At 42.4% G+C, this 139,879-nt stretch overlaps 3 protein-coding genes across 6 annotated transcripts; all 3 read right to left on the bottom strand.

The window, feature by feature from the left end:
- Window positions 1-3,741: 3,741 nt before the first annotated feature.
- Window positions 3,742-30,609, bottom strand: DDX21 (DExD-box helicase 21). The gene is made up of 15 exons (XM_047702635.1): window positions 30,445-30,609; window positions 26,940-27,389; window positions 24,290-24,365; window positions 22,984-23,162; window positions 21,430-21,547; window positions 20,030-20,215; window positions 18,803-18,948; window positions 17,548-17,697; window positions 16,992-17,153; window positions 15,733-15,852; window positions 14,087-14,160; window positions 11,116-11,275; window positions 10,196-10,330; window positions 7,176-7,220; window positions 3,742-6,316 (listed from the first exon to the last, which is right to left on the bottom strand). The coding sequence occupies exons 1-15, from the start codon at window positions 30,520-30,522 to the stop codon at window positions 6,020-6,022; spliced, it is 2,376 nt and encodes a 791-aa protein (XP_047558591.1). The 5' UTR covers window positions 30,523-30,609; the 3' UTR covers window positions 3,742-6,019.
- Window positions 30,610-37,589: 6,980 nt separating this feature from the next.
- Window positions 37,590-74,531, bottom strand: DDX50 (DExD-box helicase 50). 2 transcript variants are annotated; one of them, XM_047701606.1, is made up of 15 exons: window positions 74,330-74,530; window positions 70,578-70,877; window positions 67,524-67,599; window positions 66,977-67,155; window positions 65,418-65,535; window positions 65,118-65,303; window positions 64,485-64,630; window positions 57,952-58,101; window positions 47,317-47,478; window positions 46,597-46,716; window positions 45,750-45,823; window positions 45,366-45,525; window positions 41,262-41,396; window positions 40,065-40,109; window positions 37,590-38,088 (listed from the first exon to the last, which is right to left on the bottom strand). In XM_047701606.1, the coding sequence occupies exons 1-15, from the start codon at window positions 74,417-74,419 to the stop codon at window positions 37,810-37,812; spliced, it is 2,220 nt and encodes a 739-aa protein (XP_047557562.1). In that variant the 5' UTR covers window positions 74,420-74,530; the 3' UTR covers window positions 37,590-37,809. The 2 variants fall into 2 exon arrangements, with proteins under 2 accessions (XP_047557562.1, XP_047557563.1); XM_047701607.1 differs by lacking the exon at window positions 57,952-58,101 and having other exon boundaries at window positions 74,330-74,531.
- Window positions 74,532-78,541: 4,010 nt separating this feature from the next.
- Window positions 78,542-138,945, bottom strand: STOX1 (storkhead box 1). Of its 3 annotated transcripts, none has more exons than XM_047701603.1 (4): window positions 138,550-138,945; window positions 91,375-91,527; window positions 87,082-89,431; window positions 78,542-81,334 (listed from the first exon to the last, which is right to left on the bottom strand). In XM_047701603.1, exons 1-4 carry the CDS (start codon window positions 138,851-138,853, stop codon window positions 81,187-81,189), a joined length of 2,955 nt encoding a protein of 984 aa, XP_047557559.1. In that variant the 5' UTR covers window positions 138,854-138,945; the 3' UTR covers window positions 78,542-81,186. The 3 variants fall into 3 exon arrangements, with proteins under 3 accessions (XP_047557559.1, XP_047557560.1, XP_047557561.1); XM_047701604.1 differs by lacking the exon at window positions 138,550-138,945 and adding an exon at window positions 112,055-112,200; XM_047701605.1 differs by lacking the exon at window positions 87,082-89,431.
- Between the last annotated feature and the right edge of the window lie 934 nt (window positions 138,946-139,879).

Here is a 139,879-nt window from a genome sequence, read left to right as displayed (position 1 = left end):
CCCACTTAAGGGAAGACTCCTTAATGAGACCAGTGTAACTATATCATCCTTAGTATATAACATTGATCTGAAAGTGTCAGAAAATGCAGCCGGACAAAAGAACGAAATAAGAGGGATAATGGTTGGGAAGGAAATGGGGAAATTATTATTTACAAATTAGGTATGATTGTCTTCCCGAAAAAGTGAAGTAAAACAAGTGAACGCAGAAACTAAAGAAGTTCAGTAAGTAGGCCAGGCCACTCACAAATAAAAATCAACAACTTTTCATTGGGGGAACGAGACCGTGAAGAAAAAGATCACTTTTAAAGATTTGAGAGATAGAGTCCATGCACACACACATGTGCACACAGGGGGAAGGGGCAGGGGGAGAGGGAGACAGCTATGTCAAGCTGACTGGCGCTAAGCTTGGAGCCTGAAGACTGACCCAGGGCTGGATCTCATGATCCCAAGATCAGGATGTGAGCCGAAACCACGGGTCAGACGCTCAACCCACTGCAACACCCAGGAGCCCCCAGGATCACTTTTATAATAGCAACAATAGGGAACAAACTTAAGCTATTTAATGAGTCAGATAGAAAAACAATAATAATATAGGACATAATGTAAGTCTTGGTTTCCAGATTGCAGGCCCTAAACAGAATTTCCTTTTTTTTTTAAAGATTATCTATGTATAGGGCGCCTGGGTGGCTCAGTGGGTTAAGCCGCTGCCTTCGGCTCAGGTCATGATCTCAGGGTCCTGGGATCAAGTCCCGCATCGGGCTCTCTGCTCAGCGGGGAGCCTGCTTCCCTCCCTCTCTCTGCCTACCTTTACTATCTACTTGTGATCTCTGTCAAATAAATAAACAAAATCTTTAAAAAAAAAAAAGATTATGTATGTATGTATGTATTTGAGAGACAGAGAGAGAAAGAGAGAGAGAGAGAGAGCACAGGGGTGAAGGGGGAGGTGAGGTGGGAAGGAACAAGCCGACTTCCCTGAGCTCAGAGCTGGAGGCAGGGCTTAATCTCAAGACTCTGAGATTCTGACCTGAGCTAAAATCAAGAGTCCAATGCTTAACTGACTGAGCCACCGAGGGGCCCCAGCATTTCCTATCACAAGGAAACACAATTCCTTGGAGGAAATGGTCATTCTGATTTTGGGGCAGGATGCGTCCAGGTGTCTTGTCACACCAGAAATCAAGGAAACTACCAAAGACTAGGAGGGTCAAGTCAAAAGGACTGAGAAGGTACCATATTAGAAAGAGGCTCTTGCTGACCAAAAATTGAACAATTTGAACATCAGTAAAATAACTGCCATCAATTAAAGCATATCAAGGGGCGCCTGAGTGGCTCAGTGGGTTAAAGCCTCTGCCTTCGGCTCAGGTCATGATCCCAGAGTTCTGGGATCAAGCCCCGCATCAGGCTCTCTGCTCAGCGGGGAGCCTGCTTCCCCCTCTCTCTGCCTGCTTTCTCTGCCTACTTGTGATCTCTGTTTATCAAATAAATAAATAAAATCTTTTAAAAAAATAAAAAAGCATATCAAGTATGTTAAAATCCACCAAATTATCATGAATCAACACTAAAAATGATATATTTACTGGCCACCTTTGGAGAGAGCTAGGGAACCAATTATAATTTTTGAAAATTTGTATATAAATAAAGGGAAAGGGGGTGCCTGGGTGGCTCAGTCGGTTATGTATCCGACTCTTTGATGTCAGCTCAGGTCATGATCTCAGGGTTATAAGATCAAGCCCCGAGTCCAGCTCCTCACTCAGTGGGGAGTCTGCTTGAGGATTCTCTCTCTGCCCCTTACCCTGCTGTCTCATAAATAAATAAATAAGTGGAAAGAATCAAGCACTTATCTGCCTTTTCTGTAGCAATAGTATTCAGGGTACCAAGTGTTAAGACAAGTTTCCTTCTTTAGAGGTATTCCAGCTATTGAAAAAGAAATGATAGAGTATAAACATTTTGCAAGAATCCCAATGAAATTATACATGTAGGCAGAAATGATATTTTGCTGCTAACATCAAAAGACAGAGCAACAAATAGACATTGTGTACCCTTCTAGAGCTGATTATCAGTTTACATTAAATACAGGGGCAGGAAAGGACCTTGTTAAATGATGGGAGATGCATCAGCAAAATTCAGAATGTGGCAGAACCTACAGAACAAATGGCCTGGCTTCTACACAAAATAAGTTGCAAGGTAGGAATTCCTCTAGAGGCAAATTTGCCAGCATATAATAAAACTACATATAAAATAAAATTTTAAAACTACATATGCACTTACCTTTTGGCCAGCCATCCCATTTCCAGGAATATACCTTGAAGATACACCTCCAACAGTATGAAAATACATATACGCAAGGTTCCCCACTGTAGCATTGTTTAACTGCAAAATACTGGAAACAATCTACGTGCCCGTATGTTAGTAAGAAGAAAAGGGTTAAATAAACCACAGTGTTCCACACAATGGAGTACGATGTGGTTATGAAATGAAAAGAGTGAAGATTTCTATGAACTGACGTCATTTCCAGAATATGCCATTAAGGAAAAAACAGCAAGGTGTGAAGAAGTGTCTATAGGATAACATCCTTCATGTTGATACCCTGGTTTGATCCTTATACTATGTTTACATAAAATGTTACCATTGGGGGGGGTGCCTGGGTGGCTCAGTGGGTTAAGCCACTGCCTTCGGCTCGGGTCATGATCTCAGGGTCCTGGGATTGAGTCCCACATCGGGCTCTCTGCTCGGTGGGGAGCCTGCTTCCTCCTCTCTCTCTGCCTGCCTCTCTGCCTGTGATCTGTCAAATAAATAAATAAATCTTTAAAAAAAAAATGTTACCATTGGGAAAACAGAATTATTCTAAGGAATCAATGAAATGAAAATGTCTGTCTTTTAAGTATTAATGTTCCTCAGGATTGCTTCCTAAGCTTTGTCCCAGGGAGGTCTTATGCATTTCCAGGTGATAGACAAGCAGGCAAAGATTTACACAAGGACATTCATTTTAGAGTTATTTATATATAATAGTGAGAAATTGTAAATAACTAACATGGTCATCTACAGTCCTATTTAGATAGTGGCGGGGCACCTGGGTGGCTCAGAGGGTTAAGCCTCTGTCTTCAGCTCAGGTCATGATCTCAGGGTCCTGGGATCCAGCCCTGTCGTGCTCTCTGCTCAGCAGGGAGCCTGCTTTCCCCACTCTCTCTGCCTCCCTCTATGCCTACTTGTGATTTCTGTCAAATAAATAAATAAAATCTTAAATAAATAGAAAGTGGCATACCCATACTATGGGATCCCATGTAGTCATCAAAAATGTTTTAAGATCCATACTTACTGAAAAGCATGCACATGTAGACAAGGAAAAAGCAATTCACAAAACTGAATGATTCAAATTTTTAAATGAATTCTTGGAAGAGATGCTCACAAAAAAGGTTATATATGTAGTGACTATTAACTTACTTTTTCTCCTGTTTGGATTTTTACACTCATAATTTAATTACTCTTAAAAATTTCAGGGGCACCTGGGTGGCTCAGTCATTAAGCGTCTGCCTTCAGCTCATGTCATGTTCCCAGGGTCCTGGGACTGAGTCCCGCATCGGGCTCCCTGCTCGGCGGGAGCCTGCTTCTCCCTCCCCCACTCCCAGTGCTTGTGTTCCCTCTCTCACTGTCTCTTTCTCTGTCAAATAAATAAATAAAGTCGTTAAAAATTTTTTCTTTCACAGTAAGTCTCAATTTTAGGAAAAAAGCCACCAAAAGCATAGATACGAAATACTAGTATCTTTATTCTGGCATAAAGCAGTATTTTATACATTAACTCAATTTTACAGAAAAAGCATTTTATGTACAATTGTAAAGAAACTGTTGCACAGATAGCTCCAATGTAAAAATGGATCGTATTTTAAAAGTTCATTGAGTTTGATACATTGGAAAATATTTTCTTTGTAGAAAATAGTAAAAACCACACTTCCCAGGCTAGCCTAACAAGCCCATTAAAATCAAGTAATAGTGGGATTATAGATTTATAAATATGGTGTGGATTCCAGGATCCAGGAGAAAGTTCAGCTTCACTTAATGAAACATCCATATTCTTTGTATGAAGTGAAATTCTCATGAATCTTCCCCTTATTCTCGATTTCTGCCTGAATATTTTTCTGTAGGCTAATCCATAATCCACATCAAGGTTTTAACTGCTCCTTCCTAAAAGACAGGTACCATACCTTATCTGCTTGATAAGGTATCCATTCCCATCCAAACTGAAATACTTTGGTTGTTATTAAAATTTGCTCAGTACTTGAGCAAAACCAGAATCTAATAAATTATCATCTACACAGCATGTGAGTGGTCATCAACTTCTCCTGAATCCCTGTGGCTTGATAGGAAGCCATGAGGCGTGTGGAGGAAAAACTGGTAAAATGGACAAGTTGATCAAGAAAATAACAGAGAAACATCCCAGGACTGAGGGACAGAACTGAAGTCCCGAGTAAGGACACACCGCCTCAAGCATCAGAGAGCTGAGCTGGCTATCGAATGCCTTACTGCAAAGGTCACACAGAGTTAGGTTAAAAAAAACCCGATCCAGTGAGAGAAAGCAGGGCTTAAAAAGATTTCAATTGTTCAAATGTAATCAAATGAAAACAGAACCAGCCATGTATTTTAACTTCTCCTATCAGCTTATTCCCTGAGATTCTCAGTACAGAATTTCTAGGAATTAAGGCAAGAAAACAATGCCATTCTTGAGCTCCTGCACTGTGCAGAAGTTTGGAGGAAGTAATATTTGAGAACTCGGGAGTTACATGGCAAGGGGCTGTATTAAGTTCTTCAGTTCCCTCAAAACAACAACTTAAAATAACCACATAGAGATTGTCCTAAAAGGAAGTCTCCAAGCAGCTAAAACCTTTCAATGGAATAGCAGTCTTACAGAAACAGGTCCTATACAGTGGTTATAGGAACTAGGCCACTGAGAAACTACACTGGATCATTCTACCTAGAACCCCAGTTTACCCAATAGAAGTTAATCTCTAGAAACGTTAATGACCTGCTGTTTTTAACAGGAAAAGAATGCTTTATCATGTGTCTTCACTTACTCCTCTCTTTGCTCTCAGAGATGGAGGTTTCCTTCTCACAGGTCAAAAATATTTTCGGTGGTTTCCTGACTCTTATCAGCGATGCTAATCTCTGCCCCCCACTCCCTTAATTCCTTCTCGGTAAATAATGTTAAGCTTCCAATAGGAAGTGGAGTACCTTGTCATTGAGCGCCTATATTATTCAGCATCTTTACTTACAAAGAAAGTTCTGGAGCCTTCTTACTACAGTTGGAATTCCTTAAAGACACTTGCTTTTTATTAAAATATTTTCTATATATACATATATAAATAGATAAAATCTGTGAAGAATTCACCAAAGCATGAATCACACCTTACATTAAGAAGTTAAAAATGTATCAAAACATACATAAGGATGGCTAACCTATATGTCTCCCGTCAAATGTATCACCATCCTCCAAACTTAGAGCATGTGCTGCCATAAAATGCATTACTTACCAGCTAAGTTTGAAACCTTGCCTCCAAACATGGCTCAGGACTAATTCTCCGAAGACAGGCTGGCTACAGGAACACTGAGTCACTGGCAGGCAGGGGGCTGAGGAATGCCAATTACAGAGCCGAGGCTGGACTGCGCACAGCGCCCCTCCAGAAACCGCAGCCTTCCCCACAGGTATCCAGGGAAGGACACCATTTAAGTATAGAGACGGTCAACTTAAAAATATGGGCCAACACATGCTTGATTTTTATCTTATAATCTAGAGACAATGTATCAGAGTAAAAATGTAATGAATTCATACACCTTTTCAAAAAAGAAACTGGATACAGAAGTTGCAATCATTATAAGTGATTATCATCAGATGAAATAATTTCCACAAAGCTTGTCTCTCTGGGAGAGATGGGGACAAGGCAAGTGGTCAGGAAGGAAACCCATGTGCTTTTCACCTTGTAGGAAAACGAGTGTTCGGTTCCATGTTGCGGCATAAATCCTCTACTTCAAATTACTGTCCGAATGCTTTACTGAAACTCCGCTTCTGGCCTTTGTTTTGGGATCTGTTACTTTTGTTGCCACCTCCTGATCGCTGTCCTCTGAAGCCTCGATTTCCTTCCCGCTGTCCCCTGAAGTTTCTGTTTCCTTCCCGCTGTCCTCTAAAGCGACTGCCTTCCCGCTGTCCCCGGAACCCTCGACTGCCTTCTCGCTGCCCTCGGAAGCCTCGATATCCTTCCCGTGGTCCTTCCAGCTCTGGCTGCTCCGTGGCCACCGAGAGCTGCCAGCGCCGTGAATCATGCCATTTTTCCTGCAGAGAGACGGTCGTCTTTTTACCTGCTCTTTTACTGAATTCAGTTATTTAAAAAAACAACAGAAAATCCTTTTTTTTTTTTTTTTTTTTTTTTGCTTTTTCTCTAAAGAAAAACCTGACTGATAACCTAAGTATTTAAAAGGTCACTGGTTAGAAAAAATACCACCTTCATAGCCTTAAGCCAGTCCTGGCAGTGTAAGAGAGTTTCACTATGAGAGGTACCTTCATCACTGTATCATTTATTCAATTCAATTACTCCCGGGTATCCACAGCTATCAATAAGAGAGTAAAACATGCAAATAAACCACATATAAACCCATTTCTCACAGCAGTACTAAATGAAGATCTAGGAATTTAAAAAATGTCTATGTAAGCCCCATACAACATACACAGGGAAAAAAAGCTAGATGTTGTGCACCAGAAAGGAAAGAAGGAAAATAGGCAGGCTGAGTAAGAAAACTATCAGAGTAAAAAGGCTAGGAGAAAAAATACTAAAATTATTAATTCTAATTGTCTTTTAGAAAAGGGACTAGAGCTCTTGTTTCTCTTTCCATTATTCTGTATTTTCAGCAATGAACACATTTTCTTAAAAAGATCTTCCTTCCCTCCCTCTCTCCCTTTTTCTTTCTCTCCCTCTTTTTCTTCTGAGAAAGAACATGAGCAAGGGGAGCGGGGAAGGGAAAGAATCCCAAGCAGACTCTGAGCTCAGAGCCTTACATGGGCTCAAGCCCACGACCCCAAGATCATGACCCAAGCCCAAGTCAAGAGTCAGATGCTCAACCAACTGAACCACCCAGGTTCCCCAGTAATGAACATTTTATAATTTAAATATTCAAAATCCAAGAGATAAGAATACCTGTATTTCTGTTACTGCTGCAGTAGGGACATCAAAGCAAACACCCTAAAAATCAAAACAAATGCAAGTTAACTCAGCCTTTCACCAGACCTGTATATGTACATTAATATTCCAAAAGACCAGGTATTAACATTAAAAATCAGAAACAAAGACTCCCAGTATTAATTTTTGATAAACTTTAGAATAAGACCAATAAATTATACCTCCCAAAGGGACAACAGCAAAAACCCAAGAATATCTGGGACTCAAATATCCTCAAAAAATGACTCAAAATGACTCAGAACTGACCAGAGATCATTCTTGGCTATCACACTTTGCTAATTCCTCAAGCAGGCATTAGCTACGTTTTAGAGCTGAGGAAACAGAGGTTTAGAGAGGCTGACTTATCAAAGGTCCCCAGCTCATAAGCAGAGCAGGTTTTAAAAATCTGGTCAGTATGGCTCCAAAACCAATGGTCTACATTAAAATATGCTGCCTTCCATAAGAAAGTATCTTTAGGATGACCTACTAAAAGTAGAAAAATAAATGATTTTTTTTAAGAGAAAGGGAGGGAGGGGGGAATGGGTGAAGGAGAGAGAGAGAGAATCTTAAGCAGGCTCCACACCCAGCAGGGAGCCCAAAGCGGGGCTTGATCTCATGACCCTGAGATCATGATCAGAGCTGAAACCAAGAGCTGGACACTTAACCAACTGAGCTACCCAGGAGCCCCCAAATAATTATCTTCTATTGTTACTTTTCTAGTTTTTCACAATTCATCCTGCTATAAAAGTTTTTAATTTTTTTAATTTTGTTATTTTTTAAAGATTTTTTATTTATTTATTTGAGAGATGGAGATCACAAGTAGGGAGAGAAGCAGGCAGAGAGAGAGGAGGAAGCAGGCTCCCCGCTGAGCAGAGAGCCCAATGCGGGGCTCGATCCCAGGACGCTGAGATCATGACCTGAGCTGAAGGCAGAGGCTTTAACCCACTGAGCCACCCAGGCGCCCCTAAAAAAGTTTAAAAAAAAAAACTAGGGACATCTGGGTGGCTCAGTCAGTCAGGTGTCTGCCTTTGGCTCAGCCCATGATCCTATGGTCCCGAGATCAAGTCCCACATCTGGCTCCCTGCTCAGTATGGAGTCTCCTTCTCCCTCTTCCTCTCCCCCAACTCATGCTCTCTCTCAAAAAAAAAAAAAAAAAAAAAAATTATTTATTTGAGAGAGAGAGAGAGAGAGCGCATGAGCAGGGTGAAGGGCAAAGGGAGAAGTGACCCCCTACTGAGTAGGGAGCCTGATGTGGGACTCAATCCTGGGACTCCAGGATCATGACCTGTGGCCAAATGCAGACTCTTAACTGACTTGAGCCACCCAGGTGCCACTCCCTCCCCCGCTAAAAAAAAAATCTTAAAAAAAAAAAAAAAAAAAGTTAAAACACTTTATAGGACAGTAGCAGTGCCATTACCTCCAATTAAGGAGATCCTATTTCTTGGTTTTCACAAATATAACTGAACTACCCTGCATGTCACAGGCACTCCTCCCTCCTGGCTGCCTTTAGTTAAAATATTTTGTGAGGAACACCTCATTTCTATCCAATTATAACCCCAGGTAACATGAGATACTGATGGATTCTGCAATGAGTGGGATTCTTCATTCATCTATTTTTTTTAAGTTTATTTATTTATTATATCTACACCCAACGTGGGGCTTGAACGAACGACCCCAAGATCAAGAGTCGCGTGCTTTACCAACTGAGCCAGCCAGGCACCCTTTCATATATTTACTAAGTATTTAACACCAGGCACTCACTGGAGTACAACGATAACAAGAATATTGTTTTTGCCCATGAGTACATCAGAGTGTTCTTGAGGCTCTCAGTCAGAAAGCAAGCACAGCAAGGTAAGATTTAGCTCAATAAAGGCATGCCCTACGGACTCTGAAGTACAGATAAAGATGGCCTAACTCCACCGTGTGGCCAGGGAAGCTTCACAGGGAGACTTAGGGCCAAGCCACGTCGTAAAGGATAACGTGGGGGAAAGAAAGACTGTAAACACTGGGTTGAGCCTACACTTAGGATGACAGAAAGCAAGGTGTGCTTGGCACGGCTGGAATAGAGGGTACTGGCAGTGAGGACACAGAGAGGAAGCTGGTCAGGGGAGCAGAAGCCAGCTCATGGAGACTCCTAACCTCCATGTGAAAGCTGAGACTAACTCATACAGTATGTGGAGTGGCTTAAGAAGATGAACACAGACATGCAGCCAGCTGACAATACACCTGATCTAGTTCACTAGGCCAGTGGCTCACAAAATATAGTCCACAAAGTGCTGGAAACCTGAGATCTTTCAGGGAGGTTCCACAAAGTCAAAACTATTTTCGTAACAACATGAAAATGTTAGGTGTCCTCTCCACTCTCCTTCTCTCACAAGCACCCAGCGGAGTTTCCCAGACACTGTATTACATGTGATGGTGTCACTGCTCTGATGGCTAATGGAACGACAGGCTTAGGTTTTAGAGCTCCAGTTTTAATTTCTGATACTGTAAACATTAACAGATATAACCCACAAAAATAAAAGCTTTTTGGGATCCCCAACATTTATTAAGCACATAAAAGGGTCAGGATACCAAAATGTTTGGGAACGGCTGTTATTATGCATACCACTAACTGAGAGCAGGACTCAAAATAAAGAACATCAGGTTTGGAAAGCCAAGATTTTAAATTTCGGCTTTGAATTAAAGATTTTGCATTCAATTTTTAATAACTTTCAGTTGCCCAATAACCCCAGCTGGGTAGAAATCGTCACAGAAGCAGCTGGATATTCCCGTCCGGCATGCCATGCATAGGTCAGGGTAGAGATACAGATGGGGTAGCTGTCAGTGACTTAGTGGCAACTGAAGGTCATGGATGACATGCCTGGAGAAGACTATCTAGAGAGCAGAAAGATGCAGCACCTCACAGAACAGGGAGAAGCCTCCATTCGGTGCTTTATCAACCACATTAAGCTACTGAACCAAAGCAAGGTCACAACAGAGGCCCCAACGTTCCTTACCTGCTTTCCTTTGAGAAAAACCATTCCTTTCACTTTGGAATCAATATCCTCACTCAGCTGCTCTTTAAGCTCTTTCCAAGCATAACTAATGTTTGGCATTTCAATTGAGCATCGTAAGATCATGGTCACAAAGCCCTTACGGAAGAAAAGAGAATAAAACTCAGTCTCAAAAGCAAACCTAACTGATAAAAAAAATTACCCTCATGTTTCTAAAATATTTCCAGAAAAGTTATTCCTAAAAGCCTATACCTCCCCTCCACTGACACATACACACAAATTAGTACCAGTAAAACTGGGGAACTCAGAATAAAATGGATGCATTGTGTCAATGTTAGTACCAACTCAGCTGTGATATTATAGCTTTGCAAGATGTTACTATGAGGGGGAAACTAGGCAAAGTGTAAAAGGGATCTTCCTCTCTCTGTTATCTCTTAAAACTACACGTAAACCTAAAATTGTCTCAAAAATTTCATTTAAAAAAAAATTTCATTTAAGGAAAAAAGCATTTATCTTTCTAAGTTTCCAGGGAGATTGGCTAAATGTATCATATGCATTTATGTGTTTATATGGTTGAGGTTTTTCTTTCAGGATTAAAAACATTGACATGTAATCAACACACCATAACATTCACCGCTTTGAAGTATACAGTTCAGTATATTCACAAGGTTTCCACCATGACCACTATCTAGAATTCCAAAATATTTCACTACCCCAAAAAGAAACCACATGCCCGTCCACACTCAATGTCATCCCCCTTAACTGAGACACTGAAAACTACGAATCTACCTTCTATCTTTATGGGATTTGTTTACGTCCATCTATCTTCATACAAAAGCTAAAACAACTGAGACGTCTAACTGAACCCATTCAAACCCTGCTCACACTCAAATACCAAGGGTCAGAGTGACAGGAAGTCTTACTGCATCTGAGTTGATCAGAGAGCGCTGGTCCACCGACGTGGCTCCTGAAATATGGGCCAGAGCTGCTGCCAAGGCCTCCACGGCTCCCTTCTCCTCTATCAGCTTCTCTGCGGACTGCTTGAAGTGACTGATGGCAGTGGGAGGCACAGAATCCAAAAGCCTATGGTGTGATTGAGTGTATTTGTTAAGAGAAAGGACAGAAGTGGACAGATTGCACTTTCAAGGCAACAGCATTTCAAGATAAACCAGGAACTTTCAAATCTCTCCAATCTCTAACACGTCATTTTGATGCGAGGTACGGACAGAATCATCACATTTCTGTACAAATAAATCCACTCCTTTGATTATGTCTAATCTGACTTTACTATCAAATTTAAAAAAAAGTTTCAACCCAAGAAAATAACAGAACAAATATCAGGATGTTCACCAGTGTTAATTGTAATACAGAGCATAAAATGTGCATCGATACGGACTGATTAAACAAACCATGGAACAGATACAACAGAAGTAAGTCCATGCTGCCACTGAGAGTGTTGTTAATAAATGTTGAACATTTCTTACAATAAGCACGTATTCCTTCTAGAATCAGAAAACACTACAGCTATTTCCATTCTGAAATAAAAGGAAAAAAGACTTCCAAATCATGTTAAAAATGATATGAACTTTTTATGAGAATACACATTTGTTAGAGAGTCACTATTATCTTGGTGATAATAAATGTCACATCTTCAGAGGAGGTCAACCAGGACAAGGATAAACAAGGCCAGATGAGGCAACCTCCTTTGGAAGGGCTGCCCCTCTAGAAGACATCTCTTGGCATTTTGTCTCTTTTCTCCTTCCTGGCCACCTAACCCCAAATTTCCTTACCTAGTGTCACAAGGAACCCTGTCTACAGAATTATTTAAATAGGCCATGTGAGGGACACCCGGGTGGCTCAGTTGTTAAGCATCTGCCTTCGGCTTGGGTCAAGATCCCAGAGTCCTGGGATCAAGTCCCACACCAGGCTCCCTGCTCAGTGGGGAGTCTGCTTCTACCTCTCCCACTCCCCCTGCTTGTGTTCCCTCCCTGGCTCTGTCTCCTCTCTCTGTCAAAATAAATAAATAAAATCTTTTGAAATAAATAAGTAGGCCATGTGAAAATAAACTTGAAAATTACTGAGTTATATTATTCTCCTTTGGAGACCTTTCTTGAGCTATTAATTAATATGCCAATGTCTATCATTTTCTCTAATCATAAACTCCCCCATTTCTATGCCCAGTGCAGAGCTCAATGCAGGGCTTGAATCCATGACCCTGAGATCAAGACCCAAGCAGAGATTAAGAGAGGATGTGGAGAAAAGGGAGCCCTCTTATTCTGTTGGTGGGATCCAAGTTGGTGCAGCCACTTTGGAAAACAGTGTGGAGATTCCTTAAGAAATTAAAAACAGAGCTACCCGATGACCCTGCAATTGCACCACTGGGTATTTACCCCAAAGATACAGATGTAGTGAAAAGAAGGGCCATCTGTACCCCAGTGTTCATAGCAGCAATGGCCACAGTCGCCAAACTGTGGAAAGAGCCAAGATAAGATGCCCTTCAACAGACAAATGGATAAAGAAGATATGGTCTGCATATACAATGGAATAGTACGCCTCCATCAGAAAGGATGAACACCCATCTTTTGCATCAACATGGACAGGACTGGAGGAAATTATGCTGAGTGAAATTAGTCAAGCAGAAAAAGTCAATTATCATACGGTTTCACTTACTTGTGGAGCATAAGGAGTAACATGGAGGACATTAGGAGAGGGAAAGGAAAAGTGAAAGTAGGGGGGAATTAAAGGGGGAGATGAACCATGAGAGACTGCACGACTCTGAGAAAAAAACAGGGTTTTGGAAGGGAGGTGGGGGATGGGTGAGCCTGGTGGTGGCTATTAAGGAGGGCATGAATTGCATGGAACACTGGGTGTGGTGCATAAACAATGAATGTAGAAAACTGAAAAAATAAAATAAAAATTTAAAAAAAAAAAAAAAAAGAAGAGTGGGCTGCTTAATGGACTGAGACACCCAGGCGCCCCCTCCCCCTATTTTTTAAGATAAGCATTACACATATTTATAATAGTTGCGGAAAATAGTTGAAAAGTGATGCTCAGACTCAGTGGTTCATTTTTTTTGGTTGTTGTTAAAGATTTTATTCATTTATTTGACAGAGAGTGATCACAAGTAGGCAGAGAGGCAGGCAGAGAGAGAGGGGGAAGCAGGATCCCTGCCGAACAGAGAGCCTGATGCGGGGCTCGATCCCAGGACCCTGGGATCATGACTTGAGCCAAAGGCAGAGGCTTAACCCACTGAGCCACCCAGGCGCCCCTGGACTCAGTGGTTCTTAAGCAGGGAATATAGGTCACCAGTTGGAAACACTGGAATATAGTCAGCACCTTCTGGTTTTCATAATACACCCCCACACACCCCCTCCAGAATATACCACACAGCCAGAGATGCTAAACAACTATCCTTCAACTTGTAGCACAATCTCACCAAATAGTTCTCTTGCCCCCAATGCCAGTGACAAACACTGCTAGTTAATCTAATCTTCACCAACCAGCGATACCTTAAAAAAAAAATGAACTCGTTCCTACCAACTGGGGGACTAGAATGATGACGACGTGGAATATAATCTCCGGCCCTAAACTCTACCTCCACATGGGAAGCATCCACACCATATCTAATGTATGCTTCCTTAAAATGCCCAGACAAACCCAACTATCAGTAGTGGTGTCCTCTGGTGAACAGGATTGGGTAGGGATGAGTACAAGTTAGGATTTTTATTTTGTAGAATTTTACTTCAGCCCAGTGTGAGTATAACAAGTAGGTTGTAAATAATTTTGAGAAATAAATAAAATAAAATCCAAAAGACTGAATCTCATTACTGCACAAAGTCAGGCAATAAATGGAGTAAACACTACCATAGACCACGGCAGTGGTTGGAAACGTACCTGATGGCATCTTTGCTGGAAGCTTTTATTATCTCTGTTGCAGAGGGAACCCCTATTCGCTTAAATTTAATACCCTACAAGAAAACGAGCCATAGTTTAATGTACCAACTGGCCATCAACTGTTTCCATTGAGATTAAATCCCCCAATTTTTTTTTCCCCCAATTTTTTTATATTACCAAACATACTTATTACACATTTAAAAGATAAACTTTAAAAAAAAAGATAAACTTTTTTATCTTAGAACGGTTTTAGATTTCTAGAAGAGTTGCAAAGGTATTACTCCACTGAGTTCCTGTACACTACGCACAGTCTCCCTATTATTACTACTACAGTACATTTGTCATAGCTAAGAAACCAACATGGCCACATCACTATTAACTGAATTCCAGAGTTCATTCATATATCACTAGCTTTTCTATTAATGTCCTTTTTCTGTTCCAGTGACACCACAACATCAGGTATCATGTGTGCTCAGTCTCCACTGATCTGTGGCAGTTTCTGCCTTTTCTTATTTTTCATGCCCCGTGACAGTTTTAAGTAGTGCTGATCTTAAGGACTGCTGGTCAGGTATTTTGAAAAATGTTGTCCCTCACTGTGAGGCTGTCTCTGGTTTTTTGCATGCTTAGACTGAGATTATGGGTTTGGGGGAAGAAAACCAGAGGCAAATGCGGTCTCATCACAACATTCTCAAGGCATATGCTTATTCCTGATGTTAACCACAATCACCCTGGCTGGGGAGTGCTTGCCTGCCTTCGGGACAGTAAAGTGCCCGTCTCCTGCTCCTTTAGCAAGTCACCAAGTACAGTCAGCTCAAGGAGAAGAGGAGAGATTAATCTGTCAGAAAAATCAGTCTCCTCTCTCCCATTTTAAATTTATCCTTTTGGTGTTTTTTTTTGTTTTGTTGTGTTTTTAAAGATTTATTTATTTGATAGGGGGGCAAAGGGGAAAAGGGAGAGGGAGGGAGAATCCTGAAGCAGACTCACCACTGAGCCCAACACCAGACTTAATCCCAGGACCCAGAGATCATGACCTGAGCCGAAATCCTGAGTCCGGGACTTAACGGAATGAGCCACCCAAGTGCCCCTATCCTTTTGGTTTTTAAGCAATTCCTATAACCCCTTAATCTGGATTTAAACTATCTGGGGTGTGTTCATGTTATCATTGTCTGAAAACTGCCTTCAAACATAAAAACAGCCCATGTAGTTGTAAATATGAGAAAACAAAACCACTGCTTTCTAATGCAAACATGTTTCAAAATGGGCTTTATATTGTAGGACAGTGTATAAAAAACGACATGCAGGCGCCTGGGTGGCTCAGCTGGTTAAGCAACTGCCTTCGGCTCAGGTCATGATCCTGGAGTCCTGGGATCGAGTCCCGCATAGGGCTCCCCGCCCAGCAGGGAGTCTGCTTCTCCCTCTGCCTCTGCCCCTCCTGCCCTCGTGCGATTTCTCGCTCTCTCTCAAATAAATCAATAAAATCTTTAAAAAGAAAAACAACAATAATTGCACCTACAAGTTTTCAGTTATGGCCACATGCTAGAAATACATACAATTTAAAGTTAATGTAAACTGAATTAAAAAAACAAAGATTGACTTTAGAATTCGGTCTGACATTTGCTGGAAGAAGGCTAAGAAAACAGGCTTACCGCTTTTTGCTCCACTTGTGCTAACTGACATTCTTCCTTGTGCTGATAAAAGCAGATGCAAATCCCCGTCCTTCCAGCTCTACCTGTCCTCCCAGAACGATGAATGTAGGACTCCACGTCCTATTGAAGTAAAATACGTGAGTGACACTGAACAAAAAAAGACAAGGACCTGAGTGGTCTATGCAGAGGCAAGTATGGTGGTTCCCCAGCATTGCTAAAGTAAAAAATTGCCGCAATTTTTAAAATCTCTGTAGCAGTGGTCCCTAACCTATGGGCAAATCTGCAAAAGGCATCTACATAGTGCTACGCTACAGAACCACACATGTAATTTCAATCTTCAATTTTCTAGTAATCCGCTAGAAGTTTCCATCAATAACTTAATATATCTCCAAGTTTTATCACCTCAACATGCTATCTACAGGAAACAGCTTATCACTGAGATATTTACATTTCTTTTAAGTCCTCAAAATCCAGTGTACATAATAGAAAGTTTAAAACATAAAAAAAGCCCAACGTGTACTTTCTACCTCAAGCACACGTCAATTCCGACAATTCCCAGAGCCTGACCACTAACGTGGCTGTGGCCATCGTACCGGACAGCACAGCTCAAGAGGCTCCTTTAAACAGCATCTGTGTCACAAACCCATCGGACTGCCTTTGTAAGAATTGGAGCCTCCAGAGTAATCAGGTTACTTTTCTCTATCATTGTAAACAACCTTTTAATCTTGAGGAATCTGCCAATTTGTGGGGAATCCTCATGTTGGAAGTGACAGGAACAGAACAGGCTCCTTCAGACCAACATTTATCAACACGAAGCACCGTCCTCACCACGTAACTCATGCTTCAGGGCCCTCCCTCAGAGTTCCCATCACCCACAAAGCCAAGCAGTTCTAACCACGGAGACTATTACCTACAGGCCTTTCTTTCCTTTCGCTATCCTCTAGCTCATGAGTTCATCCTATCCCCACCCTGCCTAAGCCCCCTACCCATCTTCAAAGTCCACTCAAACACTCCCTGCATGAGCCTACCAAAACTCCCTCCAACCAGCAACCATCTTTCCAACCTGTGGCCACTGGCCATGCTTCCACTGAACAGTCAGTTCTGAGGGAAGGACCTCAGAAGAGATTTGTTCTGAAAATCACCGTAGCATCCCAGCACTCAAGAGACAGCTATCACTCACCACATGAAAGTAAGTGATACAGCCTCCTCTTTGTTTTAGTACCCCAAATCACAGTAAAATCGTAGTACAGAACACTTACCTTTGGTGGAGAACTCTGTACAACCAGATCAACCTCAGGGATGTCTAACCCGCGAGCGGCAACATTGGTTGCAACCAGAACTCCAAAATCACCATTTCTAAAGCCTTTCAAAGTGATTTCTCTCTGCTTCTGAGGAATATCTCCATGTAATGACTGGGCATCCTGCCAAAGAAAGAAACTGGCCTAAGAACACCAGATGCAACAATACAGGACCTATTAGCATCACACATCAGGCCTGTAAAGATATGTGATCTTTGTATTTTGGTGATACTTCCACTGAAAATACAGCAAAGGGAAAAACATGTCCCTGACATGGACAAACCTCAAATTTTTTCCCACTCCGTGGTCATTAAATCAATGTCCAGCTATACTCACTAGATGAAGGACCCCAGACAAGAGTTATCAAACCTACTTTGCCCATGTAGCCTTGGGTGTGAGCCACCCTTTCCTCACCTGTGAGAGGAGACTGACTGATCAGGTGAGCTCTAACATGTAACCAGGGCCTATCAGTTGAAAGATGATTCCTCCCTAAAGGAAAGGGAGGGGAAGAACCAACCTGTTTTATGGCCACATTCTGCGACAACTCCTGGGCTTCTTTCTTGGTTTCGCAGAAGATGATAGTGCGCCCCTGAAAACCGCTATATACTCGGATCACGTCCCCAATAACTGCTGCCCTTTGAGTCCAGTGGCACTTAATAGCCAGGTGCTTATGAGAGAGGGAAAAAAAGATGTATTTAGTGACGCCTACCTGGACCCTGAAATCACCCGCTCAATGCTACTGGGGCTAGAAGCAATTTTTAAGCCTAACTAGAGCAGACCACTGCCACCACCGTGTAGGGACAACACACACACACGCACACACAAACCACTGAAGCAGAGAGCCGTCTCTCTCTCTCTAAAGTCAGTCTTTTTAAAGGGGTGGGGGGAGACACTCCTTTAAGAGTCTCTCTCTTGGTTTTGGCTCAGTTCATGATCTCAGGGTTGTGAGATCAAGCTCCACACTGGGCTCAGCCCACAGCATGAAGTCTCTCTCCTTCTCTTTCCCCCACCCTGCCCCCAAAACTCACTCACTCCAACAAATAAATCTTAAAGAAAAGAAAAAGCAGAGAGTTTTTCCCCTTTCTCTGGTTTCTCTATTTCCTTTCTTTTCCCTCCCTCTTTCCCTTCCTTCCTTCGTTTCTCTTTCTCTTTTCAAGTAGGCTCCATGCCTAACACAGAGACCAACACAGGGCCTGAACCCACAACCCTGAGATCAAGAGTTGGGTGCTCAACAGACTGAGACACCAAGGAGCTTCTGGTTCCTCCATTTTCTGAACTAACTAGGAAAATGAAGAAAAAGAAACATCATTCCCTTGATTCCTACAGGAAACCAAGTAACTGGCAAGAGAAAAATTTCTGAATGTTTTGTCCTTAAAAATGTGGTTAGTCTGTTAGCCTGTAGGTCTGTCTATTACTTGGATGAAAGGAATTCTATGCTATGGATCCTAAAATGAAAACGGCTTTAACACAAAGTATTAGATTTCTCTGCTGCCCTCAGAGTGTTTAAGTTCTAGGTGTAATTTCTTTTTACTTACATAATTCAGACAGATACAGATTCCAAAAGATTCTGAAGGCAGACTATCAGATTATGAAATTTAGAAAACACACATACCACATATAACTCAAACAGAAACAGATCTTTACTTGGCTCTTCACGTGGATTTAGTGTTTATCTGGAAACCAGTGTATATTTGCCAGTCCTAATACCATCACACAGGGAAAACATGACATACAGTTTATTACTAACTCTAGCAGCTGAATGAATCACTCACCTCCACAGTTATTGCCGTTTTCTGGGCCTTTTTACCAATCAGGTCCACCTGTTCATATGTAGATTTCATGTATTTCTTAGCAACATTATATACCCAATGAGGGCAAGTGGCAGAAAAAAGCAATGTTTGGGGATTGTCTTCTGAATCTTTGGGGGGAAAAAGTCAGTATGAATAACCCGAAATCAGCGTACCCATATTCCACCTCACCCAGTTCTTCCAGAGTCCATCAACATGCTAGAGCGACCATGGGAGGCCACACCAAGCACTGAGGACATAAAAATGAAAGACACAGAGTCCTAATGGGCAAAGAAATACTGCCCAAGTCATTGATGTGAAGGAGACTTGAAACCCCAAAGGTAGTTTAAAGTAATTTAAATTTAAATGCTTCCTGACCATTGGCCTTCATGAACCATGAGGGAAATCTATCTATTATGAGATATAACTGGAAAACACCTGTTCATCAAGCCCAGTAACCACCCAGTTTAGATCACTAAGCAAACATCCTACAATAAACACCAGAATAGATTCTATACTCATCTATACTCTCCAGCAGCTCCTCAGTCTTTAGAGTTTCAGCCTATTCATTCTTTAAGGTCAGGTACTAAAAAGCTCCTCTATTTTTTAAGTTTGCTCTTTGAATAATACTGCATTTTCATATATTTCAAATGGTGGTTTAAGTAGATAGAATCCTTTGGAGAGCAAATTAACCATGTACATTGAGAAGCACAAACTATTTATACCTTTAAACTCAGTAATTCCATTACTGGACACCCATCCTAAAGAACAAATTCCATACACTGAGATGTGAAGGATGCTATATGCATAAAAACATCTGTAAGCAGAATTATTTGTATCATCTCAAAATTAAAATATATACATGGAATTAAATCATGGCACAACCTCTTCATGGAAGTGTTAATACCAAATTTTTATATGCACAGTAAAATTAAAATTAACATACACACATATGTACGATAGTACAAAGTCAGGAACAAAGAAACCAAAAGCAAAGCACACCAAATGGCAGATATGAAATTTTTCTTCTCTTACTTTCCCAAATTGTCCCCATTATAGATATGTCATAAATCATGATTTTTAAAAACTTTAAGTTTTCCTAAATAAAATAAGTCACTCCCCAATTTAAGGTTTCATTTAACATTTAGAAGCCTGCTTAATCACCGTTCTTCCTCTAAGCCCTTCCAGCAGCTCCCTGAATTTGGAGCTTACCTTTCTTGTATGCCACACTTAAAATCTCTTCCACTTGATCAGCAAACCCCATATCCAGCATCTGGTCAACTTCATCCAGGACAACATGCTTAAGTTTGGTGAGATCCAGCTTGCCATTCTGTAGGTGGTCTTTGATTCGACCTGGGGTCCCAACCAGGATATCAATCCCATTCCGCATGCGTTCAACTATAAAGAACATCAATGATAAAACATGCTGGGTTTTTAAGTCCTTTTATTAGTCCGGGGTACCAGTTAAATACATTTTTATTCTAAAATACTTATTAACCAAAAACACAAGGTAATATGCTAAATATCAAAGATAAAGATACTCAAGGGGAAACTCAAGATAATCTAGGGGGAAGAGGTAAGAAGTGACAGTCCAGTGAATTGTGTGACATAACAGAAAAACACAGGGTGCAGGATGGAAGCACCAGGAAAGAAATTACTTCCCCGGTGGTGGAAAGTGCCAAGGTTTCACAAACAAAGTGAGAACGAGGATCTTAAAGAACTTTATATAAGGTAAGCAGGTATGGAGAGAATGAGACCAGGCAGAAGGGCAAGTATTTCCAGAAGGTCTAGAGATGTCAGGAAAATGGGGAGTCCAGTATAATGAGGTGAGAGGATAATGACGCAGCTTTTTGTTGAATTGTCCTTACAGTCCAGGGGGTACACTGGGTACTCTATATACATTAGCCAATTCAACCTCTCAATACCATTACTGGATGAGTTTAGTAACCTTGTTTTTTCACATGAGCAAGTGCAGAAAAATCAAACACCCTGAACTTAAAATTACACTGTGAGCAGAGTCTAGATTCAAACATAGACTTTTCTGATGCCAAAGCCCAGTTCATTTAACCAAAGCTGAGAAGAAATAATCATGAGCTTTACGTGCCAACTGCAACATTTTTAATGCCTTAAATCCTTTCCTGAAATTATTTGCTCTACATAATGAAGTTTCAAGATCTTGAATTGGTTAAGTAATGGAGTCCTTCGATAGAAGCCTACATTGCAACATTTGGCCCCTGGGCCCAGAAGAAAGAAGGCCCACCTGCAGCAAGAAAGAAACAAAGACCCCAGAAGAGGCAGATTCACCGTCCTTGACAGATAAAAAGAGTAACTCTGAATCGTGACTTTCTAGTGCCAAGGGCCCAAATGGACTCTATCCTCTTAGGTTTATGGCCTTTAGATAAACATAGGTAAGTAATACAAAAATCCAAGTATCTATATGTGGGATTTGACACATCATCGTGTTATGACCGTGTTCTGGACCATCTTTAAACAATAATGACAAAGAAAAATGACTAAACCAGGGAAAGCCAGATGTCGAGGTCTGAGAAATCCAACCAGGGCATCCAACAATGGTTGGCATTTTTCCTTCCCTCACTTTTGGATTTACTTACTCTGACCTCCATAGGGAGTTCCACCATAAAAACAAGCCACTGCCAGCTTTCTTGTGATGTCACTGAAGTCTCTGCTTACTTGATTTGCCAGCTCCCTCGTGGGTGCAAGAACCAGCACCTGGAAAGGAAAAACTAATTACTGAATTCAAAGTACGATGCAGTATTTCTTCACAAATCTGGAATTGACGAGAAGGCTCAACTCATCCTACCAAGTATTTTTAAAAAATCTGTTATATGCTTTGCAATGTACTTTGTGTGGGGAAAGATCATAAATGTAATACAGTCCCTGACAAATCCACTCAGAAGAAAAGTCTGTGATCCTACCAACCCCAAGGGACATAGGGCCCCAGCATGCCATGCTCCAGGAGGGTTGCACAGAGCAGGCCCAAGGAACTGGGGAGTTTTCTGGAGCTGCTACTACTTAAATAGCATTCCAGGAAAGAAACAACTTGAGCAAGGAGTAACACTGCTGATGACAACAACCTTAACTATTCTTTGAGCTTTTACCATCTCAGGCTCTACTAAATGCTTACTATGCATTATTCTCACTTAATTCTCACAAGTTACTGACCCACCTACAATTGTATTGTACAATTGTACCTACAATAAATACACAAAAGATTTTGAACCAAAAAGCTAAGAAGCAAAGCCTAGACTTAAAATCAGACAGTTGGGCTCCAAAACCAATAGACTAACCTCTACACTATAGTAAACTGAAAGTAGAACAAAGATGAGTTAAGGCAGGAGCAAAATGGTGAGGAGCTTTGAATCCCAGAGCAGTCTGAGTTTGACCCAACAGGACACACAATATGAAACCACTACAGATCCTTAAGTATGGTAACAGCATGAAACAAGTATGATTTCAGAATATTCACAGATTCATCAGATAATTCATCCAACAGCTATTTTCTGAATACCCACTATGTGCCAAGCTGGAATAATTCCCAGTGCTGGAGTAAGTCATTTGTTTAACGCTGCATTTGTTTAGAGCAATACGCAATGATTGAATGAGGGGTGGCAGGCCAGTAACCAAGCGAGGCGGGACCTGAAAGTCAAGTGCACGAACCCATAACCAAGAGGAACACATAGGCATTTCAGTGAGGTTAAGGTTTGCCAAATGCCAGGTTCTCCAGAAATGAACCCAACGAGTACCATCCTGACAAGGAAGCTTGGCCTCTTCACCTCTTGAAGTATGCCTCTTCTAGTCATGCCTGTCTACTAAAATTGCTTTCACCATCTAGGTAAAAATGGTCAAAGACACCTGAGCAAAACTGTAAGCCCCAGGGACATCTAATAGTTTAAAGGGAACACAATAAGCATTAATAATACAGGTGATCACAACCATGGGGCAGATTATAGTATTTAAATATATAGGGTTTGTGGCCAACAATCTTAAAAGAACAATCCTGCTTTAACTTAAAAATCTGTAACAGATTAAAAAAAAGACTTTAAGGAGAACCCAATAAAAAACTATAGTATATGATGTAAGCAATGCCTAAAAAGTTTTTCTCCTGTGCAGATATGGAGCCTGGGATCTACGTTAAAGATAGTTACCTGAGGGGCACGGCCTCTTTTCCGGTCTTGCAGTTCTCCCTGAAGCTTCTCAACCAAAGGGATAGCAAAGGAGAATGTCTTCCCAGTTCCTGTCCGTGCCTGTGCAATTAAGTCTTTTCCACTATAGACATGGTGAAATGTCTTTGCTTGTATAGGAAACAGGAAGGTCACCCCACGGGCTGTGAACAAATTAACCATGTTATCTGACACTGCAGTTCTTAAAATCCCGACCATGCTTCTGGTCCTGCAGAATTAAGGAATTCTACCTTCTGTTCAATGTCTACAAAGTCAGGGGCATCTTGGTGGCTCAGTCATGAAGTGTCTGCCTTCGGCCTGGGTCATGATCCCAGGGTCCTGGGATCGAGCCCCCCCCATCAGGCTCTCTGCTCAACGGGAAGCCTGCCTCTCCCTCTCCCCCTGCTTGTGTTCCCTCTCTTGCTGTGTCTGTCTCTGTCAAAAAAATAAAATCTTTGAAGAAAAAAAATCAATAAAATAAAATAAAATAAAAATCTACAAAGTCAGGTTCCAACGCATTCTGGTAGTGAAGAATCTGCTGGACTAAAGAATATCAACAAACTTTAAAGCACCAAATTAGAGTAAATATTATTTTAAGAGTTTAGTCACTTGTCATGAATCTCATCCATAGGTCAAGAGAAACCCCCAGATCAGGTGCTCTGCAGTCCAGACTATGCCACACCTGATTCAGGAAACACCTACTCAAGCGTCTGTGACTAACTAGCTCAGTCACGGGCACACTGCCAGGCTGAGTGCTGGCCAAGGCTGGTATCATGAAGAGATGTCTCACCAAGTGGAGAGGATAAAAAGAAAATATGAACATGGCAGGAACCGTTTACTTGCACCAGTACAATCAGTCCTCACATCTCTGAATACACATACTGGTTTGAATAAAATTGAATCACCTATTTAAGAGGCAGTAAGGAGGGGCGCCTAGGTGGCTTAGTTGGTTAAGCGTCTGTCTTTGGCTCAGGTGATGATCCCAGAGTCCTGAGACTGAGTCTGCATCAGAGCCCCCACATTATCGGGTTCCCTGCTCAGTGGGGAATCTGTTTCTCCCTCTCCCTCTATCCCTCCCCCTCCACTAGTGCTCTCTCACTTTCTCTCTCTCAAATAAATAAAATCTTAAAAAAAAAAAAGGGCAGCAAAGCCATCATTAGTACAGTCCTACACTGTCTATACAGATCTACTGCATTGTATGGTTGCATATATTGTCCTTTATCTCAACAAAAGCAGTGGAGTACTTCCAGATAAATATTCTAACATTATACAATATTCCCAAAAATATTACCTTTGAGAAGTTTAATAGTCTGTTCAGATATGGGAAAATTAGAGAAAGCTCCTTCTTTTTGTTCCACAGGTACTTCCTATCAAGGAAAGGGCCACAGAAAGAAATCAGTAATTTCACACCTACAGGCAATCATTGAGAAGCCTTCTGAGAAAGAAACAAAAGAACCAATTCTAAAACATCTGCTGTAAGTCAACCAAAAAGGCACAGAAAGGGACGCCTGGGTGGCTCAGTTGGTTAAGCAGCTGCCTTCGGCTCAGGTCATGATCCCAGCGTCCTGGGATCGAGTCCCACATCGGACTCCTTGCTTGGCGGGGAGCCTGCTTCTCCCTCTGCCTCTGCCTGCCATTCTGTCTGCCTGTGCTTGCTCTCTCTCCCTCTCTCTCTCTCTGACAAATAAATAAATAAAATCTTTAAAAAAAAAAAAAAAAAGCACAGAAACTCTGGTAGGTAAATCAAGATCTGAAAAGAAATATAATCTGTAAAACCCTAAGGAAAAAAAATCTGTAGCAAATACATACTGTACACATACTATGTGTGGCTAGTGAAGGCAGATTCAGTCTCAACCAAGAACTATTCCGTTGCCAACCCACAGCAACAATATAGAGTATCCCCCAACACCTTATCCACAGGGGATTTGTTCTAAGACCCCTGAAACCGTCAGAGGAGTATGAAACCTTTATATATACTATGTTTTTTCCTTTACATACCCATGATAAATGTATAAATTAGGCACAATAAGAGACTAACAACAACAATAATAGAACAATTATGTATGTGGGGTCCTGGGGTGGAGCCCTGTATTGGGCTCCCTGCTCCGCCGGGAGCATATTTTTTCCATTTTCTCCCTCTCCCTCAGCAGCTCACCTGCTAGTGCTCACCCGGGCTCTCTCTCTCTCTGTCTCTCCCCTTCTATCTCTCTCAAATAAATAATTAAAAAATATTTTTAAAATCTCTGTATTTTTACATTTCCCTTAAGATATCCTTTTTGACCCACAGATTGTTTATAAATACACAGCTTGCTTTACAAATGTTTCAGAGATTTCTGTTGTTTTTCTGTTATTTCTAGTCTGATTACTATTTTCAGGAACAGATTGATTTCAGTTATTTTAAGCTTGGTCAGGGGCTCCTGGCTGGGTCAGTGGATAGAGCATGTGACTTTTGATCTCAGGATCATGAGTCTGAGCCCCACACTGGGGGCAGAGTTTTTTTCAAAATAGGGTAAATTTGCTTAGTTTTTAACAGGACAGCAAATATAAGCAACAAAGAAAGATGAATTGGGACATCTTTTCCTTTGGCCATTCTTATAATAGAAAGACAGCTGGCAACAAATTCTCATATGCTTCTTCATATGCCCTTGTATACATACCCATGATAAATTTATAAATTAGGCACAGTAAGAGACTAGAAACAATAGTAATAGAACAATTATAACAATATACCATAATAAAAATTATGTGACTGTGGTCTCTCTTTCAAAGTATCTTCTTGTGCAACATTGACCCTTCTTGGGATGATGTGAGCTGATAAAATGCCTAAGTGATGAGATGAAGTGGGGTGGATGACACAGGCATCGCCATGCCACGGCAGGCATTATTAACCTTTTCTGACAGTGTGTCAGGAAGAGAACCATCTGCTCCTGAACACGGTGACAGGAAGTAATGGAAACCCTGGAGAGCGGGCGCCTGGGTGGCTCAGTTGGTTGAGCATCCGACCTTGATCTCGGCTCAAGTCATGATCTCAGGGTTAGGAGATGGAGCCCTGCCTCCGCTCTGTGCTCAGCAAGGAGTTGGCTTGAGATTCTCTCTCTCCCTCTGCAAACCCCCAACCCTGCTCATGCTCTTTCTGTATCTCTAACATAAATAAAATCTTCAAAAAGAAAAAAAAGGGAAAGGGAAGAAGAGAAAAGAAAAAAAGAAAAGAAACTGAAACCCAGGAAAGCAAGACATCAGATCGGGGGGGGGGGGGACTACTGTACTGCTGCACAGGTCATTAACTCTTTTCCACAGCCACATCTTTCACATCCATCCACAGAAAATAAGGAACAAACATTTATGACAAAGTGGTCACTGTGGCATTATTTGAAAGTAAAAAATCTAAATGTCCAATAGCGGAATTAAGTGATTTCTAAACATTTATATGATGGATTATGAAAGCATAAAAATATTTAATATTTATAAGTGGGGTAAAGTGGTTGAGATTCTCTCTCCCTCTCCTTCTGATCCTCCCCTCCGCTAGCACACATTCACTCTCTCTCCCTCTAAAATAATAAGTAAAATCTTAAAAAACAAAAACCAAAAAGAGTGGAGATCAAGAGTTGCATGCTCTACTGACTAAGACAGCCAGGCACTCCTCACTCACTTTTTTTTTTTTTAAGATTTTATTTATTTATTTGATAGAGATGGCAAATAGGCAGAGATGCAGGCAGAGAGAGAGAGGGGGGAAGCACCCTCCCTGCTGAGCAGAGAGCCCGAAGCCCATCCCAGGACCCTGGGATCATGACCTGAGCCGAAGGCAGAAGCTTTATTTAACCCACTGAGCCACCAGGGGCCCCTCCCTCTCCCACTTTTAAATAAAACCAGTAGCAATTACCTACTTGCTTATCTGAAACAATAATGAAAGATACATTCTACACACTAAAAATACAACCTACCTGCTCTACTTCACTGTTACTTTCTTCCCCTGGGGTTTCACTGGAGTTGGAGATGGGTCCAGAATGAGGGAATCCATTCTTCAGCTTGGGGCCTTTCTCTCTAATTTCTCCATTCATTTCCTTTTCTCTCTTCATCTTCTTGGGCTTAGGAGCATCTATTTCTTCTTCAGAAGGTTCTTCACTTTTTACTGCCTTTTTGATTTTAGGAGAAACAACTTTCTTTTCAATGGTCTCCTTTGGTTTTTTCACACTTTTGGTTTTAGGAGGAATCATATTATCCTGAGATGGCTCCTCTTTGTTTTTTGCCTTTTTGGATTTAGGAGAACTCAAGTCAACCTCATTAGACTCAGCTTTCTTTTTAACTTTTTTAGCTTTGGGGGAAATAATTTCTTCCTTTACTTCTGCTGCCTCTTCAGTCTTATTAGATTTTGGCTTCTCTTTTCTACCTTTCTAAAAAAATTAATAAAGAAAATAAAACTACTGAGCAAAGCATGTATACATTTGTAGGACACATCAATTCTGGATTATTTCAAGATCACATAATTATGAAGAACACAATTTGGGGGCATTTTTCAACATCTGTACTTTCACCTTGTAATTAAGTCAAAACACTGCTTTTTAGTACCATTTCTTAGCTATCTGGAAATAAGTACCATGTATATCAATGAGTTCATCATCTTAGAAAAGAATGCTTCTTGTTATCTATTCAATTCATGTTGGTTAAATAAGTTGTCGAGCTTTCGTAGGGGATTTGGGGTGGCTCATGGGATCCTCAAGGCTCTAAACTACATATCTATGACTACAGAAAGTGATCAAGTACATTTTATTTCTAATAGAGTATTAAGGCCATATACCTCCACAGATGGACAACACATTTCTTTCTCTGCTAGAATTCCTGTACAGGTAAACAGGGATCCATTAATACCTGTCTTAGTTATCTGACAAGTGCAAATGAATTTACAGAGACACTTTACGAACCAAAAATCTATAAAACCCCACAATATATCACTCCATGTGTAAAAGAGATGTATCTAATTTAAGCGGGGGTGGGTGGGTGGGGGGGGTGTCTTCACAGCAGCAATGGCCAGTCACCAAACTGTGGAAAGAATCAAGATGCCCTTTAATGCACAAATGGATAAAGAAGATATGGTCCATAAATACAATGGAGTATTATGCCTCCATCAGAAAGGATGAACACCTAACTTTTGTATCAACATGAATGGACCTGGAAGAGATTATGTGAGTGAAATAAGTCAAGCAGAGAGAGTCAATTATCATATGGTTTTACTTACTTGTGGAGCATAAGGAATAATACGGAGGACCTTGGGAGATGGAGAGAAGTGAGTTGGGGGAAATCGGAGGGGGGAGACAAACCATGAGAGACTGTGGACTGAGAAACAAACTGAGGGTTTTGGAGGGGAGGAGGGTGGGGGGTTGGGTGAGCCTGGTGGTAGGTATTATGAAGCGTACATATTGCATGGAGCACTGGGTGTGGTGCATAAACAATGAATTTTGGAACACTGAAAAAAAAATTTTTTTAATATATCAAAAAGGACATAATTTCATAGTGACCCAAAGGGGCACATGCACCCCTGTGTTTATAGCAGCAATATCCATAATAGCCAAACTATGGAAAGAGCCTAGATGTCCATCAACAGACAAATGGATAAAGATGTGAGATAGACAGATACACACACACACACACACACACACACACACACACACACACAATGGAATACTATGCAGCCATCAAAAAATGAAATCTTGCCATTTGCAATGATGTGGATGGAACTAGAGGCTATTATGCTAAGCAAAATCAGAGACAATTATCATATGCTCTCATTGATATGAGGAATTTGAGAAACAAGACAGAATTATAGGGGAAGGGAGGGGAAAATGAAACAAGATGAAACCAGAGAGGGAGACAAACCATAAAAGGCTCTTAATCTCAGGAAACAAACTGAGGGTTGCTGGAGGGGAGAGGGGTGAGAGGGAAGGGGTGGCTGGGTGCTGGACACTGGGGAGGGTATGTGCTATGGTGAGAACTGTGGATTGTGGAAGACTGAGGAACCACAGGCTTGTACCCCTGAAACAAACAATACATTATATACATGTTAATAAAAAAAGGAGAAAATTAAAAAAAAAGGGGGGGGGGGTAAGCACCATTACAAGGAAATGGAATGGGTGAAACCTCCAAACTAAACAAAAGCCAGGACAATAGCGCCTACCTGAAATGTCTGACTTTTTCCAACTTTTCATAATTAACATAATTAACTTATTGAAAGTTAACTACTTAATACTATGGAAACTAAGTAGACAGGTGCTGTAGCCTCTGTTAAAGCCTCTCTGAAAGGCCAATCCCAGAAGTATGATGACTATTACATTTAGCTAAAATCTGCCCCCTAAAATTTCAGGCCCCACTTCTGCTCTCAAATCATTAATGAGGGTACTCTTTCCCACATCATCATCTTTCAAACATTTGAAAAATAATCTGGTCTCCCCACAAGACTTCAGTTTTTTTCACCCCTAACCCAGGGGTCTCTTCTGGAATGTAATGGGGTTTGGCCAGGTGCCTCTTCACTTGAGCATTCCACAACTGAATATCTTCACTGAATCGGAACAGGTAAGCCAGGACCTCTCCACCTGTAGGGACAAGTCTGTGCTCCCCCGCTTCCTACAACGCCAAAATATTGCTGTTGTAAAAGCTCTCGATCAAAAAGACCCATGCACAGCCAAGGAAAGGGAATTCTAAGTCACGCACCATAGGAGTTCAGGGACAATCTTTGCTCTCACTGACTGACCTTATCTCAGAACAGAACCGGTCACAAGTTGAATCACTAAGGAAGTAACAGTAAAGATGTAGACAGCGATCAAAGTAACTTAAGACCACTACACACTGCCGACCTCTATCAAAAATACGGTGTACACTCAGCACCGCAACACATCTTTATATTTCCACGGGAAAACCTGGTCCGTAGACATTAAGACGACTACTTCATGTTCTAAAGGCTGCTGGCCGGAAAACACTGTACTTCCCTTACCACTCAAGCGTCACTGCAGACGCCGCTCACGTGTGCAGGTGGAACTGAAGTGCGGCTATGTCTAGTCCAAAGCTTCAGTCCCTACCTTGACCGACAATTCCCTCCGCACACGCTCAAGCCCGGAATCAGGTCAGGGCCAGCAACGTGGGGCCGAGCCTGCACAGAGCCTGCACATCCGAGTGCCCGACTGCTGGGTACTCAAACTCCGGGACCACGTGCGAGCGGCGCTCTGCGTAGCGCCAGACCGCCCCGGCCGCTCGCTCGGCCCCTGCCCGCGGAAGGCACGGCCCCTGCCCGCGGAAGGCACGGCCCCCTGGCACTCCTGCGGTCGACCCCACGCTGGGCTCCGGACGCGCCAGGTCCGCGTGCGCGCCGCGGGCTCCCAGCCCGGTACCCCACCCCGCTTCGGTTCCCAGCTCCTCTCAGCGTCCCGGGTCCCGAGGCCCTCGGTGGCACCCTCTCACCTGCTTTCGCGGTATTTCCACTTTTTCCATGGCCGTGTCTGAGTCCAAGTCCGCGTCACTGAGGAGTTTGCCCGGCATCGCTCAGCGCAAGCAATTGAGGCCAACCGGTCAGGTCCACCGCGTGGAGAGGAAGAGACGGTACCACCCGTTTGGAGCGCCCACCTTCGTCACTTCCGGTAGCAAAGCAGTTCCTGCGGAAGCAGAAAGTCCCAGGGAGGCGGGAGCCCACGTGGTCACCGAAGAGAAGTGGCTGCTCCGCCTGGTGAGGGATGGTGGTGAATTCCCCGCTCACCGCTCCCGGACTTGAAAGCTCGGACTGGGAGGAACCGCAAAGGCTGGCAACCGCTGATTCTCTAGCCCTGGCCTGTTAAATGACCTGTTGCTTTAAGTGATGTTCTTCAGTGCTTTATGTTAGATTGCTGGAGTTTGCAAGATCTTTCACGCGCAGACGCGGCAAGTGTGTATTCTTGATCACCCTGTGGAAATGACACTGAGAGGAGACGCCCAGACTCACAAGCCTGGGTAAGAACTAGAATTCGGTCGGGCTTTGGTCATTCCTTTATTCGTGCACGTAGACATCCCCTAAGCATTCACTGTGATGTCAGGTGAGAAACAAGGCTAGGACCCAGTAACGGACAACACACAAGAGGTGTCATCAAGAAACTTTATAGACTGGTGGGAGATGGACGGATATCAGCTGTTCTGAAGACACAGGGAGGCACCGGAACCGCCTTTGGGACCAGTAGAAAGGGCGCCCAAACCACACGGACCTCTATAATACAGGGCTCCAAATCTTGCATATGTGGGCAATACACTAATTCAAGGAGTTGAGGGAAAATGGTCCATTGAATGATCTGTGACAAAGTCGCTAAACTTCTCTGAAGAACTAGTGATCCAAAGAATTGGGAGCCACTTCCACACAAAATCATTTTTGGAAATCAGTTGAAATAGAACCGGCTGGTTCTGTGATTTTGTACACATTATTTAATCTGAATCAGAGTTTCTTATGCATGAAATGGGGATAACAAACTTAACCTCATGGGCTGAGAACGTTGAGATAATGAATGAAAAGGGTTTAGTAGTGCCTAGGACATAAAGCACGATAATTGAGAGCTATTAAAACTTGTACGTATTTAGAAAGACAGCTTAAAATATCATTTTCATAAAATGAAATCAAAGGAAAATGCTATTAAGTTTTATTTCTGTATTTCATACTATTAGTTTTTACTGCACATTTTTTTTAAAGCTTTTATTTATTTGACAGCGAGAAATCACAAGTAGGCAGAGAGGCAGGCAGAGAGAGAGGAGGAAGCAGGCTCCCCGCTGAGCAGAAAGCCCGATGCGGGGCTTGAACCCAGGACCTGGGATCATGACCTGAGCCGAAGGCAGCGGCTTAACCCACTGAGCCACCCAGGTGCCCCGTTACTGCACATTTTTAAATGACAGTTTAAAGGAAAATTTCATGTTTCACATAAACTATTGATGTTTCACAGTCTCAGTTTTTTAAAGCAATGTTTTAACTTATACTCTGATATCTTTAAGCTAGGAGCCTTGATTTATCCGTCTTTGTATCCTGAAGATTTCAAACAGCGCCTGGTACATAGGCACACAGATTGACACTAAATGTTGATTGACCTTTAAAATGGCCATGTTTGGGGGTAGGGGTGAGGAAGGAACTCCTTGAGATGAATTTTAGCTATATGCCCAGGCAGGAAAGCAATTCAGTCATCCTGGTATTAGGTGTGGGATAAGGGGGAGCAAGCATGAATGCAATCAACCAACTGACAAAAAAGGCTTAACATCTGGGACTTCAGCATCGTACTTCAGACTTCGGAGTACCTAAGTGAAGGCCCAGTCCCTGCCTCAAGGAACCTCTGTGATACTGCCATGATACTGCTAAAAATAGTACAGGTGCATTTGTATTATCAATAAGAGGGTAAGCCTGGAACGCTACTTAATAGAAAATTGTTATCAAGGCTTATGAGCTATGTAAATTCCTTTGTAATATACCTGCACACAGGCATAAGGCCAAAATCTAAGAGGAAGCATGCAAAGGTTCCCTCTGGCTTAAAGGCAGCCAAAGGACTGTATTAAATCTAGTTATCAGTATAAAATTCAGTAACAAGTGGGAAAAAAATGAGTCTCGTATATACATCTGATTGGAAATGTGAAGTTCTGTTTGGATATTGATTCTGCCAGACCAGTTTCCTCTGATGTAGAAAATGTAGTATTTTCATAAAATTGGGGGAAATTTTCTATTTCAAAAAGTATGCATACATAACACGCACACCTACAGTGATTCAGAAATCTACACAACAATATGATAGCAGTAATTATCTGAGTGATGTGATTATGGATGGTTTTATTTTCTTCCATTTGCTTCTCTATTTTTTTTCAAATTTTCAACAGTGGATGCACTTAACTAATATGAAAAAATATGGTTAAAAATACTTACTAAGCACTGCCCACAAAACATATGAAACAAAAACAAATGAGAGAAGAAGCTCTCAGACATTCACACCTAAATGTGAACTCATTTAAATTTCTAGTGCTGAAGGGAATAAAACAGATACTTACAGATTTAAAACCTGAAGATCAGGGTAACTGGTTTAATTGAATTCTAATAGCTGTTAAGTGACCACACTAGGGCACAGAATACCAAACAGGAGGCTCTGGATCGCCAAAAGGAAGCATGAAGGTGCTGGGCTTTATGAGAAAGGAGCAAAATAAAGGGCTGAATGCAGCCCAAAGCTGAGAATTCCCCGCCCCCCCCCCCACCTTCTTCTGGAAGGTATGGAAAGCTATTACTAATCTTGTCAGGACCTGCCCCACTTCCCTTACTCATAGGAAAACCAGCCTTTAGCAAGTGGACCCCTAAAATCTACCTCCACTCTGCTAGTGGTTACCTACATGCTTTTCTTTTTCACTCACTTCCCTGACACTCTTCAATGTCTGTCCTAAACAAGGCCTACAAGGCCTTCCAAGATATGACTCTTGTCTTGTTCTCATCACTGCTTTCCTCAGAGCCAGCATCCCAGCAATGAGAGCTACTTATGGTTCCCCATACTTAGACCTTGTTTTATTAGCTATTCTGTGCCTTTCCTGGATGTCCATTCCCACTTCCCACTTCTTTTACCTGACTGAATTCATGTTCAGTCATCACACCCAAAAAGCTTTCTCTAAACTCCCACCCCCATTCCTGGACTGGGCTGGGTGCCCTTGTGTAGAGCTCTCAAATTACTGCACTTAGTCACTGCCGTGGACCTAAGTTTATGTGTCCATTGATTTCACTAGATTCTAAGCTCCTGAGGCCAGAGACCAGACCCACCTTACCTTTGTACCCCAAACACAGTGCCTGGGACACTGTAGGTATACGACTTACCCAGACTAAATTACCAGTACTCATGCACCCTTGTAGGAATGGAGCCCCTTTCACCTTTCATATATATCCAGAGCTCACTACTACTCAGATGCAGAGGTGAGACTTTCTTCCCCCAAAGAAAGTTATCTGGAACCCCATTGCCCATAATCAAAATTTCTCCTTCGGTTATCTGGAACCCCATTGCCCATAATCAAAATTTCTCCCTTTCTTAATCTTATCTAGAACTGAGTCCTCCCCACAACTCCCCGGCTTAACTGCAATCTGGCCCTTCTTGAAAAATACTCCTCCTGCAACTTTCCCATGCATATGTTGCTCATTCCCTACATCCCGTGTACCCTGGTATTACTGTCTTCTTCTCCTCCAAACCATTTCCAAACTAATACTCCTTCAGTATCATATAAACGCCCTTGTCCCTTTGAGGACATGTGGCAATATCACCCTATGAGGAAGGGTCCTCATTCTGGTAACCTAACCTCCACCATTCATTGATAGTTTGGCACCTGGCTTATTCTTCCCCTCCCTCCTCGGTCTGGAGACTTCACTGTCCATAAAACCACCCACGCTAGCTTCTCTGTTCTTTGACCATCTCAACTGAAATGACCTACACCCTCATTCGGCCTACTACCAAACCCGACACTTGTCTTGTCTCGAAGTGCTCCACTCTTGGAATTTCAAATTCAGACAGCTCTCAGTGACCTTCAGTCCCTGTCCCTTCCACATTCTCCCTGTCATCAACTCCACCTCCACTTCAGTTCTGAGGCAGTCTAGACTCCATAGCCCATTACTCCAGTAACTTTTGCCAGAGTCCTTAATATATCCGCCTTGTCATCCTTTCATGTCCCAGAGCAAACCCCAATCCTAGATCAATCATCTCCCATCTCCACCCCTACAACAGAATATTGAGTATCACCACAGGAAATCCCTCAAGTGCTCTAATTGCTGCCACTACACATTCAGTCTCTAATGTCACCCAAACCCTCAAAGCTGCCTGTTAACACCAGTTTGCCTAGTAAGGTCTCCATCTTGCTCTACAGCTGATGCCTCAGCATTTCTCCCATCTCCTCAGATCTCTGAGCCTGCTACTTTTCTCTTCACCCTCAGCAGACGACCATGAAAGAATACCACAGGGGGAAAAAAAAAAAAGATATCAGGCAGGAATCTGTCAACTTTTTACCTTAACACCTGCAAATTCAACTACACGATAAACATTTCTTCCTGGCAAAATGTTAAGAGATGTGCTTCTACCACCTAAGATCAAAATCTCCAGTGTGTGCTTAAAGCTCATCCTTCCAGGTCTTCATAGGGATCTTGCTCCATCATATATTCTTTCCCTTCATCCCTCCTTTCTAACTCCTTCCCATATTAGTAGTTCATCCTCTGATTTCCCTCATCCTCCCCCAACACACACATACAAAAAACTGTCATCTCATGTCCTTTCTTTTACATCCAGCTTTAGCTTATTCTTCCTTACTTCACAGCTAAATTTCTGGAAGACATGTTTGCTCTCCCTAGTGCTTTCTCTCATTTCTTGCTGAGCCCACTGATAAATGGTTTCTACTCTCCATACTTTATTAATATGGTTGCTCCCCATGTCACATGTCCAGTGGGCATCTCAGGTTCATCTTCTGGTTCCTTGGAAAGCCTCATACTCCTGGGCTTTCTGCTGCCTTCTCACCTCTTCTTGATGGTAATGGGATTCCCTTCCTCTGCTATGCAGTAAATACATTTTTCTGTCTGAGTTCCTCCCTAGTCCTCTTTTCTTCCTATATGTTCACTAGATAATCTCTTCCACTGCCTTAACTACAATTAACCTTTTTAATTTTTTAAATTTTTCTTACAATTAACCTTTTTAAAAACTATGTCCAAATCTTTACACCTTGAGAACAGATGTCTCTCCTCCTTCAAATCTATAAATCCAACTGTCTACTCTTTATCTCCTCTTAAATCTTCTTTTATTATCTCATGGGCTATTCAATATTAAAATATATCTGATATTGAACTAACCATACCCCCCCTCCCCTTGCTTTGTTCTTTCTCCTACTACCTTATCTCAGTGACAAAAATCTCTTTCATTCTTTTGCACCTCTCTCATCTTCCAGTTCAATCAAGCACTAAGTCCTAACAATTTTATTTCCTACAACTTTGGAGGGGCCTGGCTGGCTTGGTTGGAAGAACATGTGACTCTTGATCTTGGGGTCACTGAGTTCAAGCCCTACATTAGGTGTAGGGATTACGAAAGAAAGAAAGAAAGAAAAGAAAAGAAAAAGGAAAAGAAAGGAAAAAAAGAAAAGAAAAAAGAAATGAAAAGAAAAGAAAGAGGAAGAAAGAAAGAAAGAAAGAAGAAGAAAAAAAAGAAAAATAAGAAAACTTAAAAAAAAAAAAAGAAACAAAAAATTTTGGAAATCTTGGGGCGCCTGGATGGCTCAGTCATTGGCCATCTACCTTCGGCTCAGGTCATGATCCCAGAATCCTGGGACTGAGACCCGCAGCGGGCTCCCTGCTCAGCGGGAAGCCTGCTTCTCCCTCTCCCACTCCCTCTGCTTATTGTCCCTCTCTTGCTATGCCTCTGTCAAATAAATAAATAAAATCGTGAAAACCAAACAAAACTTTGGAAATCGATCCATGTTTCTCAATGTCACCACTGCTATTTAGCACAGCGGTTAAGAATGCTGGTTCAGAAGCAACACTTACCAGGGTTTAAATCCTCACTCCACTACATATTATCCAGCTCTGATTCTGGACAAGTAATAAGCTCTCAAATGCCTCAGTTCTTATCAGTCAAAATATGTTCCCTGACATTAGTGCAGAACGTCACCTCTACCTTGGATTACTCCAACATCATCTTAAGAGGCCTCCTGACCGCCAGTCTGGCCCTTCTCCAATCCAGTCTCCTCAGTGCAGCCAGTCATCTTTTCTAAAACACAGATCTCATCATGTTACTCCTTACTTCAAATCTTTTTTCAAGAGAATGTTTAAACTTCTTAACAATGCACACAAGACCTTTAAGATCTGGTCCCTGTTAAATACTAATCATTCTCTCTTATTCCCATCCTCTGTCTGCCATATGCAAACCACACTTAACTGTAGGTCCTCAGACTTCCTATGGTATTCTTTGGCTCTGGATATCTGCATATGCTGTTCTCCCTGCCTACAAACCTTTCTTCTAAACTCTTCTTCCCACCATACACATACTTGCTTAGATAAACAGATACTTTTAACAACTTCTTTTGGGTATCACCACTTCTAAGACCTTTTTTTTTTTTTTTTTAAACTTCTAAGCCCTTCTATCTCCAAGACTGGTCTGGTACTCTCCAAATAGGTCCTTAGCATTCCATACCTACCTATTTTACCCTTTAGATGTTAATCTCACTCATAATTGCTTGATTGTCTTTAGACTGTAAGTTCCTTAATGATAGTGCTGTGCCTTGTGCACCACTATATCCCTTATAATTAACATAGTGATAGGCACACTGACTTCAGTCATTATCGGTGAATAAATTATTGAGTGTACAGTGCTTGCACACACTTTTAGTGAACTATATATAGAATTTAAACACTACACCTAACCAATCAAGTCACCAGTTTCTATAGCCCTTTAATGTAGAAGAGATTTCTTATTTTCTACTACACATCCTATGGAAGGAATGATCTGAATACAAATACACTACATTTTGCAAAATGTGAGTAAACTTAAGACTAATTTAACTGTTATGTCTTAGAAGAACCTGTAGAAGATTACATTGACAGAATTCTTAACACATAGTGAAAAGAGACAATAAAAGGAGTTTTTTTTATTCAAAGGTATAACTGGATAAGTAGATTTGTTTACAACCATTCTTGTGAAATACTTTTTAAAAAAATATGACCAACTTCTTTGCAAAGAGCAGACACATACCTCAACTATGATGACCTAATTTGGGTGGATATGTACATGATTAGGCAGAAATAGGCAAGCTCACACTGGTAGCTTAACTATCAAATACTCAGTCAAAACTCCGTTTGTGGCCCCCGCTTCTTGATCGATTTCTATTCCCACTTCGTCGTCTACCATCTTGTCGACTTCCTGACCGACTTCCCTGTCGACTCTGTCTACCTGACCGGCCACCAGATCGACCACCTGACCGGCCAGACCGGCCTGACCGGCCACTTGACCAGCCACTCCTCTGCCTGGAGTTAGAAGATGTGTTTCCATCATAATATTCTTCAATTTCAGGTAACTTGGCTGGCAATGAAAGTATCCAGTCTGAATCATGCCACTCTGCCTGTGGGGGAATTTAGAGGATTAATATAAATGCAAAATGGAAACCATAAGCAAGCATACGAGTACAGAAGATTCTTTTTTTTTTTTTTTTTAAAGATTTTATTTATTTGTCAGAGAGAGAGGAGAGAGAGCGAGCACAGGCAGACAGAATGGCAGGCAGAGGCAGAGGGAGAAGCAGGCTCCCCGCCAAGCAAGGAGCCCGATGTGGGACTCGATTCCAGGATGCTGGGATCATGACCTGAGCCGAAGGCAGCTGCTTAACCAACTGAGCCACCCAGGCGTCCCGAGAAGATTCTTTTTTAATATCCATCATCTATTAGCTAAAGGCCACCTATCCATTTAAATTCAAAGTATCTGAAACAAAACTGAAAACCAGAAAACAAAAACAAAAACATATTCGAAGCTCATTCATTAAAGTTCCTAAATTTTAGTCTTAGGAGAAACTCTCAGGCTCAGTTTGAGGCTCATAATTTCATACTCAATTTATACATTTTAAAAGAGAGCACACTGGGGCGCCTGGGTGGCTCAGTCAGTTGAGCATCCAACTCTTGATTTTGGCTCAGGTCATGAACTCAGGGTTATGAGATCAAGCCCTGCATCAGGCTCCACCCTCAGGGGGGGTCTTTTTGAAATTCTCTCTCCCTCTTCCTCTGATCCACCCCCACTCTCACATGCTCTCTCCCTCTCAAATAAATAAATATTTTTAAAAATTAAAATTAAAAAAATAAAAGAGAGCATTGTTTTCTTGGCATGAAACAAACAGGCCATTAATTAGTGCACGGCTTTCAGTGGTTACAGTGACAGAAGCAAGAAGTGAGAGCTAATGCTGGGGACTAAAAACCTGTCGAAAATATGTAACCACTGGAAATACTTTGGTATCAGAGTAAACAACTCAAGATTATGTGAATCAGCAGCTCATAAGCGCATCACTATATTATGTCCTGCTAAATTAACTATTATTCATTGTGATCATGAGCTGCTAAGGAAAGTGAATATTAAAATACCCTGTCGAGGGGCGCCTGGGTGGTTAAGCTACCGACTCTTGATTTCGGCTCAGGTCATGGTCTCAGGGTTGTGAGATCGAACCCCGAGCTGGGCTCCACACTCGACGGGGAGTCTGCCTGAGGTTTCTCTCTCTCCCTCTTCCTCTGTCCCTCCCCCTGATCGCACGCTCTAATAAATAAATAAATCTTTAAAAAAAAAAAGTGCCCCTAATAGTTAGGTATATGGAAATATTCATGGTTGAAATGATAAAATACCTACAATTTGTTTCAAAAGAACACATACAACTCTTAAACCCCTTCATCTATTTCACCTAACCTGCCACCCACCTCCCCTCTGGCAACCAATAGTTTGTCTCTATATTTAAAGATCTGGTTTTTTTCTGGCTCTTTTTCCCTTTGTTCATTTGTTTTGTTTCTGAAATTCCAGTATGAGTGAAGTCATATGGTATTTGTTTTTATCTTAATCTTATTTTGTGTAAAATAAAAAATTATAAAAACTTATTTAAGCACACTGGGTATCGTATGCAAGTGTTGAATACCTGAAACTAATATAATACTGCATGTTAACTATACTGGAATTTTTAAGTTTATTTAAGCATTAAATAAAATATTGTTGTCACTTTCTCCTAGTATAATATGGAAGAAAAAATCAAAGCTGAATTTGGGGGCAAAAAAAGAATACATATAGGAGAGTGGGAAAATGGATGGAAGTGACATGAAACCACGAAACAAACTGGCCATGAGCTGATCACTGTTGAAGCTGAGTGATGGGAACATGAATATTCATTACACAATTCGGTTTTTTATATCTGAAATTATTTATAATAAAAAATGTTTTAAATTATGATATAGACTAGATATATTACATTAAGGAATGTTAATTGATTAAGACATCATAAGGATATTGTCACTTTTAAAAAATTCCTCTTTTTTAGAGAAACCTACTCAATTTAACATAAAATTTTTAAAATACCTGTAACCTTTCTGATTCAGTTGTGGGAACGTCAAAGCAAACACCCTAAAAGCAAAATGAAAACATTTTTATTCAAATGCAGATGAGTTGATTTTTTACCAATACACTAATACTTGGTGGTAATTTTATAGAAGCTAAAAAAGAAAAGATAGGGCACGCCCCATGAATGTTTACAAGATTAAAACAGCTAACATATAATAATGCATGACACAGAGTAGCAGCTTACTGTATTTTCTAAATCTGAAAAGTAAACACAATATCTAACAGGAATCTACTACTACTACTACCTAGAATCTAGAGTGTTCTCTATAAAAGTTCTTGTTGACACTATAATGTTTAAAGTATAAATTCCTTGAAAAATTTAGTACCGGAAAGTTTCTATCCTGAAGAGCTGCAGTGTTTATCAGATAATAAGAATGGTATAAAACATGATGTTTCTTTTTTGGTCCTGGCTGCCAATAAATTGAAAGTTAATTTACTTCTCAACTATGGCAATTAGTTTGGCCTAAGTTTCTTGTTTTATTTTTCCCTCCCCTCCACATTTTTTTCTTCATCCATATATTTGTCTCACTCTTGCCACAAAACATTCTTGTGGTAATAGTAAACTTTGAGAGAAATGATTCTTTCTAATAAACAATCTAATAAACAAACTCTAGGTTAGAATAAGCCTATGTAGTAAATTTAGAAGAATAAATATCGTATCTTTTTTCAATCCATTAAAGAAACAGAGTCACTAAGATTAGAAATCTTTGCTGTTTCAAAAATGTATTAAAATACTAATTTATTTAATTATCCTCTTTAATAACCAAGAGCAGGCCACTTAAAAGTCAATATTGAGTATTCTCTGAGTAATAGATCTGTTTAGCTATTGAAATCATAAGTTACTTAGTCATAGAATAAAACACCACACACAATCACACAATATGTATCCAAGAGCAGAAACTTAGATAACTTGGTTATTACACAAATTAAGCAGGATGATTTACAGCTTTCTACCCAAAGGGGTAACTTATATAACTCCGCCAAATTTACAAGAGGAAACAAACCATCACTCACTCAGAGAAAACTGCATTATTCATCCTATTAGACTTCAAAAAAAAGGGAAAGAATAGAATCTTTTTAAACAAAGAATAAATGTCTTTAGAGACATTTACAGTAGCTGACTGAGAAGCTTTTGACTTGTCTAGAAAAACCTACCATATTTCCTTTTAGGAGGCACATTCTGGTAATTTGGGACACAGCATTACTACTCAGCTTTCTGTTAAGTTCTTTCCATGCACAGCTGATATCCTCTATTTCTTCTGGGCTTTCCAGAGTCATGGTGACAAACCCCTTAAGAAATAAAAGTCACATTATCTTTGGAAAAAAAACAGCAGCAAGAGGACAATGAAGTTCCAACTCTGCAGCCCTTCATGACTTCACTGTACATTTCTCATGGGCCATCAGTATAACGTGGCTGCCAAAAAAAAAAAAAAGTAACTTTTCTTAAATATTTTACTTAAGATTTTAAATCTTTAGAGATTTAAATCTTAAAAATAAAGATTTATTTTGTCAGAGAGAGTGTGTGTGTGAGAGAGCACAAGCAGGGGAAGCCACAGGCAGAGGGAGAAGCAGACTCCCCACTGAGCAGGGAGCCTGAGGCAGGACTCAATCCCAAGGACCTGGGATCATGACCTAAGCTGAAGGCAGATGCTTAATCGACTGAGCCACCCAGGGGTCCCAAAAATAACTTCTTTAAAACTATATTAATAGAAGACTAATGTTTACAGATCACTGAAAGAACCATTCTTCTTTGTATTTCTGTAAGGACTATATATTTCATTCTAACCATCATGCTTTAAGAGATAACTAAGCATCAGAGAAAAGATAAAGTAGTGAAAACCGAGGAAATGCTGAAAGAGTCAAAGTTAACTTGAGTGGAAAAACAAGAAGACATAAATCTCTCTAAACTTTTAAAGGACTATTACATATCTAAAAATTGCTTGTTCTGTAAAACTTCACCAGACAGCAAAAAGATCAACATGAAGAAGATATAGGAAGGGATTCATCTAATAATTCTGGTTTTTTTTTTTTTTTTTTTTTTAAGTTAGCTCTATACCCAGCATGGGGCTTGAATTCACAACCCCAAGATCAAGAGTCGCATGTTTTACCGACTAAGCCAGCCAGAAGCCCCTCATCTAACAAATAGCTACTGAGTGTCCTCTATGTATGTGCCAGAGACTATAGTAAGTGCTATAGTTTCAGCAGTAAATAGTCCTTTCTCTCATGCAGGTTCATTCTGGTGCTGGGGGTGGGGTTGGTGGGGATGAGGTAGGATAGACAGTAAATGAATAAGCAAATATGTAAAATGCCCAATAGATGGGTGCCTGGGTGGCTCAGTGAGTTAAAGCCTCTGCATTCGGCTCAGGTCATGATCTCAGGGTCCTGGGATCGAGTCCAGCGTCGGCTCTCTGCTCCGCAGGGAGCCTACTTCCTCCTCTCTCTCTGCCTGCCTCTCTGCCTACTTGTGATCTCTGTCAAATAAATAAATAAAATATTAAAAAAAATAAAATAATAAAAATAAAATAAAATGCCCAATAGTAATAAGCATCATAAAGAAAAATAAAGCAGGGCAAGGGAACAGAGAGTAAAGGGAAAAAAAGGTAAGCTAGTTATACAGGGTGATCGGGAAAGACCTCTGTAATGTGGTGATATTTGAAGAGACCTAAATAAAGTGAAGGAGGAAGCCATGTGGTACAAAGAACGAACACCTGAAACAGTGCAAGTGCAAAGGTCTTGTGTGGAAGTATATTTATGTTCAAGTAACAAGTAGGTTAGGGTAGCCAAAACAAGCACGGGCAGAGTGATGAGATGAGGTCAGAGAAGTACCATGGGGATGACCCTGTAGGACCTTTGTGGTAAAGGCTTTGGATTTTGGTTGGACTAGAAAAGAAAATTTCAAACCCACTAATAGAGTTTTTAAGATATTTAATCAGAAGTTAGATGACCCATCTGCCAAAGAGGGATTCTTTTATTAGATAAGGGTTGGGAACAAATGATCTCTTAGGTACTTTTTGGCTCTAAAGGCTATCTTAGTATTTTCCTAAAAGGTAAGGCTTAAGTATTTTCTTAAGTATTTGGTGGTAGGGGCGCCTGGGTGGCTCAGTTGGTTAAGCGTCTGGCCTTGGCTCAGGTCATGATCTCAGGGTCCTGGGATGGAGCCCTGCATCAGGCTCCCTGCTGAGCGGGGCATCTGCTTCTCCCTCTTGCCTCTCCCCGTGGCTTGTATTTTCTCTCTTACTCACTCTTGCTCGAATAAATAAATAAAATCTTAAAAAAAAAAAAAAAAGTAGGGGCGCCTGGGTGGCTCAGTGGGTTAAAGCCTCTGCCTTCCACTCAGGTCATGATCCCAGCGTCCTGGGATCAAGCCCTGCATTGGGCTCTCTGCTCAGCAGAGAGCCTGCTTCTCTCCCTCTCTCTGCCTGCCTCTCTGCCTACTTGTGATCCCTGTCTGTCAAATAAATAAATAAAATCTTTAAAAGAAAAAAAGTATTAGGTGAGTTATTAGGAAAAGGGTACTTGTTCACTGCTAAAGCACTACCCCACATATTACTAATTACACAGTGTAAAAGATACCTTTACAATTGGAATATAACTTTCCATTATAAACAAGTGATCAAACTAAGCATTATTAGTACTAAAACAATCTGACATTATATACCTCCTGATATTACACAGTACGAAGTACATTATCACCCATAGGGTACTTCGGCCAAAACTGTTTAACCTGAATATAAAATCAAGCTTTCACTTTACTTCCAGCTTACAGGGAAGGCTGAATAAAGGCAAAAGTTAAAAGATGTATGAAGAAAAGAAAACCAGAAAAACCCAGATAAGAAACTCTAGACTCTGATCTAGACAACTAACCTATATTCTTCAAATAATTAATAAAATTAATAAAAATGATGGGAAAACAGTTCCAGATTAAGAGAAATGTAATACCAAATGTAGCATATGAACTTGAATTGATCCTAATTTTTTTTTTTTAAGATTTTATTTAAAAAGAGAGCAAGCGAGCACATGCACAAGTGCATGCATGGGGGTAGCGCACAGGGGTCAGGGGGCAGATGGATAAAGACAGGCAGACTCCATGCTGAGTGCACAGCCCAACATGGGGCTCAATCTCACAACCCTGAAGATCCAGGTGTTTTTTTTTAAAGATACACAGTGTGAGGAACACCTAGGTGGCTCAGTCTGTTAAGTGTCTGCCTGCGGCTCAGAGGTCATGATCTCAAGGTCCTGGGATTGAGTCCCACATTGAGCTCCCAGCTCAGTAGGGAGTCTGTTTCTCCCTCTCCCAGTTCATGCTCTCTCTCTCTCAAATAAAATCTTTAATAAAAATAAAATAAATTAAAAAATAAAGATACACTGTGTGGGGAGGGCATCTAGGTGGCTCAGTAGGTTTAAGGCATCCAACTCTTGGTTTCAGCTCAGGTCTTGGTCTTAGGGTCATGGGATGGAGCCCTGCATCAGGCTCTGCTCTCGGTATGGAGCCTGTTTGGGACTCTCTGTCTCCCTCTTTCTCTCAAAAAAAAAAAAAAAGAACAAAAGAAGATACACAGTGTATGGAGAGGGGGAGGGAAGAGTTGGGACACATGAAGTCACTCCCAGCAAAATGACATTTGACTAAACTATTAACACTTGCCAGATGGAAAACATCAGCCACCCCTGATGTACTCATTCATACTATGCCAAACTGTCACATGCAAGTTTACCTGCCCTGACCTTTTTGTTCTCCTCTTTCTCCAACTCTCCCTCTTTCTCTCAATCTCTGTCCCCACCCAAACATCAGAGAGCTTTCTTGCTGAGTGGTCCTGCCATCCAGGGACTCTCCTCACTTATACCCTGATGAGTAGTAAGTCTTTGAACTACTTGCAACCAATGGGTCTGGTGTGGTTTGTTTTAACAACTGATACTAACCGACAAGGCGCTAGGTTAGATGGTATCACACTACACACACACCCCACCCCATACACATAGCCCCTCCATATATACAGGTAATCCTAACTTTGCATGGTACTGAATCGATGCTTGGATTTATGTTTATCTATGCACAGAATCTATGCTTTGATTTGTATGGTTCCATGGCAACTGTAAGTTGTTATTTTGTAAAAATAAAGAATAGGTCTTGTGTGTAAGTTTCAGTTAACACAGTACTGTGCAAAGTGAAAGTCTCTTGTTTTTCTCTCCAGATAGAGGGATTATCTATGGCTCAATTTTAATCTTTTCTCAACCATACATGATTTTCTCATAGATTTCTACCTTATCAGAGGTGATCAAAGATCGTGGTTCAAAACTTGATGCACCAGAGATGTGGGCTAATGCTGCAGCCAATGCATCCACTGCCCCTTTCTCTTCTATCAATCTCTGAGCTGATGGTCGGAAAAAATCAACAGCAGCATAAGAAACGGAAGCCAGAGACCTATGGTGTAAAAAGAGTAGATTTTCTTGGTCAAGACAAAGGTAAAAAACTAAATATAAGAGAATGAATGGGAAAAGAAAGAGCAACGTTTTCGTACTTTAATATAACTTAAAGTCTGCTGGTAAAACTGGTGATTAAGTTTTCTGATATTTGAACTAGGAGAGCTTAAAGATGAATAGCCTAATACAAAAGAAAAACTTATTCAGCAAGGTCAGAAAGCATACCTGATGGCATCCATGCTTTTAGATTTAACTAAATCCATTGTAGAAGGTACACCTACACGTTTAAAAGTAATTCCCTGAAAATGAAAGAATTACATTAAAGAAAAATGGAAGTCTTTACAATTAATTCCTAAATTCATATAGTTTGTTGAATTTCCATTTCTTGGACTTAAAGATTTCAAGCCCCAGTAGATCAAAAGACCTGCTTTTTCTAATAAATCATCAATTACAAATTCTAGGAAGAGAAAAAAAAATTTAATTGCCCTTAGTTACAGTCATGAAATTTCACAGCAAAATAAAGGTGATTCTAAAAAAGGAAAAAAGATGCTGATCACCTCTATCAACTTTTTTTTATTACCCTATCTCATTTTACAAAGTAGATGAAATAGCATTTAAAAACACATATCATGAAAATAGGGGAAAATGTCAAATATCACATACACAAAAAAAATACAGGCCACAAAAAATGTATAAAATTTCTTACAGAAACTGGCTGTTTTTACCTTAACTCAATATCATCTTAAAAAATACACCAAGACTATGGCAGTCACCACCCCTTTATAATACTGGACAATGAGATACTGAAATCACAATGCGCTTCTGATTTTAGAATCAAGGGAGAAATTCAAGGGAAAAATGAGAAAGTCAGCTCTTCTGTCTTCACAATAAAAGCTGTATCAAAACAAAGTCTTGCAGCTCATATAAACTTAGCTCTCCACATGCTTCACATCCAAATGCAGCTTAAACTGAGAAAAGTTATAAGCATCTATTTGTGAGAACAAATATAACAAGAGCTCTTTTCTAAGGCACCATTTAGATAATAAGCCTGAAATAATTTAACTCTACTTACTGCTTTTTGTTCCACATATCTTAGTTGACCTCTTTCTCTGGGTTGATAAAAACATATGCAAATCCCTGTCCGGCCAGCTCTACCTGTGCGTCCAGAACGATGAATATAGGACTCAACATCCTGAAAATAAAAGAAGCAATACTTTTTTTAAATCTGGCAAAAAAAAAAAAAAAAAAAAAAAAATCTGGCCAGTAGTCATTCCAACAACGAAATAATAACGCTAACAATAACAAAACTGCTACTACCAATAATAACATTTTTATTTCAAACCTAGTGCTCTTTCAACATCCTTTTATGCTGAATATTTGGATAAAACAGGATTTAAAATATTTATACACCGCATCCCAAGGCTCTTCATATGACAACTTTTTATAATCCCTCTGCATGATTCCATGCTTCAAATCCAAAGAAACGTTAACATCTGCTAAGACATCAGATTCTGACCAATTTAATACGGCATCAGTAAAAAATGGTTAACAGCAAGAACAGATAACATCTTTTTTCATATTCCAAGCAGTATCTTTATAAATAAAATGGCAATTTACACGCTGTTCTTATAGTCCCTGAATAAAATCTCATTTCTTACCTGGGGAGGAGAACTTTGAATCACCAGGTCAACCTCAGGTAACATCTTTTTCATATTCCAAGCAGTATCTTTATAAATAAAATGGCAATTTACACGCTGTTCTTATAGTCCCTGAATAAAATCTCATTTCTTACCTGGGGAGGAGAACTTTGAATCACCAGGTCAACCTCAGGAATGTCCAAACCACGGGCAGCCACGTTGGTTGCCACCAAAACTTTAAAACTACCTTCTCTGAAGCCTTTCAGTGTAATTTCTCTTTGTGACTGTGCAATGTCCCCATGTAAACACTGGGCGTTCTATTTGAAAAAAAGGGAAAAAGTTAAGTGTACAGCTCACACTTGGAATTGATAGTACCCTAACACCACATAGTCTGTGCTCTTCAATCTTTTGAATCTCTGCACCCAACATGGGGCTCAAACTCATGACCCCAAGATTAAGAATCAGATGCTCCACTGACTGAGCCAGCCAGGTGCCCCAATGTTTTTATTTTCTGATAATTAAAGTAATGCATACTTATCATTCAAAAAGACCAAACATTATAGAAAATATTTAGCATGGGCGCCCACATGGCTCAGCCGGTTAAGCATCTGCCTTCGGCTCAGGTCAAGATCTCAGGGTCTTGGGACGCCTGGGTGGCTCAGTTGGTTAAGCAGCTGCCTTCGGCTCAGGTCATGATCCCAGCGTCCTGGGATCGAGTCCCACATCAGGCTCCTTGTTCTGTGGGGAGCCTGCTTCTCCCTCTGCCTCTGCCTGCCACTCTGTCTGCCTGTGCTCGCTCTCTCTCTCTCTCTCTCTGACAAATAAATAAATAAAATCTTTAAAAAAAAAAAAAAAAAAAAAGATCTTCAGGGTCTTGGGATGGAGCCCCATGTCAGGCTCTCTGCTCAGCAGGTACTCTGCTTCTCCCTCTCCCTCTGCTGCTGCCCCTGCTTGTGCATGCGTGCTCTGTCAAATAAAGTCTTAAAAAAAATATTTAACACAAAATGTAAAAGCTTTCCTTAATATCAGCCTCCTAATAATTCACTAACAGTCTGGGGAATATTTCTCCAGATATATATTTTTAAAACACACATAGAGGGGTACCTGGGTGGCTCAGTGGGTTAAGTAAGCGTCTGCCTTTGGCTCAGGCCATGATCCCAAGATCCTGGGACAGAGGCTCATGTGGGGTTCCCTGCTCAGAAGGGAACCTGCTTCTCCCTCTCCCTCTGCCCCTTCCTCTGTTCATGCTTTCTCTTTCAAATAAGTAAATAAATCTTTAAAAACACACACGCACACATACACACATAACCCACATATAGCAGCATACTTTATGTATTTACTTATAAAACGGGATCACACTACATAATCACTGTTTTGAAACCTGCTTTACAAATTATCTTAGCCATTTTTCCACATCTATAAATATAACCCTACTTCATTTTTTCAAAACTATATGATTTCATCATATGATATAGTACCATTTATTTTAGCAATATCCTATTATGACCATTTGGGTCATATCCAAGTTTTCACCTTTAGAAACAATACTACAATGAACAACATCGCACTTATATCCCTGGACCTCCTCCCCATCCCCCGGTATATGTGTATTTTAGTAGGACACATATGTAGAAGGTGAATTTCTAGATTAAAAATTATGAACATTTAACATTTTAATAGCTACTGCAAAACCGTGTTGTAAGAAGAGGTTCTGGGGGTGGGAGCGCCTGGCTGGCTCACTGGGAAGAGCATGCAACTCTCAATCATGGGGCTGTGAGTTCGAACCCCACACTGAGTGTAGAGATTACTTAAATAAATACATATATAAACTTAAGGGAGAAAAAAGTTGTGCCCATTTACTCTAACATTTATGAGTCTTTGGTTTATCATACCGTACCTACCCTGTATATTACGAATCATTATAATTTTTGTGAATCTAATAGGCAAAAATGATTTGCTAATGTTTTATTTACATTTCTACAATATTTAATAACACTAAACCTATTTTTATACAATTTATATATTATCTTCTACTCGTACTGCAAATAATTTTTCTATTACAAACGAGTTTCCTAGCATTCTAGCTGCTATTAAAATTTAAAAGTTCAGGGGTGCTTGGGTGGCACAGCTGGTTGAGCAGTGACTCTTGGTTTCCACACAGGTTGTGATCTCAGGGTCCTGGGATCGAGCCCAATGTCAGGCTCTGTGCTTGGTGCAGACTCTGCTTGACACTCTTCCTCCCTCTCACTCTGCCTCTTCCCCTGTTCGCTCTCTCTAAAATAAATAAAATTTCTAAAAAAAAATTTTTTAATGTTTCAAAGGGTTCATAACAATGATTTAACCCTAACCATATCTAAAGTTTAGTAACTAAGCCTAATGTATTCATGAGTGAATTCACCAGGTACTTGCTATGCACCAGTTCTGAAACAATCATAAAGAAACAGCCCTGGGACAGACAAGTTGACAGGTATTTTCAATACAGTATGATATGTACGATAAGCAGGTGCAGGGCACTACTGGAATACTTGAGAGAAAAACCCAACTTAAGGGGCACCTGGGTGGCTCAGTGGGTTAAGCCTCTGCCTTTGGTTTAGGTCATGATTTCAGGGTCCTGGGATCGAGCTCCGCATCCGGCTCTCTGCTTGGCAGGGGGCCTGCCTCCCCCTCTCTCTCTGCCTGCCTCTCTGCCTACTTGTGATTCTCTCTCTCTCTCTCTCTCTCTGTCAAATAAATAAATAAATAATAATAAAATCTTAAAAAAAAAAAAAAGAAAAGAAACCTAACTTAATTCTGTTTAAGGGGAAGGCAGCACTGAAGGTGAGACCGGACAGATCATAAGGAACTAGTAGGCAGAAGGATGAGCAGGAAACTAGGGAGTTTTGGGCAGAAAAAAATTCATACATAAACAGTGTGTCAGGGAACTACAAATATACAAGTATTGCTGAACCACAGTGTGAAAGGGGAAAGTGATAAGAGATGAGGCTGGAAAGGAATATGATCTTATCCTGTGGACAACATGAAACAACTGAATGATTGGAAGCCGAAGAGTATCCTGAACATATTTGCATCACTGAAGGAATACTCTGGTTATAATGTATAGAATGTATTAGGAAAGGGCAAGGCAAAAGCTAGGGAGACCTAGATAGCAGGCTGTTGTAGAAATCCAAAAGAGGTATCAGTGTCCTCGCCAAGGCAGTGGCAATGACCATCTATTCATTCAATAAATATTTAGTGATCTACAACATGCTGAGCACTCAGGATAAAATGGCAAACAAAAACGAGACTGCCCCCCTGCTCATCCTCTTTATACTTTAGTAGGGGAGATGGAAATTAATCAAATAATGAGGCATGCAAACAAATTTAGCCAACAAGTTTAAACAATGTTGCACCAGTCTAAGAGGCAAAGAGCATTTATCTATTTTTTTAGAGAGGGAGAAGTGGGGAGGCAGAGGGAGGAGAGAGAATCCCAAGCAGGCTCCACATGGAGCTGACATGGGGTTTGATCTCAGAACCCTGAGATGATGACCTGAGCTGAAATCAAGAGTCAGATGCTCAGGGGTGCCTGGGTGGCTCAGCTGGTTAAGCCTCTGCCTTCAGCTCAGGTCATGATCCCAGGGTCCTGGGATCAAGCCCCACATTAGGCTCCCTTCTCAACACAGAGCCTGATTCTCCCTCTCTCTCTGCCTGCTGCTCTGCCTACTTGTGCTCTCTCTCTCTCTCTCTGTCAAATAAATAAATAAAATCTTAAAAAAAAAAAAAGAGTCAGATACTCAATCTACTGAGCCACCCAAGCACTCCAAGGCAAAGAACATTTGTAAGAGAACAGTCTGACCTATTTTGGGGCAAGGAAGAATTCCTTGTAAGTGGTACTCTGGACTTTTATCTGAAAGATGAGTAGGAGCTGCTAAGCAAGGAAGACTGTAAGTTCAAGAGCCCTGGGATGACAGGAAACATGGCAAGTATGGAGAGCGTGCAGAATGAGAAGGTACAATAAGACGAAGCTGGAAAGTAAGTAGGGGCAAGGCCATAAAAGAATTCAAGAACTATTGGTAGATGAAATCTGGGGGGCCTGGTAAGGGGAGGAGAAATGAAATATAAAGGAAAGAAATATTACACATGACTTCCAGATTTCAAGCTTCTGAAATAGTAGTAAGAAAGAAATGGACCATTTTAAGGGCACCTGGGTGGCTCAGTCAGTTAGGTGTCTGATTCTTTGTTTCAGCTCAGGTCTTGATCTCATGGGTCATGGGGAACTTGCTTAAGGAGTCTTTGCCTCTGTCCCTACCCCCACTCTCACTTGTACTTGCTTTCTCTAAAATAAATAAATCTTACCAAAAAAAAAAGGAAAGAAACAGACCATTTTAAATCATGGGAGATAGAATCCAAAAATACTTCGTAATTAACTGCACAGCAAATGATAAGGAAGAAAAATCAAGAGTGATGTGTAGATTCCTTACTTAGTCTATGGGTAGATATACCATTTAAGAATAGGGAATGTTGGAGACAGAGTGGGTATAAGAAAATAGAAAAGAATGAATTCAATTTTAGGTACCCAATAATGGGTTGGGGTGTCTGTGGCCAGTAAGATAAACACAGGTCTAGATTCTGGAGACAGAGCTAACCTGAAGAAAGATTTAGATATTATCAGCACATGCACAGGAGCCACAAGAGTGATTAGTTATACCCATCTATATATGTAGCTATACTTCTTTTTTTTTTTTAAAGATTTTATTTATTTATTTGACAGACGAAGATCACAAGTAGGCAGAGAAGCAAGCAGAAAGAGAGGAGGAAGCAGGCTCCCCACCGAGCAAAGAGCCCGATGCAGGGCTCGATCCCAGGACCCTGGGATCATGACCTGAGCAGAAGGCAGAGGCTTTAACCCACTGAGCCACCCAGTCGCCCCTGTAGCTATACTTCTTTATTTTTATACTTACTGTCTGCTTGCTGTAAGAAAAGCATTGTGTTAAATAATTTAAATAAATGATTTCACTTACGCCTTAAAAGTGGAAAAAACTTATTTTTAATTTTATTTATTTATTTATTTATTTATTTATTTATTTAGAGAGAGGGAATGCACACAGCGTGCACATGTGCTTGTAAGCAGAGTGGGGAGGGGCAGAGACAGAATCCCAATGGGGATTCTGTGGAGCCTGACGGAGGTCTTGATCCCACCACCGAGATCATGACCTGAGCTGAAATCAAGAACCAGATGCTTCAGTGACTGAGCCACCCAGGTGCCCCACTGATATCACTCTTTAAAAGGGAAACATGGGCAAAGAAACATGAAGTGACTTGCTCAAGGTTACACAGCTAGTAAGTAATATAACTGGAATTTAAACCCTAATATGTCTGACTCCAAAGTCTGTAATATTAGTCACTATGCTCAGGAAGAATACATAGTGAGAAGGCGCAAGGACAGACATTAGATCTATGAGGAATGCCAATACTGGAAGTACGAACAAGAATACAAAAAGACCTCAACAAAACTTAGAAAGTTAGCTGGAGAGGGAAGAAAACCTGTGTGATATCGCAGAACCCAAGGTAAGAGAAATGTTCAAGAAAGGAAACATTGCCTTACTGTTGTTTTTAAGTCATAAAAAAAATACTTTAAAATAAATTGGATGGTTTTCCATTGTGAAATTTTCAAATTCACTTTTTAAATTTTTTTAATTAAATTCAATGAATTAACATACAATGTATTACTAGTTTCAGAGGTAGAGTTCAGTGATTCATCAGTCTTGTACAATACCCTGGGCTCCTTATTACATCACATGCCTTTCCCAATGTCCATCATCCAGTTACCCCATCCCCCTGGCCCCTTCGAATTCACTTTTTAAAAATTTGATACAACACTGATTTTTTTCACTTGATAACTAGTCCTAAGAAGTGACATTAATACATTTATAATACCAGTGATGGTTTCCAGATCTCCAACTTATGAGTAAATCATTTTCCAAAACTTTGTGGGCAGGCATGTGTGGGTGTGTGTATGTATGTATGTGACTATTCAGCATTAAAAAAGCATTGTTCTGGTAAAAACTGACTTTAAGAAAAAAATTAAAAATTAAGAAAAAGAAACCACTAAAGTTCCTCCATTAGTCCCTAAAATCCTGTATCCCCTATAATGATGTAGTACTACTTTTTACCTAAATAGTAAACCAGCAGAAGAGAAACTGCATTGCTCTCAACCACAGAAGCTCATTAGTAAGAAGGGAATTCTCAGCCAGCCTTTGCAGCAAGGCAGGTCCTCCCTAGGAGATAAAACAAGAGCTTCTGCAACACTACCACTGCTAAGTGTTCTAAAGAAGTAACAGGAAAAAAGGTAAATCAACTACCCTCGATCATTTTCACTATTTACCAATTGTCGTCCATGTAAACTGTATATAAAGCTAAAACTATACAGTTAGTTAAAATGATACTGGGGAAGATATTAACAGCATAGTCTTTGAATCTCCAGTTCCCACATAAAAACAAGCACAGCAATTAGGACAACAAACTTAAAAGTCCACAGACATATAGGACAAAAGTAAGAAACAAGTATTTTCATAAGATTTCCAAAACATGAACAGGTAGAGACAAGACTTGTATATATAGGGCAAGGGGGAGATCTGCTGGTCCTAAGAACAGATACTCCCTAGAAAGCACAATGGACCGATTTAAGGATAGCAGCTGAAAGCAGAAGAGTTTTTGTACACTGAAGGGCGATTATAAGGAACCAGAAGTAAGGTCTGAAAGAGGCTGGAGCAGCCTGGACCCTTTATGAACTTTCAAAATTTATATGCCAATGCTTCCTTGCCAGGACAAAGGTCCACAATAAGGAGAAAGGATTGGATCTAGGATCCAAATTGAGGATGCCAGGGATCACAGAAGCAAAGGAAGAGAAGATCGAGATAAAAGTGAGGGAAATGACAGCCAGAGCTCAGAAAGTGGGGATCTTTTTTTTTTTTAACAGCTTTATTGAGATATAATTTACATACCAAACAGTAACAGAAGCAGCAGCTCTAGAGCTGTGAAGCTTGAAAACTATTCTGACCCATGCCTGCCCATTTAAAGCTCATAAAGAGTCAGTAGAGCATGCAACACTCCATCTTAGGGCTGTGAGTTGGAGCCCCACACTGGGTGTAGAGATTACAAAATCTTTAAAAAAAAAAAAAATTTAATTTCACCTAAAAATGAGCAACAGTAAAGAATAAAATTCTTAACACCAAAATAAATAAATAAATAAATAAACCCAAATAATCCAATTTAAAAATGGGCAGAAGACATGAACAGACATTCTTCCAAAGACATTACAGATAGATGGTCAACAGACACATGAAAAGATGCTGAATATCACTCACCACCAGGGAAATGCAAATCAAAACTACAATGAAGTATCACCTTACACTGTCAGAATATCTAAAATCAAAAAGAAATCACAAGAAACACCAGGTGCTGGCAAGGATGTAGAGAAAAGGGAACTGTTGTGTACTATTGGTAGGAATGCAAACTGGTGCAGCCATTGTGGAAAACAGTATGGAGGTTCTTTAAAAAGTTAAAAATAGAGGCTACCTAAGCTACTCTAAGATCCAGTAACTGCACTACTGGATATTTACCCAAAAATACTAAACACTATATTCAAAGGGATACACCCTATGTTTATTACAGCATTATTTACAACAGCCAAACTATGGAAGCAGCCCAAGTGTCCACTGACAGAGGAGTGGAAAAAGGAAATATGGTATGCATATACAATTAATATTATCCAGCCATTAAAAAAAGAATGGATGGACTCTTGCCATTTGCAACACGGATGGAGTGAGAGAGTATGATGCTAAGCGAAATGAGTCAGGGAAGGCCAAATACCATATGATTTTACTCATATGTCGAATTTAAGAAACTGTTTTGTTTGTTTGTTTTCGTTTAACGAACAAAGGGAAAAAAAGGGAGAAAGATAAACCAAGAAAGAGACTCTTAACTACAGAGAACAAAAAGCTGGTTACTAGAGGGGAGTAGAGCTGGAGGAGAGCTGAAATAGATGATGTGGATTAAAGATGCTCATCGTCATGAGCCCTAAGTAATGGATAGAACTGGTGAATCACTACACTGGACACCTGGAAATAATTTAGGACTGTATGTTAACTATACTGGAATTAAAATTAAAAACGTAATTTTAAAAAATACAGCTGAATCCCACAAAAAGTAATCAGGAGAGGGGAAAAAGAATAAGCAAATAATATCCCCACAAATCATGAAAGAGCTCTAGAAAGGCACCCCCATAAAACAAATGGAAAGTATAGCATATTTCTGAATAAGCTAAGAGAAATTTTTAAATGATATAAGAAAGAACAAGAAAAATCAAAATGAGAAAAAAAAATGAGGTGAAATGACTCAACAAAGAAACAGAAATAAAGACTTCACAAACGAAGACTTTACTGGAAGGAATACAAGACTGAGCAAACATAAGAGCTAATGCCTTAAAAATAGGAAATCTTTAAAAAGTGAAATAGAGATGAAAAGGATTTGAGATAAAGTGACAAAGAGGGAAAAAAAAGAAATCAACATCCATAAAGAGTCCCTAAAGGGGAAAAAAAAAAAAGCAATCAGACAAACCAAACACCAAAAAAATTGTAATTCAAGAAAATTCTGCTGAAATATTAAATATATTTGAAGCTATAGTGTACCCACAAAACATAACCAAGAACAATACCAAATACATTCTTTTAGTACAAAATACATTCTAATAACACTACTGATTAAAGATTTATTTATTCTAGAGAAAGAGAGTACCTGTGAGAGTGTGGGGAAGGGCAGAGGAAGAGAATTTTCAAGCAGACTCCCCACTGAGTGCAGAGCCTGATGTGGGGCTCAATCTCACAACCCATAAGATCAAAACCTGATATAAAACCAAGAGCTGGACGCCTAACCTGTGCCACCCAGGAATCCCTGATTTTTAAAGAAAAACTTAAAGTCTTTTGCCTAAAGGCAAAATCTTATAAGAAGAAAAAAAAAAAAAATCAGACTGGAATTAGATTTTTTTCCAGCATGCTTCACTCCCCAGAACAATGGCAAAACATATTCAAGATACTGAAGAAAGAAAATATGAACCAAGAATTTTAATATCCAGCCAAATGGTTTCCAGGTATAAATTTATAAACATGCTATTATCAAAAGGCAATTATTATTTCCATAAGCCCTTCTTCAGGAATCTACTAGATAATAAGTCACAGACAACAAAAATGGTTGGACAGACACTGACATAAAAACTGACAGCATTACTATCAGTGGATGTTAATATCACAAAAAGAGAAAGAACTACACAGTATTACTCCTATAACATAGTTTTGCCCTAATTAAACAAACAAACCTGAATTTTCAGAAAATACAGAAGACAGAGGTACATGTTAAATGATTGCACAAGGAAGCAATACTCTAGATTATGGAAACTTAGTTTCTTAAACAACAAAAAAAGCTACAAGAAAAAAATAAATGAGGGGAGCCTGGGTGGCTCAGTAGGTTGGGCCTCTGCCTTCACCTCAGGTCATGATCTCAGGGTCTTGGGATCGGGTCCCACATCGGGCTCCCTGCTTCCCCCTCTCTCTCTGCCTGCCTCTCTGCATACTTGTGATCTCTGTCAAATAAATAAATAAAATCTTTAAAAAAAAAATAGATGAGAAAGGAATCCTTTTATTAAAGAGATTTAATGAAATCACACAATTTACAAATATGTGGATCCAGATTCAAGACAAAAACTCTAAAAGAAAAAACAAAGCAATCATGAGGCAACTGACGATCTGAACACTACCTGACATTTAGAGATACTAATTACTGTTAATTTTAAATGTGGTAACAGTATTGAGTTAAAACAAACAAACAATTCTTTTCTTTTAGAGACACATACCCAAATATTTAGGGATGTAATAATATGTTATCTATGGTTTGCATCAAAATAATTCAGGAGCAGGAAGTGAGTGGGCAGTGGATAAAATAAGGTAATTGTTGCAGCTGGAGAATGAATATGCAGGGTTCATTAGACTGTCAACTTTTGTATATGTTTAAAATTTTCTACTATAAAAAGTTAAAAGAAGGGGCGCCTGGGTGGCTCAGTCATTAGGCATCTCCCTTTGGCTCGGGTATGATCTCAGGGACCTGGGATCAAGCCTCAGCAGAAGCCTGCTTCTCCCTCTCCCATTCCCCCTGCTTGTGTTCCCTCTCTCGCTGTCTGTCAAATAAATAAATAAAATCTTTAAAAAAAAAGTTAAAAGAAAAAAGACATGGACTTAGTATTCTAATCCATTCATTCAATAAATATTTGTGAATATTACCCCCTCTTACCCATAGAAACTCATTTTGTTTCAACCTTTGTATTTTCAAGATCTCATTATGAAAAGTCTTAAAAAAGCCTTCTCATGAAAACGAGCAGACTTCCACTCTGACTTAAAGACCATGACAGGCTGGCTATAACTTCCTTCTGAAGTAGACTCAATTCTAAAAATAACAATCTTGGGGTGCCTGGGTGGCTCAGTCAGTTAAGTGTCTGACTCTTGAATTTGGCTCAGGTCATGATCTCAGGATCGTGAGATCAAGCGCCCTTCAGGGCTTTGCGCTGGGCATGGAGCGTGCTTGGGATTCTCTTCCTCCCTCTCCCTCTGCCCTTCTCTCTGCCCCCACACCCATGTTCTCTCCCCACCGCCCATCTCTCTCTCCAAAAAAAAAAAGACTATCAAAACTAGTCCACAAAGGACAGTATTTTTGTTCAACGAATCATTCTATAATCTCAATTAGAGAAAGCATGATAAAATACTTACCTGTTTTATATGTGGATTCATGGCCATTTCAGTTACATTCTTTTTGGTCTCACAGAAAATAATAGCCCTCCCTTCAGACCCACTGTAGACTTGAAGGACATCTCCAATAACTGCTGGCCTTTGAGACCAATGGCACTGGATAGCCAAATGCTTTGAGGAAAGAAAATATCAAGTATCTGTTTCATAAAAATTAGCGAAAAAGACTTATTTTGTAAATATTTTTTCTATCTGTTCAAGAATTGGCCTTTCTGGCATAGAGTAATACAATTCTCCCCAACCCCAACTTAAAAATATACAAATGGCCGTCAATAAGTGAAAGGATAAACAAATTGTTGTATATTAATACAATGTAATACTATTCAATAATTAAAAGGAACTAAAAAAGAAAACAATCAACTATTGATATATGCAACAATATAGATTAATGTCAAAACATATGCTAGGTAAATGAAGCCTTACAGGAAGAGAATACACACAGGATTCCATTTATATCAAGTTCTAGGTGGGGTGCCTGGGTGGCTCAGTGGGTTAAGCCTCTGCCTTCAGCTCAGGTCATGATCTCAGGGTCATGGGATCAAGCCCCACATCGGGCTCTCTGCTCAGCGGGGAGCCTGCTCCCCCACCCCACCTGTGATCTCTGTCTGCCAAATAAAGTCTTTAATTTAAAAAAGTTCTAGAATAGGCAAAACTAATCTACGGCAGAAAAAACCGGGAACAAGGTCGCTTGGGTGGCTCAGTCAGATAAGCAGCTGACTCTTGATCTCAGCTCTGTCTCAATCTCAGGGTCATGAGTTTAAGCCCCAGGTTTTTAAGTAGGCTCCACACCCACTTAAAAAAAAAAAAGAAGAGAAAAAAAAACAGAACTGTGGCTATCCCTGGATGGGGGACTTGACTGAGCAGGAGCATGAGGGAAATTTCTGGGATGATGGTAAGGGGTTTGGGCGATACATGTGTTATGAATCTGTCAAAACTAAAGCAAGTGCACTTAAAATTCTGGGGTTTTTTGTATGTAAATCTTATCTTTTAAAAACTGTAAATATTATATGAACCTCAAAAATATATGAATTAAAAGAAGCCCAACACAAAAAAGTCACATATTACAGGATTACATTTATATGAAGTAACCAAAATAGTTAAGTCCCTAGGGATAGAAAGCAGACTGGTGATGCCAGGGGCTAGGAAAAAGGGAGAATGGAGGAACTAACTGCTTCATGGATATGGGGTTTCTTTTTGGGGTGATGAAGTGTTCTGGAAATGGACAGAAGCTATGGTCGCACAATATCATGCACGTACAGACACTCAACTGTACATGTTATACAGTTTATGTTAATTTTGCCTCAAAAAAATCTGTAAATATTGAGCTCTAGTTAACAATACGCATGCTAAAGTACTTATGAAGAACTATGCTCATTTCTGCAATATGAAAGGAATTAAAAAAAGATGGATATAAGGATAAGTAGCTAAATGATAAAACAAATATAGTAAAATACTAATGGTAGATCTAGCTGGTGGCTACATGAGTGTTCACTGTAAAACTCTCTTGACTTTGGACACCTGGGTTGCTTAGTCGGTTAAGCATCTGTCTTCAGCTCAGGTCATGATCCCAGGGTCCTGGGACTGAATCCTGCATCGGACTCCCCACTCTTCCCTCTGCCTGCTGCTCCCCCACTCCTTAGACTCTGTCTCTGACAAATAACAAAATAAAATCTTTAAAAAATAATAAAATAAAATAAAAGTAAAAAAATTTTAAAAATAATAAAATCTTTAAAACAATGTTGAGGAGAAAGATCAGGCTTTAAAGAGGGCACTTGATATAATGAGCGCTGGGTATGATATGCAACTCCTGAATCTCTAAATTCTATCCCCGAAATTAATAATACAGTATATGTTAACTAAATTTATTTTAAATAAAGAATTTTTAAAATAATAATAAATAAAACTTAATAATGTAGGGGGAAAACTGGTGTATATACTAAATCTGTGCATTTTAACATATATCTCAAAAAATTGTTTTTAAAATGTAATACATATTAATTAGAGCACCTGGAAAACAGAAAAGAACAAAGAAGAACACAAAGAATCATTTGTACCACCTATGACAGTGTCTTGCTTCTCCCCATTCTCAAAAGAAACCAAGAATCTAAATCTGCAAGCCTTACAATCCAATCATCAATTCACAGGAAAATGAAGGTGGAGAAACATATTAAAGAACACCTTAGGACTACAAATCAGCAATTGAGACTGTGGGAAATTCATCATTTGAAAAATAATCATTTCCTTTTAGCCAAATAATTAGAAGAAAAAAGAGATACATATAAAAGATTTAAGAGAGGGGCGCCTGCATGGCTCCGTAGGTTGGGGCCTCTGCCTTCAGCTCAGGTCATGGTCTCAGGGTCCTGGGATCGAGCCCCACATCAGGCTCTCCGCTCCTCGGGAAGCCTGCTTCCTCCTCTCTCTCTGCCTGCCTCTCTGCTTACTTCTGATCTCTGTTTCTGTCAAATAAATAAAATCTTTAAAAAAAAAAAAAAAAAAGAGGGGCGCCTGGGTGGCTCAGTGGGTTAAAGCCTCTGCCTTCAGCTCAGGTCATGATCCCAAGGTCCTGGGATCAAGCCCCACGTCAGGCTCTCCGTTCCGCAGGGAGCCTGCTTTCTCCTCTCTCTCTCTCTGCCTGCCTCTCTGCCTACTTGTGATCTCTGTCAAATAAATAAAAATAAATAAATCTTTAAAAAATAAAAAATTAAATAAAAAGATTTAAGAGAAACATAAACCAGTGGCAATTTATTTTTTTAAGCAGGCAGGGTGAAGTCATAACCCTGAGATCAAGACCTCAGCTGAAATCAAGAGTTGGTCACTTACGGGGCGCCTGGATGGTTCAGTGGGTTAGGCCTCTGCCTGCCACTCAGGTCATGATCTCAGGGTCCTGGGATCGAGCCCTGCATTGGGTTTTCTGCTCAGCAGATATTCCCCCTCTCCCCCTGCCTGCTGCTCTGCCTACTGTCAAATAAAAAAATAAAATCTTTAAAGAAAAAAAAAGAGTTGGTCACTTAAACCAACTGAGCCATCCAAGCACCCCAGACCAGTGGCAATTTAAAGATCTTATTTGGATCCAGACTGAAACTACTAAAAAAACAAACAAACAAACAACTAGGGTAATGTGGATACTAGGTATTTCATAATACTAAAGAACCACTGGGTTTTTTCCTACTGTGATAATAACTGTGGTTTATGCTTTTTTTTTTTTTTGACAAATTACTATTTTTTTAAAAGATTTTTTATTTATTTATTTGACGGACAGAGATCACAAGTAGGCAGAGAGGCAGGCGGAGACAGAGAGGGAAGCAGGCTCCCCGATGAGCAGAGAGCCTGATGCGGGGCTCAAACCCAGGACCCTGGAATCACAACCTGAGCCGAAGGCAGAGGCCTTAACCCACTGAGCTACCCAGGCGCCCCTTTGCTTTGTTTTTTAAAGAATATTTATCCTTTATTTATTTTTTAAAGATTTTATTTATTTACTTGAGAGAGTGAAAGTGAAAGAGATCGCAGAGGGGAAGGGAGAAGCAGATTCACCGCTGAGTAGGGAGCCCCATGTGGGCTCAATCCCAGGACACTGGGATCATGACCTAAGCCGAAGGCAGACACTCAAGTGAGCCACACAGGTGCCCCAAGAGAATACTTATCCTTTAAAAAATATATACAATTACGTGAAAATGAAATGATGACTGGATTGCTTCAAAGGTAGGAATGAAGAAGGTATGGGGGTTTAGAAAAGATCATCATTAAAGCCTGGTGATAGGTATATCAGGTCCCTTATAATATTCAATTTCTACATATGTTTGAAAATATCCTTAATAAATTTTTTTCACTGATATATTTTACCCTTACAAAATTTTCAGCCATTACAAAATACAAAAGAAAGCTTCCTTTGACTATTCCGTACTGTTAAGTCCTCTTTTCCAGGAAGTAATTATTACTAGCAGTTGGATGTTATCTTTCCAACCTATCTTTATACATTTACATAAATATCTGAAAAATCCATTTAGCATTAATATATTTTTTGGAAAATATAATTCTAGGAGGCACCTGGGTGGCTTAGTTGGTTAAGCGTCTGAGTTTTGGCTCAGGTCATGATCTCTAGATAAATATATATATAGTATAATTCTATACGTATCATTTTGTAATTTAGGTTTTGCCACTCAACGCATTCCCTTTTCTTTTTAAGATTTTATTTATTTGAGGGGCGCCTGGGTGGCTCAGTGGGTTAAGCCGCTGCCTTTGGCTCAGGTCATGATCCCAGGTCCTGGGTTCGAGCCCCACATCGGGCTTTCTGCTCAGCAGGGAGCCTGCTTCCTCCTCTCTCTCTGCCTGCCTCTCTGCTTACTTGTGATTTCTCTCTGTCAAATAAATAAATAAAATCTTTAAAAAAAAAAAAGATTTTATTTATTTGACATAGAGCGAGCATAAGCAGAGGGAGTGGCAGAGGGAGAGAGAGAAGTAGGGTCCCCACTGAACAGGGAGCCCAATGCAGGGCTCGATTCCAGGGTACCCGGTATCGCGATCTGAGCTAAAGGCAGATGTTTATCTGACTGTGCCACCTAGGCGCTCCCACATTCATTCTTTTTACCAATTCCATTATATTTATACATTATACTATTGCTTATTTAGACCATTTTTATTTACATACATCTAACACATACACGCATACCTATTAAATGGAAAGTGACCTATCCGTACCTGTCATAAATGCATATTTTTCTTATATTCCATTCCATTCCCTTTTCCCTTTTCTTTCTTTTTAAGTAAGTTCTATATCCAACATGGGACTCGTACTCGTGACCCTGAGATCAAGTCACACTCTGAGCCAGGCCGGCACCCCGCCCTCTCCTTAATTTTTTTTTTTAAATACACTATTAGTTTGAATTTTCACGGAGTGAAAATTATCCACCTTTTCCTTTATGGTATTTTCTTCTGACTTTATTTTTAGAAAAGCTTTCCCTTTCCTGAAATCAAATAACTGTTCATCTATATCTGCTTTAAATGATTTTATAGCTCACTTTTTAAAAATTTATTTATTTGAGAGAGAGAGAGAGACAGAGCGAGAGAGGGAACACAAGCACAGGGAGAATGAGAGGGAGAAGCAGACTTCTGCTGAGCAGGGAGCCCGAAGCGGTGCTCACTTCCAGGACCCCAGGATCATGACCTGAGCCGAAGGCAGATGCTTAACGCCTGAGCCACCCAGGTGCACTATGGCTCACTTTTTAAAATTCTTTTGAGGGAGCACTTGGGTGGTGCAGTTGGTTAAGTGTCCAACTCTTGGTTTTGGCTCAGGTCACGATCTTAGAGTCCTGGGATCAAGCCCCACCTCAGGCTTGGTGCTCAGCACAGAGTCAGCTTGTGACACTCTCTCCCTCTGCTCCTTACCCCCATCCCATGAGTGTGCCCGCTCTCTCCTGCTCTCTTAAATCTTTAAAAAAGTTTATTTTCTTACATAAAAAAATAAACTTTTTTTAAAGATTCAAACTTTTTAAAAGATTTCATTTATTTATTTTAAAGAGAGAGAGAGTGAGAGAGAGCATGAAACAGGAGAAGGTCAGAGGGAGAAGCAGACTCCCCACTGGAGCTGGAAGCTCGATATAGGACTTGATCCTGGGACTCTGGGATCATGACCTGAGCCAAAGGCAGTCGCTTAACCAACTGAGCCACCCAGGTGCCCCCAAAATAAATTCTTTTGAGAATTCTTTTGGTATAGGGTATGGGATGGAGATCTAACCTTTTCACCTAAGTTGTTTTTTTTTTTTTAACTTTTTAAAAACAATTTTATTTATGTATTTGACAGAGACCACAAGCAGGCAGAGAGGCAGGCAGAGAGGGGGAAGCAGGTTCCCTGCCGAGCAGAGAGCCCGATGCGGGGATTGATCCCAGGACTCTGGGATCACGACCTGAGCCAAAGGCAGAGGCTTAACCCACTGAGCCACCCAGGCGCCCCTTCATCTAAGTTTTAACACATTAAACCTCCCAGTGCTGTTCTCTTCAAATTGATCTAAACTGCCCCCTTTGTCATTTTCTACACACTTTAAGCCTCTCTCTACAGCTGCTTGTATATCACTTGCTCGGACTTGTCTGCTAACATACTTTTCTCCTCCAATTTATTCTACTCTACTCCTCAGTCTCAGACCACAGAAATACACAGGTATCTTATTGACTAAAGGCAAAAAAAGAAAGACTTGGGGATGCCTGGGTGTCTCAGTCAGTTAAGCGTCTGTCTTCAGCTCAGGTCATGTTCCCAAGAACTGGCATCGAGTCCTGCTCCGTAACTGCCACTCTGCCTGCCACTCCCCCTGCTTGTACACACACTCTTTCTCTCTCTGAGAAATAAATTAATTAATCAATTAATCAATCTGGAAGAAAGGAAGGAAAAGGAAAGGAAGAAAAATAGATAGATTTGGTCTGAACTGGTACCCAAAACTTAAGTTTAGCTTCAACAAATTTCAAATACCAATAAAAGCTATAATCTATCATGCCAGAAAGCTACTTACTTCCACAGTAGTTGCAGCCTTTTGAGTCATTTTTCCAACAAGGTCAACTTGTTCATATCTGGATTTCATGTATTTTTTTGCAACTTTGTACACCCACTGTGGGCAAGTTGCAGAAAAAAGTAAAGTCTGAGGATTGTCTTCAGAATCTTAAATAAACAAAAAGAAATCAAATGCTTTCTTAATATCCATGATGTAGTTAGCTCTTGAAAATCCCCCTCCACAAACTTCAAAGAAATCATAAAAAATTCAAAATGTGGGTACATTTTGAATATACAAACTTCATTACTATTATTAGAACTGTCAACTTTCAAAACTGGGGGAAAATATCAAGAAAACTGAGCCCAGAGGAAAGGTGAGAATTTAAGAAGGGACAATGAGCAAAGAAATCAGTACAATGAGTTCATAAATCTAACTACTGCCTACAAAAAATAATACATGAAAGAAAGCATAGGAAAGTAACACACAGTTAAAGGATGCCATTGTACTTTCTTGTGTGCAAAGAGAGCAGATACCAAGTAACTTAAGTTTTCTTAGAACACTGGTGATGACGTAATAATAATTATGAAATTAAAAATCTGTAACTTTTAAATATAAGAAGCATGGCTAATGTGTTTATTTTTAATTAGGATATACCAGTTTTGTAGGATTCATGGATAATATCTTCGACTTGTTCAGCAAAACCTAAATCTAACATTTGATCCACTTCGTCAAGCACAACATGGCGCAGTTTAGAAAGATCTAACCGGCCGCTCTGCAGATGGTCTTTGATACGACCAGGAGTCCCGACCAAGATGTCAATACCATTTCGAATATGATTAACTGTGAGAGGAGAGAAATTGCAGTAGTATATAAGAATCAAATATGTGTTCTCACATTTCTTCAGATATAAGTACCAAATAGATCTTTGCACTACTACCACACATATCTACTCACTTTGGCTTTGATAGGATGTCCCACCATAAAAACATGCCACATTGAGTTTCCTAGTGATATCTTTGAAGTCTTTGGCTACTTGGTTTGCCAGTTCCCTTGTAGGAGCCAAAACAAGAACCTAAGCAAGAGGGTTAAAAAATAAAAAGATACTTCTCTAAAGACATCAAAATTCAAACTGAGGAGACTTTTTCTTAAGGTACATTTAAAACTAGGAATCTCAACATTAAAGTCATAGTATTTAAAGACAGAGCACACACACACATAAATTAATTTAAAAAATAAAGACAGCACAAATGACAACAAGAATAGTAACTTATAATACCCTCCCCTCTTCCTTCAGGTCTCTCTTCAAAACTCACTTTCTCAATGAGGTTCTTAATCCTCTTCTCCTATGCTTCACTCCTCCCTTAACTGTTTCTCCTCAGTCACTTAAGTCATGTAAAATATTTATGTTTTACTTATTTGTTTATTGTCTGTCTCACCCACTAAAATATTCAGCTCCAGGGTAGCAGGGATTTATGTCAATTTAAGTTACTGTATTCCTTATGCTTCAAACAGTGCCTGGCACACAACCAGTGCTTTACGTGAATTACATAATTCAATCCTCACAAAAACCCTATGAGGTGGCATTATTATCCTAATTTTACAGATGAAGAACCCAGGTCTTAGAGAAGTTAAGAGTTTTGCCCAAGTTCAAACAGCTAGAAATGGTGGAGCTCAAATCTCCAATTATGTCCTTCTAGAATAAAAGCTTTTCAAGGCAGTGTTGGAACCATGTCCTACTTCTTCTATTACTTGCAATCTTTCCTAATTTCACCTAAGAAACAAAGCTCTCTAAAAAAAGGTTTTTCCTGTTGACCAACCTGATCCAAGACTGCCATGACTTAATTATATTCATATCTGTGAATTTACTTAAATATTGCAATACTATTTAGAAGTCTTAAAGAACAAATAAGTTTTAGTCATATATCTGTTCAAATTATGATACTCATTTTTTCCTTCTTCACTTTTATTAACCCTAAAGTGAATACAGGTTCTGAAAACATCAAATTTTAGGCGAAAATTTCACGGTCTTCTCTTTTCTCTACTACAATTTAGGCAGACCTCCAATATCCCATAGGAACTAGCAAAATCATTTCTATAATCTCTTCTTAAAAAGTCTACCAGTGAAATAGATATTAACTGAATGATTAAATAAATGAATACCTCTTTAGCAAATTCATTGTTTAAAAGCAAAGATCAAGACTGAAAAAAAAGAAGAGAAGGTCACTAAATATACTCACTATAAATATACCTAAAATTAGACATGCTGGCTTCATAACATACACTTGTCAAAGACATCTATGAATCCACATACATTACATTCATATGCAATAACTACTTCATTCAACTTTACTTGAGATTTATGTTAAAAGTCAACTGATTATTGTTTTAGGATCTAAATTTTTACTTTCTGCCACAGAGCTAACTTTTCTATCTTGGCGGCACTTGAACTTAAGAGCAGTACATTCTTTCCTTCCCTTTCCATTAGCGTAATGTTTAAACCTTTCACTGGTTACCTTTGGTGAGCGGCTTTTTTTAATTGTCTCTTGATTTCTTTGGAGTCTTTCAATCAAGGGGATGGCAAAAGAAAATGTCTTTCCTGTTCCTGTCCGTGCTTGAGCAATTAAATCTTTTCCTTCATAAACAGGACCAAAGGTCTTAACTTGAATAGGGAAAAGATAGGATACCCCTCGGCCTGTAAAATGAGATTCCATTGAAATATATTGAAGACTAGCTTAAGGAAAAAATATTTTTATTTGAAAATGACAATCTATATTCCTCAATGTCAGCCTAAAAATACACTACCTCGTGACATTTACAGTTATCCCTACTGCAAAGAGGAATTTTTAAAAAATTGATCTGACACTTTTGACAAATACATAAAATTATTTAAAGTTAAAAACCAGTTAGAATATCAAAAAGGATGACATAGAAATAACTGCAGTTAAAGACCAGCTATTTCTCTTATGCTTTCTATATTCTCCGTTTGGTCAGAAGAGGCAGATTTTTTATAAAATCTAGTTGTAGATTTTTCAGTTATATATCCATTAAAATTCATAGTACCTTTTAGAAGCTTTATTGTCTCTTCAGAAATAGGGAAATTGGAGAAGGCTCCTTCTTTCTGTTCACGTGTTAGGGTCTGCCAAAATGAAATCAAAGTTCTAACTGATATAGTTCATATTCAACTAGGTATTTAGAATCTTATTCATTTACCGTTTTTGGTTTTACTGAATGAGCTAACAAAACAACTTTAGTTAGTATTTGCAAAAATTGTATAGATTAACTTACATGATAAGTTAGTGGAAAATCCTTTTAATTTCAAAAGTATCCCTTCAACTAACAAGTTTACACAATACATTTTCCCACAATACATTTTTTTTCTTTTTTCATTTTTTTTTAAGAGAGGAGGAGTGGGAGGGATGGGGCAAGGGAAAGAGAGACTCTTAAGCAGGCTCCATGACCAGCGTGAAGCCCACCCACTGGGCTTAATCTCACAACCCATGAGATCACAACCTGAGTCCAAATCAAGAGTTGGATGCTTAACAAACTGAGCCACCAAGATGCCCCACCCACAGGACATTTTAAAATGATTAACTCACAAATAAAACTCCCTTTGGAAATACATCTACTACATAAACCAAAATATATTTCCATTTGAGACATTACAGAAGAGCTATTTGATCATCTAAGTCATACTCACAGATATAGACTATTAATTACAAGGTCTAAGAGAAGCCTATAAACTACCCTAAAAAAAAAAAAGTTACACAATGAGCAAAGTAAATTGTTTCTAAAAATAAGTGTTTTAAAAAAAAAGTTGTTCTATGGCTCTAAAAAGCATGTTTTAGGTCACGAAAACAAAGAAAAGTTCCTGTAAGCTTGAAAATTTCTTTAACACATATACAGGTTAACATGACATAATCATTTAACATCTATTGAAAACTTTATGTACTAATCAGTGTGTATATAGAACAAAGACAATATAGCTACCTGTTAACTTTATTATTGCTATGTTTAAAGAAAGTAGTTCCAGAACCATACACAATAGTGGTTTCGAACAGAGAATCAGATAAAAGACATAATATCAAACTGAAATTGTAAGCCATTTAAGCAAACCTCAAGGCTATTATCTTTTTAAGATTAAAAGAAAATAATTTTATTACAAAAGTAATACATTTTCATTATAGAAGCCACATATAAACAGAAATAAAACTATAATCCAGTCAGCTAAAGCCACAAATGAAACAAACACTCCTCCAAACCTCAGTCTATGCACAAATAAATTGTATCTATCTATTTACCTATTTATTTATTTATTTTTAAGTAGACTCTACATCCAACGTGGGGCTCAAACTCACAACCCTGAGATTAAGTCACAGCTCTACCAACTGAGCCAGTCAGGCACCCCTAAATGTTTTTAAATAAAAATACTGTATATACTGTTTTGTAATTTTTTTTCATTTAGTAGGATACATTGAATACCTTTTAATAACTTATTTTTTATTTTTTTGTAAGTAGGCTCCACGCCCAATGTGGGGGTTGAATTCATGAGCCTGCGATCAAGAACTGCATGCTCTACTGACTGAGCCAGCCAGGCACCCCTGAATACATTGTTAACATTCTTCTACAACCTTTAGGATTGACATCATCTATTGCATAGATATAGCATATTTCCTAGAACCAACTGCCTACTCTCAGACATTTAGGATGTATACATTTTTTGCTAGTATCAACAATACTGTGATAAGAGTTTCATACATCCCTGCACAACTCATGAGTATCTTCTAAGGAGGATAAATGCCTAGAAGTAGAATTCCTGAACCCAAGTGTGATCCAAAAAAATAATAAACAACCAAGCCTATTATAATACAGAGCACTGTACCAGGTAAAATCCCAATAAAGCAAAAGCAACTGTACTTCTGCTATTAGCAAAAGACAAATTCGTAGGGCCTTATTTAGGTCAGTCAACTCTCTAACACATGTGCTTCCTGACAAATATCAAATTCACAAATAAAAAAATACCATATTTTAAAGCAAAAATTCAACATGTGGGCGCCTGGGTGGCTCAGTGGGTTAAGCCGCTGCCTTCGGCTCAGGTCATGATCCCAGGTCCTGGGTTCAAGCCCCACATCGGGCTTTCTGCTCAGCGGGGAGCCTGCTTCCTCCTCTCTCTCTGCCTGCCTCTCTGCCTACTTGTGATTTCTCTCTGTCAAATAAATAAATAAAATCTTAAAAAAAAAAAAAATTCAACATGTTTTCCCAAAGCTCTGCGAAGATTACACATTAAATTAGGTTCCGATGTATTTAAATTATTGGCAACCATCAGATTTTAAAAATATAAAGAACTATTAATTACCAAGAATTATTAAGACTATCAGTGTTGTTTCTTCCAGAGGACCTGAGTTACTAACAATTTATGATACCTAGACAACTCTATGAACTCTGCTAGAGGAAAATCGCAAGAACAAATTGAATAAATTCTGTGCAAGAAAATATCTATTTTAATGGGTATGGGCAAAAGCCATGAGTACAGCAAAGCAAATTCTGTATGAAGCATGTTTTCTACAGCTCCCAAAAATTATCCAGAACAGACTTCTTCAGATCATTTTTAGGTTTCATTTCTGTTTAAAAATGCAAACAGCTTTAAGACTGAGTTACAATCTAAATATCATTTAGAGTTGGTATTGTTACAGAAGCAGAAAAAACAGAAGGCAAAATACACAAAGTCAAGAGGCTTTATGTACCTTTTTTCAGGAAGTCAGATGTCAATTCATGAGTACTGGTAGGGACTGAAATAACCATAAGAAATCCAAGTAGGTGACCATCGATCAGCAATTTGGAAAAACTATTTAGGAACCCAACTGTACAGGAAAGGTTTACATTCGACCACCCCCCAACCTCCACTCAAAGAAAAAGGCAATACAATAACAGAAACAAGGGACAAAGGAAAAAGGGCTCATCAGGTTTCAGCTGTATAGACTTTACTGTCCAACTGAGGGCACCAGACACTATGGAATCATTATGAAATCATTACGGAATCAATTCTAATTAGTCTAAAAATCCAATTAGCCTGTATTTCAGGGATAATGCCAAATGCATAACAAAAAGTATTCATACCTCCTCTAGTTTATTATCGCTTGATTTAGGAGTAGAACTATCTAAGGATGACACTCGCTTTGATTTTTTTTCATATTCATCAATATCTCCATTTGACAGATCTTTCCTTCTTGACTTATGAGATTTAGAAAATTCATCTGAAAGTCTATTATTACATCCTTCTTCAGTGTCTCCATTTAGCTTCTCTTTCACTTTAGCTTTTTTGGGCTTGGGAGCATCCAAGTTATCTGCAACACCATTTTCTCTTGTTTCCGATTTCTCATCTGAGTCATAATGGTGCCTTGACTTCCTTCTATCACTCTGTGGAAAAACAAAGAATCAGTGACAAGAGGGTCACAAGCTCTCCTCTTAAGACTCTAGAGAACTGAGAGCATGATTCCCCAACCAGCAAAGTTCAATCTACCATCACCTTGAAAAGTTACCTGGTAGAAAGCCAGACTGGTTGCTAACGCCAAGCCTAAGCCTCACCTCTTGCTTTCTTTCTCATCCCATTTCTTGCATTCTCAAGACTTGGCCTCTAGCCCCTCTCAGATCCCATTACATGATTTAAGGGATATCAAAATAGCTCCTTTCAGAAAAAGATGAGAACCTGAGATTTATAATTATAAATTAAAAAGCAAGCAAACAAAAACTTCTAATATCTCCAAGAGAAAAAAAGTTAATATTATTGAGTACCTACCTAGCATTGTGTAATGTGCTTTCGGCTTATCTTGTTTAAATCTTCATAACAACCCTATAAGGGAAGTACAGGTCCATAATCCCTTATCCGAAATTCCGATATCCATAAAGCTCTGAAAACCGAAAGTTTTTTGGTAACTTATTTGGAGACAAAACCTCACCTAACCTGAACTCTTTTGGTGGAAAAATTCGACTTGAACTGATGTGAGGCTATTTATAACTTTTATTTATTCCACTTAGTAAGCATATTCGTATTTGATATTAAGGTGTTTGATTATAAGTTGGGGGCCCCAAACCCTACCCGGGTGTTACTCTTCGAAAAATTCCCAGAATTCTGAATTAGCCCCAAGGATTTTGGATAAGGGATAGCGAACCTGTATTACCTTTGCCATTTTACTGATGAGGAAATAGAAGTTCTTAGAGTTAAGTAACTTGCCAAAGACTCAACGTGCAGGATTTCCTTCCAGTGAAAGTGCTAGTAATCAAGCTCTGTCTGATTTGAAAGACAATGCTCTTTTCACATCACGCTTCCTCTTCGAATTTTGATAATTAACAGGTTAAAGAATAAACAAACAAAACTATGTAATTCATGTAAAGCTCCAACTGTTACACTTCCACGAAAAGGCAAATATATTAGTAATCCTTGAAACTTTTAAAAAGTTTTTTTAGTTAATTAATAGAACTTTAGAAAAAGAAAAAAAGACAACTCTGCAACTTTAGTTTTAAAATGCCAAACTGGTGACCAGTGTTTTAATATTTGCAAACAGCAAGAAATTATTTGGCCATTTAACACTTGGTCAAACGTTCAAAATAAATTACAAAGTAATTATTAGTGGTAGCAACAAAACCACCACCATCAACATTTTCACCATAATTAACATAAATTTTATAGAGTACTTTCACATACAATTTTCTCATCCATAAAATGGAGGAGAAGCTGTGAAAACTGAATAACACATATTAAAATGTTTTGTAAACAGCAGAGTTTTACATTAACATAAATTATACAGTTACATGTTACAACATTTGATCTTTCATTAACTGAACTAGCCCACATCTCCCCAAACCAGGAAGTTCTATAGAAAAACAAGGTTATTTACAGAGCCAGCCTTGGGGTTAGAATCACTTTTGGGCCCCATACTTCAGAAAGATGAAGCAAGGTAAAGTGAGATCTCAAGTCCAAGTCCACCAATATCCCAAGGTGATGAAATACATCATTCCACATCAGATCCATCGTGGGGGCCGACACTGTCCACTTCCTCAGCTTCCATGGCACTCTATATACCTTCCTTATCCTCTTACACCTCCCCTCTCCAATAGGTCCCCTCCCTCCCCCTTCTGTGGATGCTCCTAAGCCTCTGTTCTTTGTGTATACTTTCATACCATTTTCATGGCTTCAACAAACACTTCAATGCTTCTTTCCTCACGTGCACTCTGGTTTTGAGAATCTAAGGCCCAGCTCCATAGTTCTACATATCCAAAACCAAAGTTATCTTCAACTCAATGCCAGATCACTACCCGAATGCTGTTTCTATTAGTTGGTACTCCAATCTGCTTCCCAATCTTCAGTTATCTTTCATAGTTGGAGGAAAACCAACAAGTATTTCTGGAATATCTACAACGTGAAAGCCACCAATTTACAAGAATGTATTATTATGTAAGGATGGACAAATATATGGCCATTTTCCTCAAGAATCTTTGGAAACATTTTGGGGAAGACACACAAGGGAAAAGTGAGCTAACTTTACAAAGAAGCACGTAACATGCCAATAAAATGGTAAAGATAGCAATGGAACAAGACTTCAAAGGGGAAAGAGATTACTGGATGTATATACTGGAGTGTTTCGAATAGACACATAAACTAAACCTTCATAGATAAGACTTGAATGCAGAAGGAGATATAGGTATTTCAGGAGGAGTCAAAATTATGACTGCTTGGTGATTCCACTTACATAAGGTATTTAGAGAGGTCAAATTCATAGTCATAAAGTAGAATGGTGATTTCCAGGGACTGAGGAGAGGCAGCAATGGGAAGCTGGTGTTTAATGGGAACAGAGTTTCAGTTTGGAGGGTGAAAAAGTTCCGGAGATGAATGGTGGTGATAGCTGCAGAACAGTGTGAATGTACTTAATGCTACAAAACTTGCACTTTAAGAGAGTTAGAATAGTAAATTTTATGTTATGTATATTTCACCACACACACACACACACACACAAATAATAATAACAAGTGGTTGGCTGGAATGCCAAAGTTTATCTTGATGATAAGGTAGGAAAATGTAGGTTCTGCTCTCTAGAACTATACAAAATATTTTCATTTTTTTGGTCAAATGTCAGCCTTCAAATACGGCTTCCTCACCCACCTAAGCTCTGTTTTCTTTTCTCTAGGTCTCTCTGAGGGTGGGGATGGGAATTCCCTACAACCCCTCTACCGGGTCCTTAAGGGCAGGGACTTATTTGAACTCCTTGGTGCCAGCAAAGAGTGTGGCTCAAATTAAGCTCATTAAATACTTAAGAACTAAATTAAAATATAACAGTAAAGCCTACTTGTGAAACAACCCACACGAACTCCATCACAGCCAAATCCTAGGAACGCTGGCTGTGACACTTTTTCCTCAAGCCTCTAAACACTACCAATCGAGGTTTGTAAACCTAAGATCTATTTCCTCACAGGTCAGGGTGACGGAGAAGTAACACATATTCAAGGCAACCATCTTTCTTAATCGTCTTCTAAGACGGCCAACAAGAACCAAACAGGCCTCGCTGCTTAAGGAAAAAGAGTAAAGAAAGCACAAATTCCGCGGAGATGGGATCTTGAGTCTGCTCATCTCGTAGGCTCCTACGGGAAGGGCGGAGGGAGCACCGGAGGCCGGGCCAAAGCCTAGGGCAGCCCTACTCGAGGTTACGGTGGAGATGGGAACGAGCCCGGAGCGACCTAAAAGGGAGGAGAGCTGCGCGAGGGGAGGCCCTGAGATGCTCCGACCGGGTTGTGACAGGCCATCAGATCGGAGACAGGTCCCCTCCCCGCCCAAGCCGGCGCAGCCCAAAAAGAGGCGCGGCCCATCCTCAGCGCACCTTTTGCCTCTCCTTCCTTTGGCTTTCAGTCTCCTCCAAGGGTGCCTCCAGCTCCATAATGTCCCCCCAGAGGAGTTTCCCAGGCATCATTCGCTGCCGCCGCCACCTCCTTCTGGGCTCGGTGGCCACAACCACCTACGGGCGGCAGCAGCGTGAAAGGAAGCGGGGGCTGGGCGGCCGCCCGGCCAGGGCCTACGTCACTTCCGGGACACGCACCGCACGGCGGAGAAAAATAATCCCGGATACTCTCGGTTTAAACTCTTCCTTAGCGTTGCAACCTCCCACCCAATGAGCATGAGCGATCTCGACTGGCCCACCCTTGTTCTTAAAGGGATTGGCTGGTAGGACAAAAACCCTGGCCAGTCTCCATAAAGGACGCGCGAACTTATTAGCATAAAGTGATTCACCTCCCCCCTTTTTTCCCCCTCCCCCACTCCGAACGCTTATCCTGGGTGCCGCGGAGACACTTTGGGGCTTCCCAGCATGCACTGCTGGAGCTGGGAAGGCCCTCAAAAGCGGCGGAGAGGCTCGTGCGCGGCGGGCTGGTGCATGGACAGGACCGAGCGAGGCGGGTGGGACCGCCACGCGCCGCCTCGCCATTCGCCGCCGGAAGCTGAAGGCCTTGGCCCGCCCATTGCGGGGTGGGGCGTTAACGTCTAACGGTTTAGCGCGAGGCCGGCGGCCCGGCGCTGGTGGGAAGGGGCTTCGCGGGGTCTCCAATGGGTAGGAGGTGGCCTTGAAGTGAAGGATGGGACTGGACAATCGCACTTCAAGTCTTAGCTTTTAGTCGTGAAGTTAGTCCTTGGTTCATTTTAGGTCCTTTGTACACCCCCTCCCCCACCCCAACGGAGGGGAAACTAAGCCCCTAGTAAAGGATTTACTTGTCTGAAGACACACATTCAGTTAGTGGCACAGTCAGGACCAGAGAACGCCTCCTCTGAATCCAAACTGAGGTCTCTCTCTACCACATCAAGCTGAAAGCTTTGTTTCGAAAAGCGTTTTGGGGCAGATCGTGATCCCACGAAACTTAGGATGAGTAGTAAAACCCTGGAGAAATGTAACGAGAAAAGCCAAAATGTCTTCGACAGATTATGTGTTTGCAGTGAAAGGATTTTATTTTATTGATGGGGATTAACTGCTCCTAAATTACAACCTTATACAAAACTGGAAATCTTTTGACAATGCAAAAGAGTGATTCCTTAGCCTACACTTTTCTTACATCACTGGTCCCAGCTGGTTGGCATTATTTTCAGAGCCATTGCTTTAATCTCTTCATGCTATCTTCAACCCAGCTACTCCTGAGGGCAGAACAAGAACCTAGACAACAGCCTTGTAACCTGAGGATCAAACTTGTGTCTAAGCAAAATTACAAGCTGCTATTGTCACGGAGTTTGGGGATTTGTCCTAAATAGCTGAAACCACAAATGATAGCTACAAGACTTCTGCACTTTTATGGATTGGCCCGAAGTCAAAAGGGCTATAGATTTTCTAAAAGTTACCTTCTGGATTCAATACTGTGAACAAAGGGAGTGTCAGCTAATAATAATGGGAAAAATGCACTCTATCTCTAGAGTATGAGAATCGCTATGCATCTCTCGATCTGTGCTTTTCTAGATCCCTTTCTTCCATTCCCTCACACCCACCCAGTTCTACCATTGTAAAGTCTTTGTAGCCCTACAAAAGAGTATGATGTACATAGGAAAAAGGAGTGGATGTGGCAAAGAATGTCACACTTGTAAAACTGGGGTAATAGGAATAGATTTTAGTATGTTGTGGTTGAAAATCAAATACAGATGAAGTAAAGTTTTTAGCCCCTTTAAAACATTGGTATTCATTTGGAGGCCAAACAGCAGGTGTGTAAATAGAAGGGACTAGACTGTTTAATTCTCCCTATGCAAGATACTAACGAGTATATTAAATGTTTTTCAGAATGATCTGTGATTTAGTACACTCTACAATCTCTGCCTTTCTAAACCCCAAACTCATTGAATCAAACTTCTGTCTGCTGTCTTAAATCAAGCCATAAGTAACTTCAAGCTGTGGCTTAGTGGAAAAAAATTTGAGTACTACCAAATTTGGGTAACTCCCTGTTCTCCATGGATATCAACTAGAAAACTTGGGAATGGTAATGAAGGAATGGAGAACTTTTCTTTCTGTTTGTTCCCTCTACAACACTCAGAGATTTGTATCTGATAATATCTATGGAAAGAACAGGAAGGAGTAGTATAATTTCAATGTACAAAAAATTCAAAATATAATCTTTTTAGAATCTTAATTCCCCAAAATATCTTACCAGAGTCACTGATATAATTTATTTCTTAAAATTTAAGAGTTGGGGTGCCTTATCTATTGCTCTGTTCCAAGATTCTATAAAGATTTTTCTTGCCTTTGGCTTTATCTCCTTAAACTCTATGACCTTAAGATATAAAAATAAGAGGACTACACACTTGCCTCTCTCTGGTCATTCTCAAACCTACAGAGCTAGATATTTTGTTCTATAGAAAAGCAGACATTTTTTTTTTAAAGTCATTTTGCATCTGCATGTCAATCTTAAGTGACAAAAGGAATCAAACTATTGTTTTAAAATGTCATGGCATGGAAATAGTTTACGGAGCAATTTTAAATTACTTAAAAGGTACTGGAGGATAGAATGAGTGTTTAGAGTACTAAGAAGTTGGGGTCCCTGGTGGCTCAGTCGTTAAGTGTCTGCCTTCTGCTCAGGTCATAATCCCAAATCCTGGGATTGAGCCCTGCAGCCTGCTTCTCCCTCTCCCACTCCCCCTGCTTGTGTTCCCTCTCTCGTTGTGTCTGTCAAATAAGTAAAATTTTAAAAAAGAAATAGAGTACTAAGAAGTAACGAGAAAATGGAAGAGGGAACAGGAGGGATATTTTGTCATGGTTAGCCACATGATCATAGCCAACTCAACTCTAAAACCTGGTCTTTTTTGTTAATAATGTGGGGACAAACATGCCTTCCCTGCTCTGATGGTACAGGGAAATTGGGAGGAGCAGCTATACTGCAAAGATGATATACAGAACAGCTTACATTTCTATCTTTAGCTCAAGGTTTTGACAGGTTTTGAAAGCCTTGGAGAAGACACAGCTTTGAACACATTTAGCAAATGTATATTTATGTATATGTGTAGCTCCTAATTTAAACTTATAAAAACTTTTTTTAAAGATTTTATTTTTAAATAATCTCTCTACCCAACGTGGAGCTTGAACTCACAACCCCAAGATTAAGAGTCCCACACTCTACCAATTCAGTGGGCCAGGAGCCCCTGGAAAAAAAGCTTTTCAACTTTAACCTTTGGAGAGAGGTCTTACTCTTTCTTTAGCCAATTACTTTGTAAATGTTTTCAGTCAAGTGCTGGAAAAGTAGTCACATCAGCTACCCAAAAGAGGGCACTATTACCCAAGAAATGGAAGCTATTACTCTAAAGAGGGAATGACTATGTTTCTAAGGTTTCAAAAACGAGAAGGATTTGTAGAGGCCAACAAAGTAGTCATGAGTTTGTTTCCCTCTTTCTTGTTTCATGACTCAGTGTCTCTCTTCCCCACTCCATTTTGGCAGTAGTCTTTCTTCCGTATACCCCAAAAGCCTCAGGTAGCTGTAGGATGGGTTCTCAAAATGTAGTGGTCCCCAACTTTCAACATTACTACTGTTCTCGCCATTGCTTTTTTCCCTCACAGATCTGACATTCTGAAACCTTTGTCTGCTAAATTGCGTTTAGTGATTGACTTATGATCATTCTCCTAATCTATAAATAAGATACAAATGTAGCTTAGCAATGTCACCAGCCTGTGATGGTGTTGTATTATTGAGCTGGTATAATTTCAGCCACTGCCAAAGAAATGATGTTGTAATTAGCAAGGAGTTAAGAAAAGGAAATATACAATTTCTTTTGGAATTTTTGAAATATTGAAAATGGAAATATTGAAAATACCCAGCTACTCTCTGAGTATTCCTAGGAGTCTGGCATTCCAGATGAAAGAGGATAATCTCAATGTATGAAATGTCTAAAATAAGCCCATGCTTTACATATTTTTTCCTATTATAGCATCAGATGTTAACTGAAAACTTGTTGGCCAAGGGACAATACCTCCCCAGACAAATCTGGATTTGAATCGATGAAACTTCTTATAATCTTAACCTAAAGGACTTGAATCTCTAAAAGGAGGAATTACAGACAATCTAACAAAAACGGGACCTGTATAGTAGGCCATGTATTCACCTACCAGACAAGTTTTGTGAATATATAAATACATTGAAAATATACACATATATAACGATATCAGGTGCCTCCTGCATTGGGCACCTTGAGTAGATTAGCCTCAGATCTTACAACAGTTCTGTAAGGTAGATACATCATCACTTATCTCCCTTTTACAGATGAGAAAGCTGAAAGAAGCTTGGAAATTTCCTCCATCACACAGCTCCCAATGATTTTAATTGGGATTCAAACTTGTCTGATTCCTAAATTCAGATCATCATTCTGCCTGAAGAAAACAGTTTTCGCCTTAGAGAATAGACGGCAATGGGGACAAGAAATCAAGAACTAATGTTATCACATACAAATTAATATTGGGGGTAAAAATACAAGTCATTTATTTTAGGAGTAATCTCCCAAACAATTCACACATATACCCATCTTTAATATCTGTAATCATATGTTGTGTTTTGTAGAAGGCAAGTTTTATTGGCTTCATAATAGGCTTCATTTAATACATTTAGGGAGTGTCATAGTGCATCTAGTGGTAAAATTAGGTGGATTTCATTGGTCCCTACATGTGACTAGAGCCACAAAAGACTTTGGATTCCTCGCTCTATTAGGAAATTTGTCCAGGTCCAAAATCAAAGAACGGACAGAGTTGTTAATCCTTTTTGCAAGGACTGACAAGGATAGGTACAGGAATGGAAAACTGGAAGAACTTAGGATTCTTGCATGAATTTAGTACTTTGCAGGATCCTCACTTAATCTTTTTTTTTTCCTTGAAATATATTTGATATATAACCCTCACTGAATTTTATAAGTATAAAACCTTACAATTGGAAAGAATCTTCAAAATCATCTAGTTCAGCTATCCTGTTATGTACTGGAAATACCTCTGCAACACACCAATCAAAGGATCACCAGGCCTCTGCCCGAATGCCCTCAATAATGGGAAGTACATCCATTTATAAAAGTGTCTATTTCAGGACACCTGGGTGGCTCAGTTGGTTGGGCGACTGCCTTCAGCTCGGGTCATGATCCCGGAGTCCCGGGATCGAGTACCGCGTCGGGATCCCAGCTCCATGGGGAGTCTGCTTCTCCCTCTGACTTTCTCCCCTCTCATGCTCTTGCACGCTCGCTTGCTCTCTCTCTCTCTTTCTCTCTCAAATAAATAAAATATATTTTTTAAAAGTGTCTTGTTTCATTTATGGATAGTTTTGGCTAATGGAAAGTTCTTTAAATGAGCTGAAATCTTCTAACTTTCATTCACTGATGATGATTCTGAGCTATAAGACCCCCTAAACCAAAATCTCCCCTATGAGCCTTTGCTATACAGATTACCCTTCTTGGTACTTTGTCCAGGATTTCAAATGTCCTTATGACCACAGCTGATCTTGGATGCCATGGTAGGTTGTGCAGAGCCACTAAAAGTCAACAGTCAGGAGCGAGTGGGCCAAACCACTGCAAAACCCAGCAGTGTATCTGATCTCCCCTCCTCTGCAACACCCCCCCACCCCCCACACACCCAGCCCCTGGAGGCAGCTCTCCACGGTGCTGAGCTTCAACTTGCCTTCACTGTTATCAGGATGGTGAGAATTAAAAGAGGCACTCTCAAGTTATTCAATCATGCTTGAGATCTAAGGCCCTGACAATCCTTAGAAACCTCTTAGAAGAAACCCCCTCATCCATAAGTCAGCATTAGCATCTATCCAATATGCTGAAACCAGTCTTGACTGCTCCCTGTTCCTCAGACCCAAGAGAACTGACCATTCCACTACCTGGTCTAAAAAGGCCAGCCAGAAAAAAATTCTAGCAAAGCTATCTAAGTCTTAGTGGAAATAGATCAAGTGTAAATAAACTATCATCCTCTTCCATTTTTTTCTATAAATCTTTGATTCAGAACCTCCTCTCACAAACCATTCTGCAACCATTCTCCTTCTCTTCTATCTCCACCAATCTGAGAACACCCTGACTTCTCATCGCCATGCTATAGAGAATACCTCAAATGTGAGGAGGAACCAGAAAAAATAGACCCAGATGCTGCCAGTAAATATGATTTGGGGCCATCTGTTCATGTTCAAGGTGGTTGCAGAGAAGATCCTTGGTGGCAATGATTGGATAGAAAAAATTATTGTTGCAGAGTACCCAAAACATCTATATAAATACTTTCTGATAATGATAAAAGACATTAGTTATAAACAAAGGATCTATATAACCCTAACACATTATTTTCTGGATTTCTGTGCTGAAATCTTGTGAGAACCTTAACCTAAGAACTCAATCACTATCAGTATGGGTAGGGAAATTCACTACTAGGTATAGTAAATTATCACCCTATGTATTTGAGAAACTAATGAGTGTCTGAAAATTTGAGTTAATTATATTTAATTGTAAAAGGACCAAGGATTTTATGGTTTTTTAATTGAGGAAAATTCTATATATTCCCAATAAATTCATAGTAAGATAAGCTTAAAAAAAAAGCTTTAAAACATAAAAAAGGGGGGGCCAGCAACTATAACAAAATGTGTAATGAGATTAACAGCACCTATGCTTCGCTTTACAGAATTCTTCTATACTCAGATTAAAATACTCTATATTAATCTGTACATTTTTATCAAAAAGCATCCAAAAGAAAACTAAGAATTAAACATTTATGACTGGAGTTAGTTGTAGTAAGGAATTGGATGTGAGTGTTTGACCGCTCTTTGTGCCTTCAAAGTTCTGCAGAAAATTCTGTCTTCTTTTGAGTTCATCCAAAACGACTGAATTATTAGATGCCAGACTCTGTGTCCTAAGGTATTAAAAATAACACAATTACTATCTTCCAAAAGGGCCGGGATTTCTCACCAAAGCATTATACCTTCATTTGTTACTTTGAAGCAGTATAACATTTACTAACACTAAGCTACACTTAGGTAAGTTAACCTTTAAAAATCTAAAGTGCTCCTTACATTTTAAAGACTTCACAATAGCACCTCAATTATTTAATACTTGCTTACCAAGAAGTTTCATGTTTTCAGAACAACATCTTTCCTCAGATCCAGTATCAATTATATTCTAGTCAGAAACAATAAGTTCCCAGGGCACCTAGCTGGCTCAGTCAGAAAAGCCTGCAACTCTTGATCTCAGGGTTGTGAGTTCAACCCCCAGTTGGATGTAGAGATTACTTAAATAAATAAATAAACTTTTTTTAAAAAGACAAAAAAGAAACAATATGTTCCCTGAAAACCTCTCCTATACAACTGAAGTGTAATTTGTTTCTTTTTTGAGAAGTCCTATGAAAAAGAAGCCAACCATAAAGTTTTTCACATTGACAATGTTCCTTTCCAAGGAGCTGTAGGCTAAGTTAGTCCTTTATCTAACGCACCTGCCTTGCTTCAGCCGAGGCACATTACTGTTTGGGTATTTTGCTTTTGACATTCCCCTTTTCCCACCTTGTCTCCTGTCTATCACGTGCTCGTTATATTGATATGCCTCAAAAATATGTCCTCCTGGGGCACCTGGGTGGCTCAGTGGGTTAAAGCCTCTGCCTTCGGCTCAGGTCATGGTCCCAGTGTCCTGGGATCGAGCCCCACATCTGGCTCTGTGCTCTGCAGGGAGCCTGCTTCCCCCTCTCTCTCTGTCTGCCTCTCTGCCTACTTGTGATCTCTGTCTGTCAAATAAATAAAATCTTTGAAAAAAAAAAAATGTCCTCCTGGGCGCCTGGGTGGCTCAGTCGGTTAAGCATCTGCCTTTGGCTCAGGTCATGATTTCAGAGTCCTGGGATCAAGCCCCACATGGGTCTCTCTGCTCAGCGGGGAATCTGCTTCTCCTCTCCCTCAGTGCTCTCTCTTTCTCAAATAAATCTTAAAAAAAAAAAAAAATGTGTCCTCCAGTAAGTGTTCCCTAAACAGCTCATCACTCTTAATTCCACATCTCTTTGGCAGCTGTGAAGACCTTCTGCTTTGTCTTTTTTTTTTTTTTTAAGATTTTATTTAAGAGAGAAAGAATGCACATGAGAGAGAGAGCACAAGCAGGGGGAGGGAAAAGCAGTTTCCAGGCCAAGCAAGGAGCCCAATGTAGGGGGTCGATCTGGCACTCTAGGATCACGACCTGAGCTGAAGGCAATCGCTTAACCGACTAAACGACCCAGGCACCTCTGTCCTTAAACTCTACTCCCAATGCGGGATGCAGCTCACATCCCTGAGATCCAGTCATGTGCTCTACCGACTGAGCCTGCCAGACACATCTCTGCTTTGTTTTGATTTCAATTTGTTGTTTGTTGGTCTACTCAACTAAGGTATAAGCTTCCTATAAGTAGCAGCAGCATCTTGTTCATCTCTTTCTCTCTAATTCTTGTAACAGGGCGCATCGATGATGTGCAAATGCTATCTTCCCTCCCTTCTCTCCTACATGTCTTTAATGATTATATTTATAAGTCTTTCAAGAGAACCATATTAAAAGCAATTTTCAAGAAATCAAATTTCGGGGCACCTGGGAGGCTCACTGAGTTAAAGCCTCTGCCCATCAGGTCATGATCCCAGGGTCCTGCTCAGCAGGACCTCAGCAGGGAGCCTGCTTCCTCCTCTCTCTCTCTCTCTCTCTGCCTGCCTCTCTGCCTACTTGTGATCTCTGTCTGTCAAATAAATAAACTAAAACTCTTTTTAAAAAAATCAAATTTCTTGGGGTTCCTGGTGGCTCAGTCAATTCAGCATCTGCCTTCAGCTCAGATCATGATCCTGGAGTCCTGGGATCAAGATACCCACATCAGGCTCCCACTCAGTGGGGAGTCTGCTTCTCCCTCTGCCCCTCACTCCACTTGTGCTCTCTCACTCTCTCTCTCTCTCTCTCAAATGAATAAATAAATAAAATGTTTAAAAAAAAAAAGAAAGAAAGAAATTAGGGGCACCTGGGTGGCTCAGTCGTTGGGTGTCTGCCTTCGGGTCAGATTATGATCCCAGGATCCTGGGATCGAGCCCCGAATTGGGCTCCCTGCTCAGCAGGAAGCCTGCTTCTCCCTCTCCCACTCCTTCTGCTTGTGTTCCCTCTCTCTCTCTGTCAAACAATAAATAAAATCTTTTCTAAAAAAAAAGAAAAAAGTTTTTCTCAAGATTTCACAAATCTAAATTCTCAGGTGCATGTCAATGAGTAATTTCCCTTATCTGTTTTGGGCTTGATTTTGGTTTTTATTTCTGCTGTTGACAGAGAGAAAGGGAACCCTTAGCTTGTTCATTTACACAACCATTGTTTACTTTGGAGACAATATGTTTTGATTTGGTACTTTAAAGATTTGATATGAATTAAACAATTGTTTCAAGCAGGAAAGATCTGTTCCCTAATAAAGAATTGAAGATATGTTTTAAAAATGCAGACCTCCAGGAGAAACCTGGGTGGCTCAACTGGTTAAGTGGCTTCCTTTGGCTCAGGTCATGATCCTAAGGTCCTAGGATCTGCTCCACATTGGGCTCCTTGCTCAGGGAGCCTGCTTCTCCCTCTGTCTGCCATTCCCCTGCTTATACTCACTCTCTCTCTGCCTGAAAAAAAAAAAAAATGCAGACCTCCAGGGACACCTGGGTGGCTCAGTTGGTTAAGCATCTGCCTTTGACTCAGGTGATGATCCCAGGGTCCTGGGACAAAGTCCCGTGTCAGGTTCCCTCTTCAGTGGGAACTCTGCTTCTGCCTCTCCCTCTACCACTCTTCCCTGCTCATGGTCTCTCTCTTGCAGTCTCACTTCAAATAAATAAAATAAAATATTTTATTTTATTTTAAAGGTTTTATTTATTTATTTGACAGAGAGAAAGAGATCACAAGTAGGCAGAGAGGCAGGTAGGGGGTGGGGGAAGCAGGCTCCCTGCTGAGCAGAGAGCCCGATATGGGACTCGATCCCAGGACCTTGAGACCATGACCTGAGCTGAAGGCAGAGGCTTAAACCACTGAGCCACCCAGGTGCCCCAAATAAAATATCTTAAAATAAATAAATTAAATAAATAAATAAATAAATAAATAAATAAGCAAACCAAACTGTAAACAATGTGTAGGTCACCTCAACAGAATGGCAATGGCAAAGGTTGAGGGATGAAGACTTCCAATTTTACTTTTAATTTCACAGATTAGTTAATTAATTTATTTTAGAGAGACAGAGAGAGAGTGGGAGTGTGCCAGCTAAGGGAGGGGCAGGGAGAGGGAGACTCTCAAGCAGATCACATGGTGAGCAGGGAGTCCAACAGAGGGCTTGATCCCATGACCCTGAGATCATGACCTGAGCCAAAATCAAAAGAGGAGTAAACTCACTGCCTGAGCCAACCAGGTGCCCCCATTTTTACCTTTTACATTTTTTTTAAAGATTTATTTATTTAGGAGAGAGAAAGACCGCATGCATGAACAAGGGGAGGGGCAGAGGGAGGAGAAGCAGACTCTCCACTGAGCAGGGAGCCTGCCACAGGCCTTATCCCAGGACCCTGAGACCACGACTTAAGCGAAGGCAGACATTTAACTGAGACACCCAGGCTCCCTTGCCTTTTACATTTCTGCATTACTTAATTTTTCAAAACAAAGTACACGATAATTTTATATAATAAAAAACTAGTAGGGGCGTCTTGGTAGCTCAGTTGGTTAAACGTCTGCCTTCAGCTTGGGTCATGATCCCAGGGTCTTGGGAGGGAGCTACATGGGGCTCCCTGCTCAGTGGGGAGTCTGCTTCTCCCTCTCCTTCTCCCCTGCTTGTGTTCTCTCTCACTCTCTGTCTCAAATAAATAAATAAAATCTTTTTAAAAAAAAGAGTAAAGGGGCACCTGAGTGGCTCAGTGGGTTAAAGCCTCTGCCTTCAGCTCAGGTCATGATCTCAGGGTCCTAGGATCAAGCCCCACATTGGGCTCTCTGCTCAGCAGGGAGCCTGCCTCCCCCTCTCTCTCTGGCTGCCTCTCTGCCTACTTGTAATTTCTGTCTGTCAAATAAATAAATAAATAAAATCGTTAAAAAAAAAAAAGAGTAAAGTTATACACCCTAATTTTAAGATGAACTTTTTGAAAACTATTTAAGAATATGAGGGGAATGTTCACAATGTACTATTATTTGAAAAAAGCACCATGCAAAATAGGAAATACAGTACAGGTAAAACATTTAGACAAAATCTATAGATCAATATATTCAGACTGAAGTGAGATAAATATATCAAATATAAAAGAATTTTTTAAAAATATGTAAATGGAGGTGCCAGGGTGGCTCAGTGGGTTAAGCCTTTGCCTTCGGCTCGGGTCATTATCTCAGGGTCCTGGGATCGAGCCCCGCATCGGGGTCTCTGCTCAGCGGAGAGCCAGCTTCTCCCTCTCTCTCTGCCTGCCTCCCTGCCTACTTGTGATCTCTCTCTTTCTGTGTGTGTCTCTCTCTCTGTCAAATAAATAAAATCTTTTTAAAAATAAAAATAAATAAAAATTTAAAAATTAAAATTAAAATTAAAATTAAAAATATATAAATGGTAGGGTGGGAGCACCTGGGTGGTTCAGTCAATTAAGTGTCTGCCTTTAGCTCAGGTCATAATCCCTGGGTCCTGGGATTGAGTCCCACATCGGGCTCCCTGCTAAGCGGGGAGTCCGCTTCTCCCCCTCCTTCCTGCTTGTGCTCTCTCAAATAAATAAATAAGGGGCGCCTGGGTGGCTCAGTGGGTTAAGCCGCTGCCTTCGGCTCAGGTCATGATCCCAGGTCCTGGGTTCGAGCCCCACATCGGGCTTTCTGCTCAGCAGGGAGCCTGCTTCCTCCTCTCTCTCTGCCTGCCTCTCTGCCTACTTGTGATTTCTCTCTGTCAAATAAATAAATAAAATCTTTAAAAATAAATAAATAAATAAATAAAATATTTTAAAAATAAAATAAAATAAATGGTAGGGTGATTATATAGGTGTTCAGTACTGGGGTGCGTGGGTAGCTCAGTCGGTTAAGCATCTGACTCTTGAGTTCAGATGAGGTCATGATCTCAGGGTCCTGGGTTTGAGCCCCACGTTGGGCTCCAAGCTCAGTGGGAAATCTGTTTGAGGACTTCTCTTCCTCTGCCCCTCACCCGTGCTTGCTTGTGCATGCTCTCTCGCTCTCTCTCTCAAATAAATAGATAAATCTTTTGAAACACTTTTCAGTACTTCTCAAATATTCCATTATGACCATATTACTTTCATAATCTGAACAATGTTATTTAAACAGATTCCCATGGAAAAAAATGGTGGAAAATAGCTGCAGCTCTTTCTCAACGGGTGTAGAACCCAAAATATAAGTGAAAACTTCCAACCCTCAGTTGAGCAAGTGATTCATTTATAGCACCTCCTTCCTATTTTTAGAAATAATTCAAGATTTGGTAGTAGTACAGTAAATTTTGGTTCACATTAAAAATGAACTCTCTCCTATTATAGAAGAGATTTCATTATAATTTGGTGTCACTCATTCAGTAGAGGCTGGCAGAATCACATGGCTATAAAAAGTTTATTCAGGAGTCTCCCACTAGGTAATTCAACACACCGTTGATTTTAATAATTCCTGAGGAATAGTGGCTAATCAAACACATTTACATACACTTACCGTGGGGAATCTATTCCACTATCTCCAGCCATGCTATGATTTTCTGTTCCTTCCAAATGACTGTGTTCATGTTGGATATCCTGAGCCAACACTGGCATATGGGAAGTGTTGAAAAGTTCTACCTTTTGTGTGAACTGCTTTCTCATTCCCTGATTCCGAGCACTCTGACTCCAGCTCGCTGGTTTCTTTCCTGTGTCACCAACAGGGTCTTGCAGGGTTTCAGTCTCAGAATCGGCTTTCCTCGTGCTATAGTAACCAAATATCCTTCCATCAGCAGAGGCCGACTCTTGTACACAGGTAGCAACGCTGTGTTCCTCTTCGTGGCTAAAACTGAGCTGAGTCCCCGAAATGAGACCACTGCTTTCTGCAGGGAGATTAGGTGTTTGGCTTTCACCCGGGTTAGTGAAAAACCCAGTGGGTTTGTAACATTCATTTCCTTTAAGCTTCTGAGTTTCAGACCTGTGTATTTTACTGCTGCACTCAGTCAGAGATCTCTCAGTCACTTTTTGTCTTCCCAAATGATTCCACTTGCTTCTCCCTGCAAAGGAACAATGAATGTGGTCAGGCAGCACTTCACCTAAGTCGTTGTTCTCGGAAAAGTCCTCCTCATCTAGATACAATGAACTACAGGCACCATCATCGTCATCTAGTTCAATCTGATCCAAGGCCTGGTTATCATCAGAAAGCCCTTCATCTTCTAGACCCACAGTCTCCGCTTCCTGGACAAATGTCTTTCTCATTGCTATTTCTTCTAAGTCTCTGTCTTGACTCTCAGGTTGTCTCAAAGAGTTCGTATGAACTGGGTAATCCAAAAGACCAAGATTTTGGAACTGGTGTATTGTTTTATCAACCAATCTACAAGCAGGGGAGGCATGGCCTAAAGAGGAACCTTGTGATGGCAGGACATGCTGTATTTCTTCAGCCTCCCCTAATGCGTCCAAGTGAGAATAACTTTTCCTCCAGCCTTCAGGGATTACCTCGTTTTTTCCACCGTATACATCATATCTCAACATGCTTTCCCGGAAGGAACAACATTCACCGCCATTTTGCAAAACGCTACACTGACTGTAATTTAAGAGGGGACCTCTGAAGTCATCGCAGAGAGGTTTGACGGTCAGGTTACTCATACAGATGGATTCTGCCATCAGTTTATCTTCACATTGTTCAGCAAGAGGCTGCTTGGTTTCACTCCTCAAGATTCTTGAGGAATCCAAAGACCTTGACCTTTGGAAAGGTTTTCCCTTTGGTCCAGTCTGACGGGGTTTCAGATCACTGGTCTGGATGTTGTGCACTTTGGTCGTTGGACTCCCTCGGTGAGAGAAGCCCTGGAAAGGATTACTGATTCTCTTCTTGTAAATCAAATGGGAACCCAGCACTGATAAATTCTCAGCAGGTGGTGTCTGAGCTCCTGCTTCATTTAGGCTGTTAATTTGGGGGCTGGGCTGTGCAGCAGGGATCTTGGGATGTTTCTCCAGTTTGATGCTTCCTGGCTGAGGCTCGCTTCCCTGGCTCCCCACTCTGTGCCTATTCCTCTGAGAATGGCCCCGCCTTCGAGGCTTCCCACACCGGCCCCGCCTTTTCCTACCTCCCTCTTTTGAAGGATATTTATGCCTCATGGTCAGCCTATCAGTGGAAGTGCCCTGGCTATTATATTGTTTCTGTTCTTCATATTTTTCCATTAAGACTGTATGTTTGATTAAGTTGTCAACGGTCAGAATGGGATTAATTCGTCTGATAATCTCATGTTCGACGTCTCGAGGGATATTGTCCAAGTTATCTTCATCTCGAACAGGCCATTCTTCTGGTGGGAACTGGGCCGAGAAACTGCTGTGTTCTCTTCTGGACTTCTCCTTCCTGGATATACTACGCCAGAAGAGGCTGAAGCCAAACTTCTTGCCTTTTTCTCTGTCTTTTGTGTCTGGTAACGGTTTGGCGCTTTCACTAATGATATTATCCCCAGACACTGAAACTGCTCGATTCTGTACCAAAGGTCTGGTTTCCTGAAGACCTTTCTGGCCATTTCTAGCCCTTTCTGCAGCCGCCGGTGTTGCCTCTACATCCTGAGCGCAGGGATCAGGGAAACACCTGCAAGACTGACAATGGGAAATGGGGGCAGCATTTTCTTTGGCGGACTCTGCACAGCTGGCCACGCCCACCAGATAGGTAATGCAAGTCGGCCGCTGACTTTCATCGGATAGATCTCTGTTATTTTTGTGGGGGGGTGTATTTGTGATGAAGTAAGTCTGAGGAGTGACTATGAAGTATCCCTCTCCAGTGTGATAAATTTTCCTTTCTTTAATCAGGGTTCCCAGGGTGGTATAGAGAACATCCTGAGATGGAATTGCAATGCCTAAAACAAACAAGCATTTCGTTATACTGGTAGGTTTGGCATTAAAAAATATTTTACTGAGTGAAATCAGTAATGCAGAAATGACCATACATGTGCTTGATGAACCCACAGCTAACTGTAACACAATTAATAAATGTAATTGCATTGCGAAGAAGCATTCATAATAGTCACAATTTAACTGAGTAACGGGAATATAATTTGGTCCACACAAAGACAGGGCTAACTTAATGGTTAAGTAGAGAAAAAAAATCTGAGTCCCCTCAAATACACACAGCAAGTTACACAGCCCCATCATGAATTTAAATTTTGATTTCAAGACAGCATTCTTGGAAGCAAACACAGGAGTTTTTGAAAATCACAGCTTCATTGCTTAAATCTTAAGAATCTAAAGAGAAAATGAAAACCAGTCTATGCCAGGATGGGGGCAAACTACTTAATATCTGTATTATGATAGTTTTTTAAAGTAGGAAGGTAGCAATTTTAAAAGAAATTCCCTTTTCCAAATAGCAGGGTTCAAAGGTACCTCCTTAGCACAGTACACAGCGCGTCAGTCCCAAATAGCAGGGCTCAAAATTGTATTTATATTGTAAAACATATTTGTATAACACCAGAAGAAAATACCTCAATATATCAACATTTCCTTTGGGTTGTGGTACTGTAAGTGGTTACTATTCTACATTTTCTTGATTTTTCTATAATAAACATATCAATTTTATAATGGGGAAATTAAAAATACTCTTCTAGATCCATGCATTTTGGATATCATACAGCTGTGAGAAGATGGAAATAAATCAGTATATAATACAGAAAGATCTCCAAAATTTTTTTAAAGATTTATTTATTGGGGGGCACCTTGGGTGGCTCAGTGGGTTGAGCCTCTGCCTTTGGCCCAGGTCCTGATCTCATGGTCCTGGGAAGGAGCCCTGCATTGGGCTCTCTGCTCGGCGGGGAGCCTGCTTCCCCCGTCTCTCTGCCTGCCTCTCTGCCTACTTGTGATCTCTCTGTCAGATAAATAAATAAAATCTTAAAAAAAAAAATTTATTTATTGGGTCTGGGGATAGGGAGGGAAAAAATGAAACAAGATAGGACTGGGGAAGGAGACAAACCATAAGAGACTCTTAATCTCAGGAAACAAACTGAGGGTTGCTGGGGGATGGGGTGGGAAGGATAGGATGGCTGGTTTATGGACATTGGGGAAGGTATGTGTTGCGCTGAGTGCTGTGAATTGTGTAAGCCTGATTCACAGGCCTGTACCTCTGGGGCAAATAATATGTTATATGTTAATTTTTAAAAAGATTTATTTATTTGAGAGAGAGTGCATGTGCACGAGGTGGGTGGGAGGAGCAGAGGGAGAGAGAATCTCAAGTAGACCCCCCACAGAGCTTGGAGCCCGATGCGGGGCTCAACTCAGGGCTCCATCTCGCCACCCTGAGATCATGACCTGAGCCAAAATCAAGAGTTGGACGCTTAAGCAACTAGGCACCCAGGCGCCCCCGCCAAAATATTTTTTTAACTTAGGCAAGGTACAGACAGAATGTAAAAAAGGTTCCAATGTATGTTAGTAAAAAAAAATACATATGCTCAAATACCTTTTAGGAAAGTATATGCAGGAAAAGATAAACAGTGGAACCTGTCACCTCTGGGAAGTGGCAGTGGAAGAATGGGATGGTGGGGGAAAAGAGGAATTTTTTTCTTTTTTTGCTTTGTACTCCTTTCTACGGTATGGTTTGTTTATGGCCATAAGCATTGTTTTTGCAAAAGTTCATCTGGAAAGTAAAAGAAATGCCCTTATCAAATTCATTGATGCAGGCCTTCTCCCAGCAGGGCTCTAATACAAGGTTCTACACTAGAAAAAAAAAAAAGTGGATATCTCCCAGTTTATTTAAGAGGATTTATAAACAGAAAGCAGGCCAGGAACTAATAGAGAAAACTGGTCACGCTACCTGGGAAGTGTTGCTTCAAATGCTCCAACAGGGATTCCTGGGTCACCACAGTCTGGGCAGCATTCATATCAGACACAGCACAGCAAAGAACTTCAGCCAAAGGTACAAACTGAGATTGAGCTATTGGATTCATTTGTACGGGAAAGACATCACCTAAATTGGAGGTTAAAAAAAAAAAAAAAAGGAAAGGTGATAACATTTATAGTAAAAACTATTTGGGATTAGTGAACCAACAATAAAAACTGAATGGCACGTGGAATTGCTATTTTTCTCATCAGTTCTTCCTCCCAATCTGGTAACAGGAACAATGGTAGAAAGCATAGAAGAAAAAGGCTTACATTCAGGCCCCCTAGTTTTTAAGAAGTTTGTAGAATTTGTCAGTACTTTACATGCAAGAGATAGTAAGTTTCCAGATGAAAGTCACAAAGTGCTATCAGAGTTTAGGTCAGACAATGCTTACATGGTAATTCATACATTTCGAAGCACTTTTTAAAAATCATATTAGATTTCTGAGGCAGGCAGGGATGGAATTCTCATTTCTTTACTTAAAATATAGAAAGCCATAGGGGTGCCTGGGTGACTTGGTCGGTTAATTGGGTGCCTTTGGCTCAGGTCATGGTCCCGGGGTCCTGGGATGGAGCCCTGTATCGGGCTCCTTGCTCAGCAGGAAGCCTGCTTCTCCCTCTCTCCCTCTCCTACTCCCCTTGCTTGTGTTCCCTCTCTTGCTGTCTCTCTCTCTGTCAAATAAATAAAATCTTAAAACACACACACACACATATATGTATACATATATACATACATACATATATACATATATACATATACACATACATACACACACACACACAATCCATAGAAAGCTCAAGTAATTGTCCCAAGGTCAGAAAGCAAGTGAAGTGACAAAAACAGGTCTTCTGACTCCTAATCCAGCATTTTCATCATTCCATATTTTTTAAAAGATTTTATTTATTTGACAGAGATCACAAGCAGGCAGAGAGGCAGGCAGAGAGAGAGAGAGGGAGAAGCAGGCTCCCTGCTGAGTGGAGAGCCCAATGAAGGGCTCAATACCAGGACCCTGAGATGACCTGAGCTGAAGGCAGAGGCTTAACCCACTGAGTCACCCAGGTGCCCCATTCCACATTTTCCTGGTTGGAATGATTAGGAAGATTTGAAGAAGGAAAAGTCAAAAAAATTTTCCAAAAGCACGAAGACACAGAGCAAAACTATGGAAAGAGGAAAACACAAGGTATATAAAAGCACGAATAGAGTTATCCTGGTTGTATAGAGTTTAAGAGTTATTATCACACCAAAATTGAAGAGGGATCAGAAATGTAAGCTAGACTGTATTGCCTTTCCTCCTTGCCAATGTCTTTTTTTTTTTTTAAGATTTTTATTTATTTATTTGACAGAGTGACAGCTAGAGAGGGAACACAAGCAGGGAGAGTGGGAGAGGGAGAAGCAGGCTTCCCACTGAGCAGGGAGCCTGACATGAGACTAGATCACAGGACTCTGGGATCTGGACTTGAGCCAAAGGCAGATGCTTAAGGACTGAGCCCCCCAGGTACCTTCTCCTTGCCAACATCTTAAATAAATGTTCTTAACCTGCTGTTACTCATGTTAGAGTTTTAGATTCTGCTGAGCATCCAAGGGAATCACTCAATTACTTGGAAATGAAAGACTAGGACACAGGAAAGAGATTTGGGAATCAACTAAAACAGAGAAGATCTGAAGCTGAGGAGGGCATAAGTTCTTCAGTAGGAGAAATAGGAAGACAGCCAAGAAACACCAAACTGTGAGGCTACCTACAGCTAAGAAATAGTAGAAATAGGGACCCACAAAAGCAAGAAGGCCCAATAATGGGTGTAGGAGGGAGAGAACCAAAAGTGTGAGAAAAAGAGGCTCTGAAATGACAGTAAAGCAACAGTGTCAAAATGCCTGAAAGGGATCAGAAAGGTTAAGGGAGGAGGAAAAAGGGCCATTGTATTTTTTTTTTTTTAAGATTTTATTTGACAGACAGAGAGATTGAGAGCACAAGCAGGGAGAGTGACAGACAGAGGGAGAAGCAGGCTCCCTACTGAGCAGGGAGCCCTATAGGGACTCGATCCCAGGACTCTGGGATCATGACCTGAGCCGAAGGCAGAGGCTTTAACCCACTGAGCCACCCAGGTGCCCCAGTCATTGTCTTTCTTGACTGAAAGGTGAACACTGGTGTCTTTCAAGAGAACTGTTTTCATAGAAAAGAACACAGAAACTAAATGTCAGGCTGAAGGGAAGGGAGTTTAGTGAGGAAAAAGGTAAGGTTAATGGATCCTCCTTCCAGAGCAAGGCTTCTTAACTTTGGCACTTTTGAAATTGGGGGCCAGATATAAGGTGACCAGTCATCTCAGTATGCCCAAGACTGAGGGGTTTCCTGGGACATAGGATTTTCCGTGTGATAACCAAAAAAATCAAAGGCAAACCAAGATGGTCTGCCGAGTCAGATAATTCTTTGTTGTGCAGGGCCGTCTTGTGCATTGCAGCGTGTTTAGTAGGGTTCTTGGTCTCTGCCACTTCTAGATGCCAGTAGCAACTCCCCCAGTTGCAGCAACCAAACAAGTTTCCAGACATTGCCAAACGTCCCCAGAAGGGATGGGGGGATGGAGACAAAACTGCCCCAATTATAAACCACTGTTCTATACCATTTGTTGGAAAAATCGGATTCTGAAAGAGGAGAAACAGAACACAAACCAGAAGGGAGTAGGAACAAGTGAATGTGAACGGGTGATTTTCTTAAAAGAATTGCTCTGCACATTTGCATCCAAAAGAAAAGACTTTGAGGAAACAACGTACCTGTTTCTTGGGAGACAAAGAAGACCAGTAAGACAGCAAAACCCTAGGACAGGAAATAGGAAAATGTGCAAAAGGCACAGGTAGAAGAACTGCCTTAGAAATAAGGAAGATGGGGCGCCTGGGTGGCTCAGTGGGTTAAGCCATTGCCTTCGGCTCAGGTCATAGTCTCAGGGTCCTGGGATCGAGCCCCACATCGGGCTCTCTGCTCAGCAGGAAGACTTCTTCCCTTCCTCTCCCTCTGCCTGCCTCTTTGTCTACTTGTGATCTCTCTCTCCCTGTCAAATAAATAAATAAAATCTTAAATAAAAAAAAAAAGAAAGAAAGAAAGAAAGAAAGAAAGAAAGAAAAGAAAGAAGGAAGGAAGGTATGAATTCACTTGGACCTGAGAAAAGAATAGAGGGTGCAGAAGACCAGCAATACACTGAAGCATAGAAGGAAACACACGTGAGCACAGCAAGATCATCCGATCTCTGCAAAGTTAAGGCAGGGAGAGAGAGGATAGGAATGGGAGGAGAAAAAAAACAGGAGTGAGGAGCTGAAGAGTGGAAAGGGGGGGTTGAAGAGCCATTCTTGGAGTGTACTAAATTTAAAAAAAAAATGAATACAAGAGTTATGAAGGAGCCCTGAGTCTCAAGATGATTGAAGGGTGGAGTGTGGTTGGTGGCAGGTGACAATCTGGAATGAAAAGGGTGAGAGCTAGGGAGGCCAGGTGCTTCTGAAACTTTCATGTGATACGGGAATCACCTGGGCGGGGGGTGGGGTGGGGTGGGGGAGTGCTAATGTGCAGATTCTGATTCAGAAGGTCCAAAGGAGGGTCCATGATTCTGTGTTTCTAACAACTTCCCAGGTGAGGTCTGCTTGGGAAGGGTACGAGGGTGAGGGTGTTGATAATCACAGTGTTAAAGTAGCTAACCACTGAACAAACAAACATGGCCCTGGGGCTGCATGGGGAGTCAAGAGTAGCCAAAGGGAAGCCAAAGAATTGAGAAAACTTGGTTATACCATGCAGGTGACTTGCCCAGTAACAGCGAAGCCAATACATTGTACTAGTTGTTGAGGAGGAAGGAAGGTGGTGAGGACTGGCAAGGTGTGAAGGGTTGTAGCCAGAGCTGGTGAGTGGCCTATAGTATTTATTGTATCAGACGAAGATAGAGGACTTCCATAAGGAAACTGAGAAGCAATTTGCTATACATAATACTGGTCTGTTTCCCTGCATGCTTAAGCTTCTGTATCTGGCAGGCATGGGCCTCTCTGAGCTGGAAGGTCACAACACAGGGCAGAGCTGCTGTCTGCCACCTAGGTTAGGGTCTCCTCTTGTGTGCTTTGGCTATTCCACTGGGTGGACACCAGGATACCTGCAGCATTCTGAGAAGCTAGGCTGAATGGCTAATCAATATTTCAAAGGGCAGTGATGAGAGATGGGATTATTAAACTTAGTGTCCAAGTAGGACATTAGCTGAGCTAAACCTCAAAATCCTTCTAGAAAGTCTACCTCTAAGCTAAGGGTAATAAGCCTCTGCCTCTCTTCGGTCCCTCTTTGCCTTTCTTTTTTCCCTCCGCATCTGGGATTTACTTTCTTCTCTTTCATCTCCCTCCTCAACCAGAAAAAGTACAATTTCAAATAGTTCCGTGCTTCTTTAACATAACTCTATGAGCTTAATTTGAAATAAGTGGCTTTAAACTTTTATAACCTTCTTCCTCATCTCCCAAAACAATCTAATAAGTGACTTTTTTCTTGTATGATCTTGAATTACCTCCTCTCCCGTCCCCCACCTTCAAGTGGACGAAAAGTCCTTAATTCAAAGAGGGTGGAGAAAGTTCTCTCCTAGAGGGATAAGGGCTATAGTCCTGGCGAAGCATAGGGCAAAACCTAAAAAGGTTTTCGGTGGTTCAACTACACAACCCACATTAAAGCCTCAATGCACCCCTACCCTAAAAGCAGTCACTTTGAACTTTGCGATGCGGTAAGGAGGAAGCATTTAAAGGAAGGGAGAAGTGGCTAGAGTGTCAGCGTCTGACATCCCTGCCTACCGCGCCCCCTGCCGGTAGCCGCCCATTTTGGGGGCAAATGAAACAAGAAAGGTACACCGAGGATGGGTCTCCACTGCGCCTTTGGGCTAGACCTGAAGCAGCCCATTTTTTAACTCAACTCTTAAGCTTATTTCCTCCTTTCATAGGAAAAATAGCAAAACAGATTTTTCATAGGTCTGGTGGGAGGGATGCGTGGGATATCCCTGTACATTTCTTTACAATCTCCCATATATCTAAAGTCAATTCGAAATAAAAGCTGAAAATAGATTGTTCAGAAAGCACTACTTTTAACAAGCAGAAATATGAGCAACAGAAGTTTTTTCTTACATTTTAAAAATCCCAAACAAGTTCTTTTAAAGAATCCTGACACTGCTTGCCAAATCCAAACACACTCCCAGAAATTTTATTCGTAATTCCTACCATGGTGTGGGAATGAGTATTTTAAGAGCAAACAAACCTACAATCAAGTAGGAAGCCAAATTGCCTTTTTCTGCTCCTTAAAATTAATACAACAATATGTCCACTCCATTTTAGAGAACGTGTTAAATTGCATTTAACCTCCGGTTTGGCATTCCCTCTAAACAAAGCCTAGAGCAAGTTTCTCAGTACATTTCCTTCCCAGCCGTTGCTAAGAGACCTCTTCAGGTGCGTAAATCATCAAGGGTTCTTTTGTGCAAGAGAGCTGAGCAAACCCTGATGGGGAACTTCCGTGATAGACGCAGGAATCATGTTCACACTCTAGCCATCTTTTTTTTTTTTTTGTCTCGGTTACTTTTGCCATTGGATTTTTGGAACGCAATAACCCTTAATAGAGTTTTCCACCAAAAATTAACTTTCTGTGTAGAAGATCCCATTTATAGATGTAACTAGATTTCTCAGTAAGTGAAAGCCAGTCCTTTGGCTTTATCCTCCATTACTGTGGAGTAATTGAAGAGGACCCTTAAGCCCAGGCCTGCTGTTGACCTTTGACTTTTGACCTGTAACGGGGTTGGGAGGCCAGGAGAGGCTGCATGCCAGAGCAAACAGTTCACAACAATGTTCTCTCTGTTTACACAGTCTTGGACTCTTGGGTGCTGCAGAAATGGGAAAAGCATTTGGGCAGAAAGACTGGTTTGACGGAAATACCAACAAAGTCCGACTGTATATATTGGCGCCTACTACATTTCATGCCACCTTTTCTGCAAAGGAGATTTTTGTTGCTTACCTTGCTGTACTCCCAAAGGATCTGGTGGATATTTACTTTTTTTTTTTTTTTTGAGTTTCCAAATTATGATGAGTTGTTGTTGTTTTTTTTAAGATTTTATTTATTTATTTGACAGACAGAGATCACAAGTAGGCAGAGAGGCAGGCAGAGAGAGAGGAAGGGAAGCAGGCTCCCTGCTGAGCAGAGAGCCTGATGCAGGGCTCGATCCCAGGACCCTGAGATCATGACCTGAGCCGAAGGGAAAGGCTTTAACCCACTGAGCCACCCAGGCACCCCTCTATGATGAGTTTTAAAACCATTTTTCTTTAAAAGCCCACTTTTGGGGAGAAGAATAAAAAACAGTGCAAGGCAAATTCAGTGTATGTAGTATGTAGATCCCCAATCAGCAAGTGTAAGCGTGGAGTTCTGAATTGTCGAAGATTGTTGACCCCAGTCAAGTCCAGAGCAGACCTCTTCTAGCTCGAGATCCTACAACTGTGACAAGAACCAGACTCCTGTGTGAAGCCTATAAATTCATATAATCCCGGGCGATCAATTCCTGTCCCTGGTGCCTTATAACAGTGGCCCAGAGAGCCCCTGGCTGATCGGAGCAGAACTCTGAAAGTGTGGCTTGCTCCCGACCTGGTGACAGGAGCCCACCAACAACCCAGGGTCAATAAAGTCCTCACAACTCTGAGGAAAAGGCAGTGGTTTCTTTGTCAAGGACACAAAGGCCTCCTCCATATGCCCCGCTGGAGGCCTCTAGAAGAGTACCCTATCTTGACTGTTTCCTATCAGAAAAGAAAAGTGGCTAAAAGAGCCATTTCCTGGCCAAATCCTGAGATGTAAATACTCCTACCCCAGGATCAAATATCAAGAGATATGTTCATGACAAATATGGACACAGCCGGACTGCCTTGCACCAGACCCTTGGAAGGCAGCTGGAGTAGACCAAGCACACTGTCCCCCAGATCTGTGGCACTAGAGAAATCTTCTACCGGGGTCACTGTACTCCTAAATCCGCCAGTTACAGATCAACAGTTGGAAGCTTTGGTAACCTTACACGAGCCTAAACTTTGCCCTCTGATAAATGGGCGCACTGGTGTCAGCACAGTGGCTGGCCCAGTGAGGTTATTTTCCCAGGGGTAGTGGGATGGGGAGCGCAAGCCAACAGAAGCGGGACAGTGGTCGGTCCCAGCAGCGCAAAGGAAGGTCTAACGCAAGGGGAACAATACCAGGGGTCAAACGACACACTCGCTCCCCGTCTTGAGAGGTTATCAGACAGCTGAGGGTGAGGTTTGCTAACTTGACCATTTTGGAGAAAAGAGCCAGAGGCAGAGAAAGCACACGATCCCAGGCCCCTGGGGAGAAAGGCAGAACCCAAATCCAGCGGCATTCTGCCGGGCCCAATCCTGTGTTTGCTTTGTCCACTGAGAAAGCTTCCGAAGGAAAAATGATCTTTATCTAAATGGAGTTTCTTTTGATATCTCAATGCTCTAGTTAAATTTCAGGGACTCAATTAAAGTTGTATATAAAAACTGTACCTTGGGGTGCCTGGGTGGCTCATTGGATTGGGCCTCTGCCTTAGGCTCAGGTCATGATCCCAGGGTCCTGGGATCGAGCCCCACATCGGGCCCTCTGCTCAGCAGGGAGCCTGCTTCCCCCGCCCCCGTCTCTCTGCCTGCCTCTCTGCCTACTTGTGATCTCTGTCTGTTAAATAAATAAATAAAATCTTAAAAAAAAAAAAAAACCTCTACCTTTAGAGGAAAAAAATTAAATACCATGCAATGTTAACATTTATCTTATGTTTTTAAGACACTTACACAAATTCCAAGAGGGTCTCTGTGTGGAATCTAAATTCTGACTTTTTTTTTTAAAGATTTTATTTATTTATTTAACAGACAGAGAGATCACAAGTAGGCAGAGAGGCAGGCAGAGAGAGAGGAGGAAGCAGGCTCCCCGCTGAGCAGAGAGCCCGATGCGGGGCTCGATCCCAGGACTCTAGGATCATGACCTGAGCTAAAGGCAGAGGCTTCAACCCACTGAGCCATCCAGGCGCCCCAAATACTGACATTTTAATTCGGGGTACTTGAATGTGATTTCAAAGTTCCTAAGAGACTGTGCTACCAAATATGCAAAACAGAAGACTTTTTTTGCAAATTTGGAAAGCACATCAGAACTTTTTCGTGTCCATAAAAATTAAATTCCAGGGAAAACGAATCCCAACATTACTTATTTCATATTCAAGACACAAAATTCTCTCTACTCTAAAAATGTTGAGTCCCCATACAAGTTTATGGACTCCGTGCTAGACAGTCTGCCAGAAATTCATGCATTATTGACCTTCAAACGGTTTAACTGAGCAGCTCAAACTCAGCTAATTACTTGCACACACGAAACCTGAGACCGTCTTTTTTCGGGGCCCATACTGAATCATGCTGTGAGAAAGGTATCTTCTACGTGCATTAGAGATGACAATGGAGCATGAATAAAACAGCCTGCAGATCCACTCAAGTTTAAATTAAAAAAAAAAAAGAGGATGTTTTGTTCTAAGTAACCCAAGAAGCTTCTCTGATTTTTAAACTGCACTTTTATCCAAGACAGAATTTCCAGATTCCTTTAACATTAAAATTAATCCTGCACTTTTAAAAATACCAGTATTTTGTCGCAATGTGTATCTCATCAGAGATAAGATGCGGTGCAGAAATCTCCATGGCTTGAAATAGTTAGATCTATTGTGTTATAACCTTAAATAGGTTCAGAAAATCAAACAAAATTGGAACAAAAAGAGAGGTTTCAGGCCAGCAAAACCAAGCCCCTCTCCGTGTCTCCCTTTTATTTTAGTAAAATAAAAGCATGCAAACACTTTCCCTCGCATTTAGAAACAAAAGAGTTCCAAAGACTCAGAGACTGGCTCTAGATCTGAGAGTAGTCCGGTTATCACCCAGGGAAGCTGGAATTCTTTCTCAAACACAATGATGTTTATTTTGAACTCCTAGACACACACCTCCCCTTCTGGGACACGTCCTCTGTTGAAAAGGCTTCACTCAGGAGCCTGAGCTGTTCCAACACCACGGTAATAACCACACTTCGCCCTGTCAGGGGTAGTAAATTAGCCGCCCCTTTCTTTTTGAGGGATATAGTCACGAATAACCACTATCAGCCGAATTGCAGAGGCTTTGGGCCTTTATGACAGGGTCCCCCATGATTCAGTTGTCAGACAGAACGTGGGATGTAGAAAAGACACAGAGGTGGCCCTACTTCGGGGAGCCCTTTGGCCTCTAGCAGCCTTCCCCCATGACCACCACTCTCATTCTGGGTAGAGCTATGGGGACACCTGGCCGGGAGGGAAGGATGCACATGACTCAAAACGGCTGGTTTTGTTTTGTTTATTTTTTTTAAAGATTTTTATTTATCAGACAGAGATCACAAGTAGGCATAGAGGCAGGCAGAGAGAGAAGGGGAAGCAGGCTCCCTGCTGAGCAGAGAGCCAGATTCGGGACTCCATCCTAGGACCCTGAGATCATGACCTGAGCCGAAGGCAGAGGCTTCAACCCCTGAGCCACCCAGGCGCCCCTATTTTTTAAATTTATTTGAGGGAGAGAGCACATGCAGGGGGTGGAGGAAGCAGCAGAGGGAGAAGGAGAAGCAGACTTCCACTGAGCAGGGAGTCTGATGTGGGGCTTGATCCCAGGACCCTGGGATCACGACGTGGGCCTAAGACAGCCGCTTAACCCACTGAGCCACGCAGGTGCACCCCACCCCCCGAGTCCTCCCTGCCTGGTTTTTTTTTAAACACTAAAACTCAGTACCTCAGCCCCAAAGCCCTCCAGGCCCTGTGGTGCCCTTGCCCTAACCTCTCTTCCTTTCAGACCCCCACTCTGGATATGTTAATGACTTTACCCCAACGGAGTCCATTTTCTGAGGCTGTCAAAATTAATTACCATAAATTTAATGGCTTAAAACAACACAAATTTATTATCTCACAGTCTATAGATCACTCGTTCTTCTGCTCCGGGCCTGTGGCCTGGGCTCTCGTTGGAGGCTCTGGAGGAGAGTCAGCTTCCACGCTCATTTATGTTTTGGGCAGAATTCAGTTCCTTGTGGTTGTAGGACTTAGGACTCAAGTCCCTGTTCCCTTGATGGCTGTCAGAAGGGAGCCTCTCCTCAGCAATTTAAAGCCACCTGTATTTGTCACGTCGCCCCCTTCATCTTCGAAGACAGCGTGGAGTCTTTTTTACGCTGTGATTCTCTCCGACTTGACCTTCTGTTGCTTCCCTTCAGTGTCAGCCGGATAAAGTTCTCTGCTTTTAAGGGCTCCGGTGATTAGATCACCCCACCCCCAAGTAATCCAGGATAACCTTCCTCAAGTCCAAAACAGAACTAAATCTGCACAGTCCCATTTGCTTGCCATGTAAGGTAACATATTCACAGGTTCCGGGGGTTTGGACGTGGCCATCTTTGGGTACCATTCAGCCTACCAACCAGGGCTGGGGGGCAAGGAAGAGCTGAGGAGGGAGGCACAGGTCTAAACTGCAGCGGCCCTGCATGTCCCTAAAAATGGCCGTGCAGAATCCCTTTTTTTGGCCCTTGAGGCCAACCTGGGACTGAGTGAAGATGAACCTTCTTCCCTAGATTCCGGAGGCCACACATGACAATGCCAGGGACTGGCAGCTCAGAGTCATGGAAATGAATAGAAATACCACTGTACAAAATCGGGGGGGCCAAACAACAAACCAACGTTGTTGTTTGAGTAATAGATAAATAAAAGGTCCCTGTGACAAAGAAGCTGTCCTTTGCATACATAGTCCTCACGTAATGAATGAGCATTATGCTGGAAGTCAAGGGACATGATTGCGGTTCCAATCCAGGTTCTGCTCTGTGGCTCCGAATAAACCAGCTCTCTTCTCTGAGTCTCCGTTTTCCTGATCTATACGTGTGGGGCTGAGCTAGATCAGTGTTTCCCAAAACGTGTTCTGTGGGGCACTCATTCCATGAAACACTCTACAAGGAAAGGTCCCGAGACCGAGTGTTTGAGAACACTGGCTGGAGTCACAGGGGCATTGTTAAAGGCTCTGAGACCTGTGATGGATAATTGAGTTTATTTAAGCCGATGTTTCCCATTCATACTTGGCTACAATCTCCTTTTTCCAAAACCTTGTGTTACCCGTTGGCTGTGACTTCTCTCCATAGTCTGTGCTCTCATCTGGGAACATTTGTCCCTGTTTCCTCCACCTAGGGCACGCTTCCCCAGGCCTGTGTTTGAGAATCACGAAGACTGGCTCGGATACTGACTTGACTCTCCCCTGAATTGTTCTCTGAGCCCATCAGCCAGAGTTCTCCTTCCCACAGGGTCCCTTTATAAAACACTGAATGAGCACTACCCTGGCATAGCATTAGTACTCCTAATACAGGGATGTTACCACAGCCCAGTCCTGCAATCATTTCGTACCCAGCAAATATTTATTGAGTACCTACTCTATGTCAGTTCCTGGGGATACAACTGGGATCAGAACACAGTCTTTGTCTTCAAGGGGCTCTGATTCTAATGGAAGAGCGGCGGTTGGAGGCAGTCATAACCCAATAGGCGGGCTATATCTGATAGGACTAGGACTGTCTTCCTGGTCCCCCTCCTTTTTTTTTTTTTTTAAGATTTTATTTATTTATTTGTTAGACAGAGATAAGTAGGCAGAGAGGCAGGCAGATGGAGGGGGAAGCAGGCTCCCTACTGAGCAGAGAGCTCGATGTGGGGCTCAATCCCAGGACCCTGAGATCATGACCGGAGCCGAAGGCAGAGGCTTAGCCCACTAAACCACCCAGGCGCCCCCCAGGTCCCCCTCCTGAATGCCACTCTCAGAAGCTGGTGGGTGCCTGGGCACAGCCATCATAAGAAGAGTCAGACATGCCGCCGTGCAGACACTCGCACAGCAGCACAACAGCCCGGGATAATAAAGGGAGCCCTACAACTGGTCAGGCTGACCCAGGCTCAAGTCCTCCACCTCCACGTACTGACTATGCCGTACTGACTTTTCTTTTCCCAACCCCCATAGCCTATGTGACCAGACACCAGTCCTGCCCATGATGTTCTCCCCAACCGACAGTTCAGGTTGGTAAAACCTAGGCTAGCCCTGCTTTGTTCTCTTCAGTACTATTTTACTGTGACACCTGGTGGCAGATACCATAGATTGACACATTCAACACACATTCCCAGTCGCCTTTGTCATGGCCTGCCTCCAGTGTAGAGGTCGGAAAATGTATCACTCAATTTCCCAACCTCTCTTAAAACCAGTGGGCATGCGACATCATTTTGGTCCCTGGGATAAGGCAGGCAGGGACCACTGCTAGAAGAGACCTCACAAGGAAAAGCCCCGCCTTCATCTTTTTTCCTTTCCTTCTTGACTCTTCCACCTCGGAACCGGAAGAGGAGGCAGCCATCTTGTGACCATTAGGTGACAAACATGATGTCAAAAGACCACTCTTTGAGGAAGGCGGAGCAGAAAGAGAGTAAAAAGCCCAGGTGTCTGGTCACCTAGTTGAGCCACCGTGCGGGCCCCAGGCTGCCAACCCCCAAGCTTCTTGTCACGAGGCAAATCTACCCCACATTTGCTCGTGCCATTGTTAGGGCGTCTCCTGTAACTGGTGGCAAAACACATCTCCAGTCAAACTTCTTAGTCAAGGGCTTTTGACACTGGTTTCCTCCACATATTTTCTGCTGTGGGCGAAGTGTTTGTCCTGCCAAGGGCTGCAGGAAAGCTTCTGGGTTCTCTACCAGCTGGACTTTTATTTCAGTGCCTTAAAATGCTGCGAAGCTAAGACGCCACAGTGATGGGTATTCACAGAAAAGGTGTCGGGACTCCTGCTGCCCTAGTCATCATTATCATACCAAGTCTGGGATAAGCCATGAGAAGAATGAGAAGCAGAAACTTGACCTAGGGTTGCTAATTTTTAACGGCTTGGGGAAACCCGTCCTGGGAAGGCTACAATAGGCACTGTCCTCCGGATGAGGAAGGATTTCCTTTTTGCAGGTAGAAATCAGAGGGGAAGATAAGAACTGTCAGGGTGGTTGGGCTGGTCCTCTGATGGCCATCTACAGTTACAGCCCTGAGAACGGGACGCCTTTCAACCTCTCCTGAAAGGAAGCCTTGTGAACTGGAGCCAATAAGTCAGTATCACCGTCCACGATGTAAGATTAACTCGGCATTTAAAGAGGTGAATCATGAATAAACACCACATCTATTTCAGGAGGAGGTAATCCTTGCCATTTGTTGAAAAAAGTTGCCTTTGGTCCCGAAAGAGCCTGGATCCACTTCCCCACCCCCACCCCCACCCCCACCCCACCCTGCCAGTTCGCCTCTACAGCTGGGTCTGGGTGGTGGTGCATGGAGTCTAGGAGAGGCCCCCTGCTCCAGCCAGGACTGGGGTCCAGGGTGCTGGGAGCTGGGAGAGGGCCCCAGTCTACATCATGAGATGAACACTTAGCGCCGCCTTTTCTCCCAGACCCCCCACACACCGCACACATGTACGCCTTTACCGAAGGTCGCTCAAATTGCCACCTTGTCTGCACAGTTCCTGTTGATGGAGGTGGGGGTCGGGTGGCCCAGAATAATGACCAGGACCGCCCCAGAATCCAGGGAGGGTTATCCATGCCCACAGGTGCTGGGGGCTGCTCAGGGCTCAGCCACCCTCGCACCCCCCTGTGAGCCGCACCTGCCCCAGTCTGGAAAGCATCACGGAGTTTCTGCATCAATGGTCTCTTTCACTTCTCCCAGACTGTCTGTTAGGCTCCAACTGCTTTCAAGTGGATTATATGGGTTATTTTGGCCTCCTGAAATATTAACTTTTAAAATATAAAAGTACTGTATCCAGGGATACAGTTCATATCAATGTAGTTTTACTGAAAAGTGCTTCTAGGCTGTGAGAGACTTGAAAGACCTAAACTTTTCAATTTTAAGATTGTGAATTCCTTTTCTTCCACCCAGAAGGCTTCATGTCACATCTGGGCAGATGTGACTGCACCTCAGCAGGCCTTTAGCAAATTTTCACAAGGTCACTGCCTTAGACATGAAATGAAAACTTCGCCACCCTGAGAAATCTTGAAAGAGGCTGTAGGTCTTGCTTCCTATCAGTGGCTCTGATTTTTACAGGTGGGGTCGTAAGACCTCTGATTCGAGCTGCTGAACGCCTACCTCACAACAAGCCGTCCGTTACTGCACCTCTGACCCAAGGCAGCCATGTATTTTCTCAGGTTACGTGCTGGTGGAAAGAGTGTGGGTTTGTGCCCATCATGCTGTATGTCTAGGCAGAAACCACTAGGGTCCATCTGTAACAGTTAGCTGCCTTCACCCTTTGCCTTCTACATAGATATGGCTTCCCTACCCCATTCAAAGTTTCAGCCCAGAAAAGGGGCTCCAACGTATATTTATTTTAATAAAACCCAACATGGGGCTTGAACTCACAACCCTGAGATGAAGACCTGAACTGAGATCAAGAGTCAGACGCTTAACGGACTGAGCCACTCTGGTGCTCCCAACAGATTTTTTTTTTTTTTAAAGATTTTATTTATTTATTTGACAGAGAGATCACAAGCAGGCAGAGAGGCAGGCAGAGAGAGAGGAGGAAGCAGGCTCCCCGCTGAGCAGAGAGCCCGATGCGGGGCTCGATCCCAGGACTCCAAGATCATGACCTGAGCCGAAGGCAGCGGCTTAACCCACTGAGCCACCCAGGCGCCCCCCAACAGATCTTTTAAATACACTACTTTCGGGGCGCCTGGGTGGCTCAGTGGGTTAAGCCGCTGCCTTCAGCTCAAGTCATGGTCCCAGGGTCCTGGGATTGAGTCCCTCATCTGGCTCCCCGGTCAGCGGTGAGTCTGCTTCTCGGTCTGCCCTTCACCCTGCTCTCTCTTGGTTGCTTTCTCAAATAAATTAAAAAAAAAAAAAAACTTTTTACTTAGGAAATACCCCTCTCCTAAGTACTGCACAGTGTTCCTGCCACCAACATGCTGCTCACTTCACCAACCCTATACGCAGTCCGCCGCCTCACCTTTCCAATGCCACCTCAACCCAAGGCCCGGTGCCTAAACCCAAGTGTAGGAGAGCAAGGACACTTCTTGTGGAAGTGCCCGGAGCAACACACACGTCTGGGTCACGAGAGTCCTGCACGTGTCCTGCTTCTAACTACGACACAATGGAGCAAACCGTTAGCAAGAGAAGCAGAAACTTTAAGAGCTGGAGCTTTCTAGGTAAATGTTTCTGAAATCTTGGGATCATCAGCTAAGTTAATTTACAACTCTATAATGTGTGAACTCCAGAGAGATTTAACAAACCCTGAAGGTGTGTTTATATTTCAAGGGCACATGAGGCCCATGACCTTGGAAACAGCTCTAGGTCATAAAAACTGGAGCCACCAGGGTCCCTCTGGCTCCTGCAGAGATGCATTTATATTCCAGAAGGTCAGAGGGAGAACCCAGGATCTTTTCTGTCCGGTCTCCAAGCAACAAAGGTGTTTCTCCCCTCCCCCGTGGGAGAGGACAAAGAAGCAGTTGCCTCTTTCTTCTGAATATAAGCAAGGAAAATCCCTTTTTCTCTACCCCTTACCTCTGGAGAGTCTAACCACCTATGCTGGAGATTTTTCCATCTGGCTTTCATCATGTTGCCCCAGGGGTAAGCAACTGGGCTATGATGGGGGGAGATCATGGTGCCAAATAATTATTTGCCTAAGAATATTTTTTATTTTTGTGTGAATAATAACTAATCTGTCTCTCATGTGCATTCAGAATAAAATTAATAGAGATGCTTACAAAAGCCCAACAGTTATGGCAACAAAGATGATGGCATCCTATGAGTCACGTGGCTTTCTGCAAGAGACACACTGAGCCCGGAGGCTGGTTAGCAGGATTTGAAGAATATCCATAGGAATCACAGCTGGGCTGAAAAGACTGAGAAATGTGTGAGTCTGGGATTAGGAGATAAGCTTGGAGCATCCAGATAAGGATTTTGCTCTTTGCTTCGGAGGGACCCAAAAATCCTTACAGGGGGGCTTTAAGTGGGACGGGAGAAGCCTGTGTTGCTCTCCTACAGGAGAGGAGGAGACAGACTTAATCAGCTCCCGGGTCTGGGGGTCGAGTCAACACCGCAGGGGAAGGGGTCTGGATCACCACTCTGGAGACCTTCCCAGCTCCCCTCTGCTCCCTATTTCCCTGCGACCGCAGCTGACTCTTCTGTCTCAGAAGGCGCTGCACTAGTCCCTTTACACAGGGGGAGACGGGGACACCGGCTCCAGGCACCATGTGGGGAGAGAGGACGCAGAGCACGGGGTAAATGGAGATGCTGCAGAATGTGGACTGGAGCCTCCCTGAGCAAGGACAGGGAGTCCTGGAGCATTCTCACACGTGCCCAGCAGAGGAAGGAGAGGGCAGTTATGAAACCCCACTCTGCAGCCTGCGTTTTGCCCGACTTCTGCATTCCCCACCGGGGAGGAGACAGCTTCTCCCTGCACCTTGATTTCATCCTGTAAAAACTAATTTTAACTGCTTAGGAGTTTGTGCAAAACTTTGCAGGGGGAGAAAAGGAGTTTAAAAACTGCTTCATATGAAAAAAAAAAAAAAAACCGCTTTGTATGGCTTTCTGTGTTATGGCTTCTGAACCAACAGCAGAAATTGACTTGGATGTTCCGTGGTCCTCTCCCCCACTCCCTCAGGGAAGGCTGCAAAGAGAAGGCTGTCCTTGTTTTTTGTCACTGTGAGCGGAATGGACGTCTCTTAGTCCTGAGGTTCTCTGGCATTCAGGAGAAAACCGTTGGCTTCTTACCATCAATTTGGAGACCTGAAATCTTACTAGATTCTAGGTGTGGGAGACTCCGTGCAGATGTGTTTGCCTCGGAAAAGGTAGTGAGGAATGAGATCTTGTAGAAATCAGATGCTCGTATTTGTGGAATGGGTCAACTCAGACTCTATGACTGACAGGTAAAATGCACTTTTATAAAAATCCTTGCAAGAAAGGCCCCGATAGCTGGGCAGAAGTTCTCCTTAGCATGAGAAAGAGGCAGCCCTCTCTTGCTGCTCCAAGCAAGGAAAAGCCAAGGTTTTGTTTTGTTCCCCACCCGCCCCCCAGGTTTTCAGCTCTGCTAAACTATAAATAGGTGTGTTGCCATGTGCGCTGAACTCTGGGAATGTTGAAAGACCCCCTTTTGGGTGGGTGTGGAATGTGCGTGTGTGGAAAGCATGAATGCCGGTGGGCCTGTCTGGATTGCACACAGGTGCCCACGGAAAGGGCCATTGTCTGGTGGGGCCGCCGCCGATGGAGCCAGCCTCTCTCCTGGAGGGATTCCCAGGAAAGCCGCAAGGCAGAGGAAGGTCAAAATCACGAGAAGCCTGGCCCCTTCACCAGCTCTGGCAGTCTGAATCAGAGGGGACTTTGGGCCCTCTCTCGGCGAGATCTCATTGCTGTTGGCTTTGTGTGTTCGGCCTTTCTGACCTTTCTGGCCATTTGTACCTTTTCTGGTTCTGGCAGGGGTCACTCAGCAATGAGGTGCTGGTCTGACTCCCCTCTGATTACCCAGGGCAGCGGTCACCACGGAGGGCTGATCCTCGCTAGGCTTTGCACTGGCTCACGGTCCGGACAGTAAGAGCGGGGACAGGTTACATCTATTTCAAAAAAATCTTTTAATTCGGAATTCTGCCCTGACCAGTCTCTGGGACATGCTGTAGCTTTTGCTCTCCCCTAACAATAATCCCAGATCAGCTTGCCTAAAAAGGGATTTAGGAGATGCAGATGTAATGATTAAGTCTGCGTGAATTGTGTGAAAATATTCTGTGAAAAGGCTTTTTGTCTCTCTTGCAACCAACCCCTGTGGGTGAAATGTCTGAGAGAGAGGAGAGGATGATGGAAAAAACTCCGTGAAGTTACAGTCGTGAGACACACTGATTTAGGAACAATGAAAGGAGAGCCAAAAGCAAGGCCCCAGAGAAGGGAGAACTTCAGACCCAGCAGATGAAGGGCAGGCAATTCATGATGTTTGTTTTTCAGAATCCGCTCCTGGAGCCGTCCTCCCAGAACACTCCTCACTGCTCTCCCGACCTGCTGCCCACCACTGGGCCCCTCTCTGTAACTGCTAGCCTTGCTGCTGTCAGCACCCCAAATTCAAACCGAGCACTGCCCGTGCTCCTGAAGCCTGACAGCTCACCAGATAGGAAGGGATGAGCCCAGCTACTGCTTGAAACTGACTGCCTGAAGTCAGTCCCTCTGAAAATAAGAACTGAATGGAGTAATTTGGGCCGAAGTGGGGGAAACCCCAAAACTTATCAACTGGTGGAAGGCCTCCTTAGGGATTTTATGCACTTAGCCCGCCCGACTGATGTATAATTCCACTTGGGGGCTCTACAAACTGTAAACTCTCTGTTCCCAGGGATGCCATGTGTACCCTCTGGGGCCGTATGAAAGGCAGGCATTAATTTATCTCTGGGGAAAACACTGACCTACACCTAGAGGAGCTTATCAGAAATATTCCAAGTGTCAGGACGCCTGGGTGGCTCTGCCATTCAGCATCTGCCTTCGGCTCAGGGGAGGGATCCAGCCTGGGATCCAGCCCCACATCAGGCTCCCTGCTCATAGGAAGCCTGCTTCTCCCTCTCCCACTCCCCTGGCTTGTGTTTCTTCTCTCTCTCTCCCTCTCTGTCAAATAAAATCTTTAAAAGAAGAAGGAAGAGGAGGAGGAGGATTTTTAAAATTTTATTTATTTGACAGAGACACACCAAGAGAGGGAACACAAGCATGGGGAGTAGGAGAGGGAAAGCAGGCTTCCCGCCAAGCAGGGAGCCAATGCAGGGCTAGAAACCAGGACCCCGGGATCATGGCCTGAGCTGAAGGCAGACACTTAACGACTGAGCCACCCAGGCGCTCCTATTCCTCACTTATTTTTTTAAAGATTTTATTTATTTATTTATTTGACAGAGAGAGATCACTAGTAGGCAGAGAGGCTGGCAGAGAGAGAGGGAAGCAGGCTCCCCACTGAGCAGAGAGCCTGATGTGGGGTTCAATCCCAGGACCCTAAGATCATGACCTGAGCTGAAGGCAGAGGCTTAACCCACTGAGCCACCCAGGCGCCCCATTCCTCACTTTTTAGTTGAAGTGATTCATGGCATAGCCTCAGCCTCAAAGACATTCAGGTCAGCTTCAACTCAGTCGGGCCAGTTATTTGGATGGCATAATTTGTTCCAGATTTTTCTGCAGGCCAAGGCAAACTCTACACAGAGTATTAGTCTATCCAGCTGAAACTGGGCATATGCCTCAGGCCAGGCAGGCAAGGTTAATTCAGAAACATGGGGAAGCCACCAGCCATTCTAAGGTAGACCTTGAAGGTAAATAAGGTTTGTTCAGTTGACAAAAGCCAGGAGCCTTGGAGGCTGAGGCTAAGACCACTGCAGTGGGAATGACCTCGTCCTGCCCTTGGAGTTCTGCGGGCAAAAGGTGGGTAAGTGTGGTTTACAACAAACCCAATGGACTTGGTCTTATCTTCTGCTGGTCAGATTAAAATCAACTGACCAGAGGAGAGGCATATTATGGAAATATTTACCAGTAGCCGCTATGGAGAAACACAAGGAGGTGCAATCCCTGGGTAGAGAGAAAAGTTTGTGTTTCTGTGCAGCTGGGGTTTTCTGAATAAATTTGCTAAAAACTTGGGATCCTGGGCTAAGAGCCAAGCCTTGGAAAGTTAATTTTCAACTGCAGAGGTAGAGAGCTACAGAGAGATTCACCTAATTCTGGAGGTTGATATTATATGTGTTTATATTTCAAGGGAAATGAGACTCATAACCTTGAAGACCTCTTTAGGTCAAAAAGCTGGAGCTTATCTGACCTCAGAGAGATGTGTTTACATTGCAAAAGGTTAGAGAACCCAGAATGCTTTCCTACCCTGCCTCCAAGTAGCAAAGGTTTTTCTCCTTTTGGGAGGGAAAGGAGAGGCAAATGCCCTTCTCCGGTGGATAAAGAGAGAAAATTGACTCTATGGAATGTCCAGCCACGTGTGTGGGAAGTTTTCCGAACTGCCCTTCACGGTGTTGCCCTGGGACTGGTGTAGTTTGTGACAGCTAATCCACTCCAGGATGTCAGTGTGAGAAACTATTTGGACCACTCCTGGTGAAACAAAGCTGGTGGAAACCATGAAACAAAATACCAAAGTCCCTGGAAATTCTAAGGGCATATGTCAAATGAAGAAACATTTATTGAAGAAAATCTAGTTAAACTTGATAAGAACCAAGAGTCTATGGCTAATGAGCCACCACCCTCTCCCCACCCCATCCTTCCCCCACCTCTAGCTCAGTTTGATGAAGGTTTCACTCCGGGCAAATATGGCCAAGAAGTCGGGGCTCCCCTTCCCTCAGCTCCCAATCAAAGTTTAGCATCTCTCACTGGGAGGGGCAGTCTGCCCACATTTTCCATCCCCTCCAATTCCAGGCTGAAGAAGCTAAACTGAAATTCCTGGTGATCATAGCTGAAGGGTTAGGGACTCCCTTTCATCTACCCAATCCCTACTCACCCGGTCCTAGCTCTGCTCCAGGAGCAGCAAGCCAATACCCCAGGGACCCCAACCACCTTCACCCCAGCTCACTCCTAGGGCATAGGGTCCACCTTGGAGAGTTACCATGGTCTTCAGCTCCCAGAGCATGGGCTCAGTTTGGCCACAGGAAGAGGCAGTCCGTAAGCAAAGCACGGGAATTCCAAAGCATTCAGAGAAGGAAGGACTCTATCTGAAGAAGTCTGTAGGAAAGGTCAAGCCTCAGGGTACTCCTAAAACACAATAGCTCCTCTTAAGAACAGTGGTCTAAACTGTAGACCAGCTAACCCACTAGAGAGGACCAGAAAAAGATATCTAAAAAGAACTTTCCTGGGGTCAGGAAAAAAACAAAAGAGTGACCTCAAAAAACCATCCCTGCCAGAATTTAATTGGATCAGACTGCTGAGCAAGTTTGCCCCGGGGCACTGTTGAAAACAAAAGAACAATCAGTCCTACCTAGAGCCTAGTGAGAGTGGTGGGACATCAAATGAAGCGGACATCTTACCCTAGAGCTCAGGGAAAGACACAAAGCGCTTTCAAGAGCTAAAGCCATTGGCAGCCCCGGGTACCATGTGCATGACCAGGAGTGACACCAGAGTTTCCTGGCTGGTGGGGAAATGGATGTTGCTAACATAGCCTAGTCAAGCCTCAAGATGAAATACAAGTCCCAGAGAGGGCAAAGAGGAATCTGTATCTAGAGCTGCTATAATAGATTACCTGAAAGGTCCAGTTTTCAACATAAGACCCGCAAAGAACCAGGAATCTGGGACCCACACGCTGGTGGAAAATCAGGCAACAGAAACTGCCAATGAAAGGGACCAGATGCCAAATTTAGATGTCAAAGTAGCCATGATATGTCCTAGGAACTGCTTAACAAAGTAGACATCTCACCAAAGAGAGACTATTGATGAAAAGAGACTATAAAAACTAAACGAAGGGCGCCTGGGTGGCTCAGTCGGTTAAGCAGCTGCCTTCGGCTCAGGTCATGATTCTGGAGTCATTGGATCGAGTCCCATATCAGGCTCCCTGCTCAGTGGGGAGCCTGCTTCTCCCTCTGCCTCTTCTGCCTGCTGCTCCCAGTGCTTGTGCTCTCTCTCTCTTTTTCTGACCAAAAAAACACAAAATCTAAAAAAATAAGATTTAAAAAATAGTTACTAAATGAAAATTCTGGAGTTGGAAAGTACAATGACCAAACTTCAGAATTCATTTGAGGGACTCAACAGTAGACTTGAACAGTAGACTTGATCTGGCAGGGAACCTGAAGATAGATCAACAGAGATTATAAAGCCGAAGAACAGAAAACAGGATGAAGAAAAATGAAAAGAGCCTCAGAGAAATGCAAGACTCGTTTAAGTGCACCAATCTATGTGTAAGGAGGGAGGTGGAAGAAAGAGAAAGGAGCAGAAAAAATATTCGAAGAAATAATAGTTAAGACTTCCCAGATTTGCTGAAAACCAATCTATATATCCCAGAAGCTCAAAAAGTTTCAAGTAGGGTAGCACTACACACAAACACATTGGAATGAAGATATGGAAAGCCAAAGACAAAAAGAAAATCCTGAAAGGTGCAAGAGAAAAACAACTGCTCACATACAAGGGAACCCCAAGTAGATTAACAGCTCACTTCTCACCAGAAACAAGAGAGGCCAGAAGACAGTGTATAACCTATTTTTTCACCGTACAACGTAATTAAAGTGATGAAATAGGAAGACCTGGGTGGCTCAGTGGGTTAAGCCTCTGCCTTCAGCTCAGGTCATGATCCCAGGGTCCTGGGACCAAGTCCCCAATCGGGCTCCTTGCTCGGTGGGGAGTCAGCTTCTCCCTCTGCTCATGTGCTCCCTCTCACTCACTCACTCTCTCAAATAAATCTTAAAAAAAAAAAAAAAAAAAGACTTGGGGCACCTGGGTGGCTCAGGGTTAAGCCTCTGCCTTTGGCTCAGGTCATGATCCCAGGGTCCTAAATCGAGCCCCGCATCGATTTGCTCCCCGCAAGGAGCTCTGCTGAGCTCCTTGCTCAGCAGAGAGCCTGCTTCTCTCTCTCCCTCTGCCTGCCGCTCTACTTATTTGTGCTCTCTATATCTGTCAAATAAATAAATAAAATGTTTTTTTAATAAATAAAATCTTTAAAAGAAATAAAGACTTTTTACTGACACAACTGTACAACAATTGTATTAGAAAGTGAGTTAAGAGGAGCCTGGGTGGCTCAGTCAGTTAAGCAACTGCTTTTGCCTTACTTAGGTCATGATCTCAGGATTGTGGGATCCAGCCCTGCATTAGGTTCCCTGCTCAGCAGGGAGCCCGCTTCTCCCTTTCCCTCTGCTGCTCCCCCTGCTTGTACTTTCTCACTCTCTCCCTCGCTGTCAAATAAATAAAATCTTAAAAACAAAAGTGAGTTTAAAATCTATTATACATTTTGCTCATGTAGCAAATGCCCTAGAATATCAGGGCTCCCTCTTCCTCCCATTCTTCTTGCAAGGATGGAGTTGTGTTTGACTTTGTGTGTCTCCCCTTATCCTGTCATGGAATGATATTTGGTCTCCAGCCCCAGTTCCTGGCACAGTTCCTAGTTCCTAAAACCCCTGGAATTTCCTGAATGATAAGGGTGACTGCCAGGCTCCTTTAGATAGCCTCAGGATGGGGGCTGGTTGCCAGAACAAGCTTCGATTAGAAGCCTGGAACTTTCGGTCCCACTTCCTCATCTCTAGGGATAGGTGAGGGACTGGAGATTCCATTCATCACCAATGACAAATAATTTATTTTTTAATTTTTTAAAAATTTTATTTACGAGAGAGAGCACGCCAGTGCACGAGCAGGAGGGAGGAGCAGAGAGAGGGGGAGAAGCAGGCTCCATGCTGATCAGGAAACCGGATGTGGATGCGGGGCTTGATTCCAGGATCCCCAGATCACAACCTGAGCTGAAGGGAAACACTTAACTAACAGAGCCACCTAGGTGCCACATCCACTGGCAAATAATTTAATAAATCATGGGCCACCTGGCCGGCTCAGGCGGTGGAGCATGTCACTCTTGATCTCAGGTTATAAGTTCAAGCCCCATATTGGGTATAGATTACTTAGTCTTTCAAAACATAATAAATCATGTCCATATAATGAACCCTCCACGAAAATGAAGTTGGGAGAGCTTTCCAGTTAGTGACTAGACCAAAGTGTTGGAGAGAGCAAAGAAGCTCTGAACCTCCACCCCCCCACACCTTGCCCTACGCATTCCTTGCATTTGGTTGTTCCTGTGTTGTATCCTTTGTCATAAACCGATAACAGTAAGTAAAGCACTTGAGTTCTGTGTTATTCTAACAAATTAATGAGGTGGTTGTGGGAACTCCTGATTTTGTAGCCAAGTTAGAAATGTTGGTAACCTGGGGACCCAATACTTTCAACTATCAACTATCATCCCATCTTATGGGATGTTAGTTTAAACTAACTCCAGGTAGTTGGTGTCAGAATTAAATTGTGGGACACCCAGTTAGCATCTGCAGAGAATTAGTCGGTGTCCAGAGGAACCACACCTCTCCCTCTCTCCTTGGTCAGGAAGGTCCCTATTGCCCCGGCCGTCCCCCAGCCCCCACACTCTGAAGAGGCTGGCAAAACTATGCAAAAATCTAAATATAAACAAATGAGATGTTATAGGATCTCAGCTACTGACAAAGCGTCAACTTGAAAATGAGCGTGTGACATAGTACTCAACCCCAAGGAAGCTTCGGCAACACCAAACCCACCGGGGGCTCCTTAGGGTTTAGGGAAGTTGGAAAGTTAGTGTCTCAGAAACCCTAGGCCATTGTTTCCTGAACATCAATCATTTGGGTCACCTTTGGGATTTGGGACCTATCTACATATATAACGTTTATCTTAAAATTATCTGCATTAGCTGGTGCAACCACTCTGGAAAACAGCATGGAGGTTCCTCAAAATGTTGAAAATAGAACTACCCTATGACCCAGCAATTGCACTGCTGGGTATTTACCCTAAAGATACAAACGTAGTGATCCGAAGGGGCATGTGCACCCGAATGTTTATAGCAGCAATGTCTACAATAGCCAAACTATGGAAAGAACCTAGATGTCCATCAACAGACGAATGGATAAAGAAGATGTGGTATATATACACAATGGAATACTATGCAGCCATCAAAAGAAATGAAATCTTGCCATTTGCGACGACGTGGATGGAACTAGAGGGTATCATGCTTAGCGAAATAAGTCAATCAGAGAAAGACAACTATCATATGATCTCCCTGATATGAGGGAGAGGAGATGCAACATGGGGGGTTGAGGGGGTGGGAGAAGAATAAGTGAAACAAGATGGGATTGGGAGGGAGACAAACCATAAGTGACTCTTAATCTCACAAAACAAACTGAGGGTTGACGGGAGGAGGGGGGTTGGGAGAGGGGGGGTGGGGTTATGGATATTGGGGAGGGTATGTGCTATGGTGAGTGCTGTGAAGTGTGTAAACCTGGCGATTCGCAGACCTGTACCCCTGGGGATAAAAATATATGTTTATAAAAAATAAAATTAAAAAAAAATTATCTGCATTAAAATCATTACTAAGGAAACTTTATGTCCCTCCTTTAAGAGGAAAATCAGTACCATTTGCTACAACAGAAGGTATATTTTAGATCATTAAGAAAATGCTTAGGGCCCCTGGGTGGCTCAGTCGGTTAAGCGTCCAGCTGACTCCTGATTTTGGCTCAGGTCATATCTCACATCAGGTCCCACTCCTTGCTGAACTTGGGAGTCCGCTGTCTCCTTCCTCTCCCTCTGCCTTCCTCCCCACAGCTCATGTGCATGCGTGCAAACTCTCTCTCTCTCTCTCAAATAAATAAATCTTTTTTAAAAAATGCTTAATTTTTAATTTAAAAAAATGCCCAACTTGTGTACCACCAACAATCCCATACATGCCACACTGTTCCCTAATCTACTGTGTGGGTGATGACAGGGTGAGAACAGAGATAGAAGGCACTGTCTTTGTGAACTGCCCTGAGTTTGAGAACCAGGCTTCATTCTGAGAAGACTGTCTTCAACTTTCTTCTAAAGTCACATCAAGGGATACCTGGGTGGCTCAGTGGGTTAAAGCCTCTGCCTTCGGCTCAGGTCAGGGTCCCAGGGTCCTGGGATTGAGCCCCACATCGGGATCCCTGCTCAGCGGGGAGCCTGCTTCCTCCTCTCTCTCTCTGCCTGCCTCTCTGCCTACTTATAATCTGTCTGTCAAACAAATAAATAAAAAATTAAAAATTAAAAAAAATAAAGTCACATCAAGTAAACACTAACCTCTACAGTGTTTTGATTCAATTAAAACAGAACACTACATTTAAAAAAATTTTTTTTAAAGATCTTATTACCAGGGCTTTCAAACAGCAAATATAACATATAACGATGGGTGACTGCAGGGCTAGACAATCAAGCTCAGTTTAAAAATAAAAAACACGGGGCGCCTGGGTGGCTCAGTGCATTAAACCTCTGCCTTCGGCTAAGGTCAAAATCTCAGGGTCCTGGGATGAAGCCCCATATAGGGCTCTCTGCTCAGCAGGGAGCCTGCTTCCCCCTCTCTCTCTGCCTGCCTCTCTGCCTGCTTGTGATCTCTCTGTCAAATAAATAAATAAAATCTCTAAAAAAATAACTAAATAAAAACAAAAAACACAGACCTGGACTTTCTGAAAAGTGCCATCACCAAATGCTATTGCTCTCCAGAGCCAGGCCAGTTATGTGACCCAGGATTACCACTTAAAGACCCACGTGGAAGTGGTAGAAATCCACACAATTTTCAATTTTTCAAAATATAATTTTTAGGGATGCCTAGGTGGCTCAGTTGGTTAAGCAGCTGCCTTCGGCTCAGGTCATGATCCCAGCGTCCTGGGATGAGTCCCACATCGGGCTCCTTGCTTGGCAGGGAGCCTGCTTCTCCCTCTGCCTCTGCCTGCCACTCTGTCTGCCTGTGCTCACTCTCGCTTCTCTCTCTATGACAAATAAATAAATAAAATCTTAAAAAAAAAATATATATATATATATAATTTTTATTCAATCTAGTTAATAGCATGGATTATTCCTTATTTTCAGGAAATAGTGATTTGTATTAAATGAAAGGAAAAGTTCAGGAATTACTGGCCTCCAAGAAACCATGCAGTGACTCAGTGGGATGATAATGGCACTACTCCATACAAAACAGGCCCACTCCACAGCCTGACGCTGACGTCCAGAGACAGCCAGGGATGGGCCAGTGAGGGGACAAGTTAGGACTGGAGTCCAGGTCTCATGGGCCCAAAGACCAAGCCTGTCTGGTTGAATCTGAAAAAGCAAACCTTGGGGCACACCAGCACAGTCCTGAGAAAGAAGAAAGTTGTTTCTATGTCTATTTTAACCCAGTAGCGATCTTTTGGCACATGGAACCAAGACAGCCAAAGTACGGGCTCCAGAATGACGGAATGAGGCCTCCGGGACGCTGGTGGCGGCCTCGGGTGCAGTGCCGGCTGGCGCCTGTGAGATCCGCGACCACAGTGAACCGCTAACACTTACTGAGAACTCAGCTACCGCTGGGCGCTTTTCTAAGTGCTTTACCTGCATCGTTTCACGACTCCTCTAGCCCCGCGTAGTCATAATACCTAAGTTCTCCTGAGGGGGAAGCAAACTTAAATAAATTGCTCCCTGTCTCCGTAGCCTTGATAGGATGGGAAGCCTGGCCCTCTAGCTCCAGAGCTGGGTTCTTCACCACTGACATTTAGTGAGCACTATGTTCTGAAATCCCTCTTCCTCGTTCTTTTTTTTTTTTTTTTAAATATTTTATTTCTGACAGAGATCACAAGTAGGCAGAGGCAGGCAGAGAGAGAGGAGGAAGCAGGCTCCCTGCTGAGCAGAGAGCCTGATGTGGGGCTCGATCCCAGGATCCTGAGATCATGACCTGAGCTGAAGGCAGCGGCTTAACCCACTGAGCCACCCAGGTGCCCCATCTTCCTCGTTCTTTAAATGTTGGCCCTGACCAGTGGCATCAGAGGCCCCCAGAACAGCCCAAGCAAAGGCTGGGAGAAAGGTCGCCTACGGGCCATTCAGGCTTCGGTGGAAGACAGCAGTGAAGCTTGGCTTGGGTCTGGTGTGGCTGAGGTCTGGCCAGAATGAGCACCTTCCAGTCTGGGTCCTTCAGCAGGAACTAGGCACTGGCTCCCAGCCTCTGCCCACGAGGGAGACACAAGAACAAAATGACAGATGCCTTTCTCAGTGCATGCAAGGTCGCTTGGTCTATGGCCACAGGGCAAGGAGCCCCAGCCCTGCTCACTGTGCCTGGCGCCCCGCTCAGAGCTGGCTGAGCCCAGTTCTTGATCAACAGTTAAGGGAAAGGCCTTGATCAATTCCAGGTGGGATGCAGACAAGAAAAAAGAAGACTTGAAAACATTTCTACCCTCCAATCCCAAACCCACTCCCAAGCTGACAGATAAACTCCCCAATAGCAGGGAACCACCACAATAAACAGGATTCTGCTCGTGCTCTTACAACTGAAGCCAGTGTCAATCTTTTGTTGCCTTTCAAAATCCTTTTCCCCTCAGTTGGATTTTCTAATTCTTCCTAAGGGATTTGTTCCTTTTTGATCCTCAGGGCCCCTCTTGAGAATTTAAACAGATCTTCCCGGATTTCTGTTCCCTCTGTTCCTTCCTGCACCTGCACTGCTTACTCCTCAGTGTCTGGGAGGCATTTAGTTTCAGAGGTTTCCAAAGACTCCAGAGGTCAAAGGTCAAAATTTACATTTGTGACACACAGAAGAATAGAAGATTTAAGAGAGAGAGAGACACATCAGAAGACTCAATGTTAAGATATTAATCCTCCTCAAATTAATCTACAGATTTAACATAATTCTAATAAAAGTTCTAGCGGGATTTTATTTTTTGTAGAAATTGACAAACTGAGGAGCGCCTGGGTGGCTCAGTTGCTTAAGCCTCTGCCTTCAGCTCGGGTCATGATCCCAGGGTCCTGGAATCAAGCCCTGCATAAGGCTCTCTGTTTGGCAGGGAGTCTGCTTCCCCCTCTCCCTCTGCCTGTCTCTCTGATCTCTTTCTCTCTGTTAAATAAATAAATAAAATCTTTAAAATAAATACATAAATAAAAATTTAAAAAGAAGAGATGAAAAGCAAAGAATCTATAATAGCCAAAACACAAAGAAACAAAGTTGGATTTCAAGATTTACTATAGAGCTACAGTCATCAAGACAGTGTAGTATTGGTGAAAGGACAGGTATACACACCAAAGGAAGAGAACATGGTCCAGAAATATGTGGTCAACTGCTACTTGACAAAAAGACCATGAAGAAAGGATGGTCTTTCAACAAACAGTTCTTGAAAAAATTGGTCATACATATGCAAAAAAATGAACCTTGACCCATAACTCACACCATATATAAATATGTGAAATGCATCAGAAAACGAAATATAAACCAGAAGTATAAGATTTCTAAAAGAAAACATAGGACAAAAGTTATATGATCTTGGGGCGCCTGGGTGGCTCAGTGGGTTAAAGCCTCTGCCTTCGGCTCAGGTCATGATCCCAGGGTCCTGGGATCGAGCCCCGTGTCGGGCTCTCTGCTCAGCGGAGAGCCTGCTTCCCCCTCTCTCTCTGCCTGCCTCTCTGCCTACTTGTGATTTCTGTCTGTCAAATAAATAAAATCTTTTAAAAAAAAAGTTTTATGATCTTGGTAAGGCAAAGATTTCTTAGGACACAACAAATACACAAACAACAAAGAAAATACAATCAATTGGATTTCATTAAAATTAAAAATGCTCTTCATAAGATGCTGGTAAAAGTAATTAACAAAAAGACAAAACAAGGACTGGGAGAAAACACATGCAAAACACATATCTGATAAAGGACTTATATCTAAAATACACAAAGAACTCGTACAATCCAAAAAGAGAAAAAAAAAATTTTTAAATGGGCCAAAGATTTTAACAGACAAATGGCAAATAAGAACATGAAAAGATGCTCAACTCACCAGGCATTAGAGAAATACAAATTAAAACCACAATGAAATACCACGATCCATCTATTGGAATAGTCAAAAATTATCAAGATAAATAAAAGACAATATCAAATGCTAGACTGAAATACTCATGCATTGTTGGTGGGAATGTGAAATGGTACAGTCACCTTGGAAAACAGCCCTCTAACCCCTGAAAACACATATCCAAAACAAGACCTCCTAGGGAATGTTCATTGCAGCTTTACTCATAATCACTAAAGTCTGTAAGCAACCCAAGTGCCCATCAAGTGGGTAAAATGGTGAACACCTACATGGTGAACGCTACTCAGCAACAAAAAGAGTGAATTACTGATACGCACACTGATAAATTTCAAAAGCGTTATCCAGAGTGAAAGAAACCTAACTCAAAAGGCCACATGTTTCATCTATGACATCCCAGAAAAGGCAAAATTATAGGGAAAGAAATCAGATCAGCCGTTGTAGGGATCAGAGTGGAAGGATGGGGCTAGTTACAAAGGGTCACTAGGAAATTGAGGGGTGGGTGGTGATGGAAATATCCTGTATCTTTTTTTTTTTAAGATTTTATATATTTATTTGACACAGAGAGAGAGAGATCACAAGCAAGCAGAGAGGCAGGCAGAGAGAGGGGGAAGCAGGCTCCCTGCTGAGCAGAGAGACCAATGCGGGCTCCATCCCAGAACCCTGAGATCATGACCTGACCTGAAGGCAGAGGCTTAACCCACTGAGCCACCCAGGCGCCCTGGAAACATCCTGTATCTTAACGACAGCGGTGATTATATAACTGTTCACACTGGTCAAAACTCAAATTTGCACACCTAAAAGGAATACATTTTTCTGTATGTAAATTAAACCCTCACTAAACCCCACAAAAAGAAGCCAAATATTTCATTTTTAAAATATAATTTGTAAACACTTGCAATGATGTAAGACTAATCAGCCGTAGAAAAATTTGTGTTGCCAGAACCTTCCATCAAATAAAGACACTTACCACTGATGGTTTTAGGCATGGGGATAAAAGCTGTTCCGATTTACAGAGAATTTCCAAGAGGCTCCCTGACCCTTAATCAACAGCTAAAGAAATACTGCCAAGCCACAGCGGGGAGCCGGGCATCCGTAAGGAGATCTTTTTGCGCGTTTTCCTCCCAACGGATACATTTTTTTAAAGTAAATTATCACGAAAAAAGCTTAATATTGGGCAAGCAGGTTGTTTCCTCATCTGTAAAAAGTAAGTTGATCTAAAGAGGCACCTACATTAAAAACTTCAAAGTATGACTTTCCCTAACTAGCACAATTTAGCTGAATCTCTGGGGGGCCTTTGAAAGCCCTCTGATCTATGAAACCCGTGAAGTGAAACTCTACTCCTTGAAACTTCCATTGTGTGTGTGCCTGACTGTGTGTGTTGTGTGTGTGTAACATCTGATTAGGGCATTTCCACACCCAAAGCCACAACAACTCTGGGGCAGGACCAGCACGGTGACTGTCACTAATAAGGGGAGGACAGCAGAATGGGAGTGCCGGGAAAACTCAATCCCAGGTCCCATGAATAATACCCTTCAAAAAGCCCAGATTCTATCCAGTGCTCCCCAGTGCCCAGCCCCACACTCTGTCCTCCAAGACTCCCCAGGGGAGAGGCGCTTTGGCAGTTTTTCTTTTGTCTCTCTCCATCCCACTATCACAGCTGCTCAGAGACAGTGGGCCTCTGGAGGGGCCCCTGGGCCCACCTGATGAGCCCTGAGTTGATACAACTCCTTCCCCAGAAAGATGCTTTATAAGAACCCAGAGTTTCCCCAAACTTCCTCAAACATCTCCCCCCAGAAGGAGATCCGCAAAAGGGGTTTCCTTAGTAGGATAAGCTCAGAGCTGTTAGATTTTTCTCTTGTCTTCTAGATAAGAGTCAACAGACTACGGTCTCCCGGAAGTCTTTGCAGTAATTAAACCAGTTTTTTTCTTATTTTTTTTTTTTAAATATTTTATTTATTTATTTGAGAGAGACAGAGATAGAGAGCATGAGCGGGAAGGAGGGGAAGAAGCAGACTCCCCACAGAGCAGGGAGTCCGATGTGGGGCTCCATTGCAGGACCCCGGGGGACCATGACCTGAGCTGAAGGCAGACACTCAACCCACTGAGCCATCCAGGCGCCCCATGAAACCTGTTCAAACGTGGTTTCCAAATTCAGCTAGGAAACCCTCCTTCATGTAATACCCATTTACACGCCACAGAGCTAGTGTTCACACACACAATGAGATCAAAGCTGTTAACGTCCTTGCATTTGTACTTTTTACCTTTCTAGAAACCTTTTGTTTCCAAGAAAACAAGATACATGGAATATACTAACATTTATGTAAAAATGGGGGCGAGTATATCCCCCATGTATTGCTTGCAGATGTATACAGGATCTCTGGAAGGATTAGGGAACTGGTCACCGCAGCTGTTTCCAGAGAAAGGAGTAAATGGCTGGGGGCAGGGAAAAGAGACTTTTTCATCTGTGCCTTTGTACCATGTGCACATGTTACCCAAGCAACCCATTAAATAAAAATCAAATCAAATAACAGGCACTGAAAAAGCAATACCTTAAAAATATAGAAACAGGGGCGCCTGGGTGGCTCAGTGGGTTAAGCCGCTGTCTTTGGCTCAGGTCATGATCTCAGGGTCCTGGGATCGAGCCCCGCATCGGGCTCTCTGCTCAGCAAGGAGCCTGCTTCCTCCTCTCTCTCTCTGCCTACCTCTCTGCCTGCTTGTGATCTCTGTCTGTCAAATACATAAAATAAAATCTAAAAAAAAAAAAAAAAAAAAAAAAATATATATATATATATATATATATATATATATATATATATATATATATATACATCCACAAGCACGTGAGCACACACATGCACACAGAACGCTCCAACCATACTACCAGAGAGGAGCAGCCACTGGGAATGTCTGGTGTTTGGACTTTGTATCCCGCTTGCCTTTTTCTGCTTTTGGTGTCATAGTCAAGAAATCATTGCCAAGACCCATGTCATGAAACTTTTCCTCTATATTTTTTTTAGGAGTTTTACAGTCTCAGGTCTTACATTTAAGTCTTTAATCCATTTTGAGTTGATCTTTGTGTGTGGTGGGAGAAAAGAGTCTAATTTTGTTCTGCGTGTGGCTGTCCGGTTCTCCCAACACCATTTGTGGATGAGACTGTACTTTCCCACTGTGTATTCTTGGCACCCTTATCAAAATCAGTTCACTGCATATGTGTGGGTTTATTTCTGGGCTTTCTTTTCTGTTCTGCTGGTGTATAGGTCTATCTTTATGCCAGTACCATAAGTGTTTTAATTACAATAGTTTTGTAACATATTAAAATCAGAAATTGTGATGCTTCCAGTGTTGTTTTTCTTGCTCAAGATTATTTTGGCTATCTAGGGTCCTCTGTGATCCCCTATTATTTTTAGGATTATTTTTTCTGTTTCTTTAAAAATGTTATTGAGGGGCGCCTGGGTGGCTCAGTGGGTTAAGCCTCTGCCTTTGGCTTAGGTCATGATCTCAGAATTCTGGGATTGAGCCCCACATTGGGCTCTCTGCTTGGCGGGAAGCCTGCCTCCCCCTCTCTCTCTGCCTGCCTCTCTGCCTACTTGTGATCTCTCTGTCAAATAAATAAATAAAATCTTTGAAAAAATAAAAAATAAAAATGCCATTGAGATTTTGACAGGGATTACAATGAATCTGTAGATCACATGGACATTTAAAAAACATCAGGTCCAGGGGCGCCTGGGTGGCTCAGTCAGTGGGGCATTGGCCTTTGGCTCAGGTCATGATCTTGGGGTCCTGGGATGGGGCCCTTCGTCAGGGTCCCTGCTCAGTAGGGAGTCTGCATCTCCCTCTCCCTCAGCCCCTCCCCCCCTTAAAAACAAACAAACAAAAGAATAAAATCCTTAGGAATAAATTCAACTGAGGAAGTGAAAGACTTGTACACTGGAAACTATAAAAATCGATGAAAGATAAGGAAGACATAAATAAGTAGAAAGGCATCTTGGTTCTTGTTCCCTGTACTTTTCAAAGTGTTTTCACAGAGAACTCCTCATTTGAGCCTGATGCCGACTGTGTGAAGTAGAAAGGGCGGGTAGGACGCTTGCCAGCAGGAGGAAACCGAGGCCCCAGAAGGACTAGGTCAGAAGCTGGAGTCTCTGGCTGCTCCGTGGCAGGGGATTAGATCCTGGGTGTCCGACGTAGCCCTCAGCCTCTCTCGACAAACTTACCCGGATGGCAGGCCACCACTTCACGAGCACCAACAGCATAAACTGCAGTAGGTCCACGGGTTAGGTAAACTTCCAAGGGATCACCAATGCAGGCGACAATCTTGATGGAAGGTAATGCACATGTAAGACTAGGACATGTCACACTAAACAGGATTATAAATGTAATGTGTGATGTACACATACACTCATGCCACTGATTACCACTCTTCAGTGGCCTCAGGCTCAAATCTACCTCCCTCTGTTCAGTAGTCAAAGTCACAGCCCAGCCCCTTTCTAGGCCCTTCATGCCTTTATCCACCTCCAACTCCATGCTCTGGCTGTGCTTGGCTGCTTGTGTTCCCCATGCGGGCCGTGCCATGCGGATACAAGGCCTCTCCTTCTGCTTTATTAAAATGTGCTTATCATCGAGCTAATATTCCCATCTTAGTTGAGACATCACTTCCTCCAGGATGTCTTCCCTGAGAGCACATGCACATGAGCACACACATAGGACTGTTGGTCAACTGTATTTCCATTGTTCCCTATGCCTCTGTATCATTGATTTGTCCATCTGACCCCTACACAACGAGCTCCTCGAGGCCAAGGCATGAGCCCTGTGTCCCTGTGTACTGACTGACCAGTGCAGGACCAGGCACACAGTAAATGCTCAATGCACACCAAAGTGGTTCTGGCTGATCTAGAAACCTTAAACTACGACTTTCAATGATTCTTCAAAGTCCACTTTGCTGTGTGCAATTGAAACTAATTGTGTGCTGGTGTTCTTCAATAGTAACACACATGAAATTCACAAGGATATTTAAAAGGCTCAATGCAAAAAAAAGGGCTCAACGCATGGTACAAGGGAGAAGGAAGAGGACCGTCTTTACCAACAAGCTGCATGGAGCTGACTGCAACCTTCTGGGACACTGACCCCTCAGCCAGCAACAGAGGGAAGAATGGAAGTGTCTGAAATTCAAGGATGACTCAGTAATTTGCTTTTCCTCAAAGAGTCGCAGGCATGTAAGTACAGCCCGTGATGGGAGGTCTAGCGATGGCAGGCACCAGCGAGACCAAAGAGCACCCATCTTAGGCACCCACCAGAGGGTGGGTGCAGCCTACAAAGGCAGCCCAGGGGACAGCCCAGCTTGTTTGTTCAGAGGACGGCACTCAGGTCTGGCCAAAGGGAAGTTTGACTGTCAGTCTCGTCATTCAGTCTGGAGAGGCCACAGCCCTGTTATTCAATCAGACACTAACCCAGGCAGGGCCTTGAGCCTATTTGATACATGTGATTAAAGTTAATAATCAGTTGGGGTGCCTGGCTGGCTCAGTCAGCTGGATGTCTGCCTTCAGCTCAGGTCCGGATCCCAGGGTCCTAGGATCGAGCCCCACATCAGGCTCCCTGCTTGGCAGGGAGCCTGCTTCTCCCTCTCCCACTCCCCTTGCTTGTGTTCCCTATCTCTCTGTGTCTCTCTCTGTCAAATGAATGAATAAAATCTTTAAAAGAAAAAATAGTTTATAATCAGTTGATTTTAGGTAAGGGAGACTATCCTACATAATCTAGATTTCAATCAGTTGAAAGGCCTTAAGAACAGAACTGAAGCTTCTCAACAGAAGAAATTGTACTTAGGCACAGCAGCTTTGGCTGTGCCAGAGAGTTCCAGCCTGGCCTTCGTGATGGCTAGAAATACAGATCCTAGACTCGCCTTCCGGGCCCCCATGACTGTGCAAAGCCAATTCCTTGTAAGAACGCCCTGAACATATATGTCATACTGGTTCTGGATCTCTGATGGAAGCCCGACTGCTAACAGGAAGGCAGGCACCTTTCAGAAGGTGGGGAGAAAAAGGAGGCTCAGACTGGAACTGGATTAGAGAGCAGGGCATGTTAAAGGCTCTGGACTGTTCCTGAGAAGGTAAGGGGAGTTGCAGAGGGCTCTGAGCCGATGAAGAGCAGGACCAGACCTGCATTTCAGATGGAGTTCCTTCATCTAACTGTGGGATGGAGAATGGACTGCAGTGTTCAGGGCCCGCCAGGGGGAGGCGCTACAAAAAAGGGAAGAAGCTGAAGCCATAACTCAGGTAAGAAATGGTAAGATCTCAGGTGGACAAAGGCCTGGGAGGAAAAACAGAAAGAAACATCTGGAGGAGTTAAGAGGAGTTAAGTCTCATGGAACCTGGTGACCTACTGGCCTGGAGTATGAGGAAGAGGGCAGAGGAATCCAAGCTGATTTCCAGGTTCCTGGTTCTTATCCCACTGGACCTCACTGCCACGTGACAGCAACTAAAGTGTGTTCTCTTATCTCTCGGCTAAATCAAAACATGGGGCTGGAAACACTCATTAACTACCCAGATGCTACATATACATCATCCAGCCTGGTAAAAACAATAGGACCACAAGACACCCTGTTGTGAGCCCTTTGGCTCTTTTGAATGGAACCCTACAGCTGCCCCTGCACAGAATAAGGAGAAAGGTAACATCTGGCAGAACAAAGCCAGAAAAACATGTCTGGGTAGATCCTGGGTAGGAAGGAGGGAGGTGAGAGCAGGGCCATGGCCCACGCAGCTGTTTCTGCCATCTCCTGGGTCTGGAATGGACCAAAAGCAGGGTGGGAGTCCAAGAGCCTCATAGGGAGAGTGAGGACCAGGGCATGGGCTGGGGGAACATACCAGAACCTTCATGGGACCCTGGGAAGACTGTTAGTGGATAGAGAAGGCAAGAACCCCAGGCGACATCAGCACATTACAAACTAATGGCCATTTCCTGACTGCAAACTGGGGAAAATTACCCCATCTTCCCACCTAACAGAAGAAAATAATCCATCTAGAAAAGACTGGGGATATGTCAATATCTATCTTGGAGAAAGAAGAGATGGGAGCAGAGGTATTTGTCGTTGGTGACTGAACCATTTTTTTTTTAAGATTTTATTTACTTATTTGACAGAGAAAGAGATCACAAGTAGGCAGAGAGGCAGGCAGAGAGAGAGGGGGAAGCAGGCTCTGAGCAGAGAACCCAAGGTGGGGCTCAATCCCAGGACCCCAAGATCATGACCTGAGCCGAAGGCAGAGGCTTAACCTACTGAGCCATCCAGGCGCCCCTGTCTGAACCATCTTGACATGACCATCAGTTTCTCTGCAGGCTAGACACTTTTCATCACCAGAATGACATTTTAAAAGAGGAAAAGACAGAATATGCAAAGAATAAGGAAAAAGAAATCCAGATATAAGGGCGCCTGGGTGGCTCAGTGGGTTGGGCCTCTGCCTTCGGCTCAGGTCATGATCTCAGGGTCCTGGGATTGAGCCCCGCATTGAGCTCTCTGCTCAGTGGGGAGTCTGCTCCCCTCACTCTCTCTGCCTGTCTCTCTGCCTACTTGCGGGCTCTGTCAAATAAATAATAAAATCTTAAAAGAAACCTACAGTCTTCTTGGCCTAAAGAGTCTAAGGACACAGTGTGGAGGGGCTACAACAGCAGAAAAGTGATGCTGGAATGGCCTGACCCACAGAGCTAGAACCCCAAGTTCTGCACATGAACTCTGCCTGCCTCTATGAACGAAACATGAGCTAGGCAGGCACAGGGCATAAGCAGCCTATCTTAAGAGATCTGAGCTGCCATTTAGTGCAGGGGTGGTAGAATTTAGAGTTTTTAGTCGAGCCAAATTAACTGCCTGATAAACAAATGAGCTTTCTACAGAGGAGTGTAACAACCTAGAGTCTCTAAAACATACCACTCATGTCAGAGAGATAATCCACAACTCTAGACACAATACAGTGTGACCCATTCGAAACAAAAGGCAAGCAATGGGACTGACTGTGAAATGACTAAGATGTCAGAATTACAAAAATTTGGGGAGCACCTGGCTGGCTGAGTCAGCAGAGCTACTACTCTTGACCTGGGGTTGTGAGTTCAAGCCCCATGTCTGTTGTAGAGATTACTTAAAAAACAAAATAAAAAGTTTGGGGGGGTGGGGCGCCTGGGTGGCTCAGTGGGTTGAAGCCTCTGTTTTCGGCTCAGGTCATGATCCCAGGGTCCTGGGATCAAGCCCAGCATCAGGCTCTTTGCTCAGCAGGGAGCCTGCTTCCACCTCCCCCCCATTCTCTCTCTGCCTGCCTCTCTGCCTACTTGTGATCTCTGTCAAATAAATAAATAAAATCTTTTAAAAAAAAAAAGTTTGGGGAGCATGTGGGTGGCTCAGTCAGTTAAGCATCTGACTTCAGCTCGGGTCATGATCTCAGGGTCCTGGGATGGAGCCCTGCGTGGGGCATTCTGCTTAGTGGGGAGTCTGCTTCTCCCTCCCCCTCTCACCCTCTCTACACCCCCACTCATACTTTGTCTTGCAAATGAATGAATAAAAAAATAAATTAAATAAATAATAAAATAATTTTTAAACTTTTTTTTTATTTTAAAGAAGCTGGTACAGTTAGGCTGAAAGATTAAAAAATATGCTTGTAATTAATAAGTTGGTCATCTCATCAGGAAAACAAATTATTTAAAAATAACCACATGGGCTCTACCTAAGAATAAAAGTTTATCCACACACAGCCTGCACAAGAATGTTCACATCAGCATTATTCGCAGTGGTCAAAAAGTGAAAACAACCCCAATGACTATCCACTAATGAATGAATAGGCAAAATGTAGTATATCCATACAATGGAATATTATTCAGCCACAAAAATGAGTGAAGTGCTAATCCATGATATGATGTGGCTAAACCCTGAAAACATATTAAGTAAAAGATAGGAGATACAAACAGCAATATATTATGCGATTCCGTTTTTAAGAAATATCCTTGTGTGTGACTCCTGATCTCAGGGTTGTAAGATGAAGTCCCACATTGGGTGTAGAGTTTACTTAAAAATAAAATCTTAAAAAAAAAAAAAAAAGAAATATCAACAATAGACAAATTCATAGACTGAACTAGTGTTTGGCAGGAGCTGGAAGGAGAGGGATAAGGAGAGATTGCTGGTGGGTAGAGTTTGTTTTTGCGGTGAAGAAAATGTCTTGGAATTAGATAACAGTGATGGCTGCACAGTGGTGTGAATACACTAACACCTACTAAATTGTATATTTAAAAATGGTTAATTTTATGCTATGTGAATTATATCTCAAAAATTTTTTAAAAGGTAAAAAACATCATAAGAAACAGAGATGAATACAGAACTCTACTTTTTTTTTTTTTAAGATTTTACTTATTTATTTGACACAGAGAGAGAGAGAACACAAGCACAGGGAACAGCAGAGGGAGAGGGAGAAGCAGACTTCCTGCTGAGCAGCGAGCCCGACATGGGGCTCAATACCAGGACCTGGGATCACAGCCTGAGCCAAAGGCAGGAGCTTAACTGATTGAACCCAGGTGCCCCAAAACTCTGTACTACCTTTGTGATTTTTCTATAAACCTAAAATTACTCCAAAATAAAATTTAAAGATTATTCACTTATTATTTGAGAGAAAGAGTACGCACACACCACCTGAAGTGGGGGACGAGCAGAGGGAGAGGGACAAGCAGACTCCACACTGAGCACAGCCCAACACAGGGCTCAATCTCATGACCTTGAGATCATGACCTGAGCCGAAATCAAGAGTTGGACACTTAACCAACTGAGCCACCCGGGTGTCCCCAAAATAAAATTTATTTTATTTGTATTTTCCTTTATTTTTGATTTGGCAGGTGAGTTGTTACACACTCCTTAGTGGATTCCAACTTCCATGACCACCGTCCTGATAAAATTTATTTTAAAATAATTCCAGGGATGCCTGGGTGGCTCAGTCAGTTAAGTATCTGCCTTCGGCTCAGATCATGATCCCAGGGTCCTGGGAGGGAGTCCTGCATGGGACTCCTTGCTCAGCAAGGACCCTGCTTCTCCCTCTGACTGCTGCTTCCCCTGCTTGTGCCCTTTCTCTCTGACAAATAAACAAAAAAAAAATTTTTTTTTAATTAAAAAATCGGGGCACCTGGGTGGCTCAACCAAAAAGCAGCTGCCTTCAGTTCAGGTTATGATCCCAGGATGCTGGGATTGAGCCTCACATCAGGCTCCCTGCTCAACAGGAAGCCTGCTTCTCCCTCTCCCACTCCCCCTGCTTGTGTTCCCTCTCTCTCCCTCTGACTCTGTCAAATAAATAAATAAAATATTTTTAAAATAAAAAACAAATAAAATAATTCTATTTACTGGGGCATGTGGCTGGCTCAGTCAGTTAAGCATCTGCCTTTGGCTCAGATCATGATCCTGGGGTACTGGGATCAAGCCCCGAGTCCAGCTCTCTGCTCAGCAGGAGTCTGTTTCTCCCTCTGCCCCTCCCCACTGCTTGTGCTCTCTCTCTCTCTCAAAAAAACAAAAAAAATCTTTCAAAAAATAAAAAAATAAAATAATTCCATTTATTTATTTTTTTTTAAAGATTTTATTTATTTGACAGAGAGAGATCACAAGCAGGCAGAGAGGCAGGCAGAGAGAGAGGAGGAAGCAGGCTCCCCGCTGAGCAGAGAGCCCGATGCGGGGCTCGATCCCAGGACCCTGAGATCATGACCTGAGCCGAAGGCAGTGGCTTAACCCACTGAGCCACCCAGGCGCCCCATAAAATAATTCCATTTATAATGGCATCCAAAAACATAAAGTTCTTAGGAAGATAAATTTAACAAAAGATATTCATACCCTGTACCCCAGAAAGTACAAGCCATTGCTAAAACAAAATTAAGAATACTCAGAGATAGGGGCACCTGGGTGGCTCAGTCATTAAGCATCTGCCTTCAGTGCAGGTCATGATCTCAGAATCCTGGGATCAAGCCCCGCATCAGACTCCCTGCTCAGCAGAAAGCCTGCTTCTCCCACTCCTCCTGCTTGTGTTCTCTCTCTCCCTGTGTCTCTCCCTGTCAAATAAATAAATAAATAAATAAATAAATAAATCTTAAAAAAAAAAAAAAGAAGAAGAATATTCAGAGATATACCATGTTCATGGATTGCTAAAATGTCAATTCTCCCCTAATTAGGGTGACCAATCATCCCAGTTTGCCTGGGCCTAAAGGAGTTCATTTCTAAAGATGCAAGACTATCATTTCTAAAGCCAAGGCAGTCTTGGGCAAATCAGATGAATTTCTCACCTAACTTCAAACTGATCTACTGTTTCAATACAACAGATCTTTTTTTTTAAAGATTGACAAACTTATTATAAAATTTATGTGGAAAAACAGAACCTACAGCAGCCAAAACATTTCTGAGGAAGAAAAAGTTGGAGGGTTTACAATATCTAATTCCAAGTCTTACTATAAAGTAAAATAAGATAGTAGGTTATTAATATAAGGGCAGACTCAAGATCAATGGAAATAGATGCCCATATATAGTCAATTGATTTTTAACAAAGACAATTCAATGAGAAAGGCTAATCTTTTCAATAAATTGTCCTTGAATAATTAGACACCCATATGTAGAAAAGTGAAACTCACACACAATACCATTTACAAAAATTAACCCGAGATGGATCACATACCTAAATGTAAAACCACAAATCTATAAAACTTCTAGAAGAAAACACAAGAGAAAATCATTGGATTGGGTAAAATTTCTTTATAGGGGATACAAAAAGTATGATCCATAAAGGAGAGAAATGGACAGATTAGATTTAATAAAATTTAAAACTTCTCTCCAACAGATACCATTGAAAAACTGAATAGGCGAGTCGCAGGCTAGACCATATTCACAAAGCATATATCTAAGAAAGGACTGGTATTCAGGATATATAAAGAACTCCTACAACACAATAATAATGAAATAATAAATAACAATAATAAAAAGAAATACTATCCAGGGGTGCCTGGCTGACTCAGTTGGAAGAGCATGTGACTCTTGATCTCAGGGTCATGAGTTCAAGCTCCACACTGGGTGTAGAGATTACTTAACTATGGGGCGCCTGAATGGCTCAGTCAGTTAAGCTTCTGGCTCTCGATTTTGGCTCAGGTCATGATCTCAGGGTCCTGGAGTTGAGTCCCATGTGGGGCTCCACACTCAGCCTGGGGTCTGCTTGGGATTCTTTTCCTCTTCCTCTCCCTCCCCTTTCACCCCTCCCCCTGCCTGCTCACTCACGCAGTCTCCAATTCATAAATAAAATATTTAAAAAATAAAATAAAAAAGAAAAAATACTACCCATTTTTTTTAAAAAGGCAAAACGTGTGTACAGATACTTTACAAAGGAAGTTGATAAGCACATGAAAAAGTGTTCAATAACATCAAGGACTTCAATAAGATACCACCAGAATAGCTAAAATTAGAAAGACTGACAACATCAAATGTTGGCAAAGATGTACAACCACTCTGGAAAAAGGTTCCTTAAAACTAAACATAAGCTACTCGATGAGTCAGCAACTCCTTTTTAGGTAATGACCCAAAAGAAAGAAAAGCATTAAAAAACTTATATTCGGGGCATCTGGGTGGCTCAGTGGGTTAAAGCCTCTGCCTTCCGCACAGGTCATGATCCCAGAGTCCTGGGTTTGAGCCCCACATGGGGCTCTCTGCTCGGCAGGGAGCCTGCTTCCCTTCCTCTCTCTCTGCCTGCCTCTCTGCCTACTTGTGATCTCTGCCTGTCAAATAAATAAATAAAATCTTTAAAAAAAAAAACAACTTATATTCATGAATATTCCTAGAAGCTTTATTCATAATAGCCATAAAGTGGAAACATCCCAAGAATCCAGCTACAAGAAAATGGATCAGCTGTGGTATAGTCATAAAATGGAATTCTACTCAACAATAACAAGGAACACACCAGTAACACAACAGAGATGAATCTCAGGAACATTAAACTGAGTGAAAGAATCTTCACGCAAGAGTACATACTATATGATTCCACCTACGTGAAGTTCTTGAACCGGCAAAATTATTTATGGTTAAAAAAAAATCAGGTTGGGTGCCTAGTTGGCTCAGTCATTAAGCATCTGCCTTCAGCTCAGGTCATGATCCCAGGGTCCTGGGACGGAGCCCCACATTGGGCTCCCTGCTCAGTGGGAGCCTGCTTCTCCCTTTCCCACTGCCCATGCTTGTGTTCCCTCTCTTGCTGTGTCTCTCTCTGTGTCAAATAAATAAATAAAGTCTTTACTTTTAAAAAATCGGGTTAATTCTCAGTGTGGGGGCAGAGCTGAGTGAGAAGAAGCAAGAAGGAACTTTATAGGGTAATGGTAATGTTCTAAATTCTTCGAGGAAGTCAGGTTACATTCATGTAAGTATTTGAAAAAAACATGAAGTACCACACTTATGGGGCTCCTGGCTGGCTCAGTCGGTAGAATGTGCAACTCTTGATCATGGGGTTGTGGGTTCAAGCCCCATGACAGGTGTAGAGATTACTTAAAAATAAAGTCTTTGTTTAAAAATGATACACTTATGATTTGTGCATTTCACTAAATAAAATTTCACCTTAAATATTCCATTAGCTATTAAACCCTACAAGATGCCCTACCGCCTTTCAAGGTAGGGTTTTAGAAACACGGAAGGATAGGAGCTGGACCACTTCTCCTCACCATCTCTATACACGCCCCTTATGGCATTCCCTAAATCACAAGATAAGCCAAAACAACATTTCAGGTATTCGTCCAACTCCTGCACCATCAGGCACCTGGTACCCTTGAGCTATTCCTCCTCTCTCAAACCAGATCCCACAGTAGATTCTGAAAGCAGTCATTTACGTCTAGCATAAATTAGTCACTGGCCTCTATTCTGCTGGGGCCCTTCCAATTTTGCCTCAGCATCTTTCTGTGCTCAGAGATATTTCAGGGAGCAGGAGGAGGGACATGTAGAGAGGTGGGAAGATCCTTCTGTCACTCCCCTTCACCAGCCTAAGCTGCCTGATCTTCAGTGCTTCCCAAAACACACACCAGGGAACTCTCACCCAAAAAAATAACGGGCAGAGCCTGCAGTGCTCACACATCACAGTGGGATGGAGAAGACTCTGTGTGAACCAGACAGCGTCTAGAACATAGCCTACTCAGCTATTCCCCCCCTGAACTGAATATGGAAGACCTTCCTGACTCTGTTTGCTCCTTGAACACAAGCAGCTCTGAATGAAATATGCATTAAAACACAGACACAGAGGCGCCTGGGTGGCCCAGTGGGTTAAAACCTCTGCCTTCAGCTCAGGTCACGATCCTGGGGTCCTGGGATCGAGCCCCACGTTGGACTCTCTTCTCAGCAGGGAGTCTGCTTCCCTTCCTCTCTCTCTGCCTGCCTCTCTGCCTGCTTGTGATCTCTGTCTGCCAAATAAATAAATAAAATCTTTAAAAAAAAAAAAAGAAAACACAGACTCACCTAGAACAGCACCCGACGCACGGATGAATGAATGAATGAAGCAAATATTTAGAAAGAGCCACAGGCATTTTTATTCAATGATAATAGATGGAAGGCCATGCTAGGGGTGAAAGAGAAGGGACACCGCAGCTATAAATTTCAGGAGAAAGGACCAAACTGTTTGGCCAAGTGGCCTTCCCTCCCTAACCCCTGGGAAGCCGTTATTAACCTTTCACCTCCCCAGGAGGTGTGGTCCCAGAGTAACAACAGATCCAACCAAACAAACACTAGGGTCCCCCACCCCTAACCACCTGCAGTAGCTCAGCTTCCTGAGCAGATCTCCCTCTGCTTCCAGAGTCACCCCTTTCATTTGCTAATGTCACTTGCTTATTAAAAACAAGAAAGACAGGAGCGCTGGAGGACAAAAGAAGACTTAGCTCCCGGTCATCACGCTAAAGATCCTATGTCCTCCTTTTTAGGGGAGTGCTCTCAGCCTGGGAACTATTTTTCTCACCAGAGGAAAGCTGAGGTGGAGAATAAAGAGGGAAAGAAAAAGCACAAAACATGGAGAAAACAAACCCCTGCAGGCCTTAAATTCAGGGGTGCACTGGACACTCGGGTCTCTCTTATCTGCTCAGCCTCCTCATATCTTACAAGGCCCCAGGAGTTCCAGGTCCAGAAGCCTAGGAGAAGAACCCATGGGAGCATCCAGGATTTATAATGCTGGTGGCTACCCCCCTCTTGTCTAGGCTAGCTAGCAGCATTCCCTATGTCCAAATGCCTTTATATGGGAGTAAATGGGCCTCAAAAAAAAAAAAAATCTACAGCAAAGGGACTAAATTGATCTGACCAAACTGACCGTTTGTGTCTTTTGCTTTTTGCATTCTGTGCATTTGCCCTTTGCCACAGATTAACACTGCATCCAAGAGTGCACAGTCGCTCTTCCCTTGCCTTCCTGGAAGCGCATTTTAGCTTCTGAAAGTCAATGCTGCCAGATTCAGGAAAGCAAGTGAACTGAAACTTCCAGTTTCTTTAGGGGAAGGCAGCTCCTCCTGCCTCCACATTCTGGGACTCTAGAGGTGGCCCTGAGCTGCCTTGATCTTCTCCTTTGATCTGACTTAAGGACCCCAAGTTAGACTAGTAATTACCAATTCTATTGGAAACAAACTCCCGTCCGTATGCATCCATCGGCCTGCATCAAATAAGATCTTTCTCCATTTTGCTCTTCAAATTGTCCTATTAGGTGGTTTTGTACAAATTCCTGCTAAACGTCCAAATTCTTATCAGGACTCTGTTAAAAACTTCAGTCATTCCTCCTAAGAGACCCCGGTCAGGGGTGATGACCTAGCATAAAGACCACTGTTATCACAGCACACTCCACAGAATACCGTGTCCACAGTATCCTGCCTTGTGCAGCAAGGCAGCATTCTCTAGCAGGTGGAGGACTACAGCACCTGGTGACGTGTTCAGGGCCAGGCCAAGAGCCACGGTTCACCGCTGCTCCGTGGGCCCCAGGTGGTGGTGCCGTGGCTGCCTCTGGCTTTAGCACAAGTGCTCTGTCACCCTCGGGTCCATACCCCCAACTCCACCCTCCCTCTCTGCCACACTCTATGCTCACCCTTTGAAAGGGGGTGGGCGAACCAGAGAATGCAACCACTAATTCAAACCAGAAAAACGGAGCACATGGAACTGAAAAGAGTTTTTCATCCAACCCGTCTGAAAGACCCCCTCCCTGTGAGAATTCTGGCTTGGCTACTTGGCTCTCTACTTTCAGAGTCAGAAACCTATTTTCTTGGGGCACTTGGGTGGCTCAGTGGGTTAAAGCCTCTGCCTTCAGCTTGGGTCATGATCTCAGGGTCCTGGGCTCTCTGCTCAGCAGGAAGCCTGCCTCTCTCTCTTTGCCTGCCTCTCTGCCTACTTGTGATCTCTGTCAATAAATAAATAAAATATATTTTTTTAAAAAGCCTATTTTCTTCACTAACTCCTTCAATAAAAGGAGATGAAATGTATGTGGCTTTGCCGGTGAGCTCTTTTGCTTTTTAACTTTAGAAAAAGTGAGGCAGGTTACCAGACAGGACGGGAATGCACAGAGATGAAAAGCCAAGGTTTAGTCTCCCTGGCCAGGGATGTTGAGGTATCAGCTCTAAGCAGAGGATACACGACAAGGGCCTCTTGCTAACCTCCCCCCACCCCCACTCTCTTCTCCCTGGGGACTGAAACAAATGTGTTTTATTTGCTCCATCTAGGAGGAGGAGGATTTATGCACAGGGAGAGAGGAGTTTCTCCGGAGGAGTCAACATTCAGGGCTGGAACAACTGATGGCTTGTCAACAGCACACGATCAGATGGTCGTCCCAACCCCACACAAACGCAAACAAGCCAGACTGGTGCAGGGAGCTGCCAGGCCGCCCCAGTGCAGCAGTGGGTGTCAAAGGCCGCTTAATGGTGCAGTGGTTTCAAATGAAGCTGTTTTACACAAGCAAAAAGTTGCTGTTTTCTAACAAACGGGCTCTCCAAAAAGACTGAAAAGGAGGAATGTTCTCTATTTAGCTAATGGGATGGGATGTGTTCAGAACACCATTTGTCATTTCTTTTTCCCAAGCAGTTAATGACACCAAACGTTCCACTAGGCCCTGAGTGAAGCCCACCACACCACCCAGTACACAAGGGCACGGAAACCACGGGCTGCTGTCCACTCCAAGCCTGGAACTTAAAGGAAAAAAAAAAAAAAGCAACCAGTTCAGCAGTCCCCTTCCTAAGCGCCCCCATGGTGCCGGGACAGAGGCCCCTGTCTCCTGAACCCCGTCCCGGTGCCCCGGGCTTCCCAGAGCATCACTTTTCTAAGTAGAAAGTTCCTTCCGCCGGCAACCTGTTGGCTCCACCAGCTGAGAGAGCTGAGAAATGGAGGCATCCTGGAGTTGGCCCCAGGCAGCGGCCAGGTCTGAAGCTCGGGGTTCGAGCTTCGGCGTCCCGGCAGGAGAGAAGGTCCTGGGAGGACAGCGCTCCTTCAGTAGCCAGGTGGCCGCCCAGCCCCTCTTCCCCCGGCTCCCGGGCCGCACACGCCCCAGCGGCCAGTGCTCGGTCCCCGCGGCTGGCGCGGGGCGCCCCTCCCGTCCGGGCCCCGCACTCACCCACCGCCCGGATGCGGAAGCCGCGCGGGGGGCACAGCGCCCGGCGGCACCAGGCGTCGCGCAGCACCTGCAGGCTGGCGGGAGGCGCGTGCACCAGCAGCACCCCGCGCCGCAGCCAGCCCTGGAAAGTCAGCCGCGAGGCGGCGCGCGCCAGCCGCGAGTTCCAGAAGCAGCGCGCGTTGGCGCGACGGAAGGCGCGGAAGACCGCGCGCCCGCCAGGCTCCTCCGCGCCCGCCTCCGGCGCCTCCAGCCTGTACAGCACCAGCGCTAGCGAGCCTGGCGCCAGCTGCACCGGCCGGGCCATGCCGTCGCGGGGGGCCGGGCCCCAGCCTAGCGCATGTCCGGGAGCGGCGGGCGCGCGGTACCGGCGGTCCGGGCGCCACACGCCGGGCGGGAGGGATCGGCCGACTGCGCGCAGCGCCCGCTGCCGGGGGAACGGGCTCCAGGGGGCGGGGCCGGCGGCGCCCGGCGGCCGGGGGGGTGGGGCGGGACGCGCGGCCGGAGGGTGGCTGCGGCTCTCGGCGGCGCGGCGCCCAATGGGGCTTTCCGAGGACTGAGGGGACTCTCCTCCCTAGCAGGACTCCGCCGCCCCGCCCCCCGTGGCCTCCCCGCGGCTCCCTGCACCTCCCAGCTCCGGGGCAGCCCCAGCTCCCCTACCCCGAGGGGGACGCTCTGGAGCCTTTCCAAGTCCTCGGGGAGCCCCGCCGCTCCCGAGAGCCTCTTTCAACCGCCGCGCGAGCGGCACAGCTAGCCGTGCCCGGAACTGAGAGGACCAGGGTGACCGCCACCGTCCTGGCTTTAGGGTCGCTCCTAGTGAGAGAGGCCGCGAGGGACAGCGTGCGGGTGTCGGGGACCTCGCTGGGGCCGGGAGTCCGTCGAGCCAGGTTTAAGTCGGTCTGCTCCTAACCCGTTGGCTCCTCACTGCTCCTCTCTCTCAGCCTCAGTTTACCGCTTCTTACCCCGGGAGCTCCCCCGACTGGAGGGAGAGGGGCTTGTGATCTGCCCGGCCGACTGTAGCGAGTTATTCCGAGCTACGAGCGGTGCTTCCTATGCGGTGGGACAGAGGCTGGAGGCCTGACTGGGGCAGCGGAGAAGAGCTCCTGGAGGGAAGAACAGGGGACGGGAGAGGTAGGGCGTGCGTTGTTACTACTAGAAACTGGCCCTAGAAGAGGGAACAGAGCTGCTCGGCGAGACCTGGGGTCGTCCCAGACTTACCGCTCCCTCAGCTCGTCAGTCAACAACCAAAATAACGAGATAATCTATACCCCGCCTCCTTGTAAATCATCCTCACAATAAATGAGAGGACTCGATTAAATAATGATAGCTAACG

This window comes from Lutra lutra, chromosome 14 (assembly GCF_902655055.1).
Source record: "Lutra lutra chromosome 14, mLutLut1.2, whole genome shotgun sequence".
Lineage (NCBI taxonomy): Eukaryota > Metazoa > Chordata > Mammalia > Carnivora > Mustelidae > Lutra > Lutra lutra.
The sequence above is the reverse complement of the archived record's forward strand: the minus strand, read 5'-3'. Positions and strand labels throughout refer to the sequence as shown.

What these genes read in the sequence shown, in the direction of transcription:
- DDX21 (XM_047702635.1), bottom strand. Translation starts at nt 30,522, where the DNA reads ATGCCGGGCAAACTCCTCAGTGACGCGGACTTGGACTCAGACACGGCC. An exon ending in GTAACAGTGAAGTAGAGCAG is followed by an intron (nt 24,366 to 26,939) that starts GTAGGTTGTATT and finishes TTTCCTTGATAG; the next exon opens with GAAGTACCTGTGGAACAAAA. An exon ending in TCCAGCAAAGATGCCATCAG is followed by an intron (nt 11,276 to 14,086) that starts GTACGTTTCCAA and finishes ATCACACCATAG; the next exon opens with GCTTTTGGATTCTGTGCCTC.
- DDX50 (XM_047701606.1), bottom strand. Translation starts at nt 74,419, where the DNA reads ATGATGCCTGGGAAACTCCTCTGGGGGGACATTATGGAGCTGGAGGCA. An exon ending in AAAAAAGCCGCTCACCAAAG is followed by an intron (nt 65,536 to 66,976) that starts GTAACCAGTGAA and finishes CCTCTTGCTTAG; the next exon opens with GTTCTTGTTTTGGCTCCTAC. An exon ending in GATATGTGGAACAAAAAGCA is followed by an intron (nt 45,824 to 46,596) that starts GTAAGTAGAGTT and finishes TTTCATTTTCAG; the next exon opens with GGAATTACTTTTAAACGTGT.
- STOX1 (XM_047701603.1), bottom strand. Translation starts at nt 138,853, where the DNA reads ATGGCCCGGCCGGTGCAGCTGGCGCCAGGCTCGCTAGCGCTGGTGCTG. An exon ending in CTTCCGCATCCGGGCGGTGG is followed by an intron (nt 91,528 to 138,549) that starts GTGAGTGCGGGG and finishes CCTCCAATTTAG; the next exon opens with GTGATGTCTTTCCCGTACAA. An exon ending in AGTGGAATAGATTCCCCACG is followed by an intron (nt 81,335 to 87,081) that starts GTAAGTGTATGT and finishes TTAATACCTTAG; the next exon opens with GACACAGAGTCTGGCATCTA.